At 42.8% G+C, this 138,702-nt stretch overlaps 8 protein-coding genes, 2 long non-coding RNA genes and 1 pseudogene across 11 annotated transcripts; 6 read left to right on the top strand and 5 right to left on the bottom strand.

Annotated features, from left to right (window-relative positions):
- Positions 1-5,761: 5,761 nt before the first annotated feature.
- On the bottom strand, positions 5,762-8,580 carry LOC4335475 (7-deoxyloganetin glucosyltransferase-like; annotated as a pseudogene).
- Positions 8,581-36,312: 27,732 nt separating this feature from the next.
- Positions 36,313-49,126, top strand: LOC107280702 (basic blue protein-like). Its single transcript, XM_066310110.1, has 2 exons — positions 36,313-36,594; positions 48,694-49,126. Exons 1-2 carry the CDS (start codon positions 36,417-36,419, stop codon positions 48,921-48,923), a joined length of 408 nt encoding a protein of 135 aa, XP_066166207.1. The 5' UTR covers positions 36,313-36,416; the 3' UTR covers positions 48,924-49,126.
- LOC136356088 (uncharacterized) lies at positions 46,779-47,209 on the top strand. The gene is made up of 3 exons (XR_010740770.1): positions 46,779-46,871; positions 46,966-47,064; positions 47,144-47,209. It is a non-coding gene; the product is annotated as an uncharacterized lncRNA (long non-coding RNA).
- A 2,925-nt stretch (positions 49,127-52,051) lies between the features above and the next one.
- On the top strand, positions 52,052-53,826 carry LOC4335474 (7-deoxyloganetin glucosyltransferase). The gene is made up of 2 exons (XM_015781511.3): positions 52,052-52,687; positions 52,760-53,826. The coding sequence occupies exons 1-2, from the start codon at positions 52,147-52,149 to the stop codon at positions 53,710-53,712; spliced, it is 1,494 nt and encodes a 497-aa protein (XP_015636997.1). The 5' UTR covers positions 52,052-52,146; the 3' UTR covers positions 53,713-53,826.
- Positions 53,827-68,256: 14,430 nt separating this feature from the next.
- LOC136356110 (uncharacterized) lies at positions 68,257-71,189 on the top strand. The gene is made up of 2 exons (XR_010740810.1): positions 68,257-68,582; positions 70,547-71,189. It is a non-coding gene; the product is annotated as an uncharacterized lncRNA (long non-coding RNA).
- Positions 71,190-74,323: 3,134 nt separating this feature from the next.
- Positions 74,324-77,854, top strand: LOC4335473 (large ribosomal subunit protein mL101 (rPPR4)). Its single transcript, XM_015781469.2, has 2 exons — positions 74,324-74,618; positions 76,274-77,854. The coding sequence occupies exons 1-2, from the start codon at positions 74,403-74,405 to the stop codon at positions 77,630-77,632; spliced, it is 1,575 nt and encodes a 524-aa protein (XP_015636955.1). The 5' UTR covers positions 74,324-74,402; the 3' UTR covers positions 77,633-77,854.
- A 1,820-nt stretch (positions 77,855-79,674) lies between these two features.
- LOC4335472 (7-hydroxymethyl chlorophyll a reductase, chloroplastic-like) lies at positions 79,675-84,966 on the bottom strand. The gene is made up of 18 exons (XM_015781299.3): positions 84,869-84,966; positions 83,477-83,803; positions 83,288-83,396; positions 83,119-83,203; positions 82,981-83,022; positions 82,566-82,644; positions 82,087-82,138; positions 81,944-82,006; positions 81,744-81,841; positions 81,528-81,563; positions 81,329-81,390; positions 81,201-81,228; positions 80,851-80,930; positions 80,674-80,743; positions 80,496-80,553; positions 80,323-80,387; positions 80,139-80,233; positions 79,675-80,042 (listed from the first exon to the last, which is right to left on the bottom strand). The coding sequence occupies exons 2-18, from the start codon at positions 83,783-83,785 to the stop codon at positions 79,958-79,960; spliced, it is 1,416 nt and encodes a 471-aa protein (XP_015636785.1). The 5' UTR covers positions 83,786-83,803; positions 84,869-84,966; the 3' UTR covers positions 79,675-79,957.
- Positions 84,967-92,548: 7,582 nt separating this feature from the next.
- Positions 92,549-97,799, top strand: LOC9266945 (sister chromatid cohesion protein PDS5 homolog C). 2 transcript variants are annotated; one of them, XM_015778974.3, is made up of 12 exons: positions 92,549-92,709; positions 93,044-93,247; positions 93,334-93,515; positions 94,376-94,514; positions 94,589-94,777; positions 95,424-95,528; positions 95,621-95,700; positions 96,027-96,078; positions 96,209-96,277; positions 96,354-96,388; positions 96,829-97,155; positions 97,297-97,799. In XM_015778974.3, exons 1-11 carry the CDS (start codon positions 92,605-92,607, stop codon positions 97,130-97,132), a joined length of 1,464 nt encoding a protein of 487 aa, XP_015634460.1. In that variant the 5' UTR covers positions 92,549-92,604; the 3' UTR covers positions 97,133-97,155; positions 97,297-97,799. The 2 variants fall into 2 exon arrangements, with proteins under 2 accessions (XP_015634460.1, XP_015634459.1); XM_015778973.3 differs by having other exon boundaries at positions 95,421-95,528.
- A 4,309-nt stretch (positions 97,800-102,108) lies between these two features.
- On the bottom strand, positions 102,109-103,878 carry LOC4335471 (7-deoxyloganetin glucosyltransferase). Its single transcript, XM_015779098.3, has one exon. The coding sequence runs from the start codon at positions 103,777-103,779 to the stop codon at positions 102,289-102,291; it is 1,491 nt and encodes a 496-aa protein (XP_015634584.1). The 5' UTR covers positions 103,780-103,878; the 3' UTR covers positions 102,109-102,288.
- Positions 103,879-114,561: 10,683 nt separating this feature from the next.
- LOC4335470 (7-deoxyloganetin glucosyltransferase) lies at positions 114,562-117,155 on the bottom strand. Its single transcript, XM_015781484.3, has one exon. It carries the CDS (start codon positions 116,240-116,242, stop codon positions 114,812-114,814), a length of 1,431 nt encoding a protein of 476 aa, XP_015636970.1. The 5' UTR covers positions 116,243-117,155; the 3' UTR covers positions 114,562-114,811.
- Positions 117,156-117,358: 203 nt separating this feature from the next.
- LOC4335469 (uncharacterized) lies at positions 117,359-121,039 on the bottom strand. The gene is made up of 4 exons (XM_015781486.2): positions 120,181-121,039; positions 118,908-119,152; positions 117,955-118,216; positions 117,359-117,788 (listed from the first exon to the last, which is right to left on the bottom strand). The coding sequence occupies exons 1-3, from the start codon at positions 120,672-120,674 to the stop codon at positions 117,972-117,974; spliced, it is 984 nt and encodes a 327-aa protein (XP_015636972.1). The 5' UTR covers positions 120,675-121,039; the 3' UTR covers positions 117,359-117,788; positions 117,955-117,971.
- Between the last annotated feature and the right edge of the window lie 17,663 nt (positions 121,040-138,702).

Raw genomic sequence — 138,702 nt, 5'->3', positions numbered from 1 at the left:
TTTTTGTCACATGTGTGACCATTCATCTTATTTAAAAAATTTAAGTAATTATAATTTATTTTGTTGTGAGTTATTTTTTCACTCAAAGTAATTTAAGCATGATTAATATCTTATAGATTTGCAATTTTTTAAATAAGACTAATGACGGTCAATTTTTTAAATAAGACTGTTGTCGAATGGACAACTATGCCACGTCAAAAGGCGTGGTTCTCTCAACACTCGTTGGAATGTAAAAGCAATTGTATTGATTCGTAAAATTTTTTGGGGATCCCCCCATTACATGGCCCTAGAGGTTTATTTATAGCCTTAGCACAAGCTTGCACCTTCTAGGGTTTAGGGTTACAGGGGATTTTACATGGTTGTTCTTATGAAAGGGACATTTACATGGGTATGCAGTGTCATTTGCACATATGGGCCTTTAATGGGCTGATAGGCTGGGCCTGGTCTATGGCAAACGGGCCTAAAAGGTTGGGGGAGGCCTGTTGGGCCTCCTTGATGCCGAACTCGTCATAGCGAAGTCTTTGTAGTTCGCCCGAGATGCCTTCACCCGAGATGCCTTTACTTTCGGAGTACCGACACGGCTTTCCAGCCTTCGCCATCTTCTCTTATGGCTTTCGCCATAGGGCTTCGCCTGAATGGTCTTGACGTCTTTGGCTTGAATCCTTACTGATACTATGGTTTCGGCAGGTCCGGCCAAAGGGCTTCATGGCATGCCTCCAACAAGCCCCTCATGGGCAAGGGTGAGTAAGGAGCTTCGGCCGAGACCGTGCAAACTGTACAGTATGGCATGAGGCACCCCCTTTCGGCCGATGTTCCTGCCGAAACCTCTTTTTAGACTCCTGCAGAAAAAATATGAACACTGGCGTTCGCCTTTCAAGAATGGCGAAGCTGTATTATGACACTGGGTGATTATATTTTGCCAAGTTTGTCTGCTTTGCGCGATTCTTGACATGTATTTTTTTCTTTCTCCTTTTCCCTATTTTTTTAGCGGGGATTTCGCCGAAAGTCATGCGTTCGGCCCCCTTTTGGGGATTGGCGAAAAGATTTGTTGACTTTTCAGCTTTCGACTTCCGTTTTCGACTCGTAGCATTTTGCGCTGGGAAAAACGCTTGTGTTTTGCGTAAGTTGAATGTAACGGCGTTCGGTATCTTTATTCCGAAACAAGCTGTCGCGGTTTCAACGTTCGGTGAGCGATGCTTCGGCCGATTTGTTTCGCCCCCCTGGCGTTTTCGTCGATCAAGCGTTCGCCTTTTATGTAGCTATGTGGTTGTCAAAATGGCGAATTGGAGGCGAAGACATCCTGGTCGAACCTTAGAGGATTACGACCGGTGCCACATCCAGCGCCGCGATGACATTGCCACACTTTGGTTAGACTTCGAAATGACTAATCGTCAAGTTGTTATCGCTTGACGTCGGTGTGTATTTCGCTTCCTTCCCCCCTTAGAGTCGTGTACAGTATAGATGACGAACCGTGTTCGCGGGACTTAGTAGGGGCGAGGCAAAAATGTTCTGAAACGGATGATGTAATTTTTTGCTCCTTTGTATAACACGTATGTGCTTTTGCCTGATGGAGCTTGTGCGTGTTTTTATGTTTCTTTTCGCTATCATCGCATTTTGTAACTTGTACGTTCGGAAGGGCGAGACGTGTCGGCCCCCTTGCGTGTTAGCGAAAGGAATTCACATTGACTTTTCAGCCCTCATCATTCGCTCTCGACTTTTGGCATGTGCGTCCAGAAACGCTTAAGTATTTGCATAAGTCGAGTGTAGCGACGATCGGTATGTTTTCCGAAAACGAGCTGTCGCGGTTTCAACGTTCGGCGAGCTGTGCTTCGGCCAATTCGTATCGCCCCCCTAGCATTTTCGTCGATCAAACGTTTGCCTTGGGATTTTTCCACGAAATATCATACACAAAAAAGGCGAAGACACCCATGAATTTTATATGACTGAGCGTCAGTTTTCCATTGCCCAGCGTCGACGCAGCATAATCCCCGTTTTTCCTTCTTCACCGCTAAATTTTTTGTGTTGATCTAACAACTAGCGATGAAAAAGATGCTCAAGTGGGTAGTCCTTCGCCATTTGAGGATTGCTTTTGTTAATGAGTCGGATGTAAAGTCCGAATGCCTTTTGGCGGGCAATGGAATTTATCTGTAACTTGTGCTTTTTGGCAAATAAAAGGGGTGTGGTGTGTGTTACGGCTATTCGGCTCGTACTTTCCCCCTTTTGCCTTTGGCAAAGGTATTTTTAGGTACTTTGATCGTTTTGACCGTTGCCGGCTTTCGGTCTTTTTAGCACTTCGACCTTTTTAACTGTTACCAGCTTTCGGTCATTTCTTTAGTGCTGCTAGGGTTTTGTCGTTCGTCTCTTTCGGCTGCCCCATTTGTCTGCGGGTGTGCAACCGATGCGAACTCGATTTCAAGTTTTAGCCCCTCGCACATTTCCTTGGACTTCTCGGAGTCAAACCGCTTGTTATTGCCGGTAATGAACTCTTTCGGCACACCGAATCGGCAGAAAATGCTTTTCCGAACGGATTTTTACACTAATGCCGAAGGTACTGCCTTAGCCCATCGAAGGCGGCTTGACACTCAGGTGTTCAATTGAGTTTGCCGGCCCCTCGAAGCATCTTAAAAAATGATAAATCTCTTTCGGCTGCTCTTGGGAGCAACTCCTTAACTCATTTTCGCCCCTAGCCCTTGTCGCCGTACCTCGCTGGTACTGTGGCGAAAGGCGTGGGTGTGGCGAAACCTGTTTGCCCGCAGCCCTTGGCGCCGTACCTTATTGGTACTATGGCGAAGGGCATGGCGTGTGGCAAAAGCTGTTCGCCCGCAGCCCTTGACACCATACCTTATTGGTATTGTGGTGAAGGGCATGGGTATGGCGAAAGGCTCCAGAGGCTAGGGTGGCCTCATAGCCCCCGAGCATGGAAGCAACTCATTTTCGTCCCCAGCCCTTGTCACCGTACCTTGCGGGTACTGTGGCGAAGGGCATGGGTGTGGTGAAAGGCTCCAGAGGCTAAGGTGGCCTCGTAGCCCCCCATCTTGGAAGCAATTTATTTTCGCCCCCAGCCCTTGATGCCATACCTTATTGGTACTATGGCGAAGGGTGTGGCGTGTGGCGAAACCTTTTCGTCCGCAGCCCTTGACGTCGTGCCATATTGGCACTATGGCGAAGGGCGTGGGTTGGCGAAACCTGTTCGCCCGCAGCCCTTGACGCCGTGCCTTATTGGCACTATGGCGAAGGGCGTGGGTGGACGAAACCCCTTCGCCCGCAACCCTTGATGCCGTACCTCATTGGTACTATGGCGAAGGGTATGGCGTGTGGCAAAACCTCTTCGCCCGCAGCCCTTGACGCCGTGCCATATTGGCACTATGGCGAAGGGCCTGGGTGGACGAAACCTTTTCGCCCGCAACCCTTGACGCTGTACCTCATTTGTACAATGGCGAAGAGCGTGGGTGGGCGAAACCTGTTCCCCGCAACCCTTCATGCCGTACCTCATTGGTACTATGGCGAAGGGTATGGCGTGTGGCGAAACCTCTTCGCCCGCAGCCCTTGACGCTGTGCCATATTGGCACTATGGCGAAGGGCATGGGTAGCGAAACCTGTTCGCCCGCAGCCCTTGACGCCGTGACTTATTGGTACTATGGCGAAGGGCGTGGCGTGTGGCGAAAGGTGTCCAGAGGCTTGGGCGGCTTCGTAGCCCTCCAGCTTGGACTTAACTCACTTTCGCCCCTAGCCCTTGTCGCCGTATCGCGCGGGTACTGTGGCGAAGGGTGTAGGTTGGCGAAACTTGTTCGCCCGCAACCCTTGACGCCGTACCTTATTGGCACTATGGCGAAGGGCGTGGGTGGACAAAACCTCTTCGCCCGCAACCCTTGACGCCGTACCTCATTGGTACTATGGCGAAGGGTATGGCGTGTGGCGAAACCTCTTCGCCCGCAGCCTTTGACTCCGTGCCATATTGGCACTATGGCGAAGGGCGTGGGTTGGTGAAACCTGTTCGCCCGCAGCCCTTGACGCCGTGCCTTATTGGCACTTTGGCGAAGGGCGTGGGTGGACGAAACCTCTTCGCTCACAACCCTTGACGCCGTACCTCATTGGTACTATGGCGAAGGGCGTGGGTGGGCGAAACCTGTTCCCCGTAACCCTTGACGCCGTACCTCATTGGTACTATGGCGAAGGGTATGGCGTGTGGCAAAACCTCTTCGCCCACAGCCCTTGACGCCGTGCCATATTGGCACTATGGCGAAGGGCGTGGGTTGGCGAAACCTGTTCGCCCGCAGCACTTGACGCCGTGCCTTATTGGTACTATGGCGATGGGCGTGGCGTGTGGCGAAAGGTGTCCAGAGGCTTGGGCGGCTTCGTAGCCCCCCAGCTTGGACTTAACTCACTTTCGCCCCCAGCCCTTGTCGCCGTATCGCGCGGGTACTGTGGCGAAGGGTGTGGGTTGGCGAAACCTGTTCGCCCGCAGCCCTTGACGCCGTGCCTTATTGGCACTATGGCGAAGGGCGTGGGTGGACGAAATCTCTTCGCCCGCAACCCTTGACGCCGTACCACATTGGTACTATGGCGAAGGGCGTGGGTGGGCGAAACCTGTTCACCCGCAACCCTTGACACCGTACCTCATTGGTACTATGGCGAAGGGTGGCGTGTGCCGAAACCTCTTCGCCCGCAGCCCTTGACGCCGTGCCATATTGGCACTATGGCGAAGGGCGTGGGTTGGCAAAACCTGTTCGCCCGTAGCCCTTGACGCCGTGCCTTATTGGTACTATGGCGAAGGGCGTGGCGTGTGGCGAAAGTTGTCCAGAGACTTGGACGGCTTCGTAGCCCCCCAGCTTGGACTTAACTCACTTTCGCCCCCAGCCCTTGTCGCCGTACCTCGCAAGTACTGTGGCGAAGGGTGTGGGTGTGGCGAAAGGGGTCCCATTTCGCCCTTTCGGTCTGGGTTCCCCTCGGACGGCGCCAGCTGTTGTCGAATGGACAACTATGCCACATCGAAAGGTGTGGTTCTCTCAACAGTCGTTGGAATGTAAAAGCAATTATATTGATTCGTAAAATTTTTTGGGGATCCCCCCATTACATGGCCCTAGAGGTTTATTTATAGCCTTAGCACAAGCTTGCACCTTCTAGGGTTTAGGGTTACAGGGGATTTTACATGGTTGCCCTTATGAAAGGGACATTTACATGGGTATGCAGTGTCATTTGCACATATGGGCCTTTAATGGGCTAATAGGCTGGGCCTGGTCTATGGCAAACGGGCCTTAAAGGCTGGGGGAGGCCTGTTGGGCTTCCTTGATGCCGAACTCGTCATAGCGAAGTCTTTGTAGTTCGCCCGAGATGCCTTCGCCCGAGATGCCTTTACTTTCGGAGTACCGACGCAGCTTTCCAGCCTTCGCCATCTTCGCTTATGGCTTTCGCCATAGGGCTTCGCCTGAATGGTCTTGACGTCTTTGGCTTGAATCCTTACTGGTACTATGGTTTCGGCAGGTCCGGCCGAAGGGCTTCATGGCATGCCTACAACAAAGACGAATGATTAAACATGTGTTTAAAAATTAACGGCGTCATCTATTAAAAATTAGAGGGAGTATAATTTAACGTGACAGACAAGTCGGATGCATTATTGTGATATGACTAACCAATTTTGTTTTCACAATATTAACCATTAATACTACTAACACTATACGTACAGATCGACTTGTAAAAGCATCGAGTCGACACTCGACAGCGATTGAAGCTTTCTTGTTCGCACCGTCGCACGCATATCCACAAAAAATAATCTTTCAGATTATTTTTGGTCCAATTACATTGGAGAAAAAAAATATTTTTTCTGTCGATCTGGACATACAAAAATATGAGAGGTTGCCGTACAAACCTATATGCATCTTTTAGCCAGAAGACTTTCGGCAAATATGCAATATTTTCTTATAGAGATACAACCGTAGGTACACGATAATCGTTTTAACACAATAATACGCTACATATCAAGAGCTTATTGAACTCATGGAGGCAAGTGTACCAGCAGCACAATAATAACAAAACATGGTATATAATGATGTTTGTCATTGTGCACGTGCATCATACAAAGATGATTTCAGACTAAAACATAGTTTTAAAACAAGTTGTACTCCATCCGTTTCAGGATATAAAATATTTTTAATTTTCGTCAAAGTCAAGCTACTTTAAATTTGACCATGACCAAATTTATAGAAAAAAATATTAATATTTTGACCCAAAATAAATTTATTATAAAAAAATATTTAATTATTAATTTAATAAAACTAATTTGATAATGTAAATATTACTATATTTATCTAATTTAGCTAAACTTAAAGCAGTTTGACAAACGGAAAAAATAGCATTTATGGTAGAGTCTAGCTCAGAGCACCGTAGCAGTCCTTTGTATTCTATGACTCTCAAGCCAGGAGCACCTCGTCGATCAGCCTGTCGAGGTTCTGCATAGACCGGCCGCCCTGCTGCCCCGACGCGACGGCGCTCTCCCTGAGCTCGGCCACGCGCCGCCGCATCTCCCTCCCCTTCTCCCCATCCATGGCCTCCCGTATCAGCGCCTCCACCTCGCCGCGCCGCACGTCGTCGGGGATCTCCGCCCCGATCCCCCACTCCGTGCGCTTGTACCGGCAGTTGGTCTGCTGCTCGGCGAAGAACGGCCAGCACACCATCGGCACGTCGCCGACGATGCTCTCCAGCGTCGAGTTCCACCCGGAGTGGGTGAGGAACACCCCCACCGCCTCGTGCTCCAGCACCTCCGCCTGCGGGCACCACGTCGTCAGCATGCTCCTCTCCCCCGTCGCCGCCGCGAACTCCGGCGGCAGCGCGGCGGCGTCCCCCTTCACGAGGTCGGGGCGCACGTTCCACAGGAACGCGTAGCCGCTGCCGGCGAGCCCCCACGCGAACTCCAGCAGGTGCTCGGCCGACATCACCGTGATGCTCCCGTACACGACGGAGCGCGGCGGCCGGCCGTCCAGCCACCGGAGCGCCTCGCCCTGCTCCTTCCACAGGTTGGACCCGACGCCGGCGACGGGGCTGTCCGCCGGCAGATTGTTCCGCGCCGTCAGGTGGAGCGGGCCGACGGTGTAGATCGGCGGGAGCAGCGCGGACATGGCGGCCATCAGCGGCGCGTCGAGCTCGTCGAAGGTGTTGAGGATCACCGCCGACGCCAGCGGCATGGTCGCCGTCACGTCGATGAAGAAGTTGAACATGATGTCGTCACGGTCAGTGCTCCGCACGACGCTCGGGAGGTCGCGCAGGCGCAGGTCGGCTGGCATGCCCGGGATCCAATCCATCTTCGTGTCCAAGTGCCCATTGCTGAGGTCAGCCTCGCCTGTAAAAACATGTACAAATTTGCTATTTTTTTTATTACACAGGAAACGCACACACCCCACCAGGGTTTAATCTTTCGGTCTGTACGTTTCTATCGGATGGTGCCGATATTCGGTCCGAAGTTTCCAAAATTTTGAACAAATTTTAGTCAAATTTGAACAAAATACTGCCAAATTAAAAAAAATGAAAAAATTTCAGCCAAAATAATATCATACTGAGAGGTTCGAAATGACCAAAATTTTCAAAATTCTGGAAATTCTGTTTCAGAATTTTGAACCCTACACACCTATACACACGTAATATCACATTCACACCCTATCGAATGTGTCCCCTAATATATTTTTAAAGAGACAGAAATCAACAATATATAGTATCTGATTTTACTTAGATTTTGTTAAAAACCCATCTTCATGTGCGTAATATTTATGGGCGACATGATTTGAACCTTGGTCAATCGCTTATATTATTTTTAATATAAATTTATTACACACAAATAAAAACCTGTATGAGCTAGAAATAATATTTATGTATGAATAATTTTATCCTATTTTAGTTAGAGAATAATATAATTTTGCTATTTAGGGAGAGAATTAGGATGATGTGTACTTTTGAGGGGGAAGAGGCCGCGGTCGAGGAGGTGTTTGTAGTGGTAGTAGCCATGAAACCGCACGCGCTGGCGGTCCAGAGCGTGGCGCAGCGGAGGCCGAGCTCGCGCGCGGCGAGGATGGCGAAGGCCATGGTGCTGTCGGCGACGACGCAGGTGACGCGCCGCGCGTCGCCGGCGCCGGCGCCGGCATCGGCGTCGGCCTCCTCGTCGAGCTTGGCGAGGAGCGCCTTGAACCTGGGCAGGCAGGTGGTCCGGACGGAGTGGCACAGCGCCGGGACGTCCTGGGTGGCGTCGGCGTCGGACGGCGGGAGCCCGTCGTCGATGGCGGCGAACCTGAACCCGGGTGCGCCGTCGAGCGCGCCGGCGCCGCGGGCGCGGAGGAGGCGGCGGTGGTTGAACTCGTTGTTGACGAAGGTGACGTGGAACCCGCGCGCGTGGAGCAGCACGGCCAGCTTCAGCATCGGCGTGACGTGGCCCTGCGCCGGGTACGGGACCATCACGGCGTGCGGCCGCGCCGCCGCCGTCGCCGTCGTCTCCTCCGCCGCCGGGAAGGACCCCATCGCCGGGACCGGGCGTTGAAGCTAGCTTTGTTGCGCCGCCGTGTTGTGTTGTGTCACAGTGTCAGTGTGTGTGTGGTTGATCGATCCTGGCTCGTTGCAGGTGCTATATATATACAGCGGCTTCGCTGGTGATTTGGTTAAGTGAATTATTGCGTGATGGAGATTTTGCTTTGTTTATGTACGGCGGATAGTTTGTTGGGATTTTGGGGCTAATTTATGGGGCCTTTTTGAGTTATTTGGTTTGTGATGGGGATATGATGAATATGTGCCCAGGAGGCAAGGACTCATGTGAGTGTACTACTTGATTAATTGTTGGCTCATACTCCCTCTGTTCCAAAATATAACAACTTTTAGCTATTAGGATTTATCCCAAAATATAACAACTTCACCACCAACATTCTCTTACTAACCAATCAGAACCCTCTATCATTCACTTTTTTCACCTGCCTTCACTACTCATCTAATCACAACCCTCCACCACTCACTCCTACCTACTTTCTTAATAACCGTGTTCAACCCTTAAACTTCTTAAAATTCTGGGACGAAGGGAGTACTTGATATATACCTTCGCTGTATTCAGTATTTCTCTTTAACATAATGGAATTAAATCCGGCATTTACTTACGAAACTACATCCACTTATTACATAATCTATTGACTTAATTAACTTATTAAAGTAATAATAAAAAGAGCCTTCATGTGCCCCCTCACGACCTATAAATTCTCATATTAATGAGAAAAAAAAAGAAAAAAAGAGTTCTTAAAAAATTGCAATTAAAATGAGCTAAAAATCGAAAATTTTAAAAAATAAGGAATATATGAATAGGAAACTAGAGTCCATACCGATATACATTTTAGGAATAACTAAAATTAGGAATTAAAAAATAAAAAAAATAGAAATAGAGGTTAGAGTTCATATAGAAATATAATTTAATGCTGAAATTTGGAATTAAAAGAATAATAAATATTGTAAGAAAAGTTTAAAGAGCATATAGAAATACAATTTAGAAACAAAAAAAATATCAAAATAAGAAATATTGAATGAAAAGTCTGGAGAGCATATAGGAATTTAGAGCTAATTGAAATTCGGAATAAAAAATAATAAAATTAAAAGTAGAGTTGAGACCATATAGAAATACAATTTAGAAATAACTAAATTCGAAATTAAAAAATAAGGAGTATTAGAAAAAGAGTCTAGAGCCCATATAGGAGGAATACAATTAGCAATAACTAAATTCGAAATTAAAAAAAAAGGAATATTGAAAGATGAGTCTAGAGTACATACAGAAATACAATTTAAAATAATAGAAATTCAGAATTAAAATAATGAATATTGTAATAGAAATCTAGAGTCACATAGTAGTACAATTTAGAAATAACTGAAATTCAGAATATAAAATTAAAAAATATTGAAAGAAGAGTTTAGACTACATATAGGAATAAAGTTTATAAATAACAGAAAGAAATAAAGAATATTGGACGAGGAGAATATAATTTACAAATAACTAAAATCTAGAATTAAAAAATAGTTAATAACTAGCACGTGTATGCAATACAATATGAATATTACACATTGGTTCATTTGGTCAAGTTAGTATACAATTTAAAGGAAAAAGTACGAATTACCCCCCTCCGAACTATCGTGGTCGTCCGAATTACTCCCCCCGAACCACAAAACCGGACATTCTTCACCCCCAACTATAAATACCGGATGAATTACCCCCTCGACCTAATTCGCGGTGGTTTTGGTCTACGTAGCATACACATGGCAGTCCAGTCAGCATTCTATTTATAAAAAAAATTTGGGACCCACCTATCATACCCTACTATCTCTTCTTTCTCTCATACTCTCTCTCTCACTTCTCTCTCTCACTCTTCCTCTCTCTCCTCTCTCTCTCTCTCACTGTAAACGACGGTGGGCGGCGTCGCGGGACAACCGGACGAGGAGGCGGCGGTGGCGCATGACGCGGGACGACCAGACGAGGAGGCGACGGTGGCGGAATCTACTCCTAATTTGTGTGACTATTGCATACACCCACAAATTCAGTCTTTGTCTTTGAGAGCTGGAATCTACTCCTAATTTGTGTGACTATTCCTTCTCTGATTTCATCCATCAGATTTGTTTGTGGAGGCTATTCACTTACCCTTTCTAGTTGTCAAATTACCATGCCGTCCGCTAGTTGCTGACGTTAATGTCGACTTGGAATATTTATCATGTGAATCCTATTTTTCTAATAATACATAACTATCTTTTTTTATATAAAAAAAGTCATACTAGTATAAATGCAACACTCACATATATGCATGGACACTCACCCCTATAAGTACGCACATATTTTCCCATAACTATCTTTCTACAATAATACAATGACCACATATATTTAGCATTTATTATAAGATTTGGTTAAAATTTTAAAATCCTACTGTCGGTTTTGTATTACAATGGATTTACAAAATCATAAGGTTAGAATATTACGGTATTACTTTTCATACAAATCTATGTTTATGCCACTTTCATTTCTTTTTAAACTAACTAATTAAGAAATTATTGATGATCGGATTTTTAAAATTTAAACGAATCCTATGTTAAACATCAAATCAAATGTTTATAAGGGAGCGTTTCATCCGTTAAAAAAAAACTTACCGGCCGGATTTAAATTTGAATGTAGCTTGTGTGAGTTTTGTTATTCAGGAAGGGAGTATATCCGTGAGATCAGAAAACGTAAGCAGCATATGGAACAGGGAACGACAGACAAGCATATCGATCTATTTCGTGTGGGTCTCCATCTCCCATATCACCACGTGGGCACTTGCTCTTCCGTACACGTGGCATATTGATCGTTTGTCGGCAAAAATCACGTCTTGCTCATGCCATAGTCAAAACTTAGTCTATGCACCTGCGGATCCGCCATAAGAAAATTGCAAAGAAAAATAATCATTTTTACTATTTTATTTTTTTTACTCCTACAAGCATCGAAACCATCTGAACTATTTCGCTCTGAAATACTTTTAAGCTCATTGTATTCTAACTAAAATGATACATTTTATTCCGCAGTGATCTTTCTTTTTTTTCTTTTAAGCAAGCCGTAATTTAGGTTAAAATTAATTTCGTGCGATGACAATAATTAACCATTGTGTTGCATATAGTAGCTTATAAGTTATAAGCATGCAGAGAGACTAGTTTTATATAAGTGCTTAGAACTGACTGCAAATTAAATTATCCTGAAAATAATTAAAAATATTAGTTATAAGGGCAACATATCCTATATACACCCCTGCTTTCATGCACTTGCGGAATGTACACCGTCCGACCTTAATCCGAAGGACATGATCCAAGATGGCCATTTTTCTACATAAAATTGCCCGCATCGGCACTGCAAAAATTTTGCACCTTACCCCTCTTTCATTTTCTCTTCTCCCATCAATTAGGTTTTGCCAAGCATTGTGCCAAAAGTTGTGGATCACCTACCCCAAGACTGCTATATTAGATCTGCTCCTAACTAAATTATTAGTTATAATGGCATAGATATAAACTCTATTACAGTTGTATTGGTAACTTGGCAACCAAAGCAGGCCCTATTTCTAGTCGAAAATGGAACATATTCTCCACAGAAGGCTCCCTGATGTCAAAGGCTTGGGGGTTTTATTCTCCACTCTCTCCTCTTCGTTTCCCTATCTCCATTATCAATTTTATTCTCTATTCTATCCTCTTCATTTTCCCCATAATTTTTATCTTTACCGCCTTGATGTCAAAGGCAAGGTCTATAACACCCAAGACACAAAAACAGTATTGGACTAAAACCCATTTAGTTGAATCACACCTACACTGCAACACATTGCGTTTTCATCATCTCGCTTGAGGCAAAAAAGAATTTGCACTCGGTGTTGCTAGTAACGGCCGTGTCACCTCATAAACCGTTGTCCATCTAATCTAAGCTAACCATGGCCTGCCTTGGATTGCTTAGCTAGCGCTGCTGCTGCTTGCTCGCATGGGCCAACCAAGGCCCAAGGCCTGCCGCTGCTGCTGGGCTGCTAGCTTGCTTGCTTTTCTTGTTTTTTTTTCATACATCCTCCTTGATCTATAAATGACGGCCCACTTCTTCTCTTCCTCCCCTTTGCACCGCAGCACTGGTGCTCCAACGCCGCTCATCCTCACTGTTATGTCGCGTTTTGCTTAAGCACCGCCGTCGATGCCGCACTTCAGCCGCCATTCCTCGGCGGCCCGAGGCTTGCCTAGCCTGGCTGACCCCTCCACCATCCTCCCCTCTGGCCCCTAACCTCAGCGCCTCAACATCCTCTTTCCTAAGCCCCAAGGCCACTGGAAACCTCGTGTCTCGTCACTCCGCTACCCTCGCTTCGTCGTACCGCCGCCCGGCTATGTTTTTTTTTAGAAAATGGATTAAAATCTGGTCTCTGCATCTATTAATGGATGTACTGTTACGCCCGGAATTTCTATCCAAAATTCCAAAAGCTTACATGTGTGTGAACCCTCGTCTAGGAATCAGCCGAGACACACAATAACAAACTGATAATAGAGTACAATTATTACTCTAATTAATAAGCGAATAAAATGTCATTACATAGGTAGATAGTTCCTCTCAATCAATAAAGATCTAAGCAGCGGAAAAAATAAGATAAACGGCGCAGACGACTCCACTCCACAGGCAGCTTGACCAGGGCTACACCTAATCTTCCACACCATCAGCATCACTGTAGAACTCCTCCTCTGATGAATGATTGCAAAGTGAGTATATGACATACTCAGCAAGCCACGCAGCAAATATGCAAGTGCACAGGATAACAAAGGATGGCATAGTAGGGTTTCATTTGCATAAACAACATTTAATAAACATTTCAGAATTTAATAAAACAGTTAAGAAATAATTAAACAATATTAATCCAACGCTATACAACATACCCTGTTGCATAGGCCCAACCATTCTGAACAACCATCCCGGCTGCACAGTTCTATCTCCAAACCAGGAATTAACCATTCCAAACTAGGAGCTAATCAAATTATTACCAGTTATAGCATCTTTTATTATGATGAGAAGTGTGAGACTAATCACGAAAGACATTGTTAGACCCGCCCATAACCGCGGGCACGGCTATTCGAATAGTTTTACTCTGGTCAGAGGTGTACCACTGTACCCACAAGACACAGCCCCACAACATGTCACCATGCGCCTCAATACCACCACGGTACCTCGGAAAGGAGCTGTGACAGTACCCCTCGCACAACACAATCCACCATAGCGCACCGTTCCTGGATCATAATCACCCCCTTATAAACAAGGCATGGACTCCCCAGCGACCCCCGTGGGCTTATCTCCGCCACTTCTCAGTCTGGTGCTCCGCAATGAACCATGCTATACAAAAGGTAAAGCCGTTGCCCACGCTGACTTGTGGTTGGCACGGTTAATGTTTCACAACCGAAACTCGTGAACCGCTCCTTAATCGTCATGAGCACGACCATCAAAACCATGTGCTCACAACCCACCATTATCAAGTTTTAGTTGGTAATTTAATTAATTAACCAATCACGATTGACCATCGTGAACTATCATTAAACCATCATTAAATAATAGTGAGTCATAAGTATCCCATTTATATGAGCTAGTGTTTCTAAGCATGGCTAAGCAATTATACCTAACATCTAGCTGAACCATTATATAAAGTTCAACTAGTCAAGTTATAATTACCCAAGGTATCAAGGAATAAAGTAATCACGAACAAAAGGGCCATAACAAATAATAGGTTAATTCCACCCAATAACATTCGAAAATAAATGCAATAGTTGAATAGAAACAATAGCTTTAAACGGGATCAACATGCTCAAAGGTTTGTTTGGGATCTATGTGACTTGCCTTGCTGGCCTTGGAACTCTTCAAATTCTTCTCCTGCGAAAACGGACTCTCCGGAAACGTCGGAATCTAAACAGAAAAGAGCAAAAACACCAAAACAGCACATAAAAAAGCATGAACAGTACATGTGGATATTTTTAACATGTAGATCTTAATTTTAGAAAAATTTAGAGACTTGAACCAACTAAATCCGAGCTAAGATGAATTAGTTATGAATTTTTAAAGATTAAATCGGATTAAAACACTTATATGGATTTTAATTGAATTATCACGCATTAATGAATTATTTTTGAAAAGGAAAAGGGAATTATTGCGTCAGAGGCTAGGGTTCGCGGTGAACCGGGTGCACGGCGGCGGCTCACGGAAACGAACGGCCGAGATCGATCCATCCAAAAACGAACGGCCGAGATCTATCGGTCCACGAACGGATGGCAACGATGATGTCGGCGATGACGTCATCACCGGCGGCGGCTCGGGCGCGCAAGCTTGCCGGCGAACGACGGCGCGACGGCACGAACGGAGGGCACCAGCGCGTAGAGAGCGACGCGGCGAACTCACCAGTGACCAAAACGGCGGCAGAAGATCAACGGACGGCGACGGCGACGAGGAAGAAGCGGCGGCGACCTTCGGCTTGACGACGACGGCGGCGCTCCGGCGGTCTACAGCAACGATGGAGGGGCGGACGAGGTCGGCGATGACTTGACGATCACGACGGCGGCTTTCCCGAGCGACGACGACGACCGGAGCGGCGGCGGCGCACGGCTGGACGAACGGTGGCGACGGCGGCGCTAGGCTACACGGCGCTAGAACTCTACCGGTGGCGAGAGGCGAAGACGAGGGTAGCGGCGGGTAGCGGAGACACCGGGGGTCCTTTTAAAGGGGCTAGGAGGCAGCGATGGAGGCCCACGGCGACCGGCGACGGCGAAGGAAGGTCGAGGGTTCGGGGAGAGAGACGAATCCGATTCGAGATCGAATCCATGGATTTCCAAACGATTTTAACCGACGATTCCAAAAGAGAAAAGGTAGAGTGGATTCACCTAGGCACGAGAGGGGACTGCCCGCTGCCTTGCGAGGAGTGGGGGTGAAACCTGAGGTGTGGTGTGCTTGGTTAGAGGGGGTTGTGCGAAGGGTCCTGTCACGGCCTCTTTCCGGTATGTCGTGGTGGCATGTCGGCGCACGGAAACGTGTCGTGGGACTGTGTCTTGTGGGTACAGTTGTACACCTCTGATCAGAGTAAAACTATTCGAATAGCCGTGCCCGCGGTTATGGGCGGTCAACCAGATTCACCGTGGTTAGTCTCACCCTAGTTTCGTCTTTTGAAATTGGATAGTATAGGTGGATGGTTGGGTCTGTCGCAACGTGGTATAGCGTTGGACAGTGGATGATTAATATTGATTAATTATTACGACCGTTTTCTTCTTTAAACTTTTGTTTATAAATGCTCGCTTTATGCAAATGAACCACTCTAGCTCTCCTTTGATAATTCCCTGCATCATACCCCTATTCCAGTATGACTTGCTGAGTACAGTGGGTAGTACTCAGCCTTGCTCTATTTTTTCCCAACCCCAGAGTGCGAGTATGTGTCAGATGGAGGTTTCTCCGAGGAGTAGGCTTCGTCCGTGCCGTCGAGGATGCCTTTGGAGTGGTGTTCCCACTGCAGATCTAGTCAAGGCTTAGCTCCTGTTGTCTTTCGTTTTTTCCGCTGCATTTATGTAAGACTTTTATGATGTTTGTAAGACGTGGATCCGAATGTCAACATTGTCGTTTGTATACCCCGGCCGGTCCTGGACGGGGATTTTAATGCACATTCTGCTTGGAATTCTATTCGGGAATTTCTGGGCGTGACAACCTGTCAGCGACCGAGGGCGCGTGCGCGGGCGGCTGCGGCCGGCTTGGGCCGACTTGGGCTGAGGGAGAGAGAGAGAGATTTGGGCTGACTTTCGGCCTAAATCTTTTAAAAACTTTTCCAATTTAAATTATTCATGAAATGCAATTCCATTTATTAAAAATACTTCCTTGGCTCAAATAAGTCTCAGAAAAATCTAGGAATTATAAAATCAAGTGAAGTATTTAATAAAATTTGATCTGGTCCATTTTTATATTGGAATTTATTATTTAAAATTAGATCTTTTCTTCTAGGCTTTTAAAATCATTTCTAATAATTCCAATTAAACAACAATTTATATATTTGAGATTTTTTGGGTGTGACATGTACACAACCCGACTATGTTGTCACCTCCGACATTACAACACCAAGAACCAAGCACGCCCTTACCCAAAGACCATCGACATGCCATCGCCCATTGCCATCATCGACCCGACAACCCCCTCCCTCAGTCCCTCCCCCGGCGCTGGCCGTATTCAATGACATCGCCATACCATGGTGACCCTGCTAGCGAGCTCGTTGCCCTCTCCTCCTCCTGGTGTCCTCGCTGTGTATCATCGTGCCTCCTTGTTGCCGGTGACCCTTATAGTCCATGTGCCACAGACGTCGGGCTGAGGAGGCGCCTCCGTGGCTGCCGTGTTGGGCCGCATCAGCCTTGTGTTCCCGTGTGGCTGCCTGTGTCTGCGCTAGTGCCGCGTATGGATAGGACCCACGTGTCAAGGACACTCTCTCTCTTTGTTGACCGAGTAATCACCTCTTTCAATAGAATAACTAATTTCAATAATTCATAAATCTAAATTTCATATAAACTTCAAATTGACTCGTACTCCCTCTGACTCTTAATATAAGAGATTTTGATATTTTACTTGTACTGTTTAACTACTTGTCTTATTAAAAAAATTGTGCAAATATATAAAATGAAAAGTTATTCTTAAAGTACTTTGGATAATAATGTAAGTCACAAATAAAATAAATAATAATTGTAAAATTTTTTGAATAGGACGAATGATCAAACAGTGAAAAAAAAAATCAAAAGGACAGAGGGAGTACAAGTCTCTAAATTTTCGTTAAAACATTAATACTCCCTTTTTATGTACTGAATATGTTTTAGATTTGTTTGGTTTGTCTCATGTAGCTCATGTCGTTTTAGAGGACTCGGAAGTACAGATCAAGATGTTGGAAGACTGCCCCTTGAAGCAGGGCAAGTCATGCTCTTCTTGAGCATACTCAGCCCACAAAAATTATTTTAATTTAAATTATTGTATTTTACTTTCTGTTTTACTTAGCGTTCCCTATCATCCCTGTTATGACCTTATTATTTGTATATTAGTCCTTATCAATTATACACTCTCCGTTTCTAACTATTTGATGCCATTGACTTTTTTAAACATATTTGACTGTTTGTATTATTTAAAATATTTAAGCAATTATTAATTCTTTTCCTATCATTTGATTTATTGTTAAATATACTTATATGTATGAATATAGTTTTACATATTTTATAAATTTTTTTAATAAGATAAATAGTCAAACATATATAAAAAAAATTAATGGAGTCAAATATTTAGAAATGATAGGAGTACATAACAACTACCAGTGCAAACCATACATGTGGATGCGCGACGGGGGCGAAAAATTAGGGCGAAGTCGTCTCGCAGGCTGCTCGTGCAGCCATTTCATATGCAGAGAGCACATGGATACTCCACGAGTTCCGTTAAATAATGCGCTTCACGAGAGGTGCATATTGTATATGCAGTTAGCGGATTTGATTCAGGTGCAGTCTTTAGTGTGACTGCAACTTAAACAGTCACATTAGGACCATCAAAATTACATCTAATGATTCTCCCAGCACTGTTCATATAGGAAAAATATTACTCCCTCTGTATTTTAATATATGACACTGTTGACTTTTCGAACAACGTTTGACTATTTGTCTTATTCAATTTTTTTGTGCAAATATAAAAATATTTATGTTATACTTAAAGAATATTTGATGATAAATCAAACGACAATAAAATAAATGATAATTACATAAATTTTTTGATTAAGACGAATGGTCAAACGTTGATTAAAAAGTCAACAACGTCATACAGTAAAATATGGAGGGAGTATATAACTACTGTAGCGATGGTAATGTAGCACTTGATCTGCACCCTTATCTGAAAAATGAATGGATGAGATACTTGTTGGCAACTTTTTGTGATAAGTTGACAACAACGATCGCAGCACCTTATGCCTTGCGGTGATCCTAGAGTCGCCAACCACCTCGATCTAGCAAAGAGCTAAACCTAGATGGGTTTTGACAAATAAACTGGCTAGCGGAGCCGATTTAAGATAACTACCCGTCTCGTGGACAAAACAGAAGGTTTTTAGGACAAACCTACAAAGAGATGTCGCACTCTCGCAGCAGCGGCGGACGGTTTACGGTGCAAACCGACAAAGATGGGAGAAAACTAAAAGCAATATGAAAAACGATTCGATTGATTGATTATAGATTGGTTTTTTACAATAGAACCGGCCATGTCCCTTATATAGGGGTTGGTCTTGCCCTCTACAGGCCCTCCTCCACGTCTAACTCGGGGTAGAAACTAAAGTAAATTCGAAACATGACTTCCCGAGCAAGGAAACCACGATACCCGACGAAACACAGTCGGACTCGGACCTGCCGATCAGACCGGCCACACACCGCCGGTCTGACCGGCCTTCAACCGGCGATCTGACCACCCAACACACGGTGGTCGGACCGGCTGTGGATATTATGGGTACCTCATACCCATACGGCATGGTTATCCGACTAGTCATAGGGGATAACTTATATCTATGGAATATGTAATAGATCATGACTCGGGTATTACGTTTCCTTATATATTACGGAACAGCCTAAAGTCCTGGTTTGATAATATTGTAAAGTAGATTTAGGAAACCGATACCGTATTGGTTAAGGTTTCTATTTTGTAATCCTGCCTCCCACCCTATATAAGGTGGGCAGGAGGCCCTCTAGGGGGCATGAGACAACCTGATCGTCAGATCTATACTACACCCGGCGGATTCAAATCCCCAAACAGGAGTAGGGTATTACCTCTCATTGAGAGGGCCTGAACCTGTCTAAATCCTTTGTCTCTGCATCCATCCACTTTAGGTCTCGTACGCTACCCCCTTTTATTATTGCCGAAATCATGTTTCGACAGTTGGCGCGCCAGGTAGGGGTAAACGCCGAGTTTCCTGACGACGAGTGCGATGGAATCAACTTTATGAGTCGCCGGCTTCGTCTTCGCTTTGGGAGCTCCTTGATTCCTCGCCGCCGACGACTTCAACAAGACGAATCGTCGCTGCTATTCTCTGCCTGATCTTGTTCGCATCAGCACGACGGCAACGACGGGGCAACGACAGTTCGACAGATTTGATGGTCGTCCTCGTCTACCACCAAGCCTACTGGTCCAATCTACCCAACGAGGATGCCATGGTGTTGCAAGATGGATCTACAAACACGAAGCATGCCAAAACCGATCTAATCGGATGCATAGGAGACGGCTGCAGCCATGCCGATGCCTTCCTGCCGTCCTGCGTCGTGCTGATGGACACCAACGCCGCCCGCGACTGCAGCCTCCGCCTACACGGCTGGCCTATTATGCCGCCGCTGTTGGGCGTCTACGACTTCACCGCCGGCTTGCCTCCGTCGCCGCCGAGTGGTGCCTCCGCCTACACGGCTGGCCTATTATGCCGCCGCTGTTGGGCGTCTACGACTTCACCGCCGGCCTGCCTCCGTCGCCGCCGAGTGGTGCCTCCGCCTACACGGCTGGCCTATTATGCCGCCGCTGTTGGGCGTCTACGACTTCACCGCCGGCCTGCCTCCGTCGCCGCCGAGTGGTGCCTCCGCCTACACGGCTGGCCTATTATGCCGCCGCTGTTGGGCGTCTACGACTTCACCACCGGCCTGCCTCCGTCGCCGCCGAGTGGTGCCTCCGCCTACACGGCTGGCCTATTATGCCGCCGCTGTTGGGCGTCTACGACTTCACCACCGGCCTGCCTCCGTCGCCGCCGACTGGTGTCCCCGCCTATACGGTCGGTTGGTCACACCACCGTTGATGGGCATCGTCATCTTCACCGCCGGCCTGCCTCCGTCGCCGCCGAGTGGTGCCTCCGCCTACACGGCTGGCCTATTATGCCGCCGCTGTTGGGCGTCTACGACTTCACCACCGGCCTGCCTCCGTCGCCGCCGAGTGGTGCCTCCGCCTACACGGCTGGCCTATTATGCCGCCGCTGTTGGGCGTCTACGTCTTGACCGACCGGCCGCCTCGACCGCCGCCGACTGGTGTTTCCGCCTGCACGGCTGGCCTATTATGCCGCCGTTGTTGGGCGTCTACGACTTCACCGCCAGCTGGCCTTCGCCGCCGCCGACTGGTGTCTCTGCCTACACGGCTGGCCTATTATGCCGCCGCTGTTGGGCGTCTACGACTTCACCGCCGGCCTGCCTCCGTCGCCGCCGAGTGGTGCCTCCGCCTACACGGCTGGCCTATTATGCCGCCGCTGTTGGGCGTCTACGACTTCACCGCCGGCCTGCCTCCGTCGCCGCCGACTGGTGTCCTCGCCTATACGGTTGGTTGGTCACACCACCGTTCATGGGCGTCCACGTCTTCGCCGACCGGCTGGCCTTCGCCGCCGCCGACTGGTGTTTTTGCCTATACGGTTGGCAGACTTCGCCGCTGTTAATGGGCTTCATCATCTACACCACTGGCTTGGTTCCACTGGCGCCGACTGGTGTTTTTGTCACCATTGATGGACTGCTTTATTCCCACATCGGCTACTTCTGCTGTCATCGAGGGAATACGACAAAGCTAAGTCATCATTTATTTTATTCTTTATATGATATTTTGTCTTTTCCTTTGCCTCACTACATCAACTGGTTCGCCGTTGACTAGTGAGTCGGGGGCTATAGATGTTATATCGTATTTTTTAAACAATTTTCATAATATTTATCTTGATTGCTTGCGACATAATCTGAGTACAAAAGTACCTATCGAGTTATGGAGTTCTATCTTTCTATGCTTTCCGTTTGGTTTGCCAATGGATGGTTGCCTTTGGGCCGATTCCTAGCACCCGGGGGCTCGTTGGATGGACCGAGTAACGCAAGGTGCTAAGTATTATTCGGAATAAATCAAAAGCATAGAGATGAGATAAATTTATTTTCTGCTCTTAATAATTGCAAAAGTACCTGAGTAGTAAATTCTGATCCGTGAAACTTTGTTCCATTAATGACGAACTCATGTCACTCATATGCATGTTTGGGAAGTGCCTAGGCCGACTCCCGATGCTTGGGGACTATGACTAGTCGGGCAGAGTGTTTAAACGTAAGGAGTCATCTGCTCGGGGAAATCACAATTGACAAGAGGAGAAATACATATTTATAAACATTTTAAAATACTTGATTTTTTCTCGAGTATTATATTTATATCAGATACTACTCATCCTATATGTTTGTTCTACAGGATCCAGATCCAGATATGCATAAAAGGGATTCATGGCTTTAAGCTTATCTCTTACGCTCCAGGAATGGATCAGTCAGAACATCATCACCGGCTCGCCTCGACCGCCGCCGACTGGTGTTTCCGCCTGCACGGCTGGCCTATTATGCCGCCGTTGTTGGGCGTCTACGTCTTCACCGACCGGCTTGCCTTCGTCGCCGCCGACTGGTGTTTCCGCCTGCACGGCTGGCCTATTATGCCGCCGTTGTTGGACGTCTACGTCTTCACCGACCGGCTTGCCTTCGCCGCCGCCGACTGGTGTTTCCGCCTGCACGGCTGGCCTATTATGCCGCCGTTGTTGGGCGTCTACGTCTTCACCGACCGGCTTGCCTTCGCCGCCGCCGACTGGTGTTTCCGCCTGCACGGCTGGCCTTTATGCCGCCGTTGTTGGGCGTCTACGTCTTCACCGACCGGCTTGCCTTCGCCGCTGCCGAGCTGGCCTATTATGCCGCCGTTGTTGGGCGTCTACGTCTTCACCGACCGGCCGCCTCGTCCGCCGCCGACTGGTACTTCCGCCTGCACGGCTGACTTATTATGCCACCGTTGTTGGGCGTCTACGTCTTCACCGACCGGCCGCCTCGACCGCCGCCGACTGGTACTTCCGCCTGCACGGCTGACTTACTATGCCACCGTTGTTGGGCGTCTACGTCTTCACCGACCGGCCGCCTCGACCGCCGCCGACTGGTGTTTCCGCCTGCACGGCTGGCCTATTATGCTGCCGTTGTTGGGCGTCTACGTCTTCACCGACCGGCCGCCGCATCCGCCGCTGACTGGTGTCACCGCCTGCACGGCTGGCCTGTTATAACGCCAACTGATGCTATCTTCTTCACGGCTGGCTACATCGCTGTCACTACTAATAGGCATCAGTATCTTCAACACAAGCTGCCTACGTTTGCCATGGCTGCCGACTGGTTTCTTCACTTCCATGGCTGCATGATTCTGCCAGTGTTGATTGGCCTTACCATCTTCATCGCCGGTCGTCTCGTCTGCTGCTGACTAGTGCCCTCGCCTCTACATCTGGTTTATACAGCTATCACTACTGATGAACATCATCGTCTTCCGTCGCCGACTGGTTATGCTGTCGCCGACTAGTGCTTTTATTTTCACAACTGCGCGTCTTCACTACCAGTTTGCTTCTGTTGCCGACGACTCGTGTTCACTTCATCACGGCAATGCAACTCTGTCATCATGGTAGAGCGACTTCATCTTTATTATCTTCGGCACTGGCAAACTCTATTGCTGCTACTTCGCAAGTTTTGCTACTTCACCAACCACGACGTCTTTGTGAGCCTCGACATCTCGGCATGCGATGCCATGTTATTTTACTACAACAAGAGGCTCTCCAACATTCATGATTTCTACTTGGACATCTTCAACACATATCTTCAATCAAGCAATAACTATTCGACGACAAGAGGCTACAGTTCTCGACTCTATGTTCAGTTGTTTCCCAACTAATCAAAGAGTCGGGGGCTACACAAATACAAGGCTCAAAATTTGACAAATTTTATGTCAAGCTGAAGAAATCAATTCCAGGAGTCATTATCTTCATCTTTGCTTCGGAGCAGACATTCTACTTCAACAACTTCAAATATTTTGGTTTAGACGAGTTGGGCAACAACATCAACTCTCCTCCAAGTGAAGCATCTACAACAGCTATAACATTAATTTGATGGATTATTGTCACTGACATCATCACCAGCACCTCTGCTTCATCGACCCTGACATCTCTGCTGTTGCTAATGGATGATTATGTTTTCGCCGACTTATTATTTCACCTTGACGGTTGACCTACTATGCAAATGCTGATGAGCGTCTTTGTCATTATCATTGGTTGCTACACTGCTATTGGCTGGATCACCGACATCGTCATCTTCATCATGTCGGTTGCGTTTGTCGTCGTCAACTATTTTCTTCATCTTCATGATTGGTGGATTTCGCCATCATTGTTGATGCGCGTCTACGTCTTCATCGTCGGTTTGCTTTTGTCATCACCGACTGTTTCTTCGCCTCCATGGTTATGCAACTTCATTACCTTTGATTGGTGTCACTGTTTTTTACTACCACTGACATCTTCCGTTACTTCTGATGAGCAATTTCGTCTTCATGTTGATCATTTCATCTCCATGCCGACTGCGTCAGCTATTGCCAATAGACAATTTTGACTATGACAGAAGGACAAGCTATATGCTCAGGGGCTCATCAACTCAAGCGTGAGGATTATATCTCCAATTGGGACTTGTTCCGGATACATTCCACATGGATTCATAGTCATGAGTCTATCTTCTATGCTCAAAGACTGGACCAATTATTATTCCCCGTAAAGGCTATCAACCGAATACTTGCGCCAATCGGGATTCAATTATTATATTTATTTTGGAGTATCCCATAAGGGATAATCATTCAGATCAGAAGCTATTCATATGAGCTACACTTGGTCTATATTACCCAGAAGATTTGTTACTCGGGAGCATGTCACATGCGTCACCCTTTAAAGGGTGTCGAAGGCATATTTTTTGGCCTAGGCCTAATATGTCTGCAGCCCATATTTTCAGGTGTGGCCTGTCACGTTCTTTTAGGGACTTAGGCACTTTTTGCTTAGGCCAAAGTGCGCGTGATCAAGTGCCCAATACCTTAAAATCCTTTTATACCGCAGTTACTTAACTTTTTAGGAGTTGGTACAATGCATCTTAAAAGGTGTCAAACAGTAAAGCTTTATATAGCTGTCCCGCTGACTTTTTTATATATAAGTCAAGGTGCTGTTTGGGTTTTTAAGCAATTGATTAGATACAATATCATTGCTTTTCGCCACGTAAGTGTGCATTTTTATTGACCAATATTATGGCTTAGGCTGATTATATATTGTGGTCATTTTCTAGGCGGTTGGTAAATCCTTTATGAGTTTATTTACTCGGATTTTACACCACATATGCCATATATTTCCAGGTGTGGTGAAACCATGTGTCTTCTAGGGACTTAAGCACATCTGTTAAAGCAGTGTGCGCATGGCGTATGCCCAATACTTTGGAAATTTCTTTATTCACAATATACAAGCTTCTTTATAGCTATTTTGCTATATCACTCATCATATTTTACAAAGCAGTTGGTATATCACTCGGATCATGTAATTTGGAGGATTCACACCGCATATGCTATATATTGATATCAAGTCACTTGGTTGATTACGATTATCAAAACCACTCGGTTGGTTGGATTATTTATTCCTTGACTATATGCTTGGTTTGTTCAATTAACCACATTGTCGGGGGCTACACCTATTAGGTGCATCTAGTCGGTGCACCTGACTTTATTTTCCAGCCCTCCACAGTCTTCAGATTTGGTAAAAGTACTCGGGAGACCATGATAAAGATGATTGAAGCACTCGGCTTTGGAGTAATCTGGTTCGAGAGAAGATTATCTTTTCGACTGCGAAGGTCTCAGGGGCTACTATGGATATTATGGGTACCTCATACCCATACGGCATGGTTATCCGACTAGTCATAGGGGATAACTTATATCTATGGAATATGTAATAGATCATGACTCGGGTATTACGTTTCCTTATATATTACGGAACAGCCTAAAGTCCTGGTTTGATAATATTGTAAAGTAGATTTAGGAAACCGATACCGTATTGGTTAAGGTTTCTATTTTGTAATCCTGCCCCCCACCCTATATAAGGTGGGCAGGAGGCCCTCTAGGGGGCATGAGACAACCTGATCGTCAGATCTATACTACACCCGGCGGATTCAAATCCCCAAACAGGAGTAGGGTATTACCTCTCATTGAGAGGGCCTGAACCTGTCTAAATCCTTTGTCTCTGCATCCATCCACTTTAGGTCTCGTACGCTACCCCCTTTTATTATTGCCGAAATCATGTTTCGACACCGGCCTACTCGAAGGAAACCGGTAGACTTCCAAATTTTGGCAATCTTTCCTATTTTAATCCTAGGTGCCAAATTGGGTGTAAACACATGCCCCCCTGCCTCTTTTTGATGAACAACGTGAATCTAAAAGCATAGAACATGTTTTGGTCTTAGGACAATAATTCAATTACCGGCCATAGTACCTTCTAAGCGTTTTGCCAAACGCTCGGGAAGTATTTCCTATTGATTGCTCGCTGAAAACGCTCCCCTTGAAGTGTCTCCAAAAAATATGCGTTTTCTCGAACAATGCCGCATACTCGATAAGGACCCTCTCAACTAGGGGACCACTTACCGAACTCCCTGGATCAGGTACCCAAAGGCAAAATTGTCTTCCAAACCAAGTCTCCAACTTGAAACAACTTTGCTTTCACCCTCTTGTTGTACGCCTTGGCCACCCTCTTCTTCTCTTTCTCTATCTCTTCCAAAGCCTTCAAGCGCTTGTCGATGACTTCATCAAGGTTGTCTCCCATCAACGTCTTGTAATCTTCACTTGACAAATCATCTTGCTTGATATAACGAAGAGAACCAAGATTTACCTCAACCGGTAAAACGGCTTCTTGACCATAAACCAACTCAAAAGGAGTGACTTTAGTGGCACCATGTTTAGATATCCTATGCGCCCACAATGCTTCGGAAAGCACCTCATGCCACCTCTTTGGGTGTTCCTCAATCTTCTTTTTCACTAGTTTCAACAATGTCTTATTACTCGACTCGGCTTGTCCATTAGCCTGAGCGTAGTAAGGATAAGAACTCAACAATTTAATACCATAAGATTCGGCAAAATTCTTCACTTCCTTAGACATAAAAGAAGCACCTTGATCCGTAGTTAATGTTTGTGGAATACCGAATCTATGGATAATTTGCTTCAAAATAAAGTCAATTACCTCCGTATGAGTCATATTCTTCAATGGCACAGCTTCGGCCCACTTGGTGAAGTAATCCGTCGCAACTAGCACGAACCTATGCCCCTTTGATAACGAAGGATAAATTTGACCAATGAAATCCAAAGTCCAACCTCGGAACGGCCATGGTTTGATTTTAGGATTCAATACGGCGGCGGGCGCCAATTGAACATTGCCGAACCGTTGACAAGCTTCACATCCTCTATAATATTTGAAGCAATCATCAACCATCCTCTGCCAATAGAACACCGCTCTCCTAAGCAACCTATTCATCTTGTGAGCCGATTGATGAGTTCCACAAATTCCTTCATGTACCTCTCCCATAGCCACTTTAGATTGATCTTCATCTAAGCACTTCAATAAGACACCATCTATATTTCGGCGATATAAATTTTCATCAAGCAATGTGTATTTGAATGCTTGCCGCCGAATTTTCCGATCAACCTTAAGCGTGGGATCTTTCAAATATCGAATCAAAGGAATCCTCCAATCTTCTTTCGCTTCCTGAGCACAAATGTCCGAATTCACAATTAATTCGGCCTCTAAATTGATTGAAACGTGCCCCCCGGCGCTCTGCCCAGAACCAGTCAGTCCGACTATACAGGGCCGGTCAGACCGCTCGGGGTCGCCGGTCAGACCGACGGCATGTGGCCGGTCAGACCGCCCCTGGTCTCCAGTTTTGCCAATTTCGCACAAAGATTTAAAATCAAGCACCGGCTCTTCTAATATCAGAAATAATCCTTTCTTCACATTATTATAGCCAGATGCTTGTTGTGCCAAGTCATTTGCTCTAGAATTATCATGCCTAGCAATATGTCTAATAGCAAAATTATCAAAATTGGCAATAATATCCAAACATGAATCGAGGTACCTATTTAGTGATCTGTCCAAGCATTTATAAACTCCGGCAACTTGTTGCACCACCAATTCCGAATCACCAAAAGCTTCCACGTACTTAGCTCCAACCATCTCCATGACTTGTAAGCCGAATAATAAAGCATTATATTCGGCTTGATTATTTGTACAGTAATATTCCAAACGAACCGATGCTTTATAACACATGCCATTAGGTGAAAACAAAACTACCCCTATGCCTTGACCTTCTTTGCAAGAAGAACCATCAAAATAAATCTTCCAAGGTATAACTTCAACTATACACACCTCTCCCTCATAAGCAATATCTATATGATGGTCTACTATAAAATCACATACAATTTGGCCTTTCATAGATTTTAATGGTTCATAAGCCAAATCATACTCTATCAAAGCATATGCCCACTTGCCAATTCTCCCACTTAGAATTGGCCTTTGCAACATGTGTTTAATAACATTGGCTTGACAAGCAACTATACATGTACTAGATAACAAATAATGCCTCTATAAAGACATACCTCGTTTCGGCATCCAAAAGACGGCGGCTCAAATATGTAATGATATATTCCTTGCCATCTTCCTCTTGCGTCAAAACGACACCAATGACTTTGTCTTCGGAGGCAATATATAACTGAAAAGGCTTTCCGGCTTTAGGCGCTCGCACAACGGGTGGCGTAGACAAATACCTTTTCAACTCCTCAAACGCCTCTTGTTGTTTTGCCCCCCAAGTAAAACCGGCTTCCTTTTTCAAGCGAAGTATAGGAACAAAAGCATCGATTTTACCCGCTAGGTTAGAAATAAATTTTCTCAAATAATTCACCTTACCTAGCAACGTTTGAACCTCCTTCTTGCATGTCAGCGCCTTGAAATCACGATTTTTTTTCTATCTTCTTAGGATCAATCTCAACTCCTCTCTCATGCACCATGAATCCTAAGAATTTCCCTGCCGACACACCAAAAGCACATTTAAGTGGGTTTATCTTCAAACCATACCGGGGCATCCTCTCAAAAGCTAACCTCAAATCGACTATGTGTCCTTCCATACCATCCGATTTGACAACAATATCATCAATATAGATCTCTAAGATAATACCTAGCAAATCATTAAAGATCAAATTCATTGCCCTTTGATATGTCGCACCGGCGTTCTTCAATCCAAAAGTCATGGCAACCCACTCAAACAAACCAACAAATCCCGGGCACCTAAAAGCCGTTTTGTACATATCCTCCTCCGCCATAAAAAAATTGATTGTAGCCGGCATTACCATCTAAAAAGCTAATCACCTTCTGACACGAGGTACCATTGATCATCATGTCGGCTATAGGCATAGGATATTCATCTTTGGGAGTGGCTTTATTTAAATCTCTAAAATCTATGCAAACTCTAATCTCACCACTCCCCTTTTTCTCCACCGGGACTATGCTAGAAACTCACTCTACATAAAGACATGTCCTAATAAACCCCGCCTTCAACAACCGATCAATCTCCTCTTTGACTCGGTCATATAGCAAAGGATTAAAAAGATGAGGTGGTTGCTTATAAGGCCTAAAACCCGGTTTAATTGGAAGCCGATGCTCAACAAGCTCACGGCTAAGATCCGGCATCTCATGGTACTCCCATGCAAAGCAATCAACATACTCTTTAAGTAGCTCGATTATCTTAACCTTATAATCGGCTCTCATATTTTTGTTTACAAAAGTCGGCCTTGGTTTGGTTCCATCACCTATGTCTACTTCCTTCAATGGATCGGCCGATGTAAACCCTTGCCCAAGCTTCTCCACTTCATCAAAAGGATATTCATCTTTGGGAGTGGCTTTATTTAAATCTCTAAAATCTATGCAAACTCTAATCTCACCACTCCCCTTTTTCTCCACCGGGACTATGCTAGAAACTCACTCTACATAAAGACATGTCCTAATAAACCCCGCCTTCAACAACCGATCAATCTCCTCTTTGACTCGGTCATATAGCAAAGGATTAAAAAGATGAGGTGGTTGCTTATAAGGCCTAAAACCCGGTTTAATTGGAAGCCGATGCTCAACAAGCTCACGGCTAAGATCCGGCATCTCATGGTACTCCCATGCAAAGCAATCAACATACTCTTTAAGTAGCTCGATTATCTTAACCTTATAATCGGCTCTCATATTTTTGTTTACAAAAGTCGGCCTTGGTTTGGTTCCATCACCTATGTCTACTTCCTTCAATGGATCGGCCGATGTAAACCCTTGCCCAAGCTTCTCCACTTCATCAAAATCTTCAATAGTTTCACCAATATCGTTCTTTGTAGACCGATATTCTTGCACCCTCTTTTGTAACCACTCTAAATTAGCCTCTTTACTCATTATACAAATTTATGTGGCTTAGCCGTGCTACACTAGCCGGCTTTACAGAGATAGGTACAAATTTGTCATCGGAGATACTAATAAAATTATAGCTAGAAAGATCTCTCCCCGATAAACATTGATTATTCCCATGACGCCACTCAAAAGTAGCATCGGCCATTGCAACCTCAGCCGATGTATCCGCTTGAACAATTTCAACATCATCACCGTCCCATTGAATTAAACATTGATGCAAGGTAGAAGGCACACAACAATTGGCACGGATCCAACAACGACCCAAAATAACATTGTAATTACCTTGCACATCGACGATGAAGAAAGCGGTTGGTAACGTCTTGTTCCCCACGGTAAGCTCCGCCGAAAAGATACCCTTCGCCTACGTTGGTTCACCATTGAAGCCATTGAGAATCATGTTAGTTTTCTTAAACTCATCATCTCCACGCCCCAACTTCTTGAACAACGAGTACGGCATCAAATTCACGGCGGCACCTCATCCACAAGCATCCTAGAGACCGGCTTTCTATCAATATGACCTTTGAGATAGAGAAGCTTCATATGACGGTTTGATTTATCGGGCTTCTCAAAAACCGCATCTTTAGGACCTAGTGAAAACTGAGCAACCTCGGCTTCATCCATAGCACAAAACTCCATACGCAACATACACACCATGTTGATATCCATGTCTTCTTTTAGAGATGACTCATCTTTAGCAACCGATTGTTCTTCCTTTTCCTCTACAAAAACCGGTTCTTCCTTTTCTATGGTTTTACGCCTCCATACCGGTGGTGGTCACAACTCATTGAACCTTTTATCCCTTTGCTCTTCGGCCTTTTTCTCTCTTATTTCTTGGGCCCGAAGACGTTGCAACCTTCTCCTTTGAGTAGCCGTCAAATCCTTAGGCATCCACCTAAGTTTCGGCTCTGTTCCAGGAGGTAAATAATGCCCCCTATTAGGTTTAGTTGATGATGATGAAGCCCTCACATCGCCCTTTGCAAACCTCTTATCAAACCGGCGCTGAAGCCCAGTCAGACCGGACGTAGACCACCGGTCAGACCGGCCAGATGCGCCTGTCAAACCGACATTTGGTGGCCGGTTAGACCGGCCTGAGGCGTCGGTCGGACCATCATCGGGTCGGCGGTCAGACCGGCCTGATGGCCCGGTCAGACCGGCCGTATGGCCGCGGTCAGACCGGTCAGAAGGCCTGGTCAGACCGGCCGACTGCGATGAGCTGGTACCGGCTTCGGATTTTTTGCTTGAGGACTCTCCAACTTCATCTCCAGATGGTATTGGCACATCATGAGACCCCACTTTGATGGTAATCACTTCCGAAGTCCTTGCCTCCACCTTAATACGCTTTCCTTCCCTCTTTTCCTCATTGGCCCGGTTCTTACCATAAAACCGGCCGTTGTTTGGTGAAGACAAACGCTCATGAATTGGCCTCCTTGGTCCTCCCCATCCTTGGTTGAATTGCATTGGAGGCATATGATTGAACATTGGTGGTACTGCCCCCCCATTGCATGTAATAAGGATAATGATAACCCGGCGGCGGCATTGGATAGGGACCCCATGGTATGTATTGTGAATGATGATATGGAGGTGAATGCGACTGTCTTGGCGAGTGACCAAATCGCTCCCTAAGAGGTGATCTTGGTCTTTTCCCCTTGTTGTGAGCTCTCTCACCACCTTGCTTTTCATATTTCTCCAAAAGCATATCAAGGGTCACTTTGGTCTTCCTAGGAGCTTTACAAGTTGAAGCTTCACTTTTATTTTCCTTCCTAACACCAACCTCCGGCTTCTTTGGCACTATCATCTTTGGCCTTGGTTCACCAATGATTACTCCTTTTCCCTTAGTAGATTCGGCTTGCTCCGGCCGAATCAACACCTTCTTATCATTGAAATTAATTGTATTCACCGGAAAAGGATCATGATCAAGCTTCATCTTGGAGCCATCGGTGAACTTCAATCGTCCTTCATCTATGGCTGATTGAACCTGTCGTCGAAACACATTGCAATCATTAGTGGAATGAGAATGAGAATCATGCCATTTACAATAAGCTCGACGTTTTAATTCTTCTTGAGATGGTATGATATGGCCTTTAGGTAATCTAATTTGTTTTTTTTATAAAAGATAATCAAAGATCATATCACACTTGGCCACATCAAAACTATATTTAACCTCACTTTGCCGATCTTTGTGAGGAGTCGGCATTAGGTTAGAACAGACAAAAGGCTTGTTTTTGTTAGTCCATGACCATTCAGCAACATACATATCATGATCACCCTCATCTTCACTATCACTAGCCTCAGGGTAATCAATCACATTAACATTAGGCTTTTTCTCATAATGTCTAACAATTTTTTTTATTATCCTTAACCCGGCTTTCCTGAGCCAGAGCCCTTTGCATAAGTTGACTAACATCAAGAAATTGTTGGCCATCTAGTCTTTCTCTAAGAGGAGCAATTAAACCATTAAAAGCAAGACCAGCCAAATCTCTATCAGTTATATTCAAGCTATAACATCGGTTTCTAACATCCCTAAATCTCTTAATATAATCAATGACAGGCTCATTATATTTTTGCTTAACTAATATTAAATCACATAACCAAAGCTTAGTTTCTCCAGTATAGAAATAATCATGAAATCTTTCTTCTAATTGAGCCCAAGTATGAATAGAATTTGCCGGTAAAGAAGTAAACCATGTAAAAGCGGTACCGGACAAAGATAAAGAAAACAAGCGCAATTTAAAAGTATCACTATTAGCCTCACCACATTGCGCTAAAAATTGACCTACATGCTTCCATGTGGTCCTACCATCTTCACTACTAAACTTGGTAAATTCGGGAACTCTATAATTACGAGGAAACGACACATTATCATAATAGTCATGATACGGCTTATGGTAAACCTTAGCACGATTCCTAGTTTCATTCCCGAATTTATCCCCAATAATCCCACTAATTATTTCCTCCATATTATCAGGCCTATGTTGATTTGGTGGTGGATTTTGTGGCCTAATAGGTTGTGTTTGCGGCGCAATATGGCTATATTGGCCTTGCCTAGTATCGGGAGGATACCCCCTAGCAACATCATTATAAGCATTAGGAACATGTGGGGGAACATGGGGACTATTTGCAGTAGTAGATACAAGAGGATCAAATGTTCTAAGATGATACAAATAACTAGCATTAGTCATTGGATCTATCCCCTGAATCGGTATTATTGTGCCGGTCTGGCCGGTCAAGGGCCCGGTCTGACCGACATCCAGAGGCGCGGTCAGACCGACCTGAGTCCCGGTCTGACCGCCGGGGTAATACCCGGTCAGACCGGCCGTAGTCACGGTCGGACCGGCTATATGCGCCGCTTCATTGGTTCCACTACTTGTTTGATCTATAGGAGCTTGGCTAGCAGTGGTAGAGGCTTTATCTTTACCCATAAAATCGGCCAAGAGAGGACCGACTTTAAATCTTAAAAACTCATCAAATTTATCTTCAAAAGTTGCATCTAACTTATTTTTAAAAACAGTCATGGATGAATCTATTGTAGATGCTACTTGTTGTTGGATAGATTGTGTTACCTCTTCATTACTTACCAAATTGGGAGTGAGCTTAGGACGTGGCCCGGGCTTGATGATCACACCTTGACGAGTCCTAGTGGACGCCCTAATCAACGCCTCCTGTGTGAGCTCCTTGATGTACTCCTCCATGGACTTGCGGTCTTCTCCTTCGAAATCATCCAATGTGATTGGTATCACATTGGCCGGCTCCACCTCCGCCTTGGATGACGGCTTCATCATGGCGAAATCGAAGTTGAGTTGACGCTGAACGGATCTCCCCAGCGGAGTCGCCAAAAATCGTGTTGGCAACTTTTTGTGACAAGTTGACAACAACGATCGCAGCACCTTATGCCTTGCGGTGATCCTAGAGTCGCCAACCACCTCGATCTAGCAAAGAGCTAAATCTAGATGGGTTTTGACAAATAAACCGGCTAGTGGAGCCGATTTAAGATAACTACCCGTCTCGTAGGCAAAACGGAAGGTTTTCAGGACAAACCTACAAAGAGATGCCGCACTCTTGCAGTGGCGGCGGACGGTTTACGGCGCAAACCGACAAAGATGGACAAACTAAGAGAAAACTAAAAGCAATATGAAAAACGATTCGATTGGTTTTTTACAATAGAACCGGCCATATCCCTTATATAGGGGTTGATCTTACCCTCTACAGGCCCTCCTCCATGTCCAACTCGGGGTAGAAACTAAAGGAAACCCGAAACATGCCTTCCCGAGCAAGGAAACCTCGAGACCCGACGAAACACAGTCGGACTCGGACCTGCCAGTCAGACCGGCCACACACCGCCGGTCTGACTGGCCTTCAACCGGCGGTCTGACCGCCCAACACACGGCGGTCGGACCTGCCTACTTGAAGGAAACCGGTAGACTTCTAAATTTTGGCAATCTTTCCTATTTTAATCCTAGATATCAAATTTGGGTGTAAAAATACTGTGCAGTCACTAACTTGCAGTCCTAGTAGTGACTGCATGTGATCTCACCGGCAGCCACGATACGCATCCGATAGTACTACCTCCATCCCAAAATGTTTGACGCCGTTGACTTTTTTAAAAATGTTTGACCGTTCATCTTATTCAAAAAATTTAAGTAATTGTTAATTCTTTTTCTATCATTTGATTTATTGTTAAATATACTTTTATGTATATATATATAGTTTTACACATATCACAGAAGTTTTTAATAAAACGAACGGTCAAACATGTTTAAAAAAATTAATGGTGTCAAACATTTAGAGAAGGAGGGAGTATAATACAGCGATATATATATATATATATATATATATATATATATATATATATATATATATATATATATATATATATATATATATATATATACACACACACACACACACACACACCATCTGCATGCAGCACGAGCCGACAATCCCCAGTACACCCAACATGGCCACATGCACCAAATCATCGCCAAATAACTCCAAAAGCTCCCATAAACTGGCCCCAAAAATTATCCCAACAGATCCATCTATCACGCCGTACATAAACAAAACACAAAATCGGTATCACGCTCTGCACTTATCTCCAGGCCCACCTCCCTCCCCCCACACCCACGAAATATTTTTTAACTTTTTAGACCTTTTAATGTTTTAATTTTATTAATAGATCTCTCCCAAAAGTAATCCATAACATGGTTTCCTTCCGTTTCCTTATTTATTCACTTACCACATTATTTTTTATCATAGGTGGCAACTTATTTAATGCTATGGATACCATCCTAGTCATTGGGTTGGGGATGCCCTGAAGCATCTTTGAAATGCTTTGATCTCTGCAATTCGGGATGAAAATCTAAGTAGGTTGATCCCACAACCCGACATAAATAAAAGATCTAGGCAAGATGATGAAAACCTCTAAGAGATGATAGATATGCTATATAATCTAGATTAAAAACCAGATCTAACCTTATCGGCTACTCTCTAGCGATAGATACTAGACGATTGCGGGTTAGATTATTGGCTCCCTGGATTATTAATCTAAATAAAGATTATGGAGCATATATGATAACTCGACGATTTACATAAACAAGATTAGAGTATCATTATGATGGAAGCACTAATCCCGAGAACGCAAACCGCCATGACAAGTTTACCTCTTGTTGAAAATCGAAATCGATGCAGCTCAACCCGAAAGCAAGAACTCGTCAAAATAATGAAAGTAAAAAGAGTGGCGATGCGCCGAGAGTGTTATTGAACTATTGTTGTAAATTACATGGGGTCTCCTGTCAAAAAAAATTACATGGGGTCGGGCCATATTTATACCCGAGATACATGATTGATCCTTGCCGGACACAACTTTTATCTCTAACAAACTCTAAGATACGAATATTACAAGTAGTCAGTTTTACATTTTTAGTTAGATCTATATAAGTTTGTGATTAAGTTTATAGAGAAATATAGCGTCTCTTATAACGTCAAATTAGTTTTATTAGATCTAATTAATATATTTTGATAGTATGTTTATTTGGTTTTAAAAATATTGCTATGTTTTTCCATGAATTAATTTGATCAAACTTAAAAAAAAAGTTTAAGTAAAGAAAAAAATCATAGTTACTTATCTATAATATGTAACTGGAGTAGGTTAATTTATTTCGAACGGTTATGAGCTTTGATATATATGTGATGTACGAGAGTAAACAGTACTCCATAGATCAGTGCACAATGAAGGGCTCGTATATAAAACTTAATGCACCTGAAAAGATCAAAGGAGAGGACGACGAAGAGATATTTTTAAGCAAAATATATTATCAGCACCACATGGCTGGATGGTATAATGTAATATTACTAGACAATAGTTTATAACTCGTAGACGTGCTAGCTTACTCATACGCCACCATCGAGCTAAAAAGTAATTAAGACGCAATTATGCAGCGAACCAGTATAAATAAGCATGCTAACTTAGCAGAACACACACAATCAAATTGCTACCTAACAAAGGCCACTTCGTTAGCATAGCTGCTAGTTAGCTAGTAGCTAGCTCTGGTGTAATTGAGATCTTGCAGCACACGACTATCGTAGTTAGTCATGGGAAGAAGCTTATGTGCAAGCAGCTTTGTGGCCGTAGGGCTTGTTGTTCTTGTGTGTTCAGCGGCAGCAGCTGCTGCTGAGACTTATGTCGTGGGAGACTCCAAGGGATGGGGCTTCTCCGTCGCGTATGACAGCTGGGCCAGTGGGAAGGCTTTCGCCGCCGGCGACACACTTGGTATATACTGCCTCCGTTCATATCGTAATATAATTTTTAGCATTACCTATATTTATATATATATATTGTAATTGGGTCATCCTATTGAACCTTTACCGTGTGGCTTTCAATAAAAAGCCGGACCCCGGACCCTTTCATTAAAAAAAATACATACATCTAGATTCATAAGACACTGGTGGAGAAACCATCTTTCGTCGGTCGGCCGATTTCCACAATAGTCCCGGATGCAATAAAAACCGGGGCATCTTTAGCCCCGGTTCAAAAGGGTAATGGGCATATTTGATCTTTAGTCCCGGTTTGTGTTACCAACCGGGACTAAAGATCATCTTTAGTCCCGGTTCGAATGCTGTCAGGGCCTGTCAGGCCCCCCCGGGATCTTTAGTCCCGGTTGGTAGCACCAACCGGGACTAAAGATCGTAACTTTAGTCCCGGTTGGTATTACCAACCGGGACTAAAGATCCCGGTGATCTTTAGCCCCGGTTGGTGCTACCAACCGGGACTAAAGTCCCACCCCTATATATATGTCTTCTTCCTCCTCCAGCTGCCCGAGCAAGCTTCAAAATTTCTTCAAAAAAGAGGGGAGGTCATGCCAAAATTTCTATTGAATTTATTTTGGTGATTACATACAAATCGGAGCTGCCTAAAAGGTTTGCAACTTCATCCTCCAATGTTTTTTTTGTCATACTACATTTGCACCTATGTTTTGCACACTTTTTTTGTCTCCAAAATTTAGTTGTAAGTTGATGAGAGAGAAAATGTGTGTGGGGAAGAAAGAATATATAGAAATTTAGTTCATTTGCTAAACAAGGTTTTATAAAATAGTTGAGAAGGAAAACTCTAGTGAAAGTTAATCTTAAATAATAGAAAACAAACTAAAATGAAAATTAAAAGAAGTAAAACACATTAAAATTAGTTTAAAACTTTACAAATAGTTTTTAAGAATTATTTGGTGTAATATTTTATGATTTTTGTATGAATAAAGATATCTTATAATTATTGTATGACTGTCATTATTGCAAGAATAATTATTTGTGTACGGTTTTTTTGACTCATGTAGATGGATCGGCAATGGATGTACGCTGACCGGCGGTCCAAAGTTTATTGACGGCGTGCACTATTTTTTGAGAGTGGCCGAAGCTAACAGGCAAAGGGGTTTTATTTGTTGTCCATGCAATAAGTGTAAGAATCAGAAGGAGTATTCTGCATCCAGGACTATTCATTTCCACTTGTTTGAGTCGGGGTTCATGCCAAGCTATAATTGTTGGACATCCCACGGAGAGCAAGGTGTTGAAATGGAAGAAGATGAAGAGGAAGACGACAATATTCCGGACTTTGCTCAGTATGTTGGATTTGAAGGAAATCAAACGGGCGAGGAGGAAATAGCTGCTGATGGTAACGACGTTGCGGATGATCTTGGTCAGATGTTGCAGGACGCCAGGGAGGACTGCGAAAGTGAAAAGGAGGCCCATAAATTGGACAAGATGTTGGAGGACCACAGAACTTCGTTGTACTCAGGTTGCGAGCAGGGGCACAAAAAGTTGGATACCACTCTGGAGTTGTTGCAATGGAAGGCAAAAAATGGGGTTAGTGACAAGGCATTTGGCGATTTATTGAAACTCGTCAAGAACATTCTTCCGGGGGGAAACAAATTGCCCGAGACAACGTACGAGGCTAAGAAGATAGTCTGCCCATTAGGACTGGAAGTTCATAAGATTCACACATGTCCGAACGATTGTATCCTATATCGCGGTGAGGAGTATGAGAACCTAGAAGCATGCCCTGTTTGCAAAGCACTACGATACAAGATTAGACGGGACGATCCAGGAGAAGTTGACGGGTAGCTAACAAAGAAGAGAATTCCTGCTAAGGTGATGTGGTATTTCCCTATAATACCACGGCTAAGGCGTTTGTTCAGGAACAAGGGGAATGCTAGAATGTTGCGATGGCACGCTGAAGAGCGTCAACAGGACGGGATGCTGAGACACCCCGCCGATGGTTCGCAGTGGCGAAACATCGACAGAAAATTTAAAGAATTTGGAAAGGACGCACGAAACATACGGTTTGGTTTGAGTACGGATGGCATGAATCCTTTTGGAGAGATGAGCAGCGGCCATAGCACTTGGCCCGTTACGATGTGTATCTACAACCTCCCCCCCTGGCTATGCATGAAGAGGAAGTACATAATGATGCCGATTATTATTCAAGGCTCCAAGCAACCTGGTAACGACATCGACGTGTACCTAAGACCACTGGTCGAAGATCTTAAACAGTTGTGGAAGAAGGAAAGTGTCCCCGTGTGGGACGAGGACAAACAGGAGGAGTTTAACCTACGAGCGCTGCTGTTCGTAACCATCAACGATTGGCCTGCACTTAGCAACCTATCCGGACAGTCCAACAAGGGGTACAAGGCTTGCACTCACTGTATGGATGAAACAGAAAGTACGTATCTTAAGCACTGTAGGAAGGTTGTATACATGGGTCATCGTCGATTCCTTGCAGCAAACCACCCGGTACGGAAGAAAGGCAAGCACTTCGAACATAAGGCCGACCACCGTACGAAGCCTAAACATCGCAGCGGGAAAACAGTGTTTGCTATGGTTAAAGATCTTAAAGTAGTGTTCGGAAAGGGGCCTGGAAGCCAGCATATAGAGAGCGAAGATGGTCACGCGGCGATGTGGAAAAAGAACTCTATATTTTGGGAGTTACCATATTGGGAATTCTTGGACGTACGCCACGCAATCGACGTGATGCACCTCACTAAGAACCTTTGCGTAAACCTTCTTGGCTTCCTAGGTGTATACGGAAAGTCGAAAGATACACTGGAAGCACGTATTGATCTGAAGCATATGGAACAACGCGGCGACCTTCATCCGGAACCAAAGGAGAAAGGAAGCCATTACTTGAGTCCAGCCAGCTACACTCTTAGCAAGGCAGAGAAGGAAAGTATGTTTGAATGCTTAGAGAGCATAAAGGTACCGTCTGGATACTCCACGAATATCAAGCGAATAATAAGCATGAAGGAGAAGAAGTTCACAAACCTAAAGTCTCATGACTGTCACGTGTTGATGACACAACTGCTACCAGTTGTAATAAGGGGTATCCTTCCAGACAATGTCCGGGCAACAATAACAAAGCTATGTGCATTCATGAACGCAATTTCGCAGAAGGTCATCGATCCGGATAGATTAGAAGCCCTTCAGAATGAAGTGGTGCAATGTCTCGTCAGTTTTGAGTTGATATTTTCACCTTCATTTTTCAATATAATGACGCATTTGCTTTGTCACTTTGTGAAAGAGATCCGTATTCTCGGGCCTATGTACCTACACAACATGTTTCCTTTCGAGAGGTACATGGGCGTTCTGAAGAAGTATGTTCGTAACCGTGCTCGTCCAGAGGCAAGCATCGCCAAGGGTTATGGAACAGAGGAGGTCATCGAATTTTGCGTAGAATTTATCGAAGACCTTCGCCCAATCGGGGTACCTGAATCACGCCATGAAGGGAGACTACGGGGAAAGGGAACTCTTGGAAGGAAAGCAATAACGACGGTAGACAACAATTTATTCCGTAAAGCCCATTTCACTGTTCTGCAATACTCTTCATTGGTAGCTCCTTACATCGAGGAGCACTTGGCTCTAGTTCGCGCCAGGAACATCGGTAAGTCCGATGCATGGATTACACGGCATCACATTGATACTTTCCCCGCGTGGCTACGACAACATCTCATGGGTAACGAGTCGATCAACCAACAACTTGCCTTCCTGGCGAGGGGACCGTCTGGGTCGATCGCGACATTCCAGGGATATGAGATCAATGGGTACACATTCTACACGAGAGCCCAAGACATGAAGAGCACGAACCAAAAGAGCGTTGTTCGTGTCGATGCCATGGGACACGATGGAACAACTGCCACGTATTACGGTGCCATCGAGGACATATGGGAACTTGACTATGGTCCTCTCAAGGTTCCTCTGTTCCGGTGCCAATGGGTTAGGTTGACTGGTGAAGGCGTAATGATTGATGACAGTGGGATGACAACTGTTTGACCTTAACAAGGTTGGATACTCGGACGAACATTTTGTCCTTACCAATGATGTAACGCAAGTCTTTTTCGTGAAGGACATGTCTAGCAAAGGAAAGAAGGGCAGAGGGCCTGATGAGCCTAAGCGTCAAGTGGTTCTCCCAGGCAAAAGAAAAATCGTCGGAGTTGAGGACAAGACTGACGAGGATTACGATCAGTTGGATGGGCAACCCCCTTTCACGGTGACGATTGACCCTAGCATCCTCCTATCAAATGAAGACACCCCTTACTCACGCAGCGATCACAAGGAGGGAACAATAGTGAGGAGAAAGTACGTGCCGTAATTATTGTGTACACGATGTAAACTATTTTGGATGTATTGATTATCCATATAAATCAATTGATGTATGGCATATGTTAATTACGCACGATTATTAGAGGTTTCAACAAGTTTAAATCATGTATATGCTAGTTATATGTGATACTTACAATTTTTAAAAGTTTTAAATCACACAGGTGGCAATTTCATATGTATGTTAATTAGAGTTTTTAACATTTAATTTACTAGCATTCATATGCTAATTATAATTGACTAGAGGATTTTTAAAAGTTTTAAATCACGCAAGTGGCAATTTCATATGTTAATTAGAGTTTTTAACATTTAATTTACTATCATTCATATGCTAATTATAATTGACTGGAGAATTTTTAAAAGTATTAAATTTAATATATTTTTAAAACTATCATTCATATATTAGAGTTTTTCACAATTTAATTTACTATCTTTCATATGCTACTTATATATGACTATTCGAATTTTTAAAAGGTTTAAATCATGCATGTGGCATTTACATATGTTAATTAGAGTTTTTAGCATTTAATTTAATATAATTCCTACGCTAAGTACATATGATGATTACAATTTTTATTAATTTTAAATCATGCAGTATGTACATACATATCTTAATTAGAGTTTTTACCAATATAATAATATCATTCATATATATGCTAATTATATATGATTATTGGAATTTTTATTAATTATATTTGCTTATTACGATTTATCCACTTAATTTATTACAGAAAAAAATAATTTTTCGAAGTAATTGTCATTAATCTTTGTACTTTAAATAATGTTAATGCATTAACTTCTATTTTATAAACACATATGTAAGCGAAAATCATATGCAGTGCTATAATCTTTAGTCTCGGTTCTTAACCCTAACCGGGTTTAAAAAGAATTTCGAAATAGCGGGAAAAGATATTTACTCCCGGTTGTTGAGAACAACCGGGACTAAAGATATCTTTAGTCCCGGTTGTTCTCAACAACCGGGAGTAAATATCTTTTCTTTACTCCCGGTTGTTCTCAACAACCGGGAGTAAAGATCCGGGGGTATATATATTCCCGGTGCGCCCTCGTCTTCTTCACCAACACTTAGACGTTTTCGGCCGATCGATCTCTCTCGGCCTCTCTCCTTCGCCGCCACTGCCTAGGGCAAATCCCCGCGCCGACGCCGCCGTATCTCGCCGTCGTCTCGAGCTCGTCGTCCTCGCCGCCGCCTCCGCCTCCTCCGCTGCCGCCGCATCTCTGGGGTGAGAGCCGCCGCCGCCAGATCTCCCTTCATGCATCTCGATCTCTCCGATCTCGATCTCTCTCCGTCGCGCCGCCCGCCACGAGACGCCGCGCCACGACGACGACGCGCCACGCCGCCGCCTTCGCCGCCGCGCAACGCCGCCGCCGCATGCCAACGCCACGCCGCCGCCGCCGTCGCCACGCCGCCGCCGCCTTCGCCGCCGCGCGCGCAATTCCGCCGCCGCCACGCCACGCCGCCGCCGCCACGGCCCCGCAACGCCACGCCGCCGCCGCCGTCGCCACGCCGCCGCCACGCCGCCGCGCCAACCGCCGCCCCGATGCCGCCACACCGCCGTTAACGAACGAGAACGAGAACGATCGAACGAACGAGAGCGAGAACGAGAACGATCGAACGAAGACAAGCGAGAACGAGGGAACGAACGTGAATGAGAACAAGCGAACGAACGTGAATGAGAACGAGCGAACGAACGTGAACGAGCTAGGGAACGTGAACGAGCGAACGAACGAGGACGAACGTTAACGTGAAATGCAATATATATATATATATATATATATATATATATATATATATATATATATATATATATATATATATATATATATATATATATATATATGTTACTTCGCATTTATCCTAATACATCTTTTTGTATCTTGCAGAAAAGACGTGTTGTCGGAGTCGTCCGTCAAGCCTGAGTGGAAGAGCTAGCCCTAGAAGGAATTGGAGCAGGCAAGTGACGTAATAATATAAATGATTGTTATATTTGTAATGCAATTAATTAAGATTATTAGACCTGTAATTAGACTTATCATATAAGATTGTGTAGTGTTCTAATATTATTTGAGTTTTAATATAAGATTATTTTATTGCAAATTAGACTTAGTATGACATTATTGACTACGGAATTGGTGCGACTCCTAGCAATTGACTATTGTAGTCTTAATTAGACTTAGCATATACGCACGAAACACTTAGCATACATGACTATTTTAGTCTTAGCATGTAATATTATTTGAGTTTTAATATAAGATTACTTTATTTGTAATTAGACTTAGTATGTAATTATTGACTACGGAATTGGTGCGACAAGTAGCAATTGACTATTGTAGTCTTAATTAGACTTAGCATATACGCACGAAACACTTAGCATATACATGACTATTTTAGTCTTAGCATGTAATATTATTTGAGTTTTAATATAAGATTATTTTATTTGTAATTAGACTTAGTATATAATTATTTACTAGCTAGGGTTGTATAATATACGTCACCTAGACTTAGCTTATATCACGATTTGTAATTAGACTTAGCACGTAAGGTTGTGTAGGGTTCTAATGTACGACATTTACACTTAGCATACATGAATTAGATTGTTAAAACATAAATGTCTCGTGACTTAGCAGATGTTTCTTGTATCAACAGATGGCTGACCGCGATGAGGAACAGATATTGTACGATACAATCGCGGAGGGAAGCAGCCAGTACTGGAATGAAGAAGAGGGGAACGAGGATCCAAACCAGTACTTGAACGAGGAAGGGAACGTGGAGAGGGATGCGGAGGGGAACCAGCAGGGGCACGTGGAAAGGGATGTGGAGGGGAACCAGGAGGAGGAGGCTAGTGGTAGTCAACCCTCCGTTGGACAGAAGAGGGCACGCGGGCAACGAGGTGCAGCGAAGAAGCTTGAGGGTCGGCACATCATAACGGAAGTGGAAGAAGATGGACGTCCTAGTGCCCCGGCCGAAGCCGCCAAGAACTATGTACGTCACAGCGGTTGGGTTGTGCGGGATAACGTGCCTGTCAGTACGGTGTACTGGCGAAGAACAAGGGCACGCGGAGATCATGAGAGCTTTGTCCCAGATTCGGAGAAAGAGATGCTGTGGACCACAATGCTCGAGACATTCACCCTTCCTGCGGGTACAGAGGACAAAGTGAAAAGGTGGACTCTGAAGAAAATGGCAGAACAGTTTCAGAGCTTCAAGGGAGATCTGTACCAGAAGTATATACTGAAGGGGCAGACACCGAACTTCGACACATTCCCAAAGCTAAGGGATCACTGGGACGAGTTCGTTGCATATAAGACAGGTGAACAAGGGCAGGCGATGATGGAAAGAAACAGAGAAAATGCCGCCAAGAAGAAGTACCATCACCACTTGGGGTCAGGAGGCTATAGCGTCGCGATGCCGAAGTGGGAGCAGATAGAGGCTAGCTTGATTGAGAGGGGTATCGAACCGGCAACAGCCAATTGGCCGGAACGATCGATGTTCTGGTACTATGCTCACGGTGGAACGCTCAACCCAGCTGATGGCTCACTGGTCTTCGGCGATCAGATACGAGAGGCTGCGCGACGACTAACAGATGCAGTGGAAGCCTCCTCTCAGGGCACGTTCCGACCAGACAGAGATAGGGACGAGCTGACACTCGCCCTGCAGACTCCAGAGCATCCAGGACGAACACGAGGGAAAGGGGTGATTCCTTGGAAGATTGGTTTCAAGGAGGACATCCACACGTACAGGAGTCGGATGAGGAGCAAGAGAGATACCGAGGCGAAGATTGCAGACCTAGAGTTCCGGGTATCGAGCTACGAACTCAACATGCAAGAGGAGGTGGCAAGGAAGGTTGATGAACGCATGGCCGCACATCGGTCCCATGATCCCCAGCCGACCATTCCTCCTGCAATGGTGAGCCCGTCAGGAAACCGTAGCAGCTGCGCCTCAACGGGGCAGGTAGGATCACAGAGCATGGACGCCATGCAAACACAGGACGAATCGACTTGTCCCGTTGATGACATCACTCAGCGGACACCATGTGAGCTGCATATTCCTTTCAAGAACTTATCAATAAAGGTAAGATTTAGCCATTCCGCTAGTTGCTGCTTATATATGTTGATTACTAATAAATAATCTCTCACAACATGAAGGTGGCGTCGGGCATGGCCATCCCAACGGACCCTTCAGGTACTTACCACTGCAGGCCGATTCCAGCAGGATACTCGAAGGTCGAAGTTGAGTTGGTCGAAGGCGCGTACGAGGACCTCGAGCTGGATTACCCTGGAGGAGACGGTGAGACGCATCTACGAGACACATGCCATGCCATTATTCTATGGCGCAGGCGGTACATCATCCTCCCTGGGCGACAAGCGGCGTCTCGTGCACCATCTCCTCCGGCTCCGCCATCTCCTCCTCAGGATCCTGCACCGTCTCCTCCTCATGCTCCGCCAGCACCGTCTCCACCTCAGGCTCCAGCATCGACTCCTCCTTAGGATCCTGCACCGACTCCTCCTCGTGCTCCTACACCTACTCCCCCACAAGCTCCTCTTCTGGCACCTTCAAAGTCAAGGGCCCCCCCAGCTCCACCGCCTGCCCACACAAGGGCAACGAAGAAGGCGAAAGTTGACGCCGCCAAGAACAAGGACCCGGGGTACGATTGCACGCAAGAGGAGCTTGACGCTTACGTTGCATCAGAAGTCAAGAGACAATTCAAGCCTCGAAGTCCAGAAAAGAAGATTCCTATAGACCCAGTGTCAGGAACTTCTTCAGGGGTATGTCTGCATCTGTCAAGGAGGCCATCAAGCTATCGGACTATGAGCGAACGCTGAAGAAAGCATCTTCTGGAAAGTCCAAACCAGTCCCTCAGCTTGGAGAGCAACCAAACCAGGAGATCGAGCCATTGGTGACCGGTAAAGAAATGACGATAGAACAATTTATTACTGACACCGGTCTAACTACGGATCAATTGCTAGGAGTCGCACCAATCGAAAAGGCGGAAGTGAAATACATGTACGAACTCGGTAAACCGCTTGTCAAGCCTGAGCTGCTGCAGTCCCTACCCACACAAATGTACAAGTTCCATCAGCTGTACATGGAGATGAGCACCACCGGTAGAGAGATGATCGGAGCGAGGATCAGGGACACAGACTTCTTGCAAGGAGATGACATTCTCTGGATCAATTTCAGGGGAATCTACGAACTATACCAGCTGGACGCCCTCGACGTCTCTATTATGAGTTGCTGGATTTTGTAAGTATATCGTTCAGTTAGATTTCTTACTATACGTCTCCTTTAATTAATTAGGTCCTTGTATATAAGTAGACTATAGAAAATAATATACTCCCTTTTATCGTTGTAGAATGGAGATTCAAAGGGCCCGACGGCGGAGGGTTTTCGATACTGGATTCATCGACCCTCGGAAAGTAAACGTCGCAATGCTCGACCAATATCCACAAGAAACAGAGGACAATCTCGTCCATCTCCTGAAGGCGCAGCATTACAAGACGTTCATACTGTTGCCATACAACACAGAGTTAGTTTAATTTTACTGTCTTCCTACATACCAAATTTCATTCCCGTACGAACTTGCTAAGTGTTTCATATGTAATGCATCCCACGCACATTGCAGATTCCACTGGGTGCTTTTACTCTTCGACCTGGAGGCCTGCACCGTCAACGTATATGACTCAATGGATAAAAAAGAGTCTACGTTTGACAAGGTTTTCGAACTTATAGACAGGTACCGTCATAAGTTCCTTTGTTAATTAAGAAAATCTTGTTATGTTAATTGCTACTACGAATCATAGCTTTAAACTCCATGTAGGGCTTGGTATCGGTTCCGTCATTTGGTCCGCGGCAAATGGAGAGAAAGACTTAGGCGGAAGTTCAAATTTCCTGTGAGTACACATGCTCTACATTTATATTTCTCCGATTCAAATACATACAAGTGTATATTAATTAGATCTCTCGTTGTTTGTCATTTATTTGTAGTGCGCAAAGCAAAAGCAGGGAACTAACTTGTGCGGCTATTACGTGTGCGAGTATTGCCACTGCCTTGCAGACCAAATCATCACCACAAGAGAGCTCGATGTACGTACAAATAAATTCAAAATTTCATTACGTAGCGATTTCTTGTTTAATTACTAATCAATTTCATACATTCATATAGTTTATTCGCATGAGGGATAACCTGACCACACACAAGGAATTTATCGCGGCGGTTCAAGAACAACTCATGGGATTCATCAACGAAGAAATCCTTGATCCCAAGGGTGAATTCTACTACGACGGAAACATAATTCACCGGTCCTTAGCTTCTGAGCTAGCAGCGAGTACTACTACGTCGAAATCGTAGCTAGCTAGGACATATAATGGATTGTAATTAATACATGACTACATATGTTTCTATATGCATGTGTACACATTTTCTATAATGTAAATATATTTTGGTCATATATATATCTATATACATATGCATTTGCATAACATATATATGTATAAATACATATATATTATGCATGTATATACATATAATATAATATAATATATATATATATACATATATATATGTATGCATATATATGTATTGAAACATATATATGCATGGTTTATATATATATATATATATATATATATATATATATATATATATATATATATATATATATATATATAAACCATGCAGCAACAGGGCCATAAAAAAAAAAAAGGTCAGCTCGATCTTTAGTCCCGGTTGGTGTTACCAACCGGGACTAAAGATAGATCTTTACTCCCGGTTATTTCACCCGGGACTAAAGATAGCGATCTTTAGTCCCGGATTGTTACTCCCGGTTTGAAAACCGGGACTAAAGGGGAGTTACGAACCGGGACTACAAAGGGTTTCTCCACCAGTGACATCTACTCCCTACGTTCCATAAAAAACCAAACTAGAACTAGATTCGTTTTTTGGATGGAGGGAGTATATAAATATAGATAATGCTAGAAAATGTTATATCTGAAATAGAGGAAATGGCTATATATATATATATATATATATATATATATATATATATAGTAAATTTGTTTGGTGCTCCATGGTGCCCGGGCACCATTGTTGAAATTGAGTATATACCCAATTCAAATGAGTATGAAACTTTTTCAATTACTTAGGTATTAACATTAACTACTTTACTAACTAGTTTAAAGCAAGTTTGAACTGAATTTGAACTTGTTTTTGTTAGATTTTGATTCTAGGTATATAGCATCCATACATATAATTAGTTAGGTATGTAATCATGGATTGTGAAATAAAGTTAAATTTGAGTTGTTTTGTTGATAAGTATAGGTATGAATCAAATTATTATAATTAGGTATATACTCACAATTTGAAAATTTTGAAAAATTTGAGTGATTTTGTGCATTAGATACCATGGTGCCCGGGCACCATGGTGCCCCATATGAGTGTCCTATATATATATATATATATATATATATATCGACTCCTCTCTCTCTACACTCAAGTGTCTCAGTAATTATTGCTAAACAGTACGAAAATTTCACACAAACAAAATGGAGTTAACAATACAAACGTGTGGGTGTGTGTGGGAGCGCGCTCTTCACAAATTAATGAAAACGAAGTCAACGATTATTACTCTCTGGTAGCCGGCTTCTTTATGTATAATCAATCTGCAGATGCAAGAGAATTAGTTTAATCCGGTAGCTTCGCTTGTGCGTGTGCAGTGTTCAACTACCAGGCGGGCGTGCACAACGTGGTGGCGGCGAGCGCGGCGGAGTACCGGAGCTGCAGGGTGCGCAACGCGGCGGACGCGGCGGCCACGGCGGCCGGGAGCGCCGAGGTCGAGCTCAAGGAGGGCGTCAACTACTTCATCTGCGGCGTCCCCGGCCACTGCGCCGCCGGGATGAAGCTCCGCGTCGTCGCCGACGAATTCCCCTCTGCAGACACCAAATAAATATATGCACCCACCGGCCTTAATTACTTTGTTCAGGGGATTAATTAAGTATGTAATATCTGTGTATCTGAGTGTGTGTACTGCTACTAGTGTTCATCAGGTGCATGCTGCAATTTCTGGCTCCTAATAATTTCTGGCTTTCTAGAATTTACTAAGCCCTAAATAACAAATTGGCCTTTTGATCATCAAATTGACCTTGAAAATATTAGCCTTTCCTGTCTCTGATGAGATATCCTTTATCTTTATGATTGGAATCTGGATTCTCTTTGGTTAATGTTAATTTGACTTGACATACACTGTTTTGTGTTTTACTTGACGGATGAAGTGCTGAAGGTGAAAGAAATTGGACAGACCTTCTCGGTGTGACACTTGACAACACATATGAGGTAGCGGATGTATGAGATGTGAGCAACTGGGTGTGCTCGTAACAGGGAAAAATAACTAAACCACATCCATGGTGTGTAACAACTAAAACGCTCCCCTCACAACCTACCCCCTCCCACCCCACCTAGAAAACCACCTTTCTCTTTCCTCCCCCCTCCCCAACCGCCTCCATCCCCACCCCCACCCCCACCTGCGCTCTTCTTTTCCAACCGCAGTCGTACTCCCTCCGTACCACTTTTTTCTTTTTTTTTCTCCTTTTTCCCTCTGCCCCCCCCCCCCCTCCCCTCCCCTTTTTTTACCGCCCATGTGTTGGGCTCATAGGCTCATGTGTTAAATTGTGAGCCCATGAGTAAAACAATTACTAACACAAGAGAAAATCCATGAGTCTAGCACAAATTGGCCTATAAGTAAATGAATTGCTTCCTCTATTCTCGTTCATTTTTTTTTGTTTTTTTTCCTTCTGAACAACTTGGGCTGGTAGGCTCATGTATTAAAATTGCGAGCCCATAAGTAAAACAAATCCTAACACGAGAAGAACCATGAGTAAAAAAATTACTAGCACAAATTGGATCATAAGTAAATGAATTACTCAAAACAATTACTAAGCAGAAGACTATAAGGCTCCGAAGCATCACGTGTGCCGATAGTAATACCTTTACTTCTAGTTACTCAATCATCACCCCGCTGGTAAAAAAAAATATTAATTCATTTGGTTTGTTCTAGATGACGTATAGGTGGGGGGTGTGGGATGTGAGGGGAGCATTTTAGTTACTACGCACCCCATGTGCGGTATTATATATATATATATATATATATATATATATATATATATATATATATATATATATATATATATATATATATATATATATATATATATATATATATATATATATATAATTTGTTTGGTGCTCCATGGTGCCCGAGCACCATTGTTGAAATTGAGTATATACCCAATTCAAATGAGTATGAAATTTTTTTAAATGTTTAGGTATTAACATTAACTACTTTACTAACTAGTTCAAAACAAGTTTGAACTAAATTTAAACATGTTTTTGTTAGATTTTGATTCTAGGTATATAGCATCCAAACATATAATTAGTTAGGTATGTAATATTGTATTATGAAATAAAGTTAAATTTGAGTTGTTTTATTTCTAGGTATAGGTATGAATCCAGTTCTTACAACTAGGTATATACTCACAATTTGAAAATTTTGAAAAATTTGAACGAATTTGTGTATTTCATACCATGGTGCCCATAGAGTATGGGCTCCAAGATTCAAATTGAGTATATACCTAATTTGAATGAGTATGAATTTTTTTAAATGTTTAGTTATGAACATTAACTTCTTTACTAACAAGTTCAAACAAGTTTGAACTGAGTTTGAACTTTTTTTTTGTTAGATTTTGGTTTTAGGTATATAACATCCAAACATATAATTCGCTAGATATGTAATAATGAATTGTAAAATAAAGTTGAGTTTGAGTTATTTTGTTTGTTAGGTATTGGTATGAATCAAATTCATATACCTAGGTATATAGTCATAATTTGAAAATTTTAAAAAATTTGAGAGAATTTGTATATTTTATAACTTGGAGCTCAGGCACCATGGAGTCCCATAGGGGTATCCTATATAGGATATATATATATATATATATATATATATATATATATATATATATATATATATATATATATATATATATATATATATATATATATATATATATATATATATATATATATATATATATATATATATATATATATATATATATATATATATATATATATATATATATATATATATATATATATATATATATATATATATATATATATATATGTATGTATGTGTGTGTGTATTACGTCAAAGAATATATGTGTGTGTGGATGCGCGACAGGGGCGAAATATTAGGGCGAAGTCGTCTCGCAGGCCGCTCGTGCAGCCATTTTATATGCAGAGCACATCATGGATACAGGATACTCCACGAGTACCGTTAAATAATGCGCTGCACGCGAGAGGTGCATATTGTAGATGCAATTAGCCGCCACGGCCTGATCTGATAGAGAGAGGCCGGCAGCCACGATACGCATCCGATAGTATAATACAGCGATATATTCCATCTGCATGCATTCAGCACGAGCCGACGATCCCAGTACACCCAACATGGCCACATGCACCATATCATCGCCAAATAACTCCAAAAGCTCCCATAAATTGGCCCCAAAAATTATCCCAACAATCCATCTATCCCGCCGTACAAAAACAAAACACAACATCGCTATCACGCTCTGCACTTATCTCCAGGCCCAACTCCCTTCCCCCACACCTCCGAATTTTTTTTATTTTTTAGACCTCATTAATTTTATTAATAGACCATTTCTAAAAGTATTTCAAGAAATGAATATTTTAGTTAGCTAGCCACAGTGGTGTGACAAGTATCTGGCGTGGCATACCAGTATTGCCATGCTAGCTACACGTGACGTGAGAGAGTTATTTAACCATGTCAGACGGGCTGGCGTGGTCAAAAGGTTTATTTCTTGAAAATACTTTTGAGAATGGTCTATTAATAAAATTAAAATATTAAAAGGTTTATAAAATAAAAAATTCTCCCCACCCTCAATAATTAGCGGCTCAGCCGTGTCACCACTAGGGTCCACCTGTCAGCGTCACCGACCCCATCCACCAGGCACCAGCTGAAGCCACAATATATATGTGTAACCGCATCGAACCAGACCACACAAATGACAAAACACACAAAAGTATATATATACAACGCACGGTGCAGAGCTGACACGTAGATAGTCGTCGTTGTTTTTTTGCCGGCGGCGAGATGGGGTCGTTGCCGGCGGCGGCGGAGGCGCGGCCGCACGCCGTGATGGTGCCGTACCCGGCGCAGGGCCACGTCACGCCGATGCTGACGCTGGCGAAGCTGCTATACTCCCGCGGCTTCCACGTCACCTTCGTCAACAACGAGTTCAACCACCGCCGCCTCCTCCGCGCCCGCGGCGCCCGCGCGCTCGACGGCGCCCCCGGCTTCCGCTTCGCCGCCATGGACGACGGCCTCCCGCCATCCGACGCCGACGCCACCCAGGACGTCCCGGCCCTCTGCCACTCCGTCCGCACCACCTGGCTTCCCAGGTTCATGTCGCTCCTCGCCAAGCTCGACGACGAGGCCGCCGCCGCCGCCGCCGCGGACGGCGCGGCGCGGCGCGTCACCTGCGTCGTCGCCGACAGCAACATGGCGTTCGGCATCCACGCCGCGCGGGAGCTCGGCCTCCGCTGCGCCACGCTCTGGACGGCCAGCGCGTGCGGGTTCATGGGCTACTACCACTACAAACACCTGCTCGACCGCGGCCTCTTCCCCCTCAAAAGTAGATCATCCATGGCGAACTTCCTAATTCAATTCTCTATCCATGCTAAAAAATTTGTACGTGTTTTGGCAGGCGAGGCTGACCTCAGCAATGGGCACTTGGACACGACGGTGGATTGGATCCCGGGCATGACCGGCGACCTGCGGCTGCGCGACCTCCCGAGCTTCGTGCGGAGCACGGACCGTGACGACATCATGTTCAACTTCTTCGTCCACGTGACGGCGAGCATGTCGCTGGCGGAGGCGGTGATCATCAACACCTTCGACGAGCTCGACGCGCCGTCGTCGCCGCTGATGGGCGCCATGGCCGCGCTGCTCCCGCCGATCTACACCGTCGGCCCGCTCCACCTGGCGGCGCGGAGCAACGTGCCGGCGGACAGCCCCGTCGCCGGTGTCGGGTCCAACCTGTGGAAGGAGCAGGGCGAGGCGCTCCGGTGGCTGGACGGCCGGCCGCCGCGCTCCGTGGTGTACGTCAACTTCGGGAGCATCACGGTGATGTCGGCCGAGCACCTGGCGGAGTTCGCGTGGGGGCTCGCCGGCAGCGGCTACGCGTTCCTGTGGAACTTGCGCCCCGACCTCGTCAAGGGCGACGGCGGCGCCGCCCCCGCGCTGCCGCCGGAGTTCGCGGCGGCGACGAGGGAGAGGAGCATGCTGACGACGTGGTGCCCGCAGGCGGAGGTGCTGGAGCACGAGGCGGTGGGGGTGTTCCTCACCCACTCCGGCTGGAACTCGACGCTGGAGAGCATCGCCGGCGGCGTGCCGATGGTGTGCTGGCCGTTCTTCGCCGAGCAGCAGACCAACTGCAGGTACAAGCGCACGGAGTGGGGGATCGGGGCGGAGATCCCCGACGACGTGCGGCGCGGCGAGGTGGAGGCGCTGATACGGGAGGCCATGGACGGGGAGAAGGGGAGGGAGATGCGGCGGCGCGTGGCGGAGCTCAGGGAGAGCGCCGTCGCGGCGGCGAAGCCCGGTGGCCGGTCCGTGCACAACATCGATAGGCTCATCGACGAGGTGCTCATGGCTTGAGAAATAATATGTATTTTTGCTATATTTGTGCATTTTGCTTAAAGAATTATTACACGGAGGACGCACACGTAACAGTAACACACCAGAATAAGTCGGAAGGTTCTATGTTTGTCATTGTGATGCTGGTTCTGTGGTACACTTGCCTCCATGACTTGACACTTGACAGTGCATTTTAAACTCGCGAGGACTTCTTCCGTTGCTTATATGTCACTAAAATAGTTATAAAAAGTAAAAAAAATAAGAAGATGTATTAATATGTTATATATCACTCCACAAATAAGCAACTTAAAATTTAATTTCTTTTTTTTTTCTTGCACTCCACAATCATAAGAATAAATTTTTATATGATTGCATGTTTGTAATATTCGTTGGTATCAACACACACAAAATTTAAACTCTAATAGGTAGTCATACAGCCAAGAATCCACACCGCACCATAAGTTCTTCTCCCTTCCCCAAAGTAATTGGACCAAACCAAAGTCGGAAGCTCATTTCTGTGCATATGCATGCGAACAAAAGCTTCCATGGCTGTCGACAAATTAAAGATACTTTTATTTTCATGCCTTGCAAGTTTTTTACAAATTGATCTCTATGTATAGTGATAGTTGTATTAATGGTTAATATTGTGAAAACAAAAATTGATGTGTCATCATCGCAATATATAACGCATCCGACTTCATTTGTCTGTGATACATTCAATTATCAATTTTGCTGAAAATATGCCACCACATTTTGGACATTCTCTGTTCTCTCCTATTTGTATGGATCGTACATGATCTATCTATTCTTTCAAGTGGGTTATCAAATGCTTTTAAGCGTTTTTTTGACAAATTGGTCCTTGCAGAAAACTTATTTCGAAACTAGTCCCTACCAAAAACTATATCCAGAAATAGGCCGTCGAATCAGCGCCAAAGCGGTTGGCGCTGAGGTTGTTCTTATCTGCGCCAACGGGACTGGCGCTGACATCGCGCCAGCGTGGCGGGCGAGGCGCGATGTGGCAGGGCCTCAGCGCCAATGCACTTGGCGCTGACACCTTGCACACCCTAAATAGACCGATGTGCGGCAATGAATTAACGGTGTCGCTCGTGGTGCAACGGTAAGTTTCTTTCTTGCTATATCTGAGGACTAGGGTTCGAATCCCAGGTCAGCCATTTTTGTTTTTTTTTAAAATCATCAATCTACGTGCGTACATATTAATGATGATCTCCATTTTCGTTTTTGTCTTCAAATCTTCAATGTACTTTTTTTTGTTTAAATTAATTTTTATTAAAAAGAAATATCACATTTAGTACAAATTTAAAAAGTAGAAGAATGGATTAAAAAAAGTTTAGAGACAACTTTTAAAAGAAATATCACTTTTTTATAAAAAAGAAATTAGAAGAATGGATTTAAAAAAACTTGAGTTTTTTTTAAAAAAATAAACAACAAGTTGAGAACTAAGGGTAAGTTTTATTCTAAAATGTCACGTGTTTTTTTAAAATTAAAACAACACTTGAGCTTGTAAAAGAAATATCACTTTTTAAAAAAATATTTAAAAGGAATAACACATTTAGTACATATTTAAAAATAAAAGAATGGACTTAAAAATACCTGAGCTTTGAAAAAGTTAAAACCGCAAGTTGAGAACTAAGTAAAAAAAAAAGTTTAGTAAAAACATAAAGGAGAGGGTTCGAACCCTGGTCACTGTAACGCCACCTTTCAAATACCTACCACTGAGCTAAGCCAAACCTAATTGTTGCTTTTGCTTTTGCTTTTATTTAGCCAGTATAAAGGCCAGCGCCGCTGTAGAACATATATTCTGATATTTATATTTATATATATATATATATTTAAAAAACAGAGAGCATCATTAATCATTTATATGTACTAATGTACGCACGTAGATTGAAGATTTGAAGAAAAAAAAAAGAACGAACAAGGCTGCCGTGATAGGGAGTCGAACCATGGTGCTAGGGTACACAAGCAAATGGTCATACCATTGCACCACAAGTGCATTGCTTATTAATGGCCACGCATCCTTTTAATTAGCCTGTACAAGGGGTCAGCGCCAAATACATTGGCGCTGAGGCCCTGCCACGTCGCGTCTCGCCCGCCACGCTGGCGCGATGTCAGCGCCAGTCCCATTGGCGCTGATATGAACAACCTCAGCGCCAAAGAGGTTGGCGCTGAGCCGACGGCCTATTTCTAGATATAGTTTTTGGTATGGACTAGTTTCGAAATAAGTTTTCTATAAGGACCAATTTGTCAAAAAAACGGTGCTTTTAATGCAAATTTTCTTATATAATTTGTGTTAGAAATATGACTGAAAATTACAATATATAATTATAGTACTAAATTTATGGTATAATTACAATATAAGTCCAGGTAATTTATAATGTAAAAATGATTTGACTTTTTTTTAAAATGTTGTGCCATAAATATTGCTACCCTCTTAAATCATAGATTTCCAAGAGTTCTCTTGCACTCATTTTGGATGTATTTTTCTGTATATATTTAACATATATAACAGTAGGGCTTTGTTCGAATATGAGTTTTGATTTAGCTTACTAGTGGCATTTAAATCGAGATGGGTCATTAATAAATTAAGTATTAACTATTATAAATACAAAATTTGATTTATTCATTCTTCTAAAAAAAGAATCTCTATATATAGAGAAAGCTTTTGAAAAAATAACATTGTTTAGCTATTCGGGAAATATGCTTATAAGCCTAAATTTCTTTTTCTCCTTCCTACTTCGTTGTAATTTTTTGTTAGGGAAACCTCCGTCCTCGCACTAATGGCCTCAATTATTTGTAGAGAAGTTTCATATAATCACTTGAATAAATTGCATGTATTTTCAACAATTGGCATAACTTTATTATATTCGAAAGCAATTTTGGATTTTAAATTTTGGTTTTTTTAAAGAACTTTTAGTTATATTTTTAAAATTATCTTCTCAGCAATCCTGAAAATAGAGCTAGACATCAAAAGTGACAAAAATATCACTTAAAACAATCTAAAAATTTAAAATTTGGTTTGGAGTAAAATTTAAAGTAGTGCCAAACAAAGCCGTAATAATTGAGCTTACGTAAGAACTTCCACTGATATTTTGGAGGTACCGGTGTCCTTTTTGCAACCTTTTTTCCAATAAAGACTTTGTAGATACAAGCGCTAGTGTGAGGTTTACACGTGGGGAAGTCTTAGCAAGGAGCCAAGTAGTAGTTTGATCGTGTCTACTGAAACTATTCAGTTTAATCGTACAAGTTAAGGTACGTTTACTGTTCAATGATTGAAATCCAATCTTGACAGGAAAAATACGCAGTGAATTAAAACTCAAAACTACAATAGAAAATAAAACAAACACTTGAGATTTATCCAAATCATGATGAGTAAAACTTTTTTATATCAATGTTGTTACCCATAAGATATGAATCTTTCTTATACAAAAGTAACGTAGGATATAAAACTTTTACTCATAGTTAAATCTAGGGGTAAAAGTTTTGCTCATAGTGACGTGAACAAATATCAAATGTCTATTTTTTTTATTTTATGATAGTTTCTATATTTCCATCATATGTATGTTTTTGATTATATATTTTCTCCAGTTTACCGGCTAACAATCACATGGAAATAAATATCTCTAACGAGAGGATAAAGCTATACGCTACTACATAAATGCACTTTGGTATCGGTTGGGAAAACCCATAGGTACCGGATTTTCTAGCCGACACCAATCGGGTGGCAGCGATGGGGGGAATCAAAGGTGTTGGTCTTAAACGGTACCTCTTAGGTTCCAGGAATAAAAACAAAGATGACTCGATGATTGGCTTGAATAAAGCATTTCCCGATCACCCTGAGATCCCCATCCAATTAAGAAGCATCCCCTGAGATCCCCATCATCCCCATTCAAGAACATAATCACGTAATAAACATTGATGAATAAAATCACATACACAAAATCAGCAGAGGAGAACACACTGAGAGGTGGTGGTGATGGGTGGCAGGGTGGCACCAAGAGCCTCCTCCATGGCCTCCGCTCAGGCGACAGATGCGGAGGCTATAGTGAGGTCGTCAAACACGACTGTGGGGCTCGCGACAAGTGGAGGACCAAGCTGAGTGGAGCCCTTGAAGCTGGCACTGGTAACGCTACTGTAGTCGCTGGTGACGGAGCAAGGGCTCCCACCGGCGGACTTTGGTGCCTTGTCGATGCCACTGCTTCAGGGTGCTGATTGGAAAGGAGACAAAAGGAGGGATTTGTGGATCTAGCCTTCTTTTCCATCGCCGTCACCGCTGGATCTAGTCGTCCTAGCAGTCATGCGGTCACGCCACCGGATCCTGTGGCCGGGCATTGGTGAGCCGCAGCTTTCGGCCTCCTCGCCATCACTGTCCGGTGGTGGAGGAGGAGGAATCAATCGAGACCGTGACGTATGGTAGAGGAGGAGTAGGAAGAGGGGCGGCAAATAGAGAGGAGGAGACATGCATAGTCGGGGAGGAGCTCGACGAGGGGAGGAGGTTGGAGACGAGCTGAGAGAGAGAGATGGCGAAGGGTAGGGATAAGAATGGAGAGACATAGTCGTCAAGAGAGAGGATGGGTAGGCGTGGGTGCATGGGTGGATGAAAAAGGATATGCTGGCTCGGCTTGGTTTTTATGGTGCCAGTTCATTTAAAAAAACCAACACTTAATATATTATAGGTTCCGATTCTTTGAAAAACAAAACTAATAATATTTGTCCCGGTTTTCTATTAAAACCTGTCACCTATGTCATCACATGGGTGCTAATTCTCCCAAACGGTGCCTCGCGGGCACGCTCGGGTGGGAAAAAACACTAAATAAGAAATGGTTGGTGCCAGGAAGGTGATGGAGGAAAGTTGAATAGAAATTAGAATAAAAGTTGATTGACGAATTAATAAACAAACACTCTAAAGAGCGTTAGAGGTGCTTATAATTTTGTTACAAATTTTAATATTGGAACCACTTACATTTAAAATGGAAGAAGCAGCCGTCCTATGTGGAGTCGTGGAGATCCCGGGCACTAGCTGGGGAGAAATCGTTGGCACAGATTGAGAAAAAGGCTTTACACTAGGGAGGAATCGTTACATATGCGGAAGCAGCCGTTGCTTACACACAGTATGGGCATCCAAATCAATCATTCAGCAATCAAACCATCAGCAGGCCGGGTAGCAGTAGCAAATGTTGAAACGTAGGAGTATACACTGCACCGCGCAAGTGCACGATGATCTCATCAAATAGATCTAGCGTACGTGTGCATAGACTTATCCATTGATCTGCTTGACCGATCGAGATTTTTTTTTTTTTAGAACCGGACCGATCGAGATGGATCTACAAATATATGGCTTGGATGGCTGCGACGTGTACGATAATGGAGACAAAGGCGATAGACCATGAGCAGTAGTGGCGTCACGGCCGGCCAAAACTTCCAGGCGTACGTACGCCGCTCAACGCCCGTGGGGTCCGGCTGGTTACTGTTGTTGTGCAATAATATGATCGTGGGGGTACGGTCCGATGTTAGCTTGTCCGGTGTTAGCTTTCTCCTTAGCTATTTAGACATTATCGTTACTTGGTAGTAGTGGTGGTGGTATTTTTTTTCTTTACCTGCTACTATCTTCCAGGGCAATAGTCTTATAGTTTTTTATATTCTATTTAATGAATTATCATGTTGTCTTGTGCTTATCGTTCAAGAGAAATATGAGCTCGCTGTATTAGCAAAATCTCCATGCGGTTTCCTTAATTTTGTTAGCCATTTGGCGATGTCCTGAGGATTATTAATAAAATATTTATTAGTTTTAAAAGCTGGATATTATGTTAGAAGAATATATTATACGAATTAAATAAAATGGTTATGATCGGTTCATATGAGAAAGCAATTAGAAAGTTGAATGTCAGAAACTGCTATATTTTGGGACGTAAGGTGTATATATATATGTTTCCATTCTGAAAGTTCAATATATATGCTATTGTTCACAAAAGTTCAATAACTTGTAACCAAATTTTTAATGCATGAACAACGTTAATTAAACTCGTGTGGAAGCATATATCTATTGCTCTAAGAAGAGTGGGGATCCCATCAACTCACGGGTTGGTGGGGACCAAGACTATTAGTTTCTTACTTTCTTTAGCAAAGATATTCATCGTTAATGGACAAAGATCAGCTCTAGGCTGCACAATATCTCAATTGCACTGCATGCAAGCATTCAATAGTTAGCCTAATACTACCTCCATCCATTATAGGGATTATACATTCTCTTTTAAAGATATAATGATAGAGAGAAAATACTATGATACCTCTATTAAACGAGTATTTGGTGTAGGTGTGCGTGGGTAGTTGAAGGTTAACATAGAAAAAAATAAATTAAAATTGATTAATGTGATAGTTAGTACACTATAATTTTTTATATTATAGGATAGAGGCTATAGTAAAAGGTGTACAATGCTAAGGCCATCTGAGCGTCCTCGCTCGATTACTCATCGTGCATTATTGCTTGCGCAAGTGCTTACGTTAATACTACATCCTTTCATAATCATCACGTTCTTTTTGAAAATAATCATCATAATATATATATATATAATATGTATCTTTTTATTTATTGACGTAAAAGTAAATGTGCATCATTTAATATGTCCATGCATGCAATTAGCCAAGATTAACTAATTTGCGGATGTAACTCCACACAACATTTAAAGCGCGGTGCAATCCATGAGATACAACACTACTACAATACCGATTATCACGTGCGGGCTAACCGATTTTTTCGTGAGGGAGGATGGTGTTGTTATTTCTTAACGACATTACTAGAAATATAATTTTCAGCAATGACACAGAAATACTCCTAGTATTTATGGTTACAGAGTTCATCCGCAAGCGTACGGATATACTATTGTAGCATTTTACCCGAGAATATTCCAATGGTATCATATTTATTTAATCCTGTGAGAAGATCATAGTAGAGAGAACCTGACTAATAATTTATATGTTACTTGTAATAATTATAGTCTAAGCAGGGGTTAAGATAATCCAAGGGTAGAGTGACACAAGCAGGGGCTACTCATTCTCATACTAAGTTATCTAAGCTAAGTCGAAAGAAAATAGAAAGAAAATTTATTCCGTATACATACATCCTAGTTATCTGACATACTAGCTAATACCCTCTATCCGATGCCCTCCTGGTACTTCAAGAAGCAACTCCTGACTGCCGAGTTCCTTACGACAGCCCGTTATGACTATACAACCGAGGCTAAATACGGAGTAGTACCCTCCCCAGGAAATTAATTTAGGACTATATAGACGCGCGGAGGAATACCCGTACTGAGCTGTCACCATCGGTGGCCCACCTCTTATCCGCAGCATATAACCCCAAATAATGATATCCTGTAATCTAGACACCATGCCTAAATTACCAGATACTACTCTAATATCATCGTCATGACATAGATTAATTGCATAAGCAAACACTATACCCGTACCGATGCATCTCTCAGATAAGCTAACAGTATAATCAGTATAACATGAATATAAAATAAAGTTGGTATTCATATACTCGGAAAGTATTCCAATACCATAAATGTATATAGAAGAGTATTCTAATAAATGTACAAAGCTTACAAAAGAGAATAGAAGAGCTACTAGAGCTATACCCGAACTCTTCCGAAGGCTTCCGGACTCGGATTTCTACTCTATTCCTATTCCACTAGCTTAAGACTACTAAACTAACTTGAGAGAATATTAGAGAGCTCTTGCTTGAGGTGTGTGTTGAAATGGAGAGAGTGAGGGGTTTATATAGCCTCCCAATGACGGTTGTGACGGTTGGAATGGTCGGAAATACCCTCCAACCGTCATTGGGAGCTAATCCACATAGTCCAGCCGCAATCCTGCATCCAACGGCGCCAAGATGGGTTCAGCCGAACCAGCGGTTCGGCCTTCGGCCGAACCATGGACTGGGCTATCCTAGCCCATCTTCGATTGGCGGCCTCCTCTATTGCTCTTCTCTGCAAACTTATGAATTTTGGCCTAATCCATCGTGTCAACTCTGTGTTCTTGGCCCATTCATACATAAGTCTGATTCTCGACATCGTCCGATTGATTTATCGTCTAATTTGATGTCGATTCTCTTCCACTTAATGGTTATTCTCTGCAAAAGGTTACTGAACCAAATACTAGTGGAATATTATTATTCTAACATGGATATGCAATGCAAGCATAAGTAGTTCTCCTCTATTTTAGTAATATTGACGGTCGAAACTGATCGCTAACGACCGTCAACAGGCGCCCGCACGCACCTAGTCGTCTAGGAAAATCGTGATTTTCGCGTGCGGGAGCTTAAGCCGCCTACACGGAAAAACAAAAAATTGAAACAAAAAAAGAAAAAAAAAACCCTAACCCTAATCCGCCACCGCCGTCACCCCTGCGGTCGCCGGCTACGGATCCGCCGCCCGCTCCCGTCACCGGCGCCGAATCCGTAGTCGCACATCGACACACAATGATCTCACATCACAAGAACACATCTCACATCAACAAATGAAATCCAAGAACGCATCTCACAAATCACAAAGAATCACAAATAACAAAGAGAATAGCAAAGAGATAAGGAGAGGGAGAGATAGATCCGCTGGTCGCCGATGCCGTCGTGCCACCTTCACGCCGGTCGCCGACGCTATCGCCCCACCTCCACGCTGTCCGCTGACGCATGCCGCCGCTCCGCCGGGCCCCCTCCCCTCCACCGGATCTACAAGGGAGGGGAGGGGCCGCGCGCCGCCAGATTCGCCGCCCCCTCCGCCGGATCTGCAAGGGGAAGGAGGGGAGGGGGCGCGCGTGCCGCCGGATCCGCCGCGGCGGACAGAGATGTGTGCTGGCGCGGTTAAAAGCGGTGGGCCCATGCAGGTGAAAATTTGTGTGCGGTTGGTTTAAGCCGTCCGCACGGTATGCGCTTTCCCATGCGGGTGACAACCCGGCGCCTGTCCCCCTATTTTTCCATGCGGTTCCACTTATGGACCACATGGAAACAAAAGGGGTGGCGTCTATCATGTAGTAGTGCGAAGTGATTAACCATTTTGATCAATGGGAATTAATTGCATAGCCTGTATGTTGTCTACTTGTCGAAAAGGCTAATGAGCGATCAGCCGCGCGCGCCATCCCCCGCGCGACTAGACACTTGTCGCGCTCGGAGAGGGGGGCGCGGGCAGCACGCGGTTTCTCCTTTTTTTTTGGTTTTTTTTGCGCATGGTTTTCTTCTTTTCTGTTTTTTTCTCTTCGTATCTTTTTCGTCCGGTTTTATTTTCTTTTTTTGCACATGTTTTTTTTCTGTTTTTTTTTCTTTCTGTATCTTTTTCAGTTTTTTCGGTTTTTTAATACGCATGTATATGCATGTATCTAAACTTTACATACGCGTATACAAAGTTTATATATATATATGTATGTACGGGATGTAAAGTTTGTATACGCGTATATAAAGTTTGTATTAGTACGTACATATAAAAACGTAAAAAAATACACGTATATAAACTTTATATATGTTATATATATGTGTATATAAACTTTGTATACGTGTATATAAAATTGGTATACGTACGTATAAAAACCAAAAAATACACGTATACAAACTTTATATATGTGTATACAAACTTTGTATACATGTATATAAAATTGGTATACGTACATATAAAAACCTAAAAGTACATGTATATAAAGTTTGTATTTGTACGGATATAAAATTTGCATACATATGTATTAAAAACAGAAAAAGATTCGAAAAGAAAAAAATGAAACGGAAGGTACGTAAGAAAAACAGGAAAAACAAAAAAAAGAGAAAAAAAAAGGAAAAAAGCGGGGCGCTCACATGAAAGAAAAGAGAAACCGAAAAAAGAAAGGAAAACGCGGGCACTCCAAGCGACGCGCCGTCCGTGTATGCAGTAGCAGAGAGGAGAGACCAGAGGGAGGTTAGAACTGATCGCGCGTTGGTCAAGGGGCGCGACTGATCGCCCGTTAGGCCTCCCCGTCTACTTTGTCTTTGATGCCTGCGCCTTTTTTCCTAGGTGTCAGTAATTGACTTGGTCATGCCTTCCAGAGTTTCTCTGACATAATGTTCGATGTACGCATGCACCCATGGATGTCACTTTTGAGATGCTAGTTTAATTTTTTTTGCCATATAAGGTCAGTATCACGGGTTACCATTTGGCTATCTTTCAATCCCCTGGCCTTTTTAATAGTTTTTTATTTTATTTTATTTTATTTTATTTTATTCTTATATTTTTAGAGAAAGGTATTTTTTACCCGTCCTCTACATTTAACCGGATATATATAGCGCTTTAAGTCGGGAACTTAGCCCCTCAAACATCCCAATCTAAAATTCACTCGTATAAAGATTTGAATTCAGTACCTTGTAAACATATCCTATGCGCACAAACATCCCGTGCATACTAACTAGCAAATGTCACGAAAATATAAAAAAGAATTGGACATTTACTCCTAATAGGCTTTGCTTCAATGGGCTTGAATACTAGGCCTGGGCTGAGATTTTCATTCAACTTCCTAGCTGGGATTATGACCCATATGAGTATATGTTTTCGGACGAAGTGCGTGGACACTCAAATATACTACTTCCCTGTACATTTCTAAAGAAAAAAGTATGACGAGTTCAGTAGTTGTTGGAGAATGGAGAACATCATAGGTCATCAACCTCAGATTCAGTTTACGCGTCTAATTCAGCTTTAGTTTATATACTTGTCTAATCCAAGGAACTGGACTGATGGTTGATATATGAATTTTTATGTTTAAAATCTATACTCCCTCCTAAAAAAAAACCTAAACTTCTAGGAGTTTAAATTTTGTCCAAAAAATCCACTTCTATTACCTGCTCTCAGCATATAAAAGAAGAAGTTTTATCTTTTCAATACCCTTTACTTATCTATTACTCTTACTATTTTTTTAATGATTAAGGATATTTTATTCATTCTCACTCTCCACTAATTCTATGTTAAGATGTTAGGAATATTTTTTTTGAGAGAGAGGGAGTACGTTCTTTCCAAATCAAGGCCGGATTCCCCCTCCCATCTGAGCTCAGCTGTTCGACAATGATGATCGTGTTTTGCATGCACTACTTCCCACAAAGACCATACTACCAAATGTTTCAGATTGCGATGGAATTGAGTTCCCAATGCCTTCCTTTCCTAGCTACCAGTCTGTGCTATTCGATCGTATCACCATCATCTTCTGTTCAGGTAGCTCATGGAACTCTATATATAATTGGGTCAGTTGGGCGTTTGTTGCCACGTTCTTATAGACATGGACCCTCTGCCCAATGGCGGAGCCAGAATTTTTTCAAGTATAGGGCTCAATTAGTTGAATTTATATAATTTTGTCTTTATCTTCTAGTTTTTAAAATTTTAAAATGGAATTTCAATGCATATTTAGGATCAGGAGTAGGGCTGTAGCCCAAGCTGCCCTACTCCTGTCTCCGCCCCTGTCTCTGCCTGGTGCGCAATGCGTATGTGTATCTCTAAGGTTTGTATGCAGCGAGGTGAACTGTGAATGGCATAACTCACAAGACAATTATATTATTTACCAACCATTGGGATGATGATCAGTTATGTGCTCATGGACTACCTCGAGCATGCATGTGTACTGCAGCTTATGAAATGTTCTGTTTTAGGATGATAGTATATTTATTGCGTTGGTGATTAATTTCTCAGACAATGACTAATGAGACAAGTACATCCTTTCAACAAACCATCCGATACATTGTACACTAAACTCTTCAAGATACACACCAAAATTTACTTTCCTATGGTAGGATTTTACTGCTACAAACATTATGGTGTACGAGAAATTAGAAGTAGATTAGTTCTAGAGAACATGACAGTGTCCAGTTCGACTCGTTCTTAGCTAGATTGATTTGCTATAATTGGGTTATCTGGAAAGTCAATAATTTAAAGTTATTTGGAATAGGTACGTACATTCTTGCTGGACAACAAAAAGAAAATAGAACAAATAAAAATACATCTATTTGTTCAGACATTTATTGCTTTTGGTCAAAGGGAAAGTGTTTGAGGAATTCAATCTTATGGAAATATCCATATATATGAAACCTTTGAAACAAAAGAGTCATTACAGATTCCTTCGAAATTCAGATAAATATATGTTAATTTTCGATAGAAACTTTGGAAGAAAACAAGCATGAGATCTCATTGTCCCATCTCATGTTTTCTCATTCCCATATCTTGAGTTTCTTGGTTTTTCCTATGTTTCATCTGAATGAAATTTTCAAAATTTTCTTCTGTTTTTAATCTAGTAAGAATACAGTGAACAAAAACATTCTATTCTTCCGTTCTTTCCATTCTTTTGTTTTTACAATCCAGTAAAACAAAGAAGTACTAAATTTCTGGAGCAGGGCCTTAGAGGATAATACGTTTTTGGCACAAGAGAGGATGGTCAACCCTTAATCTTATCGGTGTCATTTTTAAATAATCCGGTCTTTGCTCAACGAGCTACAACCAATTGTTATAGAAATTCACTCAAAAGTGACCACACACCAAATGGTTCACACGAACACACCAAAATTTAACAAAATGCAAGTACAAACTAATAAGCACCAACACAAGATAAAGAAATCATAATTTATAGAATCCTATTTGTGAATCACCACCCGAAGTTGGCAAAAAACTGCATGACCGTAGACTCAAGTTTCCAACAAGCATTCTCTATTAGCTTGATATCGTCATCACACCTTTATAGTTGAGCCCAACACCAGAGGCAATACATTGCTCTAAAAAGTACCAGTATGTAAGATTATGATGGTGATCTATAAAAAATCATATCATTTCTACTAAGACATAGAGGCCAGCATATAGCTTATTTGTCTTTGTATCAATACCCACAAGCCAATTCCTAAAAATATGAGATATACTATGTGGAGGATATAACCTAGAAGAAAATTGTTTTGCTCCATAGAAATCTTGCAAAATGACAATCTACAAACAAATGATGTATTGTCTCATTTTCAAAAGAATATCTCATACTACTATTCCAATTCTATCTAACCAAATTATCTTGAGATAATCTCTTATATGCCATTGAAAATTGGTCTGATCCCTTATATGGCACTGAAAATTGGCTCTTCACTTATATGCCACTGTTCCAAATTTACACACCCTCTCATGTCACTCCCGTCTGTTAACCGTTAACTCTTAAGTAAAAAAGACATATTTGCCCTTCTGAGTATAGGACATGTCTAACCGTTAACTCAGAAGGGCAAATACATATTTTTTACTTGAGAGTTAACGGTTAACACACTGTCAATAGACGAGAGTGGCATGAGAGAGTGAGCAAATTTGGACCAATGGCATATAAGGGAAGAGCCAATTTTTAGTGGTATATAAGGGATTATCTCAATTATCTTTTGTTAATACTACCCCTTTAAGCAAATACCACATAAAAATATTGATCTTAAGAGACATCTTAAGTTTCTAAATAATATTATTCCTTTCAACACAACCATTATTAATTAAGATTAAGTGCATAGATCATATAGAGAATTGACCACTTTGATGAAAATTCAATTTAGAAATGTCATTTTCTTCTAACAAATGTATTTGCACAATTAAAGCATATAAGTTATACCAATAGATCAAATTTTGTCTTACGTACTAATGCTCTACTAAAAGAAACATTAAGTGAAACATAACTCATAATATGCAATCGAAAAATTTCTCCTACGAACTATAGAGTACAAAGACGGGTATATGTCCTTAAGGGCTGTATTTCCTAACCATTTATCTTCCCAGAATCTGACTTGTTTACTATTATTAATTAATTATCCAGGAACCCATATTTAACAAAGTACTGTTAATTTCACGAGTCCTGACAAAAATGGGAGTCCCTCCTGCCAAATTGAGTTATTGATTTATTATTTGTCATTGTCTGAATACTCGTGATGGTATTCTTTGCTGTACTAAAGTTTGGCGTGTTATCTTCAAGCTATACACATGTTTCTTTGACACATAGATCCTCGGTGTATGTAAATCATGTATATTCCGATGTGTTTTGCATGCTTTGCGTCCTACTAGACCTGCCAGTGGTGCGGATTTGTACGTGTAATGAACCAACACCTATATACTCCTTCAACTTCTTATCTCCTCCCCCCATCTGATCTCAGTAGAACATGCAAAGAATATTATTATCTTCATCTTTATATTCGTCTTTGTTTCACAAAAACATGTAAAAACACTACTATAAAAACCCTCATAGGGACTGACCTTATAGGTGTTTGGTTTTTTTAAAAAATTGGTACTTATAGGCCTTTTCCCACCTCTGCACAGTGAAAAAAAATAAAGAACCAGCCCCTTTAAGAATTATAGGTGGCAGTTCATTAGTTAAAACCGGTACCAATACTATAAGTATTATATTATAGGTGTTGGTTTTTCTATAAAACCGGCACCTATATATTGAACCAAGCTGACATGGGCGAGCCGAGCTGGCCGCCTATATCCACTCGTGCATGTTTCCTTCTTATCCTTATCCACAATCGCACACGTCAATCGCGCGCCTTTCCTCTTCTCCGCTGCGCCCTCCTCCTCCCTCCCCTCTAGCCCCTTCCCTGGTTCCCTCCCCTTCGTCCTCTCCAGCCCCCTCTCCACTCGTCTCCGCGGCCCTCCTCTCCCTGCCGGCGAACTTATCCTCTCCTTTCCTCCTCCTCCTCCTCCTCCTCCTCCTCCGTCCGTCCTCTTCCTCTCCGATCCATATGCAAGCAGTGCCCGGGAACAGCGGGCGGCGACAGCGCCCTCCCCTCCACCGTATCTGGCTGTAGGGGATGTGGCAGGCGGCGACGCCCGAGGGGAGGCGACAGCGGCACCCGACCCTCCCCTCCGGTGAGAAAGAAGGTAGAGCAGAGAAGCCTGGTGGCCAGCCCCTCGCCCTCCCCTTCCCAATCTCTATTGTAGATTTTTTGTAGATGTTTTTTGTGAATTTGTGGATGATTTTGTTGTTGAGTATGTTCATTCGATCTGTGATGTCAATTTGATGTGGGGATTTGGGATTTCAATTTGATTTGGGATGTCGAGAGCAACTCGATGTGGGGCGGTGACGGCGTTTGAGTTCGGCTCAATTCGAGCCAGCTCTTTTTGGTTTACTTGTGCGAATATATAGGTGTTGGTTGTACTTTTCGTATAGGTGTTGGTTTCTTCTATTGGGGCCGACTAATTGGTGATGAGTGAAAATCTGGCACCTATGAACCCTTGCAAACCGGCACCTATGCCATGTTATGTAGCAGTGAGAACAAACACTGAATTAATGCAGAGGCCTTATCCACATCACTTGTCATATTAAATCTTTTCGATTTCGATGACTTGAGTCCATAATGCCTCCTATTCCTATCGGTGCGCGCTATTCCTGACCCCATCATGTTTTGTGATTTGGTAGCTCATGGAATTCTATACATTCGATCAGTTGGGCGCTGTTGCCATACTCTTATAGACATGGACCCTTGGCCTACTATATAACAGGGCTCTATATGCATGCAGCGAGGTGAATTGGGTATAGCTCACAACACAATCATTCACCAGCCAATCAGCCATTGGATGGTGATCAGTTATGTGCTCACATGGAGTACATATCAAGATTTAATTTGCCTGCTACCACATGTGCAACTAAAAAAATGTTAAAGTTTTAGGATGGTAATAGTATATGTGTTGCATTGGTGATTTCTAAGACAAGTACATCTTTTCAACAACTATTTTGTACACTATTCAAGGTACACACCAGCGAGTGTGTTATACTGTTATGGACTATGTAGAGGTCGGGATTATCCTATTTTCTAAAAAAAAAAACTGTTATGTGGACCTTTTGTTGGCAGCAGAGGTCGGAACTGCACTAGACAATGTTAATGTCTCTTAAAGAAAAGAGTTCATTAGAAATTGGCTATAATAGGGTCATTTGGAAAGCTAAGTAATAATTTATGGCCCCATCATTTCGATATATTTGTAAACGAAAAATAAAAATTTTATATGCGTATTCTTAGCGATCTAATAGCAAAGGCTGAAAATAAACTTGATAAGAAAACCCCAAAATCAACTCCAAATTTAGTTGAAAATTTAAATTTTTGCTGATAAGTATAAACATAAGCGAAAAGATGAGGTTGTTATAGAGTTCCCCGAAACTGGTATATTCTTGTTGAGTACCTTTGCCTCTCAAACTGCTGGAGAGCAAAAGTAACTGAAGCAGTAGTTCAGATCATAGACAAAGAAGGTTTTTTTCTCGATAAAGGAGAAATGTAAAATTGTTTCAGGAATTCAATCTTATATGGAAAAAATTCTGTATGAAACCCTTTGTAACAAAGAGTTGCCCCTACCAATTCATCTGAAATTCATACGAAGTATATGTGCATTTTTTTAATATAGGAACTTCTGCAGGAAACAAGCATGGGGTCTCAATGTCGCACCTCATGTTTTCTGATTCCCATGTCTTAAAATTTCTTGTTCCTGTGTCTCATCTAAACAACAGTTTCAAAATTTTATTGTACTCCTAATCTAGGAAGAATACAATCGACATGACATTCTATTCTTTTTTATTTTTTCATTCTTGTGCTTTTACAATCCGGTATTCTTGCCTAATTTTCTGGAGCAGAGCTGCTAGAGTGAATAATAGGTTTATGATAGTAGAAGGATGATCAAACCTTTATATGCTCATACTATTCTGGTGGATTTGGTGTTGTGTCTGAGATACATTTGACTCTTGGTGGTATGGTTTGCTGTACTTAAAAAAAAGTTTGTTGCGTTCTCTTTGAGCTATCTTTGCATATTTCTTTTGGCATAGAGAACCTCCACTTACACCAAGATAAACTATGCAGGTTGTCATTTTGGCGATCGGACTATGTCTATATATACGGGAGTAAAGTTGAGCTTATTGGATACTGTTTAAGGCTCTCTTTGTTTAGGCTTAGACTTATTGGCTTACTTTTAAGACAACTTATTGGCTTATATGATTTATAAGTTGGTGGATTTAATGTCCTAAGTTTGGTGGTGGAGTCATACATCTACCTCATTTAAGTCAATAAAGCTTCTCCAACCTAGCTTTTGGCTTAGCCCTCTTTGTTTAGGCTTAGGCTTATTGGCCTAGACTTTTAAGTCAGCTTATTGGCTTATATGATTTATAAGCCAATGGATTTAATGTCTTAAGTTTAGTGGTTGAGTCATACATCTACCTCACATAAGCCAAAAAAGCTTCTCCAATCTAGCTTTTGGCTTAATAGTGTTAGAGTAGCTTGTGGCTTCAAAAAAGCCAAACGGAAAAGCTGCTTGTTTGTTTAGGCTTAGACTCTTTGATTTATAAGTTGGCTTATAAGCCTAAACAAAGAGGGCCTTAATAGTGTTAGAGTGGCTTATGGCTTTAAAAAACTCAAATGAAAAAGCTGCTTTTTTGTTTAGGCTTAGACTTTTCGTCTTATAAGTTAGCTTATAAGTCTAAATAAAGAGGGCCTAATTTGTATTGTACTGCCTTTGACAAAGCATGGTTCATTAGATCTTGTGTGTACAAAATAAATTGAAATTTCTGCTTCTCAACTCCAGATGTCTAATATAATGAAATGGATCCTCATGCTTTATATTAGAAATTAAAATATCAATATTACTGCTCTAGTACTTGGACTGACTCTGGAATACTCACAAAGTTTATAACAAATACAATGCGTGATAAAATCTTAAAGATGCGAATATTAGGGAATGACCTAATATCAAATAATTAGAAGTCGTTTAGCCCACCACCTCGTGAAGCTAGCCGGAAGATCCCTGAGCATTTCTCATGTGTGAGAAAATCTTTGATGGATGAAAAACTCACTCCTTACTCGGTTCGCATCTCTCTTGTATACGATATGAACAAGTATGTACTCACCACCCCTGTTGTCAGTTCACTTTGGTTTTGCGGTAATTTGCCAAAACACACCACTGCCATTGTTTTAACATATATCCGGCTCAACTAGCCAGAGAGAAAAAAATGAAATGATAATTACCCACGTTCAATCAGTTTAATATATAGGTACAAGATTAATTACATCCTAGCACATGATAAATATGGGTCTCTTCTTACTAAGTTCCATATGGTAGTCACTGAATGTGTGTGGAGTAATCATTGAACGGATGGTTACGTATCAACAATCTTGACACAATTTCTTGCATAACAATATTACACAAATTTTGCTATAGAAATTGTGTAATTGCCGATGAACATTGTAAAAATATGTTATGGCTGAATGAAACCCTAAAAATTTCATAATTTATTGGAGAACACTTTCGACCCTATCGAAGAGTGAAAATTTTTAAATAGACGAGAATGCCCCTACGGCCAAAAGCTTCTAAGCTCATGCTAGCAATAAATTTGGGATGATCACATATTTAGAGTTGCATAATTTTCAAATTTTCACTTTAAGATCATGTTAGAAATATGTGATCCTAGGGACATTCTCATCTATTAGAAGAATTTATCTCTCTAATTTACTCGAAAGTGTCCTGCAACAAACTACCAAATTTTTAGGACGCCTTTCAGCCACAACATATTTTTAAGATATGTACGACAGCAAGTACACAAACTTTAGGGTGTGTTTAGTTCACGCTAAAATTAAAAGTTTGGTTGAAATTGGAACGATGTGACAGAAAAGTTGAAAGTTTATGTGTGTAGGAAAGTTTTGATGTGATGGAAAAGTTGGAATTTGAAGAAAAAGTTTGGAACTAAACAAGGCCTAAGTGTTCTATAGCAAAATTTGCTATAATCTTGGGATACATTGACTTCTGAAGATCTATTTCATAATTCGAATTCTGTCGCTTGCTTCGCTGCGCCTACACCATGCAGACTCTAACAACTAACTGCATCCAAAATGATCTCCTGTCTTCACAAGTTCCTGCTTGAGCACAGGAGATCGGCTGGAGATTCACGAGCAGTAGAGAAGCCAATCGTTGCTGCTTCAAGTCTAATTCCCAATGCTTCCTACTCCTACCTATCAGACCTTGCTGCTTTCTAAAAAAGAATATATAAAAAAGGGTATTATTCTCCTATAATTCGATCATCGACGAGTTCGGACAATGCTGGGTTGCTACATATGTTCGGTTACTCTGCTCACCCGGGCCAATCCGAGGACGCCTACGAAAAGGTTGTTTGGGTTTACGAAAAGGTACGGTTGTTTGAATTTACGAAAAGTTTGCAATGCAATTTATATAGTGGGTGTCTGCTTAGGTGCTGGTTCTACATAGGTGTATATACTTGTAAATGAGACTGTCGAAACCACCGATTCTAAATCCTTAATAGTGTCGATCTTTTTTTTTTAATTGACACCAATATAGAAGAACACCCTCATTGGTACCGGTTCTAATATAGAAATGGGACCTACAGGGTGGTCCTATTTTTAATTTTTTTTAGGGGCAAAAAACCTAAAAATAATCTTATATTTTACTACGCAACTATGTCGCGTTTTAGTTCGTGTGTCAAAATTTTTTAAGTATACGAACACATATTTGAAGTATTAAACGTAGACTAATTACAGATTCCGCCTGTAAACTGCGAGACAAATTTTTAAGCCTAATTAATCCATCATTAGCAAATGTTTACTGTAGCATCACATTGTCAAATCATGGCGCAATTAGGTTCAAAAGAATCGTCTCGCAATTTACATGTAAACTGTGCAATTGGTAATTAGGCTCAAAAGAATCGTCTCGCAATTTACATGCAAACTGTGCAATTGGTTTTTTGTCCACATATAATGCTTTATGTATGTGTCTAAACATTTAATGTGATGGAATTTTGAAGGGAACTAAACACTGCCTATACATAACCTCCCTTCAATTGTTACAACTTGAAAGATTTTTCACACAGTATTCACGCTTCAACTCCCACAACTAAAAGAATTTTCATACAATATTCGCGCGCATGCTTTCTGCAAGATTCAAACTTAGACCTCTCCTCCCACAAATCATTCTTACTATCTCAACTAGCTAACACTTTTTCTCGAAAGCAAATACTATTATTTTGAAACTACTCTTCACTGAAACTTATACTACAAGGAAACTTTCATATAAATTTTATCACCATCCGAGATCGTTTAGAAATCTTAAAAATTCGCTTATCCAAATATATTTGAACTTATAACATATCTTTGACATCCAAACGACAACCTCAATGAAAAATTCATCCACTACAAAGTTATATATATCCCGTTGCCGCTGCCGCCGCTCTGCCTGCCTCCGGCCGTGTAGAAGAGAAAAAGGAAAAGAGAAACAGATTGCTGACAAGTTGTCCCCACATTTTTCTCACTTACCTGTGGGTCTCACATTTTTTTTATTTTTTGCTGACTAGGATGCCATGTCAGCAAAGCCAGACAAAAATTGAGTCGATACTGCCATGGGACCTCCTTTGAACAGTTTAAGTGAGTTTAGGGGTACACATTTCTGGTTTTGTGGTTAAGGGACTAAAAAATTCTCGCCGTTAAGTTGAGGGACCAACCGGTGAACTTATTCCAATCTACAACAACAGTACGCACTTTCAAGACGTATGTAGGCCGCGGCCCAGTAAAGGCCAGGGCCCAACAAGCCGAGTGTGGTAAGGCAACGCGAGCTCACCCATCCTCTCCTCTCCTCTCCTCGCGACAGCGCCGCCCCAAAAACCCTCAAAACCCCGGCGGCGGCGGCGGCGGCGGCGGAGTAGTCGGCGGCGGCGGCGAGATGGCGACGCGGGTGAAGGACGTGGCGCGGCGGTCGAGCAAGAAGTACGTCGACGAGGCGCTGTACCGGCGGCTGTTCCGCCGGGGCTCCACGCCGCAGGCCGTGCGGGAGGAGGTGGACGGCTTCCTCGACAGCCGGAAGCGCGCCTTCAAGTGGGAGGTCGGCGTCTGCGTCCGCCGCCTCCGGAAGCAGGCCCTCTACCGCCCCGCCCTCAAGGTCAGACCCCGATCTGTTCGCCATTCGTGTGTGGTTGCTAGATCTGACCATGCTGGAAGTATGAAACTGTTTGAGATGTTTATGCGATAGTGTCTCTATCTTGTATATCTTGTGAAGATGGGTTTCTTTATTGCTGCAAATTAAATTTATCCCCCTTTGAGATCAAATATATATCGGTGCGTTTAGTCAGGTGGAATTGTTAGTTCCATTCAGCAAAATGCTGAAATACTTAATTTATTTTGGGAGAAAGAAAACGTGAAATGCTTAATTTGATTATGTGCTAATGTTATCAAATGTTCTGAATGACAATCGAAGTATTTTGTACACGGGTGAAATGGTATCCTAGGTGGCCCATATATATGTTTTAAGCCGAGTTGTTTGGTTGATCATCAGCAGTTCAGCCTTTGTGAAATAGAACTCGACTGTCTACCCATATTAATATGCTGACCTTTGGGTTCGTATTCGCTTCAATTTTTCATAGGTTTCAGTATAGGTTACTGAAATACTACGAGTACTTCTAGATTGCCGCGATCAGATCATACAGTCTGCTTGTAGTTTTGTCTTTCAGGGGTGTACCGTTTTACAGTGAAATGGGGGCATCTCAACAGTATAACTGGCTGGAGACCAATCTGTTTGTTCTTATGTAACAATGAACAGAACTAATGATGTCTCATTATTATTTGCATGCTGCTAAGGATATGGACAGTGGGATAATTAGTTTCTTTCGACACCTGTAGTGCCAGTTTCTTGCCTTCCTAGCAGAATCAGTTTCCTGTTTATGCTTTCCTATTTGTACTGCTTTGTTAGGAAAGAGCAAGAATGCATACTGAAAACTCATTTTCTCTCTTTTCTTATGAGTTAATATTCATCTCTTCTAGAAGTTCTATTTCCCATGTTCAGTTCAATGAATATCACGGTGTCCTATGTTAATCTACGTCATTTAAAATTCCCAACTATTTATCCACGTTGAGCCATCCTATAACAATAATGTGTCGGCTGTGTTCAGTATCTAATGGTAACTTCAACCTTGCAATCTTTTGGCAGTTCTATTTTTACAAGTTCACACACTAATTTGCACTTGGAACACCGTGACTCTTAGCATCTGAATATGTTTGGCACCATTGTAGTGTAAATGATTGTATTTTCTAAATGTTTTAACCTGAAATTGTTTTTGGATTTTTGGTTTGACTGACTGCATCTATTGTTTTTGTTTTTTAGGATTGATTCCTATGCTTTCTTTCTGTGTGAAGTGTATCATTCATGTTTTGGACCATGAATTTTGTATAGAATTATTGCTGTATTGCATTCCCTTATCCACCCTTTTGTATATAACTGATACAAAATTGCACCGAATGTAATTAATGTGTAGCATATACGGTAAAATTATACTAGTTGAAATGAATGATACTATTAATGTTAATATGTATGCGTTTGAACCACTCATGTTATTTTGAAATGCGGAAAATATAGATTGCGTGTTTTCATTCTGATGTATGTTAATTTCAAATGCAGCAAGCAGGGCATATATGCCGAGCTAATTCCATATGAAAAATCACTATTTTTTTTTTACCTGCTTGTGGGTTCTGGATTTGAAATTATACCTCCAAGCTAATGCTAAATATATTTTCTTTTTTTTAAAAAAAATATTTCTGTAGCTTTCTGAAGTCATGGCAAGAAGAGGCATGAATCCTACAGTCAGTGACCAGGCAATCCGCCTTGATCTCGTTGCCAAATCAAGAGGCATTGCTGCTGCTGAGAAGTACTTCCTGGACCTCCCAGAAACTTCCAAAACTCATCTCACATATGGTGCTCTTCTTAACTGTTACTGCAAAGACTTAATGACTGAGAAGGCTGAAGCCCTTATGGGAAAAATGAAGGAACTCAACTTTGCTTTCACTGCCATGTGCTATAACAGCTTAATGACACTATACACGAAAGTCAACCAACATGAGAAGGTCCCTAGTGTCATCCAGGATATGAAAGCCGATGATGTGTTGCCTGATATTTATACCTATAATGTTTGGATGAGGGCGCTTGCAGCTCGTGTAGACATAAAAGGGGTTGAGAGGGTGATTGAAGAGATGAAACGGGATGGTCGTGTTACTCCTGATTGGACAACCTACAGTAACCTGGCTTCTATATATGTTGATGCTGGACTGTTTGAGAAAGCAGAAGCTGCCCTGAAGGAGCTGGAGAAGTGGAACACTAGCAATGATCTTGAAGCATACCAGTTCCTCATTACATTATATGCAAGAACACAAAATTTAGTGGAAGTTCATCGTGTTTGGCGATCATTGAAGCGGAATCAACCAAGAAGGGCAAACATGAGTTACCTTAACATGATTCAAGCCTTGGCAAATTTGAAGGATCTGCCTGGTGCTGAGGCCTGTTTCAAAGAGTGGGAAGCTCAGTACATCAATCCACCTAAGACTAACACAAAGGCCCCTGGGACAGCTGAAACGTCATCTAATGAATCTGATGTCAAGGCAACCAAGGACAAGGGCACAGATGGGGAATTGAAGCATCCTAAATATGATATCCGGGTTGCAAATGCCATGATCAAAGCATATATTACAGAGGGTATGTTTGACAAAGCTGTTGCTGTCAAGAAGCGTGCCAAGATGCGTGGTGGAAGACTTAACGCTAAGACCTGGGAAATTTTCATGGAACATTATCTCAAGGAAGGGGATCTCAAGATGGTTCACTGGTGCGCTGATCGTGCAATCAAGAAAGGGCACAGCGCTGGTAGGATCTGGGTGCCACCACATGAAGTGACTGAAACCTTGATGGATTACTTTGAGAAGAACAAAGATGTAGATGGAGCTGAGAAATTTGTCGAGGTATTAAAGAAGGTACAGAAGGATTTGGGCACGGTGGTGTTTGAACCACTGGTTCGCACGTATGCAGCTGCTGGGAAGAAGCTCCCTGGGATGAGGCACCGCCTTAAGATCGAAAATGTGGAAGTCAGCGAGGAAACCGCCAAGCTGCTTGATTCTGTCTGTATTGATCAATGAACGTGCCTTAGATTTGGATTATGTAATAACATCAGGATGCATGCAAATTGACATGGTTCTTCTGCAAAACCTGTAATAGTTGCTGTAAGCTGAAATTTAGCACTACATTTACTTTTGTTCCTCGGCTGTTTCGACCCAGTCCCCAGATGCTGAATGGTTGGTTTGAAATCTTCTTTCAGTTCCCATACCTATGGACTAATATATGAAGATGAATTTTTGATATCTTTGTATTCTTATTGTGGTATCCTCGACTCTGTTGGTAGAAAATTCAAACCAATTGCTAAATACATTCAAATACAAGTGAAAATGATTTAAAAGTATTGCGGTATCCTCGACTCTGATTTGAAATTCAGCTTGTCCCCAAGCTGATGGAAAATCTCCTGGATCCCAATGGCACCAACAATTCTTTGACATCTTTGGGGGTAAATACAATACCCAGAACCTTTCACCGGTGTTCTACACATTTCTCAATTTACTGGCATGAATTTGTAGCATGAAAGAACAACTTGAGTAGTAGCTCCTAATAGTTGACTTGTAACAGAGCAGAGAATTGACGGCTCGAGTTGCTGAAGTCACCGTCCAGATACGCAAAAACTAATCAGTGAGGCATCTCGATATTGTCTTATCGCGCGACGCCAACAATAGAAGCCGATATTGTCTTATCGCGCGACGCCAACCATAGAAGCCGTGGAGAAGCCAACGCACATGCATGCCTTTTTTTTCTATTACACATGCATGTATTTTTTTTCCCCTTACAAAGTTTTCTCTTAAATTACTTATCCGATCTATAATCCGATTACACCATTGTGTTCGTTGCAATTAAATCTTCAAAACTAGATCTTACATGATTATACTACGATGAAAAAATATTTATACTTGTAAATTACTTTTTATTATATAGTTAAGTTACTTTTATCATATACTTAAGTTACTTTTATCATATATATAAATTACTTTTTATATATTCATAATGTTTTAAGTCGATTATGTTTATTATAGTTTTTAGTCAATTCTATAATTTATGGACTTTAAATTTAATTTTTAGATACAAAATATTTTTCTCTCGAATTTACTTATAATGTTGTAACAACTTACTTCTATTTTGTGCTAACTTACTTCTATTGCATAGTTAAGTTACATCTATTGCATAGCTAAGTTACTACTACAATTTAAATAAATTACTTTTAAATTAATGAAATGTTTGAATATATTCAACATGGATCTTGTTTTGTCTCATATTTTATGTAGATTACAATGATGTAAATAGATCATGAAAATAATACGTGATTTAAAATATATAAGTTATTAAAGAGCTTAAATCTAAAAGTAATTTATGTATAGGACAAAAGTAACTTACATATATAATAAAAGTAATTTACAACATAGATATTTTTTTATCAGAATATAATCGTGTAAGATCTTGTTGTAAAGATTTAATTGCAACGATCATAACAATGTAATCGGATTATAGATCGGATAAGTAATTTAGGAGAAAATTCTCTAGGAAGAAAAAAAAAAGACATGTATTGTTGAGTGTACTAGTAATGTTTTTGAAAGAGAAGGGCGTCGCTGGTTAGCGATATGCCGCTAGCGCGCGATCTAGCCGTGTCCATGTCGCTAGCGCGCGCGATCTACCGTGTCCATCTGGATAACAGCTCTAATTGAAAGTGCATAGTCAATTAGTCATCAACCTTCCATGTAGCTCCAGTAAAAAGTAGAAGCACCAGAATATCAACCCCTCTCATCTCCGAGACTCCGAGGAAACACCATGGATTAAGCTCATCATCTATTAGTGCTAAAAACAACTATATATTGCACCCATTTCTTATCACCTCGAGCAACTTAATAGGCCGATTATCAATGTATGCAACTGATTTAAATGAATATGTAAACATATTTAAATGAATGTGTGTAAAAACTGCTAGTCTTGTCAAAACCTTACTTTCTCCTCTCATTAGAATAAGGTTATCTGTTGTCTATTACCCCATCTGACTAGTATAATTTTTAATTTTTTGAACTATATATAGCATGTCAGGCAAGGCTGGTCAAGAATACTTACCATTTTCCAATTCTATACAAGAAATTTCATATTTGATCAATGTACACGTAATATGTATAGTTCCCCTAGCCCCCGACTGTTTTATCGGGAGATTCTCCCAGGAAGACAGTCAGATAAGACATGTAAAAAATTAGTAAAGAGGAAATTCCCCTAAACCCTGGCTGTGTGCTCAGGAATGTACATAACTACGGGATATACTGACTAGAATGAACAAGTCGATATGAGGAAAAATAATAATAATCTAGAATGCAGACTAGCGTCCCATGCTACTGGAGCATCGACTCGATGCGTCCGTCCTTGTCGTACGCCTCCACAATCTTCTTGGCATAGGAAGGAATGTGCTGCTCCGCTCTGTGTTCATGTCAACAACCAGTTGAGTAAACCATCTCAGGTTAATTGTATATTCACATCAAGATTAAACCTACAAAATCAAGAATATATATATACCTTTGCTTGCCCCATGCCCGATTCACATGGAGGTAATTCCTTATCGTGTGATAATCCAGAGAGTAGCGAGCAAACTCTAGCCCCTTCGGCCCAATCTGAATAATCAAACCAAAAGAAGTATTTTTACTATATACATGTGTTCGATCCATCTTATGTATGCGAAATATGGTCGAGCAATACTAACCAGATTCAGTAGGAAGGCTATAACATTGCCGACAAATGTCGGAGCTGGCTGAGAAGGTCCTCTCCCTGCAAAATTTTCAAGCTTAGGTGACTGTTTAGGAGTATCTTAGTATAGAATTCAATCTCATAAATGTAGAAAACCCGGGAATAAACATCTAATAGCTCACTTCATACCCTGTTTTGCTTCATCATCAGCTTTAACCGTCTCGATAACAAATGGTTGCCTGACGCCCTGAAAATTAAAGAGAAAGGCACAATTAATCTTCATGTTCAGATATATGTACTAGCATAGTCTTCATCTAAGTTACATTGAAAAAAAGAAGTCTCTGATAGTTCGTGAATCGACGCATACACTGCTAACTGTAGGTGTACTCTCCAGGAGGCCCTCTACTAGGCTGAGCATCTCCCTTCCACGATCATTCCTAAAGGAATGCCATAATACCATTATGATCGAAAAAAAAATCAATTCGCTGCTCAACAGAAACTGGCTACAATCAATTGCCATGCTCCAGCATCCCCATCACTCTACCTGACTGTAATGTATTGAGGGTGCTGTGTCATGGAAACTCCAGGGTACTTTGGTACACCCATATAGCCCACCACTAAATCCTGCACTTCTTTATCAAACGTATATTAATTATCTCTGGGAGCAAACCGAGAATGGAAGGGCAACTGTATAGAAGGGACATATAATGGCCATTCAGATTTGATCAGACCAACGAAAATAAACACCAACCCTACGAGCACAACTAAGTACTAGGAAGTGACAATGAGCAGAAGGAATAATACAGCCAGATACCAGATGGTTCCTTTCCAAAATATGAATATCTGCTATAGCAAGAGTACAAATATTCAACTTTAAAACGATGGAAACCTTACAGCCAAGCCATTTGTGTAGTCAAAGCAGCTGCAGGATGGTAGTAGTAAGAACATAAGCTCGTTGTGAATGATGACTGGAAATTCTGGAGAAAATCTGGCAACACAATTATATGACGGGCAAATATTACCTGTAGCATGATGGGGCAATAACATCAACAAGGTCCTTTGCTGGCAGGCAAAAATAGGGAACCTGATTTAAGGTAGTAAATGATTATTTTAGAAGAATCAGTGATGTAAATGATTATTTTAGAAGAATCAGTGATGTAAATGATTATTTTAAAAGAATCAGTGATGCACAAGAAAAGAAAAAAGAAAAATAAGCTTTGCCTCTTCAATATGTCCATCCAAGTGCTTTAAGTGAACCTGCAAATACGCTGAGTTATACAACAGTCATGAATCAAAATTTTGGAAGCAACAACATGGTTATATTGTTGATTCAATAAGTTTTTCTCTATGTCCTAAAACTGCCTGTTGAACTGTTGACTTCTAAACAGTATGTCAAAAATAAGAGAAAATAGAGTACTAATTATTCCAAAGTTTTACCTTGTAGTCCTGCATAAATTCATAATGCAGTACAGTCTCTGGTTCACTGCTTGCAGCCTTCAAAAACTTGTCAAGTCCTTCACGGGTACCATTGTCCACTGTGAATATTTACTGTAAGCCAACGTTCAAATATATCCTCCGTGCAACACAGTAATTACAAATTTCAAGATCAACTAATTCAGTTATCAGTTAGTAGTTACCACAGTTTGTCCCGAGCACATAAAGCTTTTCCAAACCAAGATACTTCTCAACTGATCTCAAAGCTGTTGCCACATTGGATAATTATGAGATACAACACATTGTCACCACTAGAAATAGAAGAATGTTTGGGCAAGGTAAACACCTTGCACTTGACAACCCACACCACAGAAGAGAAGACGCTTCACACCAGCTGCCTGTCAAAGGATAGCATGAAACTGAGGTTTTGACAGAGTTAGTCAGGAAGATAGAGTATGGACCAACTATCATGTCATATTGTCATCATATCATTATGGTCTTGATTGTAGAATCTAATAGCCTAAATTGGACTTTGTTTTGCCTTTAGAGTCACTACTGGAATGACATTAAGTAAAATTTGATCTTGTAGGTTGAATAGAACAACATTAGTTCTGATTCCTTTGAAACCAAACTAAATTCGAATTGCCTAGAAAGGGGATGAGGTAAAAATGCTCTGGAAAAAATGACTCCAAGTTCATGTCCAAGGCAAAAGATATCTGCCGTAATCACCCATATGCCTGTATAGGTTTTGAAGGGCAGGGGACAAGACACAGGAGCTAGTGACCCAAAAAAAGGATGCATAGTGTGCACAAGAGATAGATTTACCTCAACCAACGCAAGCGTATTGAGATTAGGTGATAATGTTGGCTTCACACCTTTGGCTGCAATAACTTCATCTGGCGTCCTACGAGATAATAGTTGATCAATCAAATTTTGCTTCAATTCTAGCAAGCATGAGCAGCACAAGTAGTTAATCAGTAGACTGGAAGCAAGGTTTTTACTTTTGAGTGATTCTATGGTCCTTGAGGAGATACCGAGAGGTACCTCATCTTCTATCACAGATATTGGGAAGTGCCAAAATTTATACTACAAAATGTGGTATCTCATGTTACCTCCTCATGGACCATAAAACCATATAAGTGTAAAATGCAAATGTACTTTAAGTAAGAAGTTGTAAGCACAAGCCATATGAAAAAAAAAAAAATCTGAAGTAGCAAGCAACCATTGTCTTAGTACCTACCTGGCTAAAACAGGCATTGGAGCAAGCCTGTCATCTGGGTCACTGCAGAGGAGACAAACAACAGTTTTCTCAAGACCATGAAAAAAATCCTTTTGCAACGGAAAGCAATTATGTAATATTTGATTGTTGTTTAGGTGCCTTTGTACACAAACCACAGCATCAACCATATTTGCCTTTAGCATCTCAACCGCAATCGTTGTCACTATTCCTGTCCATTGGGCTCCTGCACAAATTACTTGGCCATTAATTAGCATATATGTAACCACAATCTTGTGGCCTAGAAAAAAATGGTGGATAAGGAGCAAACCTTCAACAGGTTTCATCTTCCTGGCATATAGGAGTTGCTCATACACTCCGAAGTACATCTCATCCATGTCTTGCTTCCTGCCCCTCCCATGGACCAATGGCTCCAAATCCTACTTAAATGTGATTTGGTAAGCTAGCTAGCTTGAAAGAAATAACGCATGCATGAAGGAAGGAAAGACTAGCATGATACCTCGACACGGGACATGCCATCTCCTAGGAATGCGCAGGCATTCTTGACATGCGCAATGTAGTAGGTGTCACAAAGCCCACATTGGCTGCAGTGGTCCTTGGCTGGGTAGACGCCACCAGGAGGGATGGCCTTGGATCTCTCCCTCCAATCCTCCCGCAGCGCCCTAATTGACCCGCAACTCGTTTTCCTACCTCGGCATTGATGAGAGGACGGAGACGAGGGTAAGACAGAGGACACTGAGCAGCAGGGCGGTTTTGTGGCACATGGCAAGGACGAGGAGGTAGACAGGAAGGAGATGCACCGCGCCATGGATATTGAATAGTCAGCCTGCATGTGAAATTCACGTGGAAATATGATAATCTACCGAATGAATTAATCTACAGAATGAATTAACAACCTGCATAAAAGTACTAAACATTTTTCAAGTGTGACTTTCTAAAATTACAATGATGCACGCTACCATATAATTATTTCTAATCCTGTAGGGCAAAGGATTTTTTTTTTTGGATGAAAATAGGAGAAAGGAACTTCTACCAATGCAAGTGAATATCTGTCTCATTCCTCTTCCTCAGGCTCAGATTCTCCCCACCCACACCATCTTTCCCACCCTCAGTCCTCTCCTCTACCGCTGCACCCACTCCACCGACATACCACCCTCGCATCTTAACAGCACCATAGTCATCTAAAACCACCACTGTCTGTATATATATGATGCTATGAAGTAACCTACTTTCTTCTTCTTGTTGCTATATAGAAGGGATGAAAAAAAGAAAAACGCTCATTTAACTGGCTAGGTAGCTATTCAATCTTCCCAAGTGCTGTATGGAAGATCTTGTGTTAACTCCCTATTTATTCTCTAGTATAAGTCGCGTAGATGCTGCCCGAAACTCACCTAAGCCATCAAACAAGTTTGCATCTAACCTGAATCGATGGCTGGCATTCATCTACAAATCTACGATGTCCCATACGGGGTACTTGTCGCCCTATTTCAAGTGACATGCAACAGATGCACAGTGCATTGCCTAAACCAAGAAAATCTATTTTGGTGGATAATATATATGGGAAATCTCATCCTTACAAGCACCATCATACGTTCTTATATAGTTATACGGTCCATAAACCATATCATCAACCAGTGGTTCAACATATCAGCTCCAGGTACCCTAGGTACCAGCCGTGCTAACGCTAGAGCCAGGGGCGGATCCAACTTGGGAATTTTGGGGGAACAAACAAACAAACTGTTACTACTTGTATTAAGAGAGGCTAAGGCTCTGAAATTAACGAGGAGAAGAGAGCTTCTTCCAGATCTAGAAGAGAAGCTAGGGTTAACGAACGAACGCAAGCAAATTCCAGTCCCGGTGGGAGAGAGAGATGAATCAGAAAGAGGCTCACCAGGATCCCCTCCCCTCCCCTGCTCTGCTCTGCTCGTCACCTCCCCTCCCCTGTTCAGCCGCGACTCGTCTTGGCGCAACGAGCGGAGGAGACGAGACGGGAGATTCTTTCTTTTACGCTACCTTTATCTCAACATTTTTCCTTATGATGACGAGTGGGCCACGTATTAGCAATACTATGAAAAAAAAATAAATTACTCAACTCGATTAGGGATTATGTCGAGAACAAACTCTTCGTACCACCAGCAATTACTAAGGCCCCGTTTGGCACAGCTCTACCTCCCAACTTCAACTTATCTGGAGCTGGAGCTGTGCCAAACGGTCCAAATCCTCCGTTTTTCAGAGCAGAGTTAACAGAGCTACTCCACAAATTTGTACTAGGGGTGGAGCTGAGTTTTTGCTACTCTACAGCTCCACTTCACCCCAAAAGACCCACTACCCTTTAATTTTTAGCCTATTTTCACAAAAATGCCACCCAACTACCCCTCCACACCTCCTCTCCCCCATTCTCTCTCATCCTCCCATCCCCCTCCCGATCTGCATCGGCGGGTGGCGGCGACTGCGTCGGCAGCGTTGGCAGGAGCCAGCGGCAGCGGGCGAGCGTCGACGGCGAGTGGCGGGCGACGACAGCGTGGGCGGCAGCGGTGACGACGAGTGGCGGGTGACGACAGCGTCTGCGGCACGGGCGACAGCGGCAGCGGGCGACAGTAGCAAAGACAACGTCAGCGGGGCGACGGCGAGCGACGGCTACATCGGCGGCGGCGGGCGACGGCAGCATCGGCGGCGGCCGGGACAACGACGGGCGGTGCGCCCGGGACGGCGCATGGGCGGTGCGTGGCCAGCGGTCGGCGGCGCGCCTGGGGATGGCCAGCGACTGGGTTTTCTTTTTTTATTATTATTTTTTTTATTTTTTTCAGATTTATAGCTGAAAGCTAGCCAAACACTTTTCAACAAGTCTCTAACTCCAATCAGAGCTAGCTCTCACTGGAGTTGGAGTTTAGAGTAAAAATAGGAGTTGGAGTTTGGAGCCCTACCAAACGGGGCCTAATTATCATTCCACGCATCGCCACCAACCGCTCTTTCTCCATAAGCCACTATCGTTCCTCCTCTTCGTCTTTGCATGCACAGTCGCACCCTCCAGTTACCGACATGTATTTTCTCCTCCCCCATCGTCATGCACACTATTATCACAGTTGCCATTGAGGTCAGGGTGTCGAGCTTACTAACTCAGGAGGCACGAGCCGACCCAACGAAGAGCGGAGACGCTAGATCCGTGCTCCTTCTTGCTGGAGCTAGTGGTTCCCTAACTATCGGAGGGAAAAAGAAAATAGAGAGAAAGAGAGTTAGTGTACATAGTGGTTGCTGAGTCACCAAACTTAGAGATGGATAGAATAGTCTGGCCCAATTTGAAATGTAAAGTTAGCCACTATGTAAGCGAAAAGAATGGTTAAAGTATGACATAAGATGAAAACTTTTAAGAATAAATTGTAATTTACTTTTTTTTTCTCTAGCACAGTTAAAGAAGAGTTGTCCATTACTGGATAGTCTCATGATAGCTAAGTATGGTTGGGCCGATGTAGTTAGCTATTACTAATAATCTCATGATATGTTGATACATGATGATACGGATAAATAGATTCAGGTAAAAAAAGATAAAAATAATACATCAATTTTGCTCAATAATAAAGCATTCGATTGTGGACTCATTTTCTCACTACATCATATACGATGACTATCAGTAGGTATTTTCGTAATTCTTTCGTATTGTTTTTTTTATTTTTTACATATATGTCAGTTTGGACTAATATTTTTCTCATAATTAAATAGATAATAAATCATTTATCTATATTTCTCCTATAAAATGTGAAAAGTGCATTGTATAATTCGAAAATTATATTATGTGTATGCAGTTTAATGTGTAAGATATGTACTTATAAGTATAAGATTTAGCTTTTTCTTAAAACGATACACCATAGTAGATAGGTAGTTAAGTGAACAACCATAAAAAATAGAGAATCCATTGTGTCACTGATTTTGGTCCCTGTTCTACAATATGTTACTGGGTTTGTCAAGTTCTAGTGCGCCATCGCATTTTGCTTAACTTCTATAATATACCATCGTCGTCTAGTTAGCCTCCATTATTACTGTACAATTTTATTATAATGACCAAAAAACTTCCAAATTTTGGTAAAAAGAATCAAAATATAATATTGTAAAACTTTTGAAGTTTGAAATGGGCAACTTCTCTGCCTAGTTTACAATATGATATTTCGGAATTTTCGGCCAAATTTTGGAAATTTTCGTCCCAGGGATATTTGGGTCCTAAGGACAAAATTATTATATTGTACTACAGGAGTCTAAATGGATGGCGATGGTATATTATAGAAGTTAAATACGATGGCATAATGTAGAACTTGACAAACTCAGTGGCATACTATAGAATGGGGACAAAGTTAGTGGCACACAATGGATTCTCTCTATAAAATAATCTAGGCAAATCGTTTCTTTATTTCATTGAAATAACAAAACATTTCCTACCTATCACATGTTAGGAGAACTTCGAAAGAAGGTAAGATAAACCGAAAAAAGGGAGGTTAGTCACTAGCCCAAACACATGAGGGGAAAAGTTGCTCATATCCATGGTATGGTATATACTCACATTAATCGATAATATACTAATATTATTAAAATTGTTATTCGTCGTAATACCTGTGTGAAACTAAAACTTTAACCCTATATTCTTTCATTGTTCTATCTTCTTGTTTTCTCATTCTTATTTATTTTTCATAATAATATTGCTACAACCAGCACTATTACTTTCACATGAATACTAGCAACTATCTCATGTGTGTTCCGTAATATATATTTGTCGACATTTGAGATCGCGACTAGGGTATTTGTATGGTATGGAGATCGTCGGTACCAGGGTATATGTGAGATTGAGGAAAAAGAGATGGAGATAGGGATTTTTATACAGGTTCGGACCCCTTATCTGATAGGTAATAGCCCTACATCCTGTTGGCCGAAGCCGGTGTTGCTCTTTATTCATCTGAATCACAAAAATACAATAATTAGGATAACCTATCTAGCTGTCGTCGACTTGGCGGCAGGGACAACCAACCTGCTGTAGTCGACGACAGGGTAGCCTTTCTCCTTGAATACGAACTCGTCGAGATCGGAGATGGTGCTAGATCCCTCTTGCCGGCTTCCGTAGGCACTGGATGGGGTATGTCTAGGCTTATCTCTGATGTTGATATCCGGCGGCGTGTGTTGGCTTGTGTGTATGTTGTGTCTTGTGGCTTGTGACTTGTCCCCTCTCCTTCTAGGGGGGCTTGTATTTATACCCATAGGTAGCTCCTTGTCCAAGTAAAACTAGGGAGACCAATATGGATTAATCCGAGTAGTCCTTGTCGCTTCCATATAGAACTCTATTTGTCCTTCCTTATTCGGAACTCCTATATACGAGGTATGATTCCGCATAAGACTGGGTATATGGTGGGCCCCGCTGAGCTTAGTCAACTACTATTAGGTATGTAGTATCCATAACCATGACAGTAGCCCCCAACCTCAATGCAAATGAACGAATTCATGTTCTCGACCGAAGACCTTTGAAAAACTATTGTCGTGCACACTTGACCGTTCTCGATAAGATCAGAGATAGCGCTAGATTCCATAGGCACTATATTGGGTTTGTCTAGGTCCCGATGTTGATCGAGAAGGTATGGAGCATGCGACTAAGTCTCCCGTCTTATTGTAATCGAGAATTTGGATTGAAGTCAAGAAATTTCATCTCGGCGGGTACACCATCGCTTCATTCCATATCCCTTGTTGAAATCCAACAGCCGTTCTCGGGTAATCGAGAGGGTGTAGAGTCTATGACAAAGCCTTTAACTTAAATGAACTCATGTTGTTCTCCACGACTTCACCTACTACCACCTTGTCGTGCTCGTTTGGTTGATCCCGGTGTAAGACCGTAGAGACATGGAGTTATCGACAACGCTAGAGGGAGCTCAACGGTCCAAACATTTGTCAACATTTGTTGAACTCGCTTAATCGATCCCGGTGTAAGACCATAGAGACATGGAGTACTTGACAGCATTGAATGAAACTTTCCTAAAATCAATACTCAGAATAGAATATTAAATAGAAATAGCCCCCGAGCGAACGCACAAAGGGTAACATGTTATAATATGTATGGAAAAATTGAAAATAAGTTGAATCTGCGTGTAACAATAAAAGAGTACTCTCGCTAGAGTTGCTCTCAGCAATCGGAGTTTGGTACCCTTCCTAGCCCCCAGCTGTTTTTATGGAAAAACTATTTTCAACAAAGACAGCTTGAATCCTATAACAAACCATGCTGAAGCTGACAAATCCTAGCTCCCAGCCGTGAAGTTGGAAAAGTCAATTTCCGATTACACGGCTTAGTTAATACGCATCCATTGAGCACTCTTACTTGACCAGGTTTTACATGGTCGTTTGGCTCTTAGAATTTGACAAGACCTTATCTGCTCTGGGCGTCCCTAGCCGAAATTCCCTTAGGTTTCTCGGAGGCTTATCAGAACAGCGTAAAGGGAAAGTAGGACCGACTTCAAGACAAAGACGATATAAGAAAAGAGAATCACCGGACAAATATTGCACATATAAATACTTACAGAAGTTGACGTATATAAAGTGATGAGACGACTTCCACACCTGGTGAAGACCAGGTGTATAGTTGTACTCAACAAATCGTAGAGGTAGTGGGAGATACGCTGCACTGCTGATCGAAGACCAATTATAGTAACAACTCGACCAATGGAGTTTAAGGTGCGAGAGATCGCTACATCCTACTGGTTGATAACCAGAAGTGAGTATCTCTCGATCGTTTGAAATATATGTGCGAGGAACGCTACGTTGCTGGTCGAAGACCAGTCGTAGTGGTACCTCGACCGTTAGAAATCGTGGTGCGAGGACCGCTACTTTGCTGGTCAAAGACCAGTCGTAGTCGTACCTCGACCGTTAGAAGTCGTGGTGTGAGGATCGCTACGTTGCTGGTCAAAGACCAGTCGTAGTCGTACCTCGACCACCTGAAGAGGATCCAGAATAATGGATGGACGGCGTTCTCGTGACCTGGGAGAACTGCCTCCTGACGACGACGAAGTCGGTGAGGGATTATCGTAGTCGGAGGTTCGGCTCCTAGATCTACTACCTCATCCTCGGGCCCTCTAGAAGTCTGGGGATCTCGAGTTTCATCGTCGTCGTGTGATGTCGAGAGATTGCTATAACTGACTGGTCAAGGACCAGGAGTAGGCATATCTCGAATGAATTTTTAGGTGGCGAGAGATCGCTATGATCTACTGGTCGAGGACCAGGTGTAGGCATATCTCGATCACCTGAAGATGAATTTTTAGGTGGTGAGAGATCGCTACGATCTACTGGTCGAGGACCAGGTGTAGGCGTATCTCGATCACGTAAAGATGAATTTTTAGGTGGTGAGAGATCGCTATGATCTACTGGTCAAGGACCAAGTATAGGCGTATCTCGATCACCTATAGGCAATGATAGGCATACGGAAACAAATATTTATACCCATGGGTAGATATATCCATATAGGACCTGACACAAGTTTCCTAAAGTTAAAAGGATAGATATAAATCCCAATCGGACACTAGACAAAACTTCCAAAATTACTAAATGATGCCTAATTAATGGATATAATTAAATTGCCATGCTATGGTATTCATGGTTCAGAACTTGGACTCTTATGGATAATATTTCCATCGGCTGATTAATTAATCGAATCCGCTAAAGAATATTACCAAATTTTGACGTTAACAGCGTCTTGTCGAACCGCCAAAACAACATGTACTAAATCTATTATTTTAGAATGAGGATATATATTTTTTTGCTATTTTTATTAAATACTATTATTTGTAAAAAGAATATTCTCTGTATTACACGTCCCGATTGTTGTTTTTTCGAAAAGAAAATGTTAGGCTATCACGTGGTAGTAAAATCAAATTTGCACCGTTCATATATTCTAAATAGATAATATATATTTATACTATCAACCTGACACCTCAACTACCGGATTAATTTCTTTCTATTAGTATAATTTATAAGTTAATAGTTGAGCTAACTTTAAACACCATGATTCTCGTTTTCACGACGATCCAAAACCAAAGAGCGATAGTAAAATACTACTTCCGTCCAAAAAAAAAATACATTTCTAGAATTTAAAACCACGCTCCATTTAAATTATCTCCATCTCACTTTCGTTATTGGAAATATAAGCACATTAGATTTAATCATGATATTAAAAATATAAATTAGCATAATCTTATCATATAATCTATAAATGTAAAATAGACATAAAACATGAACATATCTAATATGTAAAATATTGTCAATGTGTACCAAGGATTTTGAAAGTTCAACTGCACAGCATGAAAAACTCGCGGTACCATGTGTTGATGACGGTGCGTAACACTTGAACGAAGAGGAAGATGATCGAGCCGTGGCGGACGAACAACAAGCAGTCACGTGAAGAGCTTCGCAAAAACCTTATTGTTACCTTCACCCTGTGTAGGATGTTAAAGACGAAGGTTTCGGAGACATACTCTCCCGATATCGGTTCATGTTAACAAACAGGACGGAGTAGACTAGGAGCAGCGACGTAGTATATAGAGAGATAGAAAACCCTAGATTGCTTTCGCATATGTTGCAAGGAGGCGACAACTTGGTTTTATAGAGATAACATGACGCGTGATCAGATGCCTGCACGATCTCCACACTACGTAACCGAACCGGATAAGTCATGCATAACTTATCCGGACTCCACGCCACTTCATGCACCGGATTATTCGATGTATTTCCGAAATCTAGGTTTACAAAACAAACACCGAATTTTACAACAAAACAAAACTGTCGTACGTAACTTATTCGGACTCTACGCCGTTCCACGTACCAACGATGTGTTTCTATGCGCTAGGTTTAGAAAAACAAATACCGAATTTTACAGCAAAACAAAACTAAAAAAGTCACGTCTGCATAAAGATGAGGAACCAATTTTGATAGACCATTCACGAGTATATCGCGTACATATGCTACCTGGCCAGCCTGACCAGAACAAGCCTTATCTAGTTCTCAACTACACATGCCTCAATTGAATAGGAGAGCACTCTCCTTTTAAGGAGGTCTCTCTTCTAGAATCGGTAAGGTGATACTCCTATACATACCTCCTATGATGTGGGTTTTTTTTATTTTCTAAAGAATTAATCTTTAAATGGGCTAAGACCCATCTATTAGTTCCAATATCATCCGCCGTCCCACTTCTCATTCGACAAGAACATTAATATGCTTTCTTTGCCTATTCCCTCCGGTTCCATAATTATTAGACGCATTAAACAATGACACGATCTCTGAAATCTTTCTTTGACTATATTTTTCTATCATAATATATATACAAGAGATAAATAAATTATCACTCACTTTGTAAGACAAATATGTATATACTGTTTTAGTGTCTTTAAATTAAATAGTTTTAAAGATATGGACCGTTAAAGTTATAAAAGTTTGATCTGGGTACTGTTCTGCCTTTTGATATAGAAGAAATTGGGTGATACGATATCAAAAGGATCTTTTAACATAAAAAAGAACAGAGAGAAACGTTGTCAGTCTCTCCGCTGCACCGGCTACAACCACAGTCCCCTTCACTCAAACAGTGCTACTGCTTCTCTCCGACTGTGTCGCCGCCGAATGGAGCGGGACGCCGCGGAGGTGGAGGTGCGGCGGCGGCTGCGCGACGTCGGCGCCCGCCTGAGCTCGCTTCCGGACGACGGCGAGCTGCTCAGGTTGCTCCAGGTGAGCTCTGCCCCCCAGTTCGAACCCTTGATTTATTATGTACTATTCATCAACTCTCAAGTAATACCATTTCAATTAGAAGTAATTAGGGTGCTGCAAAAGTAGGAGTTTCGGCAATACTAGAATCTCTACTCCAGCATTGGATTGTTATAATGGACTCTAATCTTTAGTTAGCTCTCTATTGCCTTCTTTGAAAAATAAATCAAATTTTGAACAAGACTTTATTTAGCTGTTGTGTTGTTTGGCTTGACTGTGGTTACAGAAGTGTATTGTTTGGATTGGATCTGATTGACCATGTAGAGACTTTTTTTAGAATTTCTTTTCTTTTATGCAGGAAGCAGCCAAATTGTTGTACAGAGTGAATCAGTGTGAGGTAGACAGAATTCACAGTGCTCTTATCCCTGTTATGAGAGCATTGATTAAGAAAGAGCTACTGGATCACACTGACCCCGGAGTGAAGCTCGCCGTAGCGTCGTGTTTAACCACGCTGATCAAGATCCGCGCGCCGGATCCCCCTTATGATGATGATGTGATGAAGGTGACTTTCTCTTCTTCTTGTTCTTCTGGGGATGAAATGGTGGTGTTTGAGTGTATTACTGACCTTTATCTCTTACCTTGTTTCAGGATGTTCTCAAGCTTGTTGTTGGGGTCTTCTGTGAACTGGATGATGTGGACTGCCCCTCCTATGGAACAAGGGTTTCAATGCTTGGAACTTTTGCAAGGATACGGGGTTGTGCCTTGTTGTTAGATCTTGACTGCAATGATCTGATACGGGATATGTTTCACCATTTCTTCCGCACCGTATCGTATGCAACTTCTTTCTCTGTTTTTCTGCCATACTTGTGTCCATTCTGTCATAATTTCTGTCAAATGGATTACAGAGATGTTGCAGTCCTGTTCTTGACTTTAAAAGATGCGTATGAATGACTGTGGCAGTTTATATGACATAGTTATGGACTTATGGTTGTGGAATATACAGAGAAGGTGAAGGATGCAGGTTATAACCATGTTTAAAGTTACTCTGATTCAGGGAAACATTGTAAAGATGGCTTTTCTATGTAGTTTGCATGCTTTATGCATTTCACTTAAATTGTTAAGCTGATCGGTTATACTGACCATAACACTGAAAGCATCTATGTAATTATTTTCGGTCCACACAGAACATCATTTTGCATATACATCATTCATCATTTTGTCTTTTCTAATAAAATTTAATGACACCTTTTATGGTGCTACAAAATTTCACCCCTTTGTTGTTCTTCATTTTAGAACTGAGGCACAGTTTATCCTGGCCCATAAAAATAGTGATACAACCCACCATTAATTATTCTTTGTTTCCACTGTTTTACTCCATTTGTGTGTCAAGAGCTGTCAATTGCTGTATTTTTTTTCTAACATAGTATTCTACAAAGTACACCGTGATTTGAGTTGCTGCAAGTTGAGATTATACCATTGTTCTGCTTATGAATTAACAAAATGCTATGAGATAAGAGCTCACAATGTCACTGCAGTTTGTTACTTCAAGAATCCCTCTATTTGTGTGTATATTGCAGACGCCTTTTCCTCTAAATGTGTGCATGCATGTTTTTGTCTTGTGTATGCTTTATTAAAATTATCAGGTGCTTTTATTACCCTTTCATTCCTTAACGTTTTTCATTTATTTCAGCAATACTCATCAGGAGCATGTTATATCCTATATGGAAACCATAATGAAGTTTGTGATCGAAGATATTACTGATATGGAACAAGATCTAATTAAAGATCTGGCATCCTGCCTGCTTCAGAATGTTAAAAAGGAAGAAAAAGTAATTTGGTCCATACATTGTTTGTATCAACAATATAACATCATCTTCACTAAAGTTTTCAACTTGGCTTGTAGGAAACTCCTCCAGCATCTTTTGTACTTGCAGAGAGGGTAATAGGACTCTGCCATGAAAAGTTAAAGCCAGTGTTCATCAAACTACTTCAGGGTGCTCCCATAACCGAGTATAGCAATCTTGTTACATCATTTCTCCAAGATGCTATAGTTGCTGGAGATAACAATGTTGGTGCTTTTATGCATGACATGGTCAGTTAAACTGCTTTACTACTTCTACATATTTGGATAATATTTTTGCCCTAATGGTTACTGCCCCAAAACATAGGGTTCCTTGAAAAAAAATTGTAGTACCTATGGTTTTGTGCTATGAATGTCTTGAAAACTGGGTTTTGTGAAATTTAACCTATATATTCTATGTAATATATTTCCAACTAGCTGATCATTGCAATATTACTATCATGTAACCAACACACTGATTAGGATTTCAATTTTAAAGTAGTACTTTTATTACCAGCCAATATATTGAGTTGTTTGCACTGCACACCACACATGCATGGGTATTACCAGTTAAAGGTTGAATATCTGTTTTACTTAATCATAATTCACTTTTGGGGGTCTTCGTATTTGAAGTGGCTGGTGGAAACTACTGTTTACAGTTAGTAGAACCATAGCTCATCGTTTTCAAATGTATAGCTTATATCCCCATTGTTTGATGATCATTGTGTTGTTGAAAAGTTTATCATCTTCATTTGAACAAAGTTCTACAGCTTTATGATTGGCAATGGTAATCTGTCACAGAGAGAGTTCATAGAGTTCTAACAGTTGTATTGAAAGTTTTGTCCATGCTATGATCATCTTATTGGTCAACCGCACTGACTATTTCATTATTAAGAAGGAAGTAGTGTCTCCTAAATCTTCGACCATGATGGGTAAAACTATAGGACAACCAGCAGATAGTGGGGATGAGTTGAAACCGGAAATTGTACAGGGAACTAAAGAGGTATGCGTGCCTGATTGCTGAATGTCAAAAGTAAACATTATTGTTCCACCATGCTCTCTGTTTCAGTTACAAGCTTTATGTCCTCTTGTCAGGCTCCTAATTCAAATAAAAAAGCTCTTGACGGTAGCATTGTCGGCTCGAGAATCAAAGTACGGTGGCCTGCTGATGAAATGTAAGTGTGATAATCATCAAATATGTTTCTTATTTGAAGAGATGTTCTAAAACATGCATCTATATTATAATTAGTGCTCAATGGTTTGTTGTTTATTCATTGGACTTGTTTATATAAAACTTTTGGCGACTTAAACCTGGTGTATGGAGCTATGTACCAATGTTTTACCATTTGCTATATTGTTCAATTGTTAATGCTGGTTCTTATTGAACTTCCATTGCTTTAGTCCTCTGGTTTTATAACGAACTCTCATGAGTTATACTGGAGTTATGTGTGTATGTTTTAGGCTTCTCTTATTAATTTTGAATTCATTGCATGCTCTGCAGGTTCTACAATGGATTGGTTAAGTCATTTGATGCTTCTTCAGAAACACACGAGGTGAACATTTTGCATGTGGGCTTTGTCTGCACTTTCCATGCTCCATTTATTAATTTGGGCACCGTTTCTTTTGCTTCCTTTCACTTGACTTCATATTTAGATATTCTCTTTTCTTTTGTTTGAAACCCAGATTGTGTATGATCATGGTGATGTTGTACGGCAATCTCTTAAGGATGAAAAATGGGAGTTCATTGCTGAGGTATGTCCATGGGGGCATGTGGTGTGCAATTATTTGTGTTCACTTGCTCCTTTATAATTCAGCTGCTATCCTGTAGGAGCAAGACTACAACCCCGATGCATCCCCCGACATGTATGTAAAATATCTACTTTGCACCTTCCGTATGTCCTATGCTTGGATGCAGTTCTGGTCAGGAAGAAGTCGAATTTCCAATTCTGAACTTTCACAGTCGTTCTCACAGAAGTCTGAAAATTAACCTGACCTTCAAAATCAGATCTTATGACTACCAGCCTCTTCAGACAGCCAAAAATTGATTATTGATTTGCAATTTTCTGGTTTTCAGGGACTATACTAAAACCCTAAAGTTGACTTATTTGTATTGCTGCCTTGTTGTTTTGACATCTCCACAAATATATATCAATCAATTAATCAAAGTATCGTTGCTTTGTTTCGGATCCTTCCCCCATTACACTCTTTTGTTGCTGATGTTCCTTTTTTTGTTCATCAATTCTGTCAAATCCTACTGCAAAAAAAAAGTTTCTTCAATTTTGAGTCGCTGCTCATTCAACCAGGCTAGAAGACCGAAGTGATGAAGGAAGTCTTGGACAGCCATTCCAGGATGTTCACAAAGCTGCAAGCAGCCATTCTTTCGTCATCCAAGAGAAATACAATACCGTGCTAAATGAAATCGGATGCATTTCCACCGAAACCACCGGCTCACTTCTCGTGCGCGTAAGCGGCTGGGAAAATTGCCACCTTGAGCCCGAAAAAGTTAGCACGGTGTACACAGGGCAGCTCCCGTCAGCCACAGCACATAACCTCTTTGCAGAAAAGCCTCAGTCCTTCAGTTGCAAATTGCAACACACAAGCCTATAAATCGTGGACTCGTTCCACCCGATGTAAGTTATTCGATTTTCAGCGCATAGACAGTTATGATATGATTCCACATGTTCATAGCTTACCTACACATATTCATGTAAACAAGAGACATTAAACCTAGCACGCTAAATGGCGCTGAACACTTTTTTCTTCTATTACAGGAACAGCCTACAAGGTTGCATCGCTCTGAATCAGTATATATCTTTTCTTTGTTCATCTGGAGGTGTCCATCAAATTAATGAAGATGATCCTCTACTTAACATGGTCGTAATCAGTATTTTACGGACCAAGAAAGAGCTGAGTTCTGGATGGCGAAATCTGTGCAGTGTCTGTCTATATAGATGCCATCTTGGAGCTATTCTGCCTGTTCATATTTCAGTTCCATTTTGCCTAAAACCGCAAGAGCCGTTCTGGATGGTGTGACCGACTAATCCAAGTTATGAAATATGTGCCCTGCATATAGATTCCTGTATATATCTCAGATTCAGTTCCTTTTGCCTAGAACTCACCTATGCACAATCCTCTTATGGACGTCTTGACTAAGCTGAAGGAATTGTGTTCAATTCTTGTCACCATGTGGTACTGTATGTAGTATCTTGTTCTGTGGCAAAATTGGTTTAGTGACGCTGAATTTCAACTGTGCTCAATTTTGATGTTTGGACTATGCAGGTTGGTCTACACTGCAATCTAGATGTGTAGTAACACTAAAAACCTACTCCCTCCGTTTCACAATATAAATCATTCTAGTATTTCTCACATTCATATTGATGTTAATGAATCTAGATAGATATATATGTCTAGATTCATTAACATCAATATGAATGTGGAAAATGCTACAATGACTTACATTGTGAAACGGAGGCAGTACCAAACCTACTAGAGAGGGTGAAGGGTAGGAACACCAAAAATTACATAAATAATTCATGTATTACTAAAATTATAATATAGCTCTGAAAATTCCACTAAAATTTCATATAGTATTTTAGTTTATGGATAATTTAGGAAAAATAACTCGCACCGTGATTTATTAATAATTTTTTATTCCCCTGTTTACTTCATTAAACTTAATTCATTTTTGCACATTATTATAAATTCTAAAAACATTAAGTAATTTTTGACAGCTTACAAATTCAGGCCATGGTGCTTTCAATCATGAACTTACAACATTTGCCGGTTGGTCTCTTATAAAAAAATATTTGCCCCGGTTGGTCTCTTATAGAAAAACATTTGTCCTGATATATCATTGGATTAGTTCATGTCAATTTGTCTTTGGTCTCAATGACGAACATCTCATTTTTGTCACTAAGCAACACAATCCTCCTACCAAACGTCATAAAACTAAATGGCACAATAACGAATCGAGGATCGAATTCGTCACTGAAAGTAACATGTGTTTTATATTAAGTCTTGGTTTGCCAGGAACTAAATCAACAGAAAGAACAAGCTTACAGTTGGAGAGAGAAGCAAGACATAGAGCAGAAGAAGAAGTATGTGCTTTAAAAGAAGGGATGCAACAGCTGGAAGAAAGAATGGAAGAACGAATGGAGAGACGACTTGCAGAGAAAATGGCAGAATTTAAAGCTATGAAGCATACTTCTCCTGAACAAAGGCATTCCTTGAACAAGCCAACTGAGGAGCACTCATGCTCATCCGCCTCAAACAATATAAAAGATCATAGTTCATTTTGCATAACCTCAATTGTACTGGTATTATTATTCAGGAACTATAAACTTCTATCTTTTTTCCTTGATTTTAGATACAACCAAGAATTGTTGAAGCATTGCAACTAAATCAGAAGAGGCCTGCTATGAAGGTAACTTCAATGACATTTACTTTTCTCCATATTTTTCAACTCAATGTGCTAGTCTAGTTTCATCTAATGGTTTTTTTCCTTTGTTGAATACAGATACAACCAAGAATTGCTAGAGAATTGCAGCTTAGTCTGAACAAACATGCTAGGAAGGTGAGCTAATGGAAACTAATTCATTTCCTTCGTTTGAAGTACTTCTAGAATAGTCCTAAAGTTAGAACATGGTCTAGAATAGTCTAGAAGCTGGTGCATGTTAGTTTAAAATATGATTTTTGGTGAATGAAATGCAGGTAGCCATCTAGCTTGCTTGTTGCTTTATTCTTCTCCTAGCTAGTTGGTTGCTTTATTCTTCTTTGTTTGTCCCCTGCTCAAGCTCTTCTCGAACAGATAGTAGTTGTGCTTAGTACGATGCACTAACAATAACTTCGACTTTACTTTATCTTGTTCAAGTCAATGCACTAGTATTGTTTGCGGCATTAAGAATTATTTTTTAAAATACAGGTACAACCAAGAATTGTTAAAGAATCTCAGCTTAATCATAACAGACATGATGGGATGATGAGTGAATAACGATGACTTTGCTTCATATTTTTCAAGTCAATGCACTAGTATTATTTGGAATTAGTATAGACTTATTTATTTTTTGTTGAATATAGGTGCAACCAGGAGTTGCCAGAGAATCGCAAGTTAATCAAAATATGCATGTTACGAAGGTGAGCTGAATAACATCGATTTTACTTCATTTTTCAAGTCAAACTGTAACATATCTTAAGTCTTGTAGGATTCATTGAGAAGGGTTGATGCTACATGTAATGTACAACAGGGGGTAGAAAAAGATGTGGACAATCACAATTGTACCAAGCAACCAAAAATGACAAAAAAAAACGTTGTGGAGAAACAACAAGCAATCATGCCACAAGTAAACGCTCTAAAGTTCCAACTGTGATCACTCAAATTGCTGCTGAAGTTTGTATATGGATATATGGTATTTATTTGGAACGCACTATATTACCACCATGCATTTGTGTTGCTTAATGCATGCTAATAGGTTGACAACAGTAACATCTTCTATTGTGTAACAGGGGGTACAGAAGCATATGGCCAGGTACAATAACAACAAGCCTACTGAAATTGAAGGGGCCAATGTGGGAACAACTAAACATGCTAAGGTCAAAAGGGCAGCATTAGCTTGTGAAAATGTGGTTAGTTCTTTTTTATTACTACAAAACAGTAGCAACTATTCTACTTTCTACTCTGTAATAAAATCTGATGTGGCCACATTTTGAAATAGGTTGGAAGGGATGTCTTTCTTAAGAGAATTGTTCGTCCATATAACCGTGTTGCAAGAGCTACTATTCAAAGTCAAGACCCCTTAGAAATGGTCGGAGGAACAATGCTGGGAAGGGAGTGCTACAAAGTAGTGATAGACAGTCTTATATGTGGAGATGCTGAATTGTTCCGGCCGCACAGAAATTTGAACTATATTAGAGACGCTATTGGTCATTGCATTGCATGGCCATCCCAACTAGTATGTTCCTTTCTTGGCTTCTTTGTTTTATTGCTTAGTTTACATAGCAAGTCTAACATGGTAAATATCAATTTGAAAGGTTGAAGAAGTGTCACCTCAGTGCAATGGGGAAGTGACAAAAACAGGTATATGTGCCATTTATGTTGGGTATATATAGAGTATTTACATCATTTTTATTCTGGAAATTTCATTGAGCAAAATATAAGTATGCAAAAGATAGAAATGCTATTGTAATTTGGATTGCCATATACTTTAAAACCTCAATAGGTGCAGTCTATTTTACATAGAAATGTACTTCTGTTCAAAATGTTTAATCATAGGTCTCTAGCATTTCCTTCTCTGTATAATTAGTTCCTGCTATACTTTGGATTGTTTTGTCAATTTTTCTTTGGTAGTAAACTCAATTTCCATGCTCATGATCATATTTTATGTTCTTTATTTAAATAAAGATAGTGACATTGTTTGTTTGTGTTAACTGAATTTTACATATTTACACTCCAGGTGCTCGAGTTTCTCTCAAACGGTGATGATTGTCGATCATGTTCAACTATAGAAAATTGGCGAGAACTTCTTAGAAGAGATAGCTCAAACATGAGCAGTAATTATATATCTACACTTTTGAGTAGTTGATTGTCTCAACACTTGTAAATGCCACATATGAATTGGAGTTCAGACATATTAGTTCACTTTAATGCCTATATTAAGACCACCAGAATGTTGTTATAGTCTAAGTGACGGATGAGATGCTATGTATTATTTATTGGACATGTATGATTGGATGTACTGCTAATATATGAAATGAAGTGATTTGGATACTATTTAATTTCTTATTGTTTCAATTGTCAAGTTTTCATGTTTTCATGATGATGAAAATGTGTATTTCCCACAATAATAATCTAGGAAATATAATTAATTTGATGCATCCTACATTGAGGCAGGTTACAGTTGCCTCAATTTGTTTTGAGGCAGCAGTAATAGCCTCGGTAGCGTACCCTAGCATTGAGGCATGCGGTATGCCTCAATCAAATTCTGAGGCATACATGGTTAGCCTCAAATACACCTTTTAGAGGCCAACTCTTATGCCTGCCTCAATATACTATTTTGAGGCAGGAGTATCCGAGGCAGTGAATGTTGGCCTCAATACATATTCTGAGGCGGATTTTTTGGGATTTTGAGGCTGATTAGCTCGCCTCCAAATGTGTATCATCCTGTAGTGGGAATTCGTCACTGAAAGTAACATGTGTTTTATATTAAGTGTGCTCGTATTTACATCTAATCAGGGTTAAACTTCGGTTTAGCTAATTTGATTGGACCTCACCGAAATTTCCGATATTTTTGAACAAAATTTAGTTGAATTCGAACAAATATTACCAAAATTCACGAAAAATTTAAAAAAAATAAAAATTTTCGGCTGAAATAATATCGTATCAGAGGGGTCTAGTCCGAAATTTCCAACCATGCATCTAATTATTCCTTCAGTAGAAAGTGACATGCCCGTTGATACCGATGTGTTTATAGGGAATTCGTGAATCTAAAGATATATCGTTAAAATCTTTCGAATGTGTATTAGAGTAGAGCGTGCGTACATGCGTTCATCGGAGTAAGTGTACGTGTGTTTTAATCGTCTATGTTTGTAAAAAAAAAAAAGATCCATTTCTCGAGCTCCTAGCTCACGATGTTTTGGAACAAGGCAATTTCGTAGGAATTTCTACATAAATTAAATTGTTTGACGAATCATTTCGAATTTCACATGGAATTCAAATACACATGTCCACACATTATTAATTCCCACAGTCACGTGCGTCAAACGGCTAGCTAGCTTAGCCTTTGACCACCCTTGTTCCCACCAGCGAGGAGCACCTCGTGGATGAGCCGATCCAGCCCACACTCCGCGGGCCCACCCGGCCGCGCCGCCCTCGCCGCCGCCTCCTTCCACCCCGCCGCGCGCCGTCGCATCTCCGCCCCCTTCTCCCCCTCCATGGCCTCCCGTATCAGCGCCGCCACCTCCCCTCGCCGCGCCTCGCCGCCGATCTCCATCCCGACGCCCCACTCCGTCCGCTTGTACCGGCAGTTCGTCTGCTGCTCCGCGAAGAACGGCCAGCTCAGCATCGGCACGCCAGCGGCGAGGCTCTCCAGCGTCGAGTTCCACCCGGAGTGCGTCAGGAACACGCCCACCGCAGGGTGTTCGATCACCTGCTCCTGCGGGCACCACGTCGTCAGCAGCCCGCGGCCCTCCACGGCGGCGAGGAACTCCGGCGGCAGCACGGCGGCGTCGCCCTTGACGAGGTCGGGGCGCACGTTCCAGAGGAACGGGTAGCCGCTGTGAGCGAGGCCCCAGGCGAACTCGAGGAGCTGCTCGTTCGTCATCACGGCGATGCTGCCGTAGTTGACGTACACGACGGAGCGCGGCGGCCGGCCGTCGAGCCACTCGAGAAGGCCGCCCTGCTCCTTCCAGAGGTTGGAGCCGACGGCGACGTCGAGCTGGGAGCCCGCGGGGACGGCGCGGCGGACCTGGAGGAGGAGCGGGCCGACGGCGTAGACGGGCGGCGGGAGGACCCTGCGCATTTCGTCGAGCGCCTGGCGCTCGAGGTCGTCGAAGGTGTTGACGATGACGGCGTCGGGGAGGGAGAGGCGCTCGCACTCGCGCATGAGGAAGTTGAGCATGGTGTCCCCGCGGTCCGTGGTGCGGATGAAGCTCGGGAGGTCGCGGAGCCGGACGCCGTCGCACATGCCGCGCGCGCCGTCGACCACCGTGTCGAGGTACCCGTCGGTGAGCTGCGCCGCGTCCCTGAGCGGCACGAGGCCCCGCTCCACGAGATGCCGGTAGTGGCGGTACCCCATGAGCCCGCACGCGCTGGCCGTCCACAGCGCGGCGCACGGCACGCCGATCCGCCTCGCCGCGTCGTACGCGAACGACATGACGCCGTCGCAGACGACGCACGTCACCGGCGGCGCCGCGGCGGCGTCGGCGTTGATCGTGGCGAGGAGCGCGTCGAGGTGGGGGAGGCAGGTGGTCATGGTGGAGTAGCAGAGCGCGGGGATGTCCTGGGTGGCGTCGGGGTCGGAGGGCGGGAGGCCGTCGGGGATGGCGGCGAAGCGGAACCCGGGGACGACGCCGTCGAGCGCGGCGGCGCCACGGGAGGCGAGGAGGCGGCGGTGGTTGAACTCGGTGTTGACGAAGGTGACGTGGAAGCCGCGCGCGTGGAGCAGCTTGGCCAGCTTCAGCATCGGCGTGACGTGGCCCTGCGCCGGGTACGGCACCATCACGGCGTGGTGCTGCCGCCTCGCCGTCGCCGTCGATCCCATCTCCGGCTCTCTCTGGTCAGCTCAGTGATGAGCTGCTGTGCTTGGAAGGCAATGAGCACTCGTGTACTGTGGAGATGTTCGTTTTTATAGCAGGAGATGCACGCGTGGGGCGCATGGCGGAGTTGTTTTATGTATGGACATGGGTGGCCACATGGTTTTTCGCGTGGGACCAGGTGAGACTTGGAGAGAGCATCGAGTTTTGTGACTTTTGTCCCGAATAGTAGGGGCGTCTCATCGTATCAAGTGTGCCATGCGTATGGTATCATGTGGAGACAGAGCTGGAGATGTGAGAATACATTATATGCTATTGAGTTTATCATATATCTATGATCCATCACTGACTTTATCACGTTCTACGATATGCAATTGGTTTTGTTTAACTTCTATAATTTACCATCACCGTCCGGTTAGCCTTCGTTAATACTTTACAATTTTGTTTAAATGACCAAAATAGCTTTATGAGAATAACTTCCGAAATTTATCATAGGACAGTCATTATGGATTTTGACTGAGACCCTCTTAAATCTTGCAAATATATACCATTGGATCGCTTTGAGATTCATGCAAACATATATACCCAAATCTTTTTTTCTCTTTGTCTTCCTCAATCCCGCCCATCGCCGCCGCTTTCGTGCGCTCACGCAAAACCTTCAGCTCTGTCTCCTGCTCCTCCGCTACCTCTCCAGCTGGTCAGAAGGGGTCAACAGCACCGATGAGCCCCCTCTCCCACCTTGGTCGGCCTTCTCCCCCTCCTCCTCTCTCTTTCCCAAGGCAACGTCGCCGAGTCCCTTATTTCGCCGTCTTCCCCGTCTCTGGTGGCTCCCGGTCGCCAGATACGGCATCATCGGCTGTTGCCTTCTAACCAGTCTCGTTGTTTGCCCGGCCGCTAACGTTGGCCCACCGCCTCCTGCCATCCCTATGGCTCTAGTGCCACCATTGGTGCCTTACCGCCCACCGCTGCCCACACCCATCCCTCTAAGCCTTGGGGAACTACCTTCTTCCCCCGCCACATCCCCACTCCTACTCTAACAATCCAACCCCAAATCCTAATCCATATATATGTCCCCTGTCGGAGTTGGGGGCATCGCCGGCACCGGAGAAGAGTGAGAGCTCGTCGGGGTTGGGGGAGAAAAAGCGCGGGCACGAATCTTGGCGCCAATCCAACAGTCTAAAATCTGTAAAATATTGCCCCTAAATTTTTGTACAATGACATTTAGCATTTCGAATTTATTATTATATTATATACTCCCTCGTCGCGAATTTATTATTATATTATATACTCCCTCGTCGTTTCATATTAAATGATGTTAATTTTGATTATTTTCTTAGGGTGTGTTTGAGGAGAAGGGGATTGAGGAGATTGGGAAGATACGCAAACGAGGTGAGCTATTAACTCATGATTAATTGAGTATTAACTATTTTAAATTTCAAAAATAGATTAATATAATTTTTTAAAGCAACTAAAAATGCACCGTTTAGTAGTTTGGGAAACGTGCGCGCGGAAAACAAAACAAACAAACTCACTCTCTCACCCTCTCGAACGCTGCCTTAGTCAACCTCCTTTTAACTTTAGCTAAGTTTATAGAAATACTCCCCGCGTACTCGTAAAGGAAGTCGTTTAGGACAATGTTTAAGTCAAACCTTGGGAATATAAATCATGAATAACTTTTAAGTTGTTAAGTTTAAAATGTAAAAATTATATGAATGGATTTGTCTTGAAAAATACTTTCATAAAAGTATACATATATCACTTTTCAATAAATATTTTTATAGAAATAAGAAGTCAAAGTTATGTTTTGGAGACCATGTCGCTGTCCTAAACGACTTTCTTTATGAGTACGGAGGGAGTATTTAGCAACATATTTGTTTATGATAATATCCCGGATACTCCTGGAAATCTCCTTGTACCGCAGCCTGCATTTCACTGAGTAGTGGTCTGATACTCCAATGTCCGAAATTGCTCAGTTTTTTAAACTTTGCAATTTCGAAGGCCAATTGTACAGAGCAATGAGTTCAGCTTAAAGAGGGGACGTTGCCACGGTACTGTTCGCCTTTGATCAAGAGCGCATTAATTATGATCATTAGAGTGATGGAATAGGATTCCAGTGCATTATCATGTGATGTGATACGATCGATGGGATCGTCCTCATGCATGGGCGCAAGATCTACTCCAGTATGGCATTGAATTTTGGACATCCGATCCGTATAAGTACTCATCTTATTTAAAAATTTATATAATAACAAGAAATGTAGCCCTCGTATTTGCACGGGAATGTATCGTAGTCTCTCTTATTTAAATAAAAATCATTTTGTCGTGGTCATATATAAACTCCCCTGTTGTTATTGTCTTAAAGCTACGTGCCTTTTTAATAAATGAAACTGAATTAGTACCACTAAAATAAATTATATATTATTAATACACTAAAAAATCATCTACACTGCATAACTCGATGTCCATCACTTATTTCCACATCTATGTATAAATAGTCTGAACATACCACTTCTACCGGATAATAATACGATAACACCGTTAAAAATAAACATAAATGTCACTCTAACGGATAAAGTCGATAACTACTAAAGCTTTCTTATGTAATACCCTGAAACATGGGTCCCACATTGACGTAGCCGTGCACCTAAAGACCAGCCTATGGCACCATTTTAACACTTAGTTCACTATGGGCACACCCACAAAGGATTGCATTAGTAAGAATGTCACTTTAGATACATTGCTTATATTGGTCTTTTACTGACGCCATCTTAACTCAACCATATGCATATGCCTGCGATATTTACGATAGCATAGTAAACACTACACCCTACATTGAATGACAGGGATGGACAAAAAGGAGGAGGTGATGAAAATAGTTATAATTTTTGCACCTACTTATTTTTGTGTGGTATTATTTTTAACAAAATCGTAATTTAAAGACTATTGACAACAATAAGTGCCGGCGTTTATGATTTTTCTTATTAGTATTTTCTTTCTGATTTTACTATTAATATATTGATATATTTTTTATTTATCGTTTTGTCCATTGTATATGACGTAGGTAATTAAGTTTTTTTTTTTTGGAAAGTGAGACGATCATAAATATAGGCAGTTTGGTTTTCCATCTAATAAGTGAGAAAAAAAAAGGAAAAAAAAGAATTATGTGAGCCCAGCGTCGTACTTACGTATCAAAGTATGGACGTACTTGTTTTTTTATACCTATATGTGCACGTACAATGCGAGTTTTTAGATAATTTAATTGTATTTTTTATAATAGATCTAATGGTTATAAATATGGGTCCACCGTATTCTAAAATTTTTTAAAACGCCACGTGGTGACTTAGCAGTGTTTAATGGACTTTTAGTAGATAATAATAGATAGATTGAAGATTAGGAAAGGGAAGGAAAGATGAGGGGAGAGAGGGAGTACGTACCTTACGTACCAACTGGAGGAGGAGGGGAATGTAGAGGAGGTGGGGACCGGTGTGGAGAGGAGGATTTTATTTTTTTTATTTAATCTAATGGTTGAAAATATTGGACCCAGCAATTTAAAGGAAAATCAACGGTTAGATTTTTAGACTGCCACTTGGCATCTTTGGAGCGTTTGTAGGAGGACACGTGGCGGCTTATGAGCGCTTATAGGAAGTTTAATGGACTTTTAGTATATAATAGATAATAGATAGATAGATAGATGATTTATCTTCTTGTGATTTTTATGATTGGAGGTACTTTTTAGCATAACTTATATTTTTATATACTAGTAGAATTTTAAAATTTATACTTTCTCTGTTTCACAATGTAAGACTCTCTATCATTGTTCACATTCATATATATGCTAATAAATCTATATATATAATAATATCTAGATTCATTAGCATCTATATGAATGTGCGCAATGCTAGAAAGTCTTACATTGTAAAACGGAGGGAGTAGATGAATAATCATATATATCTATTCTAAAGTCAACAATATCATCCATTAAAAACAAAAATAGGAGAGAGTATATTTTAGGCTACTACAGGACTATCAGTTATGCAAAGCGTGGACGGGGCGCAGCTCGTGGCTAATAGAAAAACAGGGAACCAGCCAGATGTGTTGGGAAATAACAATAACGTATTATGCATTTGATTATCGCAAATTGTTATAACGCGACAAATACGTATAGCGAAACTGGGTAGTTATATACAGCTTCAGCTTGGAGGGTATATATGATCTGTCTGTTTTAGGTGAAGGATTGTTTATTTGTATTACCACCTACTGAATCGATTCGATGCGCGATATCATCATATTTTATGGGAACACATGCATTTACTTAACTCCCGAAGTATTGGACTTGACTTCAAATAATCTTAAGTGGTTTATAAAGAGTTTTAGAATAATAATTTTAATTATTTTTATATGTGGGATTTTGTTTTATTTTTCTCTAAGCTTGAATTATCATCCAAGGCTCAGAGAAGGCTGGTGACTTCTTTTTAAGAAAAAAGTGACTTTTTTATTAAAAAAAAGAAAAAAGAGAGTTTCTCCGGTGCTTGGAAATGAAGATGACCGTTGATCCAACCTAATCTAATGGTTTACAATACAAGGTACCTATAAAAAGGTACTTAAAAACTAGGCCAGGTATTAGCTTATAGATTGGTTGAAAGGTTAGATCGGTAATTTTGTCTATAGTATCATATTAGATCGGTATAAGAAGTTCAGTTGTTCTTCATAAATCTGTTGTTTGGGATCATGGAGCAGTTCTGTATGGTGAATGGCCCCGGAGGCCCGGATGTATTATGAAGTTCCCGTTATCGATTACAGGGAACAAACATGCGTTTAGAGGTGGAAGAGAAGGCCGATTGCACATACTGAAAGAGCTATGTAATTGATCAGAAATCCATTAATCACAAACTGTGTAAATGACAATAAACTGATAATTGATCAATAGCTAAGGCCATATGTAACTGTGAAATAAAGCATGATTAAAATTAAAGTATATCTTGCTTTCGCACAAATGGGTTTATAAGAATGACTAAAAGTCAAATTTTAGATATCAACCATTAGAGGCAAGAAGAAATTAATTAGATTTGGTTTAGTGGATGAAGCCTGCGTAGGTGGCAGTGATATAGTGGGTGAAAACATAGTGATTAGAGTTTCCCCCATATAGTGATGGTATCGAGCAACAAGTGGAAATGAGAATTAGTGAATTGGGGCTTGTATCCAGCGGCCAGTTCGTCAATCTGGCTAAAAATTAATTAGACGTAGCAGCAAACAACCAGGAATGAGTACAGAGGCTGTTACGGCTGAAACAATTGCTAAATTACCATTGTAGTGCTTTCCCTAAGTTGCCCTTTAGCAAATCAAGGGTGGATACTGAGTAGTTTGAGAGGTACCTAGCACCTTAAAAGCTCTCTGGGTCTAAAATCTGGACACTCACAAATAAAACTAACAAGTTTGTTGAAAACATATATAATTAAGTGTTGTCAGCTCTTGTGTATTCTCTTGGTCAAAAAAAGAAACTCGTGCATTGTTATGTTTCATATTAAGTCATTTTGGATTTGTTAAAAGTCAAGCCTCGTCAAGTTTGATCAACCTTATAGAAAAATATAATAACATCTATGACACCAAATTTGTTTTATTAAATACATTGTTGAATATTTTTATATACAACATATTTATTTTGTGTTGAAAATGTTGCTATATTTTTCTATTAACATGGTTACACTTGAAGAATCTGATCTTATAATATGAAACGGAGAACTCTCGTTGTGTTGCAGATTGAATGCCATTTTGAATATAGCAAGATTAACCGTTATGCGGCCTCAGTTAGTCCTTGTCAGTTGAATTAATGGAGCTATATTGATACAGCAATAGACAGATTCTGGCCTAACAGGCCCATATATATATGGCTCTCAATTTCTTTTCTATGCAATGAATCTCAGGCTGGGCAATTAACAAGGCATACGGCGCCTATTGAACACAATATATACCACGCTGCATCTTGTTTTTTTTCTTCCTTCAGTACTCCCTGTCAGTTGATTGACACTAAACGGGCCGGATGTTAAACATGTATGTCGAAACAAGATTTCGGCAATAAGAAAAATGGTGGCTATCAAGATGAAAAAATAGATGGGTATGAAGACAATGAATTTTATACAGGTTCAGGCCCTCTCAATGAGAAGTAATACCCTACTCCTATCCAGGGATTGATCCACCGAGTGTGTTATTGATTGTATAATCTTGAGGAAAAGTTATGCCCCAAGAGGCACCCGGACCTCTCCTTATATAGTGAGAGGAGTCTGTATTACAACATACAGCCCATATTCCTAACGGAATAGGCAAGTAAAAAATAAAATACAATCGTAACCGACTAGGACCCTGGTATTTCCATGATACATAAGTTAGGAATTTAACCCGAGCCCCTTAAAGATATTCTATCTACATATGGTACCCTTATACCCAGTCGGATGTACATGCCATGTGGGTATGGGGTATCCATAATCTCCACAATGTATTTATTTTTTGGTTGAAACTGGGATGTTAAACTTGTTAAAATAGTAGTTTTATTAGACACAGAAAAGATAAAAAGAAAAGAAAAAACATAGGTCCTGTGTCAACGTATTAACGATTCTGGACAAACAGGCCCATATATGGCTTAGCATGAATATATAAAAAAAGCAAATATTAGGAAATGACTTAATATCAAATAATTAGAAGGGGTGATGCTTCAAACCCATATTGTCTAGCCTACGACCTTGTGAAGCTAGCCGGAAGACCCCTGGGTGTTTCCCTCAGCATGTATATACACTTTAATTCTTTTAATTTGCTATGAATCATATCAGGTAGCAAGGCCGATTCACAATATTTTCATTTGAATACTCAGTTTATTACATTAGAGAGAATGATCAAAATGCCCTTACGTAGGGTATGTTTGGCTGCCAGCGTTCACAATCATACCAATTTTTAATTTTGGCAAGCTTCCAATATAAACATGCCTCAAATACCGCAGCAATATCTGTTAACTCTAGAAACTTCACCTATAAGGCATAAAACCAATCATACCATTGGTTCTCTCTTCTTTAATTCCTCTAATGACCATAGTACTATGCCATCCCAATTCCCAACCTTTCACAATGCAACTCTGTCATATGCTCCCTTTGCTATTAGCTTCAATGCTTCATCATGTAGGGGAGTATATGCAATTCATGGGATATGTCGTTAGAATGGGATCTACATCCTACCCCCTTGTGGTCATTGGTATGCACTTTTCTGAACACACTGGTTCGAGAATTCGGAGTGCTGGAACTTGTGCTTTATACTATATATTCCCAACTTGTGTTCTTATACTCTCTTGTTTTATGCCTTCGCTTGCCCAACACCTGTGTGGTCTGACACCCAATGTCACAATGAACTGAACTTTAGTTCCTGGTGCCTCCAATTCTTATCAGTCAAGGCCTGGAGTCTTTTAAGTGATCTGTTTGAGATATGGTTCCGAGTATATACATTTATATATAATTGATGGGCAAACTACTGCCTTATTTTCTTTTAAAGTAGAACCTCACCCTCCTATGCAGACCATGACATTTCCTTTTCATTTCTCAGAGTTTTGATGGTGTCTAAGCTTGGTTTCTACACTATTGATCCTCAATATACGACAGCAAGTGTCGAAGTGATGCATCCTATTTATAGCTGAACATGTCTGGTTGAAGGCTTGAGTCATATATGACTCCAACAACCACATCAAGCGATCCATATTTTCTTTTTCCATTACACAAAAGACGTGTACGCATACTACCACGAACTCACATGGCAGCCACACTAGTAAGTGCGCCCCTTTATATCTTAAATATATAGATCAATGGTAAATCCATAAACATTATCGAAAAACGAATGTCAGGTCAAGTGGCACTATGGGGCCCACATGTCCGTATATATAGCCCGCACATGCATCTCCTTCCATTCTGCTGCTTGTACCGCATCTGCTGCCTCTACCGCTAAACCTCACTGCCAATCTCCATCCCAATAACCCACTCTGTGGGTGAGGATCCTCACCATCATAGTCACTGGTATATGGTTTTCACCTTTTTATTATCCCACACGTCAGTGCTTATATTAATGGTAGAGTCATTATAGTATAGGATATGAAACCCCAATTTCATGCACTTTTACTTGTAGTTAGTAGCTTGGCAAAAGAGGACCGGCCAGCTGAGCACAGGCAAGCCGGCATAGAGGATCTCCAACGTCGAGTTTCACCCATTGAGCACATTCTGCCTGCTCATAAGTTTGTTATGTCCCTTTGTGCTCCCAAACAATTCTGAATTTTCAGCTTCAAAGTTCAGTTGATTAATTGGCTCTGTTTGAGCGAATATCATGGGCACGGCAGTGATGGGGTCGACTGATCCGGAGGTAGAAGGGATGGCAGCTAGTGGCTACTGGCTAGCACAGAAGATGTGTGGCGGTCAAACGGCGGGTTGACTCGAGGTCATAGTTATCGTTGTCAATCGCAAGGTTTCATATTTCGGTTTAAAATTTCAATCCCCACAATAGATTTTTTAAATTTTCTGTGAATTAACTAAAATTAACTCAAATTTGGTCAAAATTTGTTTACATTTTAAACTATTTCGGATTGAATTCTCCAAAAATTTCTCCGATTCCGAAGTACCCAGAAGGCCTTTTTTCTGCATTCCGCGTTATATAGAACTCTGTCAACGGTAGCAGCAGGTGTAGCCTGAAGGTTTTTTTTCTTTTCTTTTTCTCAGCTAACTCTGTTAGCATAGAAGATGGACACCTGTGGACAGAACCTTTAGTGTTATTTTCCAGAACCGGCCTCTTCACCTGTGGTATAACCAAATTTTGCCTTATATCATGTGTAACCATTAATGAATTTGGATACAAATACAAATTTGGTGATCTATCGATTGACTACACCAAATTTCTGAAATCTATACGCCATTAATAAATTTGGATACAAACACCCACTTGCCCTTTGTTTAAGGCTCTTTGGCTCACAGAAAATTTGCAGCTAGTTCATATAGGAATTAGTTCAATTCCCATGAAATTCTCACAAGATTCCTCCATTTGCAAATTGATTAACGAGGTCAAGCGTTTCAATCTTCTGCCTAAAACAAACTGGAAGCTAATGCGAAAAACCAAATGTACGTGGAACAGGAGGGGGACAGTATTGGTAGCTGATATCCAGAAGTGAGAAGCTGTGAAGAAGATAGGCGCAGCTTGTTCAGAAATGTGCGTGGAAATAACATCTCGCATAGAGAGTCGTGTAGGGAAAGAATCTCAAGGAACAAGCACGCAAGTTTGTTCCTCTGCTCGCCCAACAGCACTGTGATATCACTCTGATCTTCAATGTGACAGTTGGTTGCAAGGTGCCTCCAATTCTCATTAGACCTAACATCTTATCTTATCCATGTGAGATTTGGCTCCATGCATCCATTCATAATTGATCAGCAAACTATAATCATGTATTTTCCCTGAATTAGGACCTCACCACACCTTCTTATGTAGGCCATGACATTTTTCTTTTTGTCAGAGTGTTGATGGTTTGTGAGCTTGGTTCCTACACTATGACTCTTCAGTGTCATAGTGATGTATATCCTACTTATAACTGACTCGTTGAAGGCTTGAGTGAGTATTGCATGATGGCTTACCAAGTATCACTTCAACAACCGCAGATGAAGTGACCTCTCTCACTTTTTTATTACACGGGAGACGCATGTGCGCACTCTCTAACTTGAACTCGCACCACACACTACTGGAGAAACCCTTATCTCTCCCAGTTTGCAACCCCTTAATCCCGGGAAGTAAACCGGGAGAGAGAATCCGGGACTAAAGATCGCCATCTTTAGTCTCGGTTGATAACACCAACCGGAACTAAAGAGGGATGCACCACGTGCTTGTAAAAGCCATCTTTAGTTCCAGTTGGTGTTACTAACTGGGACTAAAGATTTTTTTTTCTTTTTTTTCTTTTCCCTTTTCATTGTTTTTTTCTGTTTTAATATTGATTTCTAACCGAACTCAGATAAAATCATCCACAAATTCAATAACAAAATCATCCACGTTCACACAAACATCACAAAATCATCCACAAATTTACATCATAATGCAAAATCATCCACAAATTTACATCACAAAATCATTCACAAAAACATCTAAAAATCATTCCAAATTTACAACACAAAATTACATCAGTCACAGCCTCGGCCGTGCTGGGCGCCGCCGCCTGCAGCCTGCCGCAGCCATCCGCGACGGCCACGCTGCCGCCTGCCGCCGCCCACCGCGTCGCGCCTCGCCGCCTGCCGCCGCCCGCCGTGCCCTGCCACCCGGCTGCCGCATCCGGCCGCCACGGCCGTAGCTAATGAAGTGGGGAGGGAGGAGGGGGAGGGGGAGGGCCCGGGGAAGGAGAGGAGGAGGAAGATAAGAGATAAGAAGATAAGGATAGAAAGGAAATAAGGTCGAGGGATAGAAAGATAGAGATTTTTTTTTGTCTCTCCACGTGCGCTTTTTCGTCTCAGCTGCCTCCCACGGCCGTTTTTTCTTTATAAACAACTAGGTAGGACTAAAGCACTGATCTTTAATGTTCTAGTTGTTAACACTAATCGAGACTAAAGATACTAGGATGCCTGCCACGGCCTGACAATGAATGAACGGGGACTAAAGATCATTTAGTTTTAAACCGAGACTAAAAATGGAGCTATTGAGTCGGGGCTATTGAGGTATTTGGGCAACCCATGAAAGATGGTTTCTCTAGTAGTGATACTTGCTGGCCGTAAGTGTGTCCCTTTACACACTTACAAAGATAGATCCAGATAAATCCCATAAACCTCATTAAATAACAAATATAAATGAATAGGTCGAATTGTCGACAATACGATTTTAAACCTAGTGAATGGAGCTACATAACCACGCACTTCTAGTGCTTCCTCACCGTGGACCATTGGATGTCTGGACTGCTGCTATTTTGTAAGATTATATACGATTCAAATTAATTTTTAAGAAAACCTTTTCAATATAAACATGCCAACACAATATTATCGTAAACTTTTAGATTCAGTCACGGGCGTCCAAAGCTTGACGCTTCTTCCCACCACTGAGCAGCACCTCGTCGATAAGCCTTGTCAAGTTGATATCCGCGGTTCCACCGGGCAGCGTCACCCTCGTGGCCATCTCCTTCCACTCCGCCGCGCGACGCCGCATCTCCCGCCCTTTCTCCCCCTCCATGGCCTCCCGTATCGTGGCGGCCACGTCGCTCCGCTCCACCTCGCCGCCGATCTCCATCCCGACGCCCCACTCCGTGCGCTTGTACCGGCAGTTCGTCTGCTGCTCGGCGAAGAAGGGCCAGCTCAACATTGGCACACCGGCACAGAGGCTCTCCAGCGTCGAGTTCCACCCAGAGTGCGTCAGGAACACGCCCACCGCGGGGTGCTCGATCACCTGCTCCTGCGGGCACCATGTCGTCAGCATGCTGCGGCCTTCCACGGCGGTGAGGAACTCCTGTGAAAGCACGGCGGCGTCGCCCTTGACGAGGTCGGGGCGCACGTTCCAGAGGAACGGGTAGCCGCTGTGGGCGAGGCCCCACGCGAACTCCAGCAGCTGCTCGTTCGTCATCACGGTGATGCTGCCGTAGTTGACGTACACGACGGAGCGCGGCGGCCGGCCGTCCTGCTCCTTCCAGAGGTTTGAGCCGATGGCTGTGTCCAGTGGGCTGCCCTTGGGGACGACATGGCGAACGTGGAGGTGGAGCGGCCCGACGGTGTAGACCGGTGGGAGGATGGCGCGCATGGCGTCCAGCGCCGGCCGCTCGAGGTCGTCGAAGGTGTTGAGGATGACGGCGTCGGGGAGGGTGAGCCGCTCGGCCTCGCGCATGATGAAGTTGAGCATGATGTCGCCGCGGTCCGTGGTGCGGATGAAGCTGGGGAAGTCGCGCAGCTGGACGCCATCGCACATGCCGCGCGCGCCGTCCACCACCGTGTCAAGGTACCCGTCGGCGAGCTGCGCCGCGTCCTTGAGCGGCACGAGGCCGCGCTCGACGAGCTGCCGGTAGTGGCTGTACCCCACGAAGCCGCAGGCGCTCGGCGTGCACAGCGCGGCGCACGGCACGCCGATCCGCCTCGCCGCGTCGTACGCGAACGACATGATGGCGTCCGCCACGACGCACGTGACCGGCGGCACACCGGAGGTCGGGTCATTGAGCTCGGCGAGGAGAGCGACGACGTAGGGTAGGCAGGTGGTCATGGTGGAGTGGCAGAGCGCGGGGATGTCCTGGGTGGCGTCGGCGTCAGACGGCGGGAGGCCGTCGGGGATGGCGGCGAAGCGGAACCCCGGCACGCCGCCGTCGAGCGCGGCGGCGCCCCGCGATGCCAGCATGCGGCGGTGGTTGAACTCGGTGTTGACGAAGGTGACGTGGAAGCCCCGGGCGTGGAGCAGCTTGGCCAGCTTCATCATCGGCGTGACGTGGCCCTGCGCCGGGTACGGGATCATCACGGCGTCACGCAATGTTCTGGCTCTGCTTGGAAATGCATGCTACATGTCGTTCGCCAACTTTTATAGCTGCATTGCTCGCATTGTCGCGTGGTCATTATATTCGATTTGTTTACAGCGTCACGCGTGACACGCGGAAGAGCCATCGGTTTCTCCTGCAAGATCGTCATCGCATCAAGCCTTTAAATCCCCATCGGTTTCTCCTACTTAAGTTGTGCAGCTCGTGATTGATACTTGATAGGGAAACAGTGCAACTTAGAGTTTTCTTTTTGTGCGAATTTTGATGTAGGAAGAATATGACAAGTATTTCTGACATTTAACACTCCTATTTAATCATAAATATATATTTTAATGTCCATGGTATCCATGGCGTGTTGCACAATAACAGTCTCGAAAATATATCTTTGACTATGTTTTTCTATGATATATATAAGCACGCCCGCGCGCGCGCCCGCCCGCCCACCCCCGCGCACGGGGGGCACGCGCGCGCACACGCACACGCAGCACACACACACACACCTATATGTGTTGTTCTAGTGCCTTTAAACTAAGTATTTTTGAAGTCATTCATAATCGAAGTTATAAAAGTTTAACTTCAACCTAGTCCAAAACATCATAATTAACGTCTAGGTTTATGCGACTGGAAAGTAGCAAATAATCATGTTTTTTTAAGAGTGTGTTCCTCCAAATATTCACTTTTACAGGAAGTAAACAAAAAGTCGCCATGTACTACAACAAAATTTGTATTTTTTTTAAAACAACAGTCCTATATAAATAGTTTACTAATCAATTAGCTGGCCATCTATTCAAGTTATTTATGGCTTGTGCATGGAGGCTAATGGCATAACTAGTCTATTTTAGAATTTTAGGTGAATGATCTATATCAACTACTCAATCACTTGGATGGCGATATCACCTAAACTTGTGCAATGGCAAGATGTCTCTTATTTGACTTTGTCTAAGTACATACATAAAAATCACCGATCTGGTTGATTTGTTTCATCCGATAGGACTTGAATTAACTGTATTACATGGTTTAGGAAAAAGAGGTTAGGCGGTGCTAATCAATCAAACAGAAACATACCACACCTTTTTTCGGCATCCTGTCAAAACACATTTGTTAAAAAAGATAGATATTTGAATTCTTTTTTGCGCAAGGCATGGAGACGTGAAATGCGAACATGCCCTGCCCACTTGCCCAGGTTAAACAAGAGCGTTTTTACTGTCCTTCAGGAAGTATGGCATCTTATACCTCCCAATACCTCCTCAAGTACTCCTCCCAATATCTCCTCAAGTACTCCTAAAAAGGAACTCTGGGAAATACTTCTACACCATTACAACAAATGCAAGGCCCACAGCTCGACGTACAGGTAAATGCAGTTCAGTACAGGTGACCCTGGTTGACTATCAGCAATGGCAGCAAATGGCCATAACAGTATTTCAGAAAAAGAATGATCATCTCCAAATCAATCTTGAGAGAATACCTGAACATGGGGTTGCACACTCAATTTCCTTCTATTATGAACGTGTGAGTCCCCAAGTTTCCCTATCAAGTTACAGAGCAAGAGCAAACAGTTACAACTCAACACAAAAGCACTACGCTAAAAGAGTAATAAAAGTGTGGCTAGGTAGAAATAAATTGGCAGTTTGTATCAATTTATAGGTCTTAAACAGGACATAATTTTGATCCCTACTCTTGTATACCTACTCACCTGTATGGAGGATCAGTTTAGTTTCCATGCACACGAAGCCTCGCAAATGTCAGGTAGCCAGTGTGTCCTCTAGCAGTGCTACAAGGCCTAACCATAACACTAGAAGAATTCTGCTTAACATCTAAAGTTTCTGCAGCAGCAAGAAGTTTTCTTTTTTTCTGAGCAAGAGGCACTGCATTAGACTCTTCATTGGTTGTGGCACCCTTCAAACCACCTTCTCGTACTTCATAGGTGCGAAGAAGAATTTCAAAGGTTCTAATATCTGCATTATAACACGGAAATGTTAAAATAGAACTTTTGTTCAGCCCCCACTTTTGTGGGTTAACTCAGGAGAATGTTTACTTGTATTACCTATTGGTCAATATTTTCAAATCTATGGTTATGTATTCAGAAATAGTTTAGTGTTTAGTAGAGTCAACTGTAGATAATTTATATTCAAAATGGGATATAATTTTTCAGGGTCTAAATGTCACCATTCTGTAACTCCAATATGATAGAACTAGAGTCGCATCATCAAATTATAAGTCTGAATAAGACTACCCACTAATAAAATTGAATGGTGATGAAAATGACTCCTATGTTAAATGGATCCCACAAAACATCAAATTGTAAGCTGTAGCAAAATCTTTACAACTTTCATACTCAAACAAGAAACTTTAAATACTGTTTGTCGAAGCAGCTAACTTAAGGTCTGTCATCCAAACAGCTATCAAGGTACAAACTACAAACTAAACAAGTTTGCTACAACTCGAAATAAATATGTAAAGTTCTCTCCCAAAAGTACTCCAAAGCAACACAAGGCAAAATAATCAAACTTTCAATCCCAGATGTGCAAATTGGTACCACAATCAATCTATGAGTATAATGGGGTCATTTGCTCCCATGAATCATGAAAAACAGTTATAATACGCCCTCAATTTCTGACAGAAAAAAATTCTGAGCATGCATTGAACCTGTGAAACATGATCTCATAGCTTCGCAAGCCCGCTGCACTTGCTCAATGCAGGGTGAGAAGGAGCATAAAACTCCATCTTGCTTTAGCATAGTCCCCGCAGAAGGTATTGCAAGCCAAGGCTGGGGTAAGTCCAAGAACACAGCATCGGCAGCACCAGTGTGTTCCTCAGGGAACCCTTGTCCTTGTATGTCCCGAACTGCGACTGTGATTATGCTGGTCAGGCCATTCCTCTCAAAATCTTCCCTATTTACAAATGGAAACCAAATCGTAATTGCAAAAAGGAAAATATCCATCAAAATGATATGTCTATGGAGAAGTATTGGACGATCATGGATTCACGGTTCTGAAAATCTTCTCTTTCATGTTATATAAGTTCTCTATCTGCTGTGCCATGTTGAGTGACAATAACAATTTTTAGTCCAAGTAAATTTTTCTCTGTAGTGTAATCTGCATTTCACATTAGTGTTATGCTTCAAGTGGAGTTGAAAAGGGGGTGAACCCTGTCGATCATATCATCCTAGTATCTTACAGGTGCTGCAAAGACATAAGTTGAGAAATCATCCCTATGGCCCTATCCTATCTGTAAAGTCATTTTCTATAACAGCATATCACACAAAATACTTTTATTGTGCATTACTGCAAAATAGCTCCATACAACCAGCAAGGTGGTGCCACACAAATCACTTTATCGTGCATTACCACCACAACAGAAAACGATCTCACATCAAAAAGCTTGGACAACTCCAAGCTAATGTGTGTTCAAAAGTGCACAGGTGATTCTGATTTGTGACAATCATATCAGGCAGGGAAACCACCAAAGGATAATATTGCTTGTGAATTATCACCAATCTACCTTCTCTATGCAGAATGCTAAGATAAGTATCTATACATTAGTCACAGTGGTTTATTTTTCTCCCCAAAATTCGGCCTAAATATTCTATCAAGTGATCGATTCTTCCATAAGAAAAATATTAGTCCATAAGAAAAAAAATGTATGCAGAATGCTAAGATAATATCTATAAATTAGTCACATCTGTTTATTTTTCTCCCCAAAATTCGGCCTAAATATTCTATAAGTGATCGATTCTTCCATAAGAAAAATATTAGTCCATAAGAAAAAAAAATGTATGCAGAATGCTAAGATAATATATATAAATTAGACACAGCTGTTTATTTTTCTCCCCAAAATTCGGCCTAAATATTTTTATCAGGTGATCGATTCTTCCATCAGAAAAAAAATATTACAGTCCATAAGAGAAAAAAATTAGTACCTTGCGGAGGCGGCCCTCTGGTCGTGGAAATCGAAGGTGCAGACGCGGCCGTGCGGGGCGACGGCGCGGGCGAGCGAGGTGGTGAGGGAGCCGCTCCCGGTGCCGGACTCGAGCACGAGGCACCCGGGGACGAGCTCGAGGTAGGAGACGACGAGGCTGATGTCGGCGAGGTAGAGGATCTGCGTCCGGTGGCTGAGCACGAGCGTCCACAGCTCAGGGGTGGGCGCAAGGAGGTGGACGAACCCGCCGCCTTTCCCCTTGCCCCCGCGAGCCCCTCCGCCGCCGGCGGAGGCGGCGCTGTGGACCTTGCAGCCGAAGGGGCGGCCGATCCAGTCGTCGTGGCGGAAGACGCCGAATCGGTTCTGGAGCACGGCCCCCGGGAGCACGGCGACGGCGCGCATGGCGTCGTGGCGCTCGTACACCACGACGGTGTCCCCCTCCGCGATGCGGCGCTGGGAGGTGGGCTTGGATGACGGATCCAGCGGCACCATCATCTTCTCCGGCGGCGGCGGCGGCGGCGGCGTGGTGGTGGGGTTTGGGGGGTTTATCGCTGTAGTGGTGTTAGATTTGTGTGTGCTTTTACCTTATAATCCTCTTTTCCGAGATCGGGGGTACGAGGAAGGGGTCGCCTGGAGTCGCCGCCCGCGCCGCCAGGAGACAGCGCCCGCGCCGCCGACACCCACCGCCTGCGCCGCCGACACCTGCCGCCCGCCCCGCCGCCGAAACCTGCCGCTCGTCCCCGGCGCCGCCACCCGCTCCGCCGAACCACCCCCGGCCCGGCACCGCCTACCAGTCCGCCCTCCACGCCGCCTGGTGCGCCGCCGAAACAGAGGAGGGAGGAGAGGTAGGGTTTGGCACTGGTGATTTGGTGAGAAGAGAGGAGAAAAAAAGGAAAATTTTGATAATTTGACATTTTTTTTGTTGCCCAAATGCTTTAATTGATACTCCATCCGTATTTTAATGAATGGCTGCTCACTCGTCTTATTCAAAATTGTTATGCAAATATAAAAATACTTACATCATGCTTAAAGAATATTTGGTGATAAATCAAGTCATAATAAAATAAATTATAATTACATAAATTTTTTAAATAAGACGAAAGGTTAAACATTTGTCAAAAAGTCAACGGTATCATACATTAAAATACGGAGGGAGTACTTGTGAGGATGACATGCAGGACTATCTAAGTATATGAAAGGACTAGGATGTCAATAATCAAAACCCACTTAAATGAGTGATAAATTATCAAATCTCTCGGAAAAAAAGGGAGAAAAGGATGGGGAGGAGGTGAGGGCATGCAGAGTTCTTCACGTGCACGATTCACACGGTCCTGGGCCACCCCGTCCGGCCGAATCGGCCGAATGCATAGAGCCAGCATCTGAGGGAATATTCCCTAGGTGGTAGCCATATCCCAGTGCTGCCCACCATCCAAACACCTCCAAAATTTGGGTGGCCATATCCTATCCAAGCCCTCCATCCAAACACATCCTTAGTTTGGCCACTTTGGAAAAAAAAGGCAAATTTTGCTAACAACGTGACTTCGCAGTTTTAGTTTTAGGACGCGGAGTTTTAGTTTAGGACACTACGCGAACAGACTTTTATTGGAAAACACTATCAAAAGTTGGATATTTGCTAGTGAACACCGCATCATTAAAATAATAATGTCCAGATGAGGAAGAGAGAAAAATTGCATGAAATGTCAAAATTGCCCTTGGCCCACATGTCAGCTCTTCTATCTCTCTTCCCTCTATCCCTTCCTTCCCGCGCCGCATCTCTATGAGACGGTGAGCGTGTGCGACGGCTTGGCACGAGCTCACCGGCGAAGGGCAAAGAAGGGGGTGGCTCGGCCGAAGGCCGGGATAGCTAGAGTGGGCCCTCCCTCACCTTCTAGAGGCAATGGCGTGGCCGAGGGTGGCTAGAGGCCGCGAGCACCATAGCCGGCGGTGGCAATGGGTTTGGGACGGCGACGACGACGTGGCTATGGTCGATGACGGCTCAATTAAAGGAGAGGGGAGGACATAGGGACTATTAAAGGTAGCGTGGAGCTGCGCGGCGACGAGGTCCCGAGGCGGCCGACTGCAGCAAGGGTCGCGGCGGCGCGGAGATGGTGGTGGCTGAGCTGATGGACGGTGGCATGCGTTAAGGAGCTCGCCATGAGGGCAAGGGCAGCAACCATCATCTGGGTCCAGGGTGACGCCACTGGAGTTGCACCGGTTAGATTTGGAGTGATGCCGCTGTCGCTGTTCCCTATTGCCGGTGCCAGATGGAGAGAGAAGAGAGATAGGAGTGTTGACACGTGGGCCCAAGGACATTTTTGATATTTCATGTGATTTCTCTCTCCTCCTCATCCGGAAATTATTATTTTAATAGGTGCGGCGTCCACAAGAAAATATCCAAGTTTTGATAGTGTCTTCCCCTAAAAGGCACTTCGTGCGGTGTTCTAAAGCTAAACAGCGAAGTTACGATGTCCTGTAGCAAAATTTTCCAAAAAAAAAATTAATCGTTCAGATTATAGGATGGAAAAATGCAGATAGGAAAAATACTAGGGATCAGATGTCTGATCCTAATCAAAAGTTCTGTTTCACCGTATAGAAAAATGTTTTAAATGTTTCCTGACTTACTAAAAAATATTTCAACAAAAATTGTTTCATATGTATCATAGCTCAACAAAAAATGTTTCAGCCTTTAACATCATTGATGACAACATCAAGGTTCTATTGTGTGTAGCATCAAGAAAAAAATACACTGCACATCATGTGCAACATTATAAGAAAAGCATGAAACACTCAAACAGAACAAGATGCAACAGAAATAAACAATATAGTGCAATAAAACCTACCGTCATCTTCTTCCCATACTCCATTGGCTGAATATACTTCTTCCTCCACTCCGGCAACTGGATCCACCAAATGCCATTGCCTCCTCCACCTCCTCTTCCACCGCGAAGCCTCCAAACATCAACCCTCTTGTTCTTCTACTTCCTCGCCTTTCCCCTGTTCGCCACCAGCACGCTGACACGTCAGTGCCACCTTGATGACAAGTTGGATCTCCCCACCATGCAGCTCCCTTAAAGTCCATTAGAGGGGATGAAGATGATTGTGGAGGAGGAGGGAGAAGGGAGCCGGTGGGGAGGAGGGAGGATCTTTTGGCGGCGGCGGCTGCAGAAGTAGTGACTTTGGCATCGAGGAGAGGGTTGTTGTTGCCTGCGTGGAGCCATCGAGGTCAGGATATGGGACACTCGCGTCCAAGTGTTTCCCGCAACTCAACCGTCGGATCACATCTTGGATAAATGGCTGGGATTCTTGTGGAGGTGTTCGATGGGAGCGTTGCGTTGGATGCTCGATTGTGAGCATTCTTGGAAAAAATACATGAATAGAAAAGGATGTGAGTGTAAAGGAATATAGAGGTCAGTGTTCAGATTACAAAATAGGAAAGTAACAGTACCTCGGCATTGTCAAAACGTCAAGAATTATGGAGCTGGAGGGAGTATATTTTGTCGCCATCCCAGACATTTATGATTTTTAAAATTTCATTTATCTAAATAGATCTAAGAAATTACAACATATTTTAGGAGATGGAAAACACCTCGAATGAAAGAGTAGTCAACTACAAAATGGTAGATCTCGTCGAGATTTAAAAATTTGTATAAAGTCCATCTTCATCTGTCTTCATATGAAAAAGATAGATAGAAAATACATGTAAGTCCATAGGTGATCCTTTCTTCATGAACCGACACATATATGACATATATAGGTGTAAATTTATTAGATGAACCGGCACCTATGACTTGGTAGAATTATTGTTGCCGTTTTTTTAAACCGACACCAGTGAGCAGTTATAGGTGCTGGTTCAATTTTTATCCCGTCAAAAGGCTCATTTACATGGAAAACGCCTCATATGTGCCGGTTTTAGGCAAACCAGATCACGGAGATCCTATATTATCAATGGCGGAGCCAGTGACACCATTGAGTTAGGTTCACTAATAGCCTTTTTAGTGACCAACTAATTTTCATAGGCGCTGTCGGGTGTTGGTAGTGGAGACGGTAGCAGCGGAGTCTGGGTGGCCAGCCGATCTGCCTTGGAGGTGGCTCCGCCGCTGTACATAATTTTGTCATGCTACCCTACTTAATTACATCACCTATCATTTATATCTAGGGGTGAAAACGGTACGGAAATTTCCGAGAATTCCGGCTACCGTTTCCGGTTTGCACCGACCGTTTCAATCGGTATCGGTAATTGTCGGTATCGGAAATGGAAACGGTAATCTCTTTCGGAAATGGTAGCGGAAATGATATGGGGTTTTTTCCGACCGTTTTGTCGGTAACCGTTTTTTATCGGTAATTTCCGTCAAATTTCCGACAAAATTCCGAAGAAGGAAGTCGGCTGGGCCTGGCTAGCAGGAGGAGGAGCCCATTAGGCATTAAGGAGCAGCCCATTCCGAATAAAGAAGCCAACTAGGCCTGACCGCATCGTCGTCTTCATCGGCGCTGGGGCACCGCCGCGCCATGTTGGGCGCCGCCACCAGGTCGCCGACGCCGGCCGCAACCTCCTTCGCCCCGACGGCCTCCGTCGCAGCCGGCCACCTTCCCTCCCCCATGCTCCACCGCCGGCTTCCGTGCCACCAAGCCAAGCGCCGAGCGCCGCCGCACCGCCCCAGCCTCCTCCTCCCCACCGATGCCGCCCCTTTCTCCTCTCTCCTTCCCCCACCGCCGCCCTGCGCCAGGCCGCTATCTCCGGCGCCTCTCTCCTCTCGGGCGCGCGTGAAGGAGCCAAAGGCAGAGAAGAGAACGAGAGAGAAAACAGAGAAGAAATCGAGAGAGCAGGAAAAGGAACCGAGAGAAGGGAAGGATAAGAGAGATAGAAAAAATAAAAGAAAGAGAGGAAAAGAAAGACTGTGGGATCCACTGGCGGGCCCCACCATCTTGACTCCTCTCTGTGATCGACCTGGAAATACCAAAAAGTCTAGTTTAGCATGAAACTTAATTACAACAGTAGTTATACAGTGTCAATATAAAAGTTCTTATGCAATGTGCCACTGTAGGACGACGATATAGCTATGTCAATTGATGATGAAATAATGAATGATGTTTGACAAGGAGCTGATCAGCTGAAGCCATGCCAGCTTGTGAGCTTGGTGTTCTCGAAGACTTCAAATCTATATCCTAAAAAAAGTCGGACAATATTAGTTATGCTGTAATCCTATCATGTAAGCCACATTGTATGCTTTAGCCACATTGATGTTGAAGTATCATTGAACTTTATTTATATTATTTATCAATCTTATTGTCAACTTATTAATCATCATATAACGGTGTTGTGTGGCAGCGTAATGATGCAAGGGTGAAATTATAAGGTCATCTTCATACATAGTTAAATGCGGGATGATACCACAGTTCGCTGTTTCCGACATGAATTTTCGACTTCCGTCCGATATCGGTATATTCCCGTTCCGACGGTTCCGTTTCCGAGATACCGATATAACCGATATCGTTACCGTTTCCGAGTATACCGTTCCGATTCCATTTTCGAGAAAATAAAATGAAAATGGAAATGGTAGAGGGTTTTTCCGACCGTTTCCGACCGTTTTCATCCCTATTTATATCGTGTCCTTCTTTGTCAATCCAAGTGTACGGCACCGATAATTGATAAATAGTGCACTGCACCAGAATTATAGAAAACTATCACTACTGGAAAACTGATCTTTGCTCGGTCGCCCCAAAACCACAATAGTCTCGGTTATAAAAAGAACCGGGACTAATTTAGTCCCGGTTTAAAACCCCATAGCCATTCTACGATCTTTAGTCCCGGTTCATCCCCTGTCAGTCCCTTGTTAGAGGGGCGGGGATCTTTAGTCCCGGTTGGTGTCACAAACCGGGACTAAAGATCACCACTTTAGTCCCGGTTGATATTACTAACCGGGACTAAAGATCTCACTCCCGGTTGGTAATACCAACCGGAACTAAAATCACGCGTAGTATATAATCCCTATTCCCTATCCTCTCCCCCACAACCGGCCTCAATCTCCTCAACAACAACCGGCCTCTCCTCTCCTCAGATCCATCTCCCTCTCCTCGCCTTCCGCCTCCCATCCCGGCCCTCTCCTCCCCCTCCTCCCTTCCCATCCGATCTCTTCCTCCCCTTCCTCCTCCCATCCCGGCCCTCTCCTCCCCCTCCTCCCTTCCCGCACGCGTCAGGCGGGGTCGCCCCCGGCGGGGCCGCACGCAGGCCGCGCACGGGGAGCGGCGGCAGGCGGCGCTACCAGCATCCATTCTTTTTTTTTTTACAATTTGTGATTCACTGAGATGTATAATTTTGTGATTTGTTGTATGGATCTGAGATGTATAATATGTGATGTATTTGGTTTGTGTGTAATTTTTTTAAGATTTGTGATGTATTTGATTTGTGTATACAAGTAACTTAAGATTTGTGATGTGAATGTTTTGGGATGTTACTTTGATTTGGGGTTTGATTTAAGAATATGCATCCCACTCGATTTGGGAGAAAATACAGGGATTAAACTCTGGCTAAAAAATAATGAAAAAAAAGAAAGAAAAGGAGACCTAATGGGACTGCCGCTACCCGATCTTTAGTCCCGGTTGGTGTGATCGATCTTTAGTCCCGGTTATTTCACCCGGGGCTAAAGATAGCGATCTTTAGTCCCGGATTCATAGTCCCGGTTGGATAACCGGGACTAAAGGGGGGTTACGAACCGGGAGTATAAAGGGTTTCTCCACCAGTGTATCTTGAGATAGACAAATGGCCGAAAATTTGGAGGCTCAACACAAGTGCTTGTCAGTGTGAGATGGAGCACAGCTTCTCTTAACCTATAAATATCATGCATTTTAGTTTTGTAGGCCCTGCCCTGTATGTCCATGTTTGAACAACTTGCGTAGAACTGGGAGGCACCGGGAATGGTGTAGCTCCATGGATCTGATATATTCGTTCAATAGTCACCCAAGGATGGCCTCCCAAATGTCCAAAGACTGCCGATCTTGGGATCCATGGAAACAGGCAAAATCATGCCAACCCAGATCACACTGCGCAGCTTGCTGATCAAGGAAATGGACAGCAGACGACGGACCATATTCATGCCACCTATAGACTTGGCACCATGACACGGTTCATCGTTGCTTCGTTACCTCTGCCCAATTGAGTGCAGCAATCCTTCCATTTGTAATTTAAATTAACGTAGATCAGGTCAAGGGTTGATGTGGCTGAGTGGCTCCTAGTTGAATTTTGGGGGTTTATTTGTTATACGCCTTTGAATACCATCCAATTATATACATGGCTGTCTGCATATGTCATTTTGGGTGGTTTGTTTGTTAAACAATATTATCGAGATACCAATAAAGAGCAAACTACGTACCTATTGCATCCACAGTAGAATGTACTTAACGGAGTAATTTTATTCAGCAAAGGGACTACTATTACGACCTTCCCTGAATCCTGAGGGAAGATCGTAAATGATAGTTCTTTCATGTTTTATGTAACTGTGTATGGACACAATCTGTAGTACATTATATTAGTTCTCAGCTAAAAAAATGTTGTATATGTTATTGTTCATCTACTATGTTGTGTATTGGTGTAATATAACATTGTCTTCCAAGAATAGTAGAAATACGTTATGGAATATTTGACAACCAAAACTATTTTCCGCTAGTATGATATCATCAATGACAGTATAACATCACAATAGAGTACAGAAATACACGGCCGGTCCTTAAAGTTGGAGCGTGGTGTCAATTAAGTCCATGATCTTGGGAAATCTATATTAGGGTCCGTGATTTTGTTTAAGTGAATCATTGCGGTCCAAAGAATGTTTGACCGTGTTGACTACTTTACGTGGTGGTCCAGTGTGGCAACATATTTGCATTTTCGCCCCCCGCATTTTGCTTCCCCGCATCTGATCCAGCCCCTACTTCGTGTGGCACGCAGCGATGCGGCCCGACGGTGCCGACGAACGCGCGCGTGCGCGGAGCGTGCGGTCGATCTTGGATCAATTTAAGAACTGCGTCGTGCCGGATGCTGACGACGTGAGGCGTGTGCTCCGCCGGGTAAGGGTCGGTATAGCTGGTCGGATTACTTCGAGGAGATCACGTTCTTGGAGAGCAAGCTGTGCGCACGACTGGACACCGGCGACGAGAACAACAATGGCGTTCTCGTCATGAACAGCTTAATGGTGTTTCTTGTGTACTGCCGTGTCGTGTTGTTCAATCACATTCACCAATGGCTATGATGACGACGCGGCGAGGGCCTCGGCGAGGTGGGCGGTGAGGCCCGGCTGCGAGAGGACGGCCATGGCGCCTGATGTTTGCTCGGCTTTCCTCGCCAGCAACACGATGCTGTCCTGGGCGAGGTCGTCGCGGTCGTTGGAGAGCAAGGTCGTGAGGGCTAACACGGCGCCCGCGGCGATGGCCGTGCTCTGGAGCAGCCCGTAGAGGCTGACCATGGTGTTCTTCTGACTGTGGTATGCGCCGTCCTAGATGAGCTGGACCAGCATCGGGATCGCCTCCGGGATGCGTCCGAGTTATTCGACGAGAGGTAGAAGAGGATGGCCGCCGCGTTGTGCTGCTCCTCGGCCTTGGCACTGACGCTGATCACGTCGACGACGAGGCCGACGCCTCCGACCTCCACGATGGTCTTTTGGTTCCGATTTTTTTTAAAATAGTAATTAATAACCCAAAAATTAAATGAATAGTAAAACAAAGGTTTAATTTACTCTTATAAAAATGAGAAGGACGCTATGTACAATAGTGTCCATGGACGTTGTTCCCGAGAACGTCCAGATCAGGACGCTGTTTGTAACGGCGTCCATCCCGTTGGAGCCGAACCAGCCTACGGTAGGGAAGCCTCCACTCGCGTCTCGCTGATTCTTGGTCGGGTCGTCGTCCTCAACGCTGCTCGCCAAGGAAGGCCTCCGCTGCGTCTCGCTCGGTTAGCATAAGCGCCCTAAGCCGTCAGGTTAATACTTCATATCCGATCCTGCTGTCCGATATGATTCGACCTATGCTATATATGCATCCTAATTTTTTAGCGCACTTCTTCAAATTAAATGGTCAGCTCGATCCTGCAAATGGCTTCTCTTTTTTTTTTCCCTAACGAATCGCAGATGGCTACTCTTGGTTCGATACTGATAAGAAATACAAATCTGTACTACATGTGTGCCTGCAACGAATTAACTGCTTCGTTTATTTATCCAGAACGTCCTATTGATTGCTCCGTAAAAGCTAGTAGACCTGGTTAATAATGTACTCAATGTTAGAGCTAGCAAACAGATCAAGGATGCAAGTAACGCTAATGCATGCTGCAGTGCTGCACATAACGGAGAATTGGGAACCCAAAAGTTGAAAACAGCGTCCACTTCCGGACGTTCTCAAGAACAGCGTCCACGTCTGGACGCTCTAGTAGATAGCGTCCTTCTTATTTTTATAAATCCAGCCAGCGATTTACTAATTATTTAATTTATAGGATATTAATTACTACATATAAAAAAAATCGGCATTTGGTTCATTCCCTCACTTTGCCATACCATGCTTTAGTTATGTCACTGTTTCTTGGTGTGTTTGTTTCGTTGCCACAATTGTATCTTGCAATACTTCTTTAGCGTTAGGTCCAACATGTCATACTCCCAGTTTTAGAGCTAACTATGCCACACCTATGGCCAACTATTTTCCACTCACACACTTTTGTTTCATGCCACACTGTGCCTAACTATGCCACAATACTCCCAGTTGTGGCATCTTTAGGCATCATCCAAACATCCCCTCATCCTTCCAAATTACTAGGGTCGTTCACTGCACTTGACTTGTTCTAATACCTTGGAATGCCATACAGTAGATACCTTTAGTTTAATTTGGACTTGGAGGCATTGTGAACACTGGAGTAGCTCTTCCTCTTTCAAGCAGTAGTTGGTACTACTACACAAGTCGAACAAGGATTCCTCCATGCTTGCAATTCAACTAATTAATTTAAGCATTGTGTTGGAGAAAGCCCAACAAATCAAGAGGATTTTTAGGTACATTGTACTGCAAGTATATACTACTATTATATTTGATCTAACGGTGTAAATTAATCTGATCTTCTTCCTAATTATCTTGCAGTATAATTTGAATAGGGTATATTTGTCTTTTCATCTATTTGCGTGGGGGTAATTTTGTAAATTCGCATTTCCTCACTGTAAAATCAAAGGTGTTTTTGATTATTATTCTGTGATGAACAATTGGTTTTGTTATTTGGAATTTATTTGCGAAGTGGTTTTGGAGATGATTGGATTTTAACAAGTGTTAAACAGGTACTGCTGGATTTGGGTCCGGTCAGACCGGGCATGTGCTGCCGGTCAGACCGGAGTGTATCGTGCGGTCAGACCGGCGCAGCCCGTGGTCTGACCGGCCGACTCTGTGTCGGTTTCGGTTTCGGTCAGAGATCATGCGGGATACTAAGGCTAGAGTTCAATACACGTGGTTGGTGAAGATTCCATATGGCATACGATGGAGGTATTGTGTGCCTATGGGATGCGGAGTCGAATTTGGAAGGAGTCCAAATTTCGTATGAGTGGTTATGTAAAGTTTGTTTCTTGTACTATAGGGTTTCCTAAGGTGTTTAAGATATCTATTATGAGTTTGGTTCGTGGCTTTAGGCTGCCTACCTCGGGTATAAATAGAGGGGAGCGTGAGGCTTCCCGGTATCGCTTTTGAGAGCAATTGAGTTGAGAGTTGAGTTAGGGTTTTGAGTTTAGTCGAAATTTTTGTAAGGAGTGCAGTTGGTGCACTTTGTAAACACAAAGAGAATCAATAAAGTCGTCATCCACTTTAAGAGTTCTTTGATTTATGTTTCACCGGGTTTCGGCGGTCTAACCGGCGACACACCGGCGGTCAGACCGGCGGCATCGCGGCGGTCTGACCGGCGGGTGACCTGCGGTCAGACCGGCGTCGGCGACAGGCGATAGGAGCTGATCTCGGCGGTCAGACCGGAGATACAATCTTGGTTAGACCGACGGCAACCAGGCGGTCAGACCGGCGCATCTACTTTGGTCAGACCGCGATCCATCGAATTTGAGGGTAACTTTTATTTTCGCTAAAAGTTTTGGTTTTTAGGTATACCAACCATTCACCCCTCTCTGGTTGGCTTAGTTGCTGTGGTTCGATTCTACACTCACTTAGTTACATCCAGTCGATAGGCGCCCAGTCAAAGCTGCCGCTGCCGGCGCGCAACTGCGGCAGCTCGCAGCGGCAAGGGCAGCCGGGCAGCGACAGCCGGCAGGTGGCCGAAGCAGCACTGCGGCATGCGGCAGCAGCAGGGCAGGGAAGCCCCGCGGCGGCATGCGACAACAGCAATTTTAAAAAAGTGAAGAAGAATTTAAAAAAAAACATATGTACCGATTCACAAGTGTTTGTAGAGAATTAGACTTGTTAATCAACTTAATTATTGCTTGTATCCATTGTTATTGAAGCGGTTGAAGCCTGAATCATCAAACAAGTCTGATGCAGACATGCAGTAGTTATATATTGTCACGGTCTCAGGCTTAAGAACTTATATCGCTAGAGAGACTGACGGAAGCAAGTTCCTGGAAGCGGACGGCTGTTGCTGGGCCCGACGGCGGCGATAGTGCTGCGCACGAGAATGGCAGTATAGTGGCTTTGCTCCCGGCGGAGGCTGTATCGCTTCCGGCTCCGGCAGCAGCGGCGGTAGCGGCGACGGCGTCATTGCGTACGGCAGCGGCTGGGCGGCGCTTGTGGGACTGTAGGAGCCACATGCAAGACAACGTACGGCTGCTGGCGACCCGGCGTACCGCGTACAAGGTAGACTGGATTGGTATCACGAACGAATGACGAGATCCGAAAAAATACCACCGATGGAAAAAAGATCTCAATTAAAAATGACTAAACATCCCTTTTCAGATTTTTAACAAATACCAAATCTACCCTTTTATATACTGCAGGTATATACTTGAAGTAGAATATACCGTAAAAGTCCCGAATCAATGCCACATGTCTTGGTGTTAAGGATGAGGGGTATGCATGTTAAAATGGTTGGGAGCTATGCCTCATCACAAGGTATGAAGTGGTAATTTGACTCCCCTCCTTGCCCAATGACGAGGACAGGATTTGAACCCAGGTCAGTGTCAAGATTTGCATATACTTACCATTGCACAATACTTAGTTTTTTTTTCTCTTACTCTTGCGTAATATCATTTTAGTTTCTTCTACTATAGGGTTGTGAAGACCCTTGACGATTGGATGTTGGGCGTCAACGCTAAGGCCTATGGCATTGATGTGTAGGTTCATTTTTTTTTTCAGTTTTTGGCGATGTCCATTTATAGGTTAAGTTGTATAAAGGAAAAAGTACGAATTACCCCCGAACTATCGCGGTCGGCCGAATTACCCCCTGACCACAAAACCAGATATTTTTCACCCCCAACTATGTAAACCAGACAATTAACCCCCCCGCCTCAATCCGCGCTGATTTTAGTCCTACGTGGCAATACAATCAGCAACTCTTTTAATAAAAAAATCGGTGGGCCCCACCTATCAGTTCCCACCTCTCCCTATCTCTCTCTATCCCAATCTCTCACTCTCTCTCTCTTCTCCCCCCTCACCAGCATAGGCCACGGGGCACCGAGGATGGCGGCGGACGGCGCCGGCGGAGGCGGAGGTTGCTTGGGCGCTAGCGGCGGCGGTGAAGGCGGAGGTCGCGCAGGCGGCCGGCGGCGGACGCAGAGGTCGCGCGGGCGGCGGCCGGTGGAGGCGCAGATCACGGCGGCTGGCAGCGGAGGCGAAGGCGGGCGCAGCAGAGGTAGAGGTCGCGCGGGCGGCTGACGGCGAAGGCGGAGGTCGTTGTGGCCGGCAGCGGAGGCGGTAGAGGAGGAACACGGCCGCGCCTCGCCCATGTACCTACGGATCCAGTCTGCTGGCGACGACGACACGTCGGCGGTGACCGTGTTCGGTGGCGAGGCGACGCGGGGAGCAGCCGGGCCGCTCTTGTCCTCGGGGTGGGAGGGGAGGAAGATCAAAGGGAAGGAGAGGTGGCCGCCGCTTGCCTCTCCGCCACGGCTCCGTCTCGCCGCCTTCACCGGCCACCGTTCGCATCTCTGCCACGCCCCGCCTCGCCCACCACGGGCGCCGCCGTGCGGCCTGGGACGATGAGGAGGAAGCCGAGGAAGCGAAAAATGAAAACGAAAAATGAAAACGCCAGTTGATAGAGTATGACATGTGGGACCCACAACGTTAAAAAAGAGAAAACGCTGACTGGGTTGCCACGCGTACGCCACGTAGGACAAAACCGCTCTGGGTTGGGTCGAGGGGGGTAATTTGTCCGGTATTGAAAGTTAAGGGTGAGTGATGTCTGATTTTGTGGTTCAGGGGAGTAATTCGGCTGACCGTGATAGTTCGGGGGGGGGGGATAATTCATACTTTTTCCTTATATAAAAGGGTCAAAATGTTAGAATTGCAGCACTAAGGCTGTGCTCTTTGGGTGGTGTTGGGAACTAATTACACCTGCATACAAAACGGAGTGACTTAATAACACATGATTAATTAAGTATCAGCTATTTTTTTTAAAAAATAGATTAGTATGATTTTTTTAAAACAACTTTTTATAGAACCTTTTTTTTAAAAAAAACACACCATTTAGTTGTTCGGAAAGTATGCACACTCAAAATTAGGGAGATGAGTTGGAAAAAACTCAGCCTAAATAGTGCTTGCATATTGAAAGTTGGAGAATAAAGACCGATCAACACGCAAATGAGCAAGTCCTCCAACAGATAAGGACAACACCAATGTGCATGTAAAGGTAACCTTGAGGAATAAGCTAATATTTATAGTACAACCTTGTGTAATGGGAGATGAGCTCGCAAGAGAATATGGTTATTGCTAACCTTAAGCTTAGAGCTAGCCATAAGGAATATAAAATTACTTTATATGTTTTCAGTATCTATGTTGGTTTTGAATCTTCATGATAAAAGGATGAATATAAATTCTTCCTTTTTTTTGGTGAGCTGCAACGTAAGGTCAAGAAGAGGCTTTCAACATTGTAACATTTGCTACAAGTAAAAAAACACATGGATGTGGGTCTCAGCTTACAACTATTGTGTTCCTCAACATTGAGGTTGCTCTAAGGGTCTATCGCAAATACTCTGCTCTTCCTATGAAACGCGTGATACAATACGTGCATCTTCTTGTTTACTGATGTACCCAACTTTATGAAAGACTAAGCAATATGCAAATGGACAAATTCTCCAACATCTCAAAGGGTCTGTCACAAATAATCTATTCATTCTGTGAAATGTTCATGTCATGCATGCCAAGGATGCAACCTCTTGTATATCCATCTTTATGAAATGTACTTTTAATTTAAGGGAAAAACTGCAGCCATTTCATAGGGCAGATGATGTTTTTCAATGTATTGCAGAATAATAGTAAGTCTTGTAAACAAGTGGCCAGCTTCTTCAAAAGCCCGACAGCCTTTTAACATGTACACATGCTCTCTACTCTTAGTAATAAACTTGATGCGCTATAGGGGCATCGATCCTTTGATGTATTCATCTTTATTTGTTTAGACACGTTATCTAGTGTCGATTCTTATGATCGGCAATATAATTTATTAGGTGCACAGGATCAAGGAGAGATGGTGACACAGATGTTTATACTGGTTCAGGCCCTCAGTGTTAGTTACTCCCTCCATCCAAAAGTCTAAGTCCTATTTCTTTTTACACCAAGACCAATAAGCAATTAACTCCTCCACTATATAATAGAACCAATGAACATGCAACCAATAAGTACTAGAATGTCTTCTTGGGTTCTGATCAACAATTTAATTTAGCACATAATGACTACAAATAAGACTTAGACTTTTGGAAAAACCAAATAATGCAATATGTCTTAGACTTTTGGAAGGAGGGAATAATACCCTAATCAAGTTGTATGTAGATTAAATCTGTATCGATGTGCATAGATCAGCATTGGAATAACCAACGGTGCGTAAGTGGAGAATGGTTGCGTGTGAGTTACTCTTTAGGGTTTCCCTGGAGTCCTTTATATAGAACTAGGGTTGCCGGGTGGATATGGTACGGTATCCCTCATAATCCGGGTATCTACCATCCATTTATATGGGATAGGATTGATTACGTTATCCTTAATCTCTATCTTAATTACAAGTAAGTCGCTTGGGCCTAAGGCACTCGGCCCACCGCATGCTATTCGGTACAAAGACTCAACATAAGGTAACCGGGTGCCATGTAACCCACACCTAGTTGCGGACCAGGAAACTGGCCATGATCATCCACATGCATGTATGCTAGCATTGTAATTTGGACACTGTATATCGTACATCTTACATATACTAAATCAGTACAATTGATCCAACATATAAAATACCTTAAAGATTTGGACACTACATTGAAGATGCTCAATACATGCACTCCAACTTATACTTTGATCCAGCCAACCAGTATATATACACATACTCAAGTAAATGCCTTAGGGACAGGTTTTGATCAACAAAGAAGAAGATAATTAAGTTGATTAGGATGACAGAACCTACAGCAGCTAGTCATAGAGTGCATATAATCCTACTCCCACATCAATATATACTCGCGTCCTAACCAAATAGTGTTGTTGGACCATTGAAATATGGTCTTATTTTCTCCCTAACTCCAAGGGCCCTTTTAGTTAGCTGGAAACAACATGAGCCGCATGATGCATGCTGCATATGTGTCTCTTTTTGTCACCTTTCAACGTGTTCAAGGTTGGTGCTTGCCTCAACAATAAGAAGGGACTAGTTTAGGATTGTGAGGCATTGGGAATATATCCTGGTCTAGCACCCTCCAAATATGGATTGCAGTCCCAATGATGTATCTGTCTAGTAAAGATAGCAACATGTGTTGAGCACTCGAGATGCATATTTACTGGTCTTACTTCTTTAATCTCCCTTTCGTATGTTTCATGCTAAAGGGGAAGTATGAAGTTGTAGATCTCGTCGAGACCTATAATTTTTATATAATGTTTATTCCAATCTGTTTCCATATGAAAAAAACTAAGTTAAATTATGAGATGATTTTTATTGCACCAAGTTCGTTGATCGTGACAATATAAAATAGTGAAAAATAACTTACCACACCCATGTGTTAACAGTGAAATTTGGTAAGCCCGGAGTAATCATCGGCTTAGAGTCAGCATCGGCTTGGAAGTCCTAAGATTAGCCGATGAGAGTTGTCAAGTCGTCAGTTGTCGGATTCTTGCTATATTCGGTTAAGGAAATTGATCCACTAAAGAAAGCTTATCCAGAAGAGACCGAGTTCAAAGAGAATGCGGCATGGCAAGTTATTTATTAATTAGAAATAGTTTGTTAGTTTCCTTTTATCTCTAGGAAAGTGTGTTTAGTGTCCTATAAGGACTTTATCTTTTTCTTTTATCTTTAGGAAAGTTTCTTTCTTATCCGACAAGGACTTGTATCAACCCATGGGTATAAATATGTACACCCGGAGTCTATGTAATCTATCTCTCCACAATCAATACAATTCGGCGCATTGCCACGTTTTACCTTTTCTACTTTATTTTATCGTCCGGCGGGACTTGGCACCAGACGCGGGGCTGCATCGGTGTTCGATCTCCGGCTAAGGGGTAAGTCCAATGTTCCGCCGGCCCAAGCAATTGTATCGTTTACGTCGGCGTCGTTCAAGGCTGCATCAGTATATTCGACCTCTTGGATTGCTCTGGTTTAAATGATATATTTGCCTACCTATTTATCATGTCTCTGTTAATCTAGTCTTAGCATATCAATTTAGCTCTATCGGCTGCTTCTCGTTTTAGGGTTTCTGCCGGTATCGGCTAAATCGTGTTGCTAGATTAGATTAGCTTAGACATCTACCACCCTGAAAACTTAGTCAACGGCTTGATTGTCTAGATATTATGTTTCTTTTCATACATAGTGCTGCATCAGTTAAGTTTGATCTACTAAGTCGTGCTTAGAACCATAATCTCTAGCCTGCTTCTTGATTGCCAATAAGGGTATCATCAGGGTTTCAGCCGGTGAGTTATCTGGACGTTGTATCGGCTCATAAGGATTGCATATACATATAAGTTGGATTTAGCCGATGACAACAAAGGTTTCACTATTTAATCTAATCTTGTGGATTTCATGACATCGGACCTCCAGCCAATGTGTGCTTTAAACCTCGGATCGATGCTTATTTATCATATCATTGCTAGCCAATTGGTTTATACTGGATTATATTGCAATATTATATTATCATCAGCCGATTGCCTTTATATCATCATCTACATTGGACATATAGCCGATTTATCAAAACCCTATCGCTATCGGCTGGTATTGGCATCAGCTATTATCGATATCGGCTGAGATTGCTCCATCGGCTTGTCAGCCGATCGACTGTTTTGATCTACTATTTGCATATCTTGTCAGTTGCAGGATCAAACTGACTGGCACGCCCGCATCTTATCAACCTTTGGACGTGCACATGAGCTAAGCAGATCTCCCAGGCCAGTGTGTTCGATTTTTTCGTCAACACCATGTAATGTGCAAATTGTCACAAAAATTAAAATTGTGGTGATAGAATATGTTTTTATTAGCAATAGTAATGCTTTTTCTTGTGGCGATAGCTCATTTTCTATTGCAACAAAAATACTGAATAAAACAACGATTGTAAATCGTTGCAACAAAATATAGTTATTTCCACAGAAAAAATATCATTGCAATAGTACAATATATTGCTATGAATTGTTTTTTGTTGTAATAATTTGGTGACGATAATAAGTCAATTATCTTGTAGTGGTTTGATAATTTTTCCCCTTTATGAAACCTATTATACATATTGACCTAGCGAAAACCATTAAAAAACAAACCTCAACCTTAGTGTCATTTGAATTGGAGACGAGGCTATAGGTCTTTATGCTAGAGATTGGGGGGGAGGGGGGGTGTGCATGTTAAACAGGTTCCGAGCTATGCCTTGTCACAATATATGAAGTGGTCTAGTGGTAAATTGACTCTCCTTCTTAACCAATGACGCGGACAGGATTTACACCCATGTCAGTGGCATGGGTTTGTATTATTGTATATACTTACCACTACACTACATATAGGTTTGGAATTTTTTTTATTTATAATTTTTTTTATTAAAAGTTTTACAAAAATAATTTTCCATTTTGAAAATTAACGGAAATAGTCGCCTACCGCCCTCTGGGAGGGCGATTTTTAAAAATCGCCCTCCCAGAGGGCGGCGAAAATGACGTGGCAGACGGCCGTTCGCTCTCGGGCGACGGCCGTCAACGAAATTTGCAGGCGGCCCCCTTGCCGCCCTCCGCGAGGGCGATTTTCTACTGTGCGGGGGGCCGCCTGCAAATGGGCGGCGAGGGGGGGCATGGAATTTTGCAGGCGGCCCCCTTGCCGCCCTCCGCTAGGGCGATTTTGCACTGTGCGGGGGGCCGCCTGCAAATGGGCGGCGAGGGGGCATGGAATTTTGCAGGCGGCCCCCTTGCCGCCCTGGGGGAGGGCGATTTTGTACTGTGC

The sequence above is a fragment of the Oryza sativa genome, chromosome 4 (genome assembly GCF_034140825.1).
Source record: "Oryza sativa Japonica Group chromosome 4, ASM3414082v1".
Taxonomy (NCBI): Eukaryota; Viridiplantae; Streptophyta; class Magnoliopsida; order Poales; family Poaceae; genus Oryza; species Oryza sativa.
Note: the sequence above shows the minus strand (reverse complement) of the source record. Positions and strands in the feature narration are given on the sequence as shown.

Excerpts from the sequence above, each read along its gene's own strand:
- LOC4335469 (XM_015781486.2), bottom strand. The coding sequence starts at position 120,674 with ATGATGGTGCCGCTGGATCCGTCATCCAAGCCCACCTCCCAGCGCCGC. Across the intron at positions 119,153-120,180 it reads CAGAGGGCCGCCTCCGCAAG|GGAAGATTTTGAGAGGAATG; the intron begins GTACTAATTTTT and ends ATTTGTAAATAG. Across the intron at positions 118,217-118,907 it reads TATGAGATCATGTTTCACAG|ATATTAGAACCTTTGAAATT; the intron begins GTTCAATGCATG and ends GTTATAATGCAG.
- LOC4335470 (XM_015781484.3), bottom strand. The coding sequence starts at position 116,242 with ATGATCCCGTACCCGGCGCAGGGCCACGTCACGCCGATGATGAAGCTG.
- LOC4335473 (XM_015781469.2), top strand. The coding sequence starts at position 74,403 with ATGGCGACGCGGGTGAAGGACGTGGCGCGGCGGTCGAGCAAGAAGTAC. Across the intron at positions 74,619-76,273 it reads TCTACCGCCCCGCCCTCAAG|CTTTCTGAAGTCATGGCAAG; the intron begins GTCAGACCCCGA and ends ATATTTCTGTAG.
- LOC4335471 (XM_015779098.3), bottom strand. The coding sequence starts at position 103,779 with ATGGGATCGACGGCGACGGCGAGGCGGCAGCACCACGCCGTGATGGTG.
- LOC4335472 (XM_015781299.3), bottom strand. The coding sequence starts at position 83,785 with ATGGCGCGGTGCATCTCCTTCCTGTCTACCTCCTCGTCCTTGCCATGT. Across the intron at positions 81,564-81,743 it reads AATTTATGCAGGACTACAAG|GTTCACTTAAAGCACTTGGA; the intron begins GTAAAACTTTGG and ends GCGTATTTGCAG. Across the intron at positions 80,931-81,200 it reads ACTACACAAATGGCTTGGCT|GATTTAGTGGTGGGCTATAT; the intron begins GTAAGGTTTCCA and ends AAAGAAGTGCAG.
- LOC4335474 (XM_015781511.3), top strand. The coding sequence starts at position 52,147 with ATGGGGTCGTTGCCGGCGGCGGCGGAGGCGCGGCCGCACGCCGTGATG. Across the intron at positions 52,688-52,759 it reads CGGCCTCTTCCCCCTCAAAA|GCGAGGCTGACCTCAGCAAT; the intron begins GTAGATCATCCA and ends GTGTTTTGGCAG.
- LOC9266945 (XM_015778973.3), top strand. The coding sequence starts at position 92,605 with ATGGAGCGGGACGCCGCGGAGGTGGAGGTGCGGCGGCGGCTGCGCGAC. Across the intron at positions 95,529-95,620 it reads TTGTACAGGGAACTAAAGAG|GCTCCTAATTCAAATAAAAA; the intron begins GTATGCGTGCCT and ends TCCTCTTGTCAG. Across the intron at positions 96,389-96,828 it reads CCCGATGCATCCCCCGACAT|GCTAGAAGACCGAAGTGATG; the intron begins GTATGTAAAATA and ends TCATTCAACCAG.
- LOC107280702 (XM_066310110.1), top strand. The coding sequence starts at position 36,417 with ATGGGAAGAAGCTTATGTGCAAGCAGCTTTGTGGCCGTAGGGCTTGTT. Across the intron at positions 36,595-48,693 it reads CGCCGCCGGCGACACACTTG|TGTTCAACTACCAGGCGGGC; the intron begins GTATATACTGCC and ends GTGCGTGTGCAG.